At 56.5% G+C, this 139,899-nt stretch overlaps 1 protein-coding gene across 3 annotated transcripts; it reads left to right on the top strand.

The window, feature by feature from the left end:
* The first annotated feature begins 35,860 nt into the window (after positions 1-35,860).
* HSPG2 (heparan sulfate proteoglycan 2) lies at positions 35,861-138,945 on the top strand. Of its 3 annotated transcripts, none has more exons than XM_075551986.1 (98): positions 35,861-36,014; positions 71,740-71,875; positions 72,780-72,824; positions 76,382-76,491; positions 76,595-76,653; positions 76,881-77,041; positions 79,025-79,075; positions 79,426-79,554; positions 79,832-80,077; positions 80,172-80,291; positions 82,444-82,575; positions 82,712-82,856; positions 82,947-83,098; positions 83,185-83,331; positions 85,054-85,217; positions 86,052-86,231; positions 86,331-86,527; positions 86,632-86,779; positions 87,469-87,596; positions 87,894-87,980; positions 88,071-88,129; positions 88,233-88,300; positions 89,274-89,414; positions 89,523-89,699; positions 89,789-89,968; positions 90,204-90,322; positions 90,806-90,917; positions 91,065-91,178; positions 91,262-91,389; positions 91,665-91,751; positions 92,172-92,221; positions 92,526-92,620; positions 92,836-92,976; positions 93,214-93,405; positions 99,294-99,386; positions 99,637-99,717; positions 99,909-100,139; positions 101,220-101,333; positions 101,778-101,905; positions 102,017-102,103; positions 102,535-102,593; positions 102,791-102,958; positions 103,075-103,185; positions 104,566-104,666; positions 104,758-104,938; positions 105,630-105,755; positions 105,859-106,011; positions 106,092-106,234; positions 106,784-106,919; positions 107,000-107,154; positions 107,352-107,502; positions 108,179-108,348; positions 108,432-108,579; positions 108,868-109,019; positions 109,168-109,303; positions 109,398-109,549; positions 110,311-110,446; positions 110,637-110,788; positions 111,218-111,356; positions 111,487-111,638; positions 111,748-111,883; positions 111,961-112,112; positions 112,267-112,405; positions 115,054-115,205; positions 115,364-115,511; positions 116,308-116,462; positions 116,797-116,938; positions 117,161-117,312; positions 117,633-117,774; positions 117,893-118,033; positions 118,382-118,516; positions 118,692-118,873; positions 119,373-119,568; positions 119,769-119,948; positions 120,123-120,383; positions 124,293-124,494; positions 125,970-126,067; positions 126,406-126,672; positions 128,314-128,423; positions 128,609-128,756; positions 128,835-128,951; positions 129,565-129,676; positions 130,193-130,337; positions 130,422-130,521; positions 130,639-130,748; positions 130,884-130,992; positions 131,654-131,752; positions 132,149-132,370; positions 132,621-132,865; positions 133,410-133,581; positions 133,672-133,794; positions 133,900-133,956; positions 136,267-136,342; positions 136,444-136,522; positions 136,712-136,782; positions 137,118-137,201; positions 137,521-137,624; positions 137,757-138,945. In XM_075551986.1, exons 1-98 carry the CDS (start codon positions 35,946-35,948, stop codon positions 137,927-137,929), a joined length of 13,260 nt encoding a protein of 4,419 aa, XP_075408101.1. In that variant the 5' UTR covers positions 35,861-35,945; the 3' UTR covers positions 137,930-138,945. The 3 variants fall into 3 exon arrangements, with proteins under 3 accessions (XP_075408101.1, XP_075408091.1, XP_075408110.1); XM_075551976.1 differs by having other exon boundaries at positions 79,832-80,080; XM_075551995.1 differs by lacking the exon at positions 79,025-79,075 and having other exon boundaries at positions 79,832-80,080.
* Positions 138,946-139,899: the final 954 nt, after the last annotated feature.

Here is a 139,899-nt window from a genome sequence, read left to right as displayed (position 1 = left end):
CCCCTGCCCCCCTGTATTGCTTCCCTCATATTCTGTATGACTCCAAGCAGCATTCTGAAATTTTCTTTCTGTGGTAGGTCAAAGTCTGCTTCTTCTGTGCATGTCCTTAGGTTCATGACTTCTTCCAGCATTGTTTCCTGTCTCTCCTGCTTTTTTGTTGAGGATGTTTGGGCTGGTTGCTGTTTACATGTGGTTTTAGAAGAGTCCGGCACCATCTTCCAGAGTCGAAGAGCACTCTCTTGGGGGACTCATATGACTTCTTCTATGATCTACCTGCAGGTAGCTTCACTAGAGGGTCAGGATATCACTGTATCTTCCTGTGGTTTCACTATTACCCTAGCCAGTATTCCATTATTTGGAATGTGAGTTGGATAGTCTTCTCACAGGACGCTGGTCAGGTGGTAGTGGGCCCATGAGGGTGGTGTTTCACTGGCTGATCTCTCAGTAAGCCGTAGTAGTGTGCCTCACGGTGCTTGGAGTGCCTTGGGTGGTGGTGTATGGTGTTTCCCTCACAACTGGAGTGGCATGGAAGGCATATGGCTGTACCCTCCTTAGTGTAGAGCACTGTAGATGGCAGGCAGAATTTCCCTAGTTGGAGAGATTGCCGTGGAGGTTGGGTGCATGTTTCCGCAGCAGCGTGGAGCACCACAGACGGTGGGCAGGAGTTCCCCCAGTCACTTGTAGAGCCTTGAGGTGGATGCTGGAGTTCTACCAACTGTTTTAAAGGGAGATCCCCAAGTCACTTGGGGTATGGTGGAGGGTCTGGTATGATTAACAAGTAAAGCCAACACGTGAGGGTGGGAGCTCCCTCAACTGAGACGTCAGAGTTGCCCTGGGCAGAGGGAAGTGGTCTGGAGGCCAATAGTAGCTTATGAATGGAAAGAGAGGGAGAAGAGAAGAAAAAGAGAGAAAGCAGAAAACAAAGTCGGGCAAAACTTAAAAAAATAAAACACAGAAAAATGCAAAGACAAAACAAAAGTAAAAACAGTCAAAAATAAAACAACAAAAAAGGAAAACTGAATCTGCTGAGACTGGTGGGAAAGAGAGAAGAGGTAGACTAAGGGGGGAATGAATAAAACGTGAAAGAAGAAGAAAGGAAAAATTAGATAAAGAGATAGCAGAGCCCCATGCCTTGCTGTGTGTAACACTGCCTCATAACGTGTGCAGCACTGTCTGTCACAGGGGGCAGGCTGGAACCCTCCTCACTGGGTGGGCGGAGTTGCCCTAGGCAGAGGATATGGGGCTGGAAACCAGCAGTGACATGTGGAAGGAAAGAGAAGGAGAGGAGAGAAACAGAAAATAAGAAAGGAGAGACAAAAAGAGAGAAGAAAGAAAAAGAAATGAAAGAGAAAGAAGAGGACAAAACACAACTGTGGCACTAAGACAGACTGGGGTGGGAAAGACAGAAGAAGAAAGAAGAGTAAAGAGATAGCTGATCCCTGATTGCCTGAATGTGTAGCTGGAAGGGTTTAAACCCTGCCCCAAGGTGGCAGATTGGTGCGACCTTTTAGTACAGGGTCCCACTAGTGCTGGGCGGAATTGCCCTAGTTAGCAAGATCACCATAAAGGCCAAACTGAGCTTTCCTCAGCAGTGTGGGGTGCTGTAGAGGTCTGTCACAGCTGCTTTATGTGGTGTGAACCGCTCCCACAGAGGGCAGACTGGAGACCCCCTGCTATTTGGGTTGACTTGCCCTAGCAGAGGGTAGTGGCCCGCAAGCCATCAGGATACCACACTTTTTTAATTAATTTGTCTGTCGATGGAAATTTGGGTTGTTTCCATCTCCTTGAAATTGTGAACTGTGCCACAGTGAACATTGGAGCACTGATGTCTGTTTGTTTATTGCCTCTTCTGGTTATATGCCCAGTAGGAGGATTGCTGGGTCATATGGTAACTCAATCTCCATCTGTTTTAGACATCGCCAAATCAATTTCCATAATGGCTGCACATACCTACAGGTCCACCAGCAGTGGACAAGAGTTCCTATCTCACCACAGTCCCTCCAACACTTATTACTTTCTGACTTGTTATTTTTTGAATTGGGTTATCTTTGAGGGTGTTATGTGGTATTTCATAGTTGTTTTAATTTGAACTTCTCTTATGGCTAATGATGGGGAACATATTCTCATATGTTTATTGGCCTTTCAGATTTCTGCTCTTGAGAAACTTCTGTTTAGGTCTTTTGCCCACCTCCTCAGTGGGCAATTAATTTTTTCCTTATTGTCGAGTTTAGTGGTAAAAACCTTTGTCTGATAAGTGTTGTAAGGCCTGTGTCATTGCTAAAGATATTTTCTCAGTCTGTGGGAAGAATTTTTACTATGCAAGCATCCTCCAGGAGTCATGCTCTATTTTCTCATGCCCGGGTTGCTCTGAGGTCTCATTGCTTGGTAAACTCACCGCCATTGAGTCAGTACTGATTCACAGCGACCACACAGCAGTACCCTTCCTCTGAACTAGGACAGCCCAAGTTCAGGGCTAGGGAAGGTGGCCCGGGGCCAGGCAGCTCTTCCCCTAGTCCTTACAATGACACAAAGATGTCACTGAGGGGGGCCTTGCTGGGGCGGTGTGCAGGTGACTCCTGCCCCATGGGAGGTGGGCTGCCCTAGCTGACTGGGGCCGAGGACATTTGAGGCAATGATCCCACAGGGACAGCCTTCTTCCCACAGTATGAACCTTGCCGTCCTGGGACTGAGCAGGGTGTGGGGGGCTCGAAAGCTTAGGCCAGTGGTCCTCAAACTTTTTAAACAGGGGGCCAGTTCACTGTCCCTCAGACCTGTTGGAGGGCTGGACTATAGTTAAAAAAAACAAAACAACTATAAACAAATTCCTATGCACACTGTACATATCTTATTTTGAAGTAAAAAACAAAATGGGGAAAAGACACCTGGTGGGCTGGATAAATGTCTTCAGCGGGCTGCATGTGGCCGGCAGGTCGTAGTTTGAGGATCCCTGGCTAGGCCACCCGTAAGCAGTGGTGATGAGGAGGGGGGTGGGGCATGTTCACATCTAACACATATTATCAAAGGCCCTCCAGGCACCAGAGAGCCCCCTGTAAAGGACATAGTCCTTGTCCTATGGCAAGGGGGGAGGGGGCAGCAGGAATTCTGATTCAGCCTGCAGGGTGTTCTCCACCTAGCCCCTCCATCAGCTCTGTGCCCTTCCTTCAGTCCATGGAAGGCACCCACAGGAGATGGGGACAGGAGGAGCAAGCGGCTGGGGCATTATTCCCGGGCTCCCTCCCCTGAAGGTCTGAGCTCCCATTGGGAGGCCTTCTCCTTCACCCATAGGTGCTGGCCCGGCTCCCCACTGTTGCTCACCCAGGGGTGCATCCCCATCCTCTGTTAGTGTCTCCAACCCCAGCCACGCTTGGTCACTAGCCCTTTATTACTGGAAGCCAGTTGCTGGGAGTCGATTTGGAGTCATGGCGCCACCGTGTGTGTCAGAGCAGAACTGCGCTCCATCGGACTGCTGCTGGCTCATGTTGCAGAAGTGGATCTCCGGCCTTTCTTTCCCAAATGCCTCTGGGTGGACTCAACCCTCCACCTTTCAGTTAGCATTTAGCACATGACCCGTGTGTGGGACTTTCCCGGCTATTCCTCAGTTGCCCCTGAGGTCTGTGATAAGTTGCCTCCAGGAATGAAGCCAAGGAGATCTGATTGTATAATGGTTAGGGCTCCCCCCAATGCTCCACTCACTGAAAGCTTGAAGGTATGAACGCCCTTCCGAAAAAAAAGGCCTAGAGATTTGCTTCTGAAAAGTCAGCTGTTGGAAACCCTGGCTGCATCGATGGGCTCACGCAGCAGAACCATTGCGCAGGACCGGGCGGTGTCTCGTTCGTTGTACCTGGGGCCTGGTGATGACAACCTGGACAACCTATGGGAGCGATGAATTGTTAGGTGACTCAGTCACCCTGAGCAACAAGAGACTGAAGCAGGGACTCTGACACCTGCTCCTGCTCAGGGCGGCAGTGAACACAGGCTTGGTGGAATGTATAGAGAGTGCCACATAACTGCACGCACACGTGCGCACACACGCTCACACTGGACTACTAGACAACATCAGGATAAACAGAGGAGCGGTGGAAGTTGTCAAAGGCTCCAGTTTACCTGGATCCACAATCGGCAATCTGGGAAGCAGCAGTCTAGAAATCACAAGACGACGTTGCCTTGGGTACATCTTCTGCAGCTGGCCTCTCTGAAGTATCAGCGTCACGGTGAGGACCACGGTGCGCCTGACCTGTAGCCACTGTGCTTTCAGTCACCTCAGGTGCACGCCACCGCTGGAGATCATCGTGTAAGGAAGATGGGAGAAGGAAGGTGCGTTGGAAGGCCATGCTGGCAAAGGCTACTGAAAGCACCGTGAACCAAGAGAACCCACAAAGCTGTCTTGGAGGGAGGATAGTGAGACCTTGGACGTGTTATGAGGAGAGAGCAGTCCCGGAGAAGGGACCTCATGCTCAGTGAGGTAGAGGGGCAGTGAGAAAAAGCAGCCAGTCAAGGAGACGGACTGACACCAGGGCTGCATCGATGGGCTCCCCCATCACCTCAGGTGTGAGGAGGGCGCAGGACCGGACAGCGTGGCCTTCTGCTGTACAGAGGGTCCCTGTGAGTTAGAACAGACTCGGTGGCACAGAACACCACCACCACCAACCTGAGAGTAAGAGACGCTGGCGGTTAGACACTGGGCCATTAGCCAAAGGGTTAGTACCGGAACTTCCCAGCCACTGGTGGCAGAAAGCTTGGTGGTCTGCTTCCATGGAGATTCTCGTTGCCTCAAGGGCAATTCTGATCGCTAGGGGCCCTCCAGGACAGAGGAGAACTACCCACATGGGGTTTCCGAGCTCTCCGTCTTGCTGGAAGCAGACTGCCTGCCACAGCTTTCTCCGAGTCTGCTGCTCCTGCCACTGGCCGCTGAACTGCTTAGCACTGGACCCCAGGCCTTCTCCCATGCAGACTGCAGCCTGGGAGGCCTTACAGGGCAGCGCTGCTCTGCCCTCGGGGTCAGTTAGGAGTCAGAACGGACTCTAAGGGACTGGGTTTGGTTTCTTTGTAACTTGAAAGTCTGAGTAGGCCTCACGACTCTGCTGTGAGATGTTATCAGGACCCCAGGGTATCTTGGGGCTGCTCCACTCCTAGAGTGTGCCCTCATCCACCCTTTGGCAGTGCCCCCACCACCACCACACTGGCATTCTGGAGAGGGCAGGGACTCCCCGACCAAAACCCTTTTTTTTTAACTACCCAACCAGGAATTTGCATATGCCTCTTCTGCCACTAGCCAGACTGCAACACCTGTCCTCACCTGGCTGCCACAGAGCCTAGGAAGCAACGTAGAATACTATTGGGGACAGCGACAGGTCTTTTCAGGATCCTTGATGACACAATGGTTAAGCATTCGACTGTTAAGTCAATGGTGAGCAGTCTGAGGCCACCCAGCTGCTTCTGGGGGCAGGCGCTGGTGGTCTGCTTCTGTGGACAGCAGCTGGGTAGACCCTGTGCTGCGGGCAGTGCCACTGTCACAGGGGGTCACTATGAGTCAGGATTGATAGCCCTGACAGCAACAGGTTTTAAACACAAAATGCCCCAGGCATGCCCAGATGCAAGCAACAGGGTCCCCCCAAAGAGCACCATCTCACAGAAATCCACTTCAAACCCAGAGGCTGGAGGAGGCCAAAGGAGGGAGACTTGGACTTCAATTCTCTGTGTTCTCCCTGTCCCCCCACCATCCCATCCTGCCCAACATAAAATAGGGTACCCCACAAAAATGGGAAAAAGCTCTGCTAGGCAGAGCTTTTGCAGTACACCCTTTTCCCACTAGGCAAGCATCCGGCAACTCGCTCTGAGTTAGTGCACCCAGTGGTGTCACCTGGGAAGGTTCTCTCTGGTCACAGTGAATCTTTTTGTAAAAGCAATTTCACTCAAACCTCTTTTTATTTATTTATTTCTGATGGCCTATTTATAAGCCCTCTGTGTGTGTATCTGTATGTCTGTGCTAGCTTTCCATCAGGGAACCATCAGAAGTGATTAGGTTTAGGACCCATCCTACTCTGGTATGGCCTCAGTAAGATAACCAAAGGAAACCCCTATTCCCAAATAGGGTTCCAGGGACAGAGGCCGGGCCTTTAACACATCTTCTGTAGGATACAATTCAATGCATAACACCACACACACACACACACACAGAGACACCCCACCCTCACACATGGTGCACACAGTGCATCCATGCTGTTGTTAGGTTCCGACTGTACAATGGGATGGGGCAAGGCCTGACCCTGTGGCGGCCTCACAGGTGTCTGTCTGAGCCACCGTGTCAATCCCTCTTGTTGCAGGTCTTCCTCTTTTTAGTTTCCTGCTACTTTACCAAGCATGCTATCCTTCTCTGGGGACCGGTCTCTCCTGACAACCCAGCTCCCTGTCCTCGAGCCCATTCTGACACAGAACAACACTATAGAGAGCGCAGCTTGCCCCACAAAAGGACAGCCTCTCTCCTTGCTCCCTCTTTCCCTTCTCTCCTCTCCCCTATTCTCCTTCTTGTGCTCTCTCACCTTCCCTCCCTCCTCCACCCCTTCATCTCCCTCTTCCTCTCTCTAGGTCCCCGCCTCTCCAGTTAGAGTGCCAAAACTCACTGCCATCATGTTTCAACTGGTTCTTAGCGACCCTATAGGACAGGGTAGATCTGCCCCCTGTGGGTTTCTGGGAGTAGAAATCGACATCTTTCTCCCCAGGAGTGGCTGGTGGGTTCAAAGGACTGACCTTGTCCTGAGCAACCCTGTGGTGCTTAGCCCCTGCAGTACCCAACTCCTTAGCAGAGCAGGCGAGAACCTGGGCCAGTGTGGTCTCTCAATCCACCAGCAGGGAGTGCCAGAGAGCCAGAAACGCTCCTACATGTTTTTCCTTTTCTTTCTTGTTGCTTTTCTGATCTGTTGGTGTTTGAGGGAGCCTAGGTCTCAAGGGTTCCTCAGGGAGTAACTTGAGTTAATGCTCTGGTCCAGAGTTGGTGGCCAGTTCACTTCAGATGAGTGGATGTGAGTGGTGCGTGAGCGAGTGAGTGAGAGAGTGAATAAGTACATGAATGAATGACTAAATGAATGAATGCATGGGGAGGGAGTAGAGATGACCAGAGAGAAACAGGCGGAAAGAGGAGACTTGGGAGGAAGTGTGTGGGCCCCTCGCTCGTTGTTACAGCGCTCCGTCTTTCAGGCCCGCTTACACTGCCATGTTGGTTGGAATCACTCTCTCCTTCCTCGGCTCCACCAGCTTTGGGGGTGCTTGTGTGGCCCCTCTACTTTGCTTAAAATGTGGGCTGTGGGCTCAAACAGGCCCAGGTTTGGCTCCCAGCTCTACACTGCTGTCTGATGGGCACCAAGACCCCTGCCCTCTCCGAGAGTGGTGTCTACTACAGACGACAGTCTCTGTGGCTGTCACACCCCCGCCTCCCTTTGGTGGGAGGGTGAGAGGCAAAGCAGTAGGGGGGTGGGGCGGGGGCCCCCGCAGGGAGCATTCAACAGACACTACAGTCTTGCTCTCTGAGTGGAAAACTCTCATTCGGGGTCAGAAAAATGTCACCTCAGTGGGTGGCCAGCACATAGCTGAAGACACCCAGCCTGGCGTCATACATTTCCAACAGGGACAAGGACATTTAGTGAAGCAGACGTTGGGAACGAGATGTGGTTGATAAGACACCGCAGTTACAAAGATGGAACTAGAGCTACGTGTATCTACGCAGACAGACCGCAATTCCCACCCCACCCCCCATGGAGTGAAAAACCAACAGCAAAGTACATCCGGGGCAATACCACACACATATTTCAAGTGTTGAATCTTTGGAAAACATAGGAGGAGCTTCAAAAAGTTCATAGGAAGATGGGATTGAAAGGTAATGGAGTTTTCCCATGAGCTGTCAGATGCCCTCCGGCCCTCTGCACTATGCAGCAATGTGTAGGGATGGGATAGGGGGAGTCCTGCCGGCTCCGTGGGTGAGAGAGAGAGAGTTCCAGTTAGCGGGACGTCACTAAAGTAGTATGACTGTGGCCAACGACAGCCGTTTTGAACCCCTGTGAGAATACTGGTCCATGAGTCCTGAGCGAAAGAACTTCTTTGAAACTCCCACTTGTTGACTTTGGACAGACGACCAGGAGAGTGCATTAAGACGGAGCACCGGCCCGGAAGGCTTCCAGGGCTCCAGGAGCGGTACCCAGTGCAAGGCCTGCGTTAGGCCTCTGTGGGTCCCCCTCCCATGTCTCCCAGGCTGCGGTCCAACATTTCTGGTTCTCCTGAATGCCTTGAGTCTCCCTCAGGGATGTGGCGCTGGGAGGCTCACTTTCCGCAAGGTGTCTCCTTTAGCAAAGGAGTAGGCCTCCCAGGAAGGTGGAGCAGCAGCTGCAGGGCCTGGTGCCAATGAACCAGCTCCTCAACTGGACCCTTTCACTAACACTCTGAAGTAGTAGCCTCTATTCCCCTCAGAGAAGGTAGGGACAAGTTACCCCACACACAAGAGCCTCCCCCTCCTCATCTGTCCCCTGGGCACGCCAGGAAGACCCATCCCCCAAGGTGACAGAGTAACCTGTGTGTGAGGCAGGATTGACTAGAGAAACAAATCGAGTGATCCTTGCTCTCCATGTTCACATAGCACAGTTCACAATGGCAAGAAACTGGAAACAGCCCAAATGTCCAATAGTGGGAGAATGGATAAAGAAACTGTGGTACATATACACAGTGGAATATTATACATCCCTGAAAAATAGCCATGAAAGCATGAAACACCGCATGACAAGGAAGGACCTGGAACCCATTATGCTGAGTGAAGTAAGCCAATCTCAAAATAACAAGTATAGTATGAGTCCACTACTATTAAGAGAAACTCCAATTAGACAATTTTTAGGGACCAATTCCTGAACAAAAGGAGAGAAGGCTACGTACCAGCCGTGAACCAGACACCACCGCCCTTATGCACATTTCACTCGGATCACCTTGAAGGAGGAGACCTCGCATTGGCTGGGCCACTCCGTCAAGGGGCAGGAGATGGGAGGAAACCATCCACTTGAGGTTATACAACATTGAGACAAAGCTGGGTCAAAACAATGGGACACGCACGGACGCACACACGCACACACACACACACACACACACACACAGAAACAGAAGGAGAACCTTGGCAGGAAACCGAGCCAAGACCAGGGGACGAAAGCGTCTACATTTTGGAGGTGCGACTGATCGTTCTGTTGGTGAGTTTGGTGGGTGAATGGGGAGCAGTAGCCACGCATCAAGAAGGGATGCTAAATAAGGATTGTAGGGCACCTAGGGGACAATGGTCCAGATTTTATGTTTCTGGGTAGACACTGTGACAACGGTTCTGCCCAACCCTCGGTGAGACACACCATGAAGTAAACCCCATGGTGACTTTGAAGGAAGCACAGCTTACCCCAGGAGCGACACCATAAGGACTTAACATGGCTTCCCGGCAGATGAACTGAGCCCTGACTCAAAGCTGCCTGCACCCCCTTGCACTGAGGGGACTGGGCACTCCGATGGGAGAGGAAACAGAGTGGCTGCCCTGGACCTGTGGAAATGACAGGCATTGGACTTTGAGGGGAACCCCCAGATTTATGGGTGTCCCATGGAAAGGAACCCAGAACTTGGTGAACACCCTATGTGTGGAAGGCTGTGGAGGACAGTGGGATCCCCAAACCTATCTGCAGAGTATCTCGTCAGATGAAGCCACTGGCAGATCCCCTCCAGCCACAGGCGAAGGTCTGGACCAGCCTGACTATCAAACATAGATCACTGCGATCCTGATTACGCTGCGTCAAACATGATACTTGGCCAGTTGAACTCCCTCTAGACTCAGCCTGACTGTGCTCTAGGTGCAAGGATCTCTGGCTTGTTCTATGCCAAGAACTTCTTCCCTAGCTTTTTAAATATTGATAGTGGTTCTTTTTTCTTACCATTGTTTGTCTTTTTATCTTTATATTACTAGTTTCTTAATGCTTACCACTTTGTTTCACTTTGTGTTCTTTATTGTTTCTGTTGGGTTGACCAGTTTGCAAAGCCCAGGAATGGACGCAGAGAGATACTAACTGATGAAAGGGTTTGTAGGGGATGTAGGGATGGGGGGGGAGGAATGGGGAAAGTGAGAGGATTTGGGAGTAAACAATGAGGGTGGGAGGGGGAGTGAGCACTAGAACTGAAGGTAATTACACAACTCATTTTTGTTTAATTAAAATTTTTTTTTAAATTTTCACAACTCATTTTAAAGGCGATTCAATCATGGTGAGAAAGGAAGAAAATGTTCTGAAATTGACTATGGTGATGATTATACAATTCTTGACCTCAGCCCAGACCACCCTTTGAGTCACTCCGCATGTGGTCACTCCGCGTCAGAAGGGACATGATGGTGTCCAACAGTGGCAGTCCCGAGATAACCGTGCCGAGAGGAGTCACAATGCTCGTGAGGGGTGGGTGGCTTGGGCAGGGCTGCAGGTGGCCATAACCGTCCCTGCAAGTGGAAATGACTTTTCGTTCCTTGAACAGGTTAGAGGAAGGGAAGGGATGGGCTGCCCCTCTGATTTCCCACCACCACCACTCTAAGCAGGAAAGCAGGTGAAGAAATCGAGGTTCCGTGTGGAGGGGAGGTGCCCATGCTAACCCAGCCTCTGAGAAGCAGAGGTGGGAATTGGACCCAGGCCCTCTGACTCCTGCTGCCCTGGCTGCCTAAGCAGACTGCTTGGGTGCATGGAAGGCCTGGGAGGGGAGGGGGTGGTTCGGTTAGGGCAGAGCAGCTGAGGGTGGAGCAGGGAAAGCCAGTGTGGGCCACATTGGCTCAGCTCAGACCAGGCAGGAGCTCAGGCCCAGGCTAAGCCCCAGGGAACCTGCCTGCCTTTGCTGTTCTCTTGGGGCCCAAGAGATCTCTGAGCCTCCAAGCTAGCTCTCCCAACACTGGGCCACCTCCTGCTCTTGAAGCTTCCAGCACCTCAGCCCCCTAACAGGGAGACCCCAGGGGCACGGAGTCCTGAGGAGGTCTAGGGACCTCAACCACAACCTCTGGGCAGGCCTTCCTCGTCCTATTTGCCCTCCTGTGAGGCAGGAAGTCCAGAGCCTGCTGGCAGGGTGGGGGGCACTGAGGAGACAGAATGAGGACAAGAATCTGCTCTTCAAGAGCTCCATGGGGAGAGTTGACTTGTAAACTTGCCTAAGAGACATTCAGAGGAGAAGTTCAAATTGAGGTAAGTGAACCCTGACTAGTCAAACACAGTCTAGTCAAACCCACTACATGACCCAGAGAAGGGTTATGACTTGTCCAAGGTCACAGAGGGCCAGCTGTGGCATAACTGAAACCAGGACTGGGACCCCAGACCCCTTTGTACGGCACCCCATGCCATGTCTCTTCAAAGGTTGTGTTTATAGTGGTGAAAAGAGGCCTGGTGGCATCGTGATTGAAGCAGCCCTGCTGCTAACTGGCTCAACCCCCAGGCGTTCGGCAGGGAAAAAGCTGTGGCCATGCCATCCGCTTCCCTGAGGGCTGCTGGCAATGGGCATGACTGGGAGGCATCTCGGGCAACAACCAGGGCTGGGTCCCCAAGCTTTGTCCCATCTCCCTGGCACTTCCTTAAAAGGAGACACGGTGTCAAGAATAGTGTGTGCTGTTCCCGAGAACTGCCAGCCCAGGGTGGGCTCCTGCCATCTGCCCCTTTTCCAGTTGAGGAAACTGAGGCCCAACTCTCCTGGAGACCACCTTCCCGTTGAACACTGGTACCTGTGGGGACTTGGCCCCGAAAGCCATCCACCCATAGGGAGCGTTGGCCCAAAGGCAGAGTTCCAAAGGCAAGAAGGGGTAGGAAAAATGGGCACCTGGAAATGCAGAGCCCAGGGCAGGGGTGGGAAGAGGGCTTGTACATTGAGGGGCTGAAACTAACGTCACAAAACCAGGAGGGTCCACCCAGTACGATGGGACACAATGAAATGCTCGAACCCCTCCGCGCCCCCCCCCCCAAAAATAACAACAGAGCTGGGCCCGTGGCCCAGGGCCCTCACCTCACCCACGGTGTACTAAGTGCTCTCCATGTGCCCAAAGAGCCCTGGTGGCACAGTGGTCAAGCGCTCCACCGCTAGCTGAAGTTTGGTGGTTCGAAGCCACCCAGTGACCCCTTGGGAGAAAGGCCTGGCGGTCTGCCCCCTGGAAGACTGCAGCCTGGAAACCTGATGGATGGCCCTCTGTCCTGGGACACAGCTGGGAGTGGGAATCCACTTAACAGCACACAGCCAGGACAGCCACCGGGACCAGCTGTGCTGCTTACATAACTTCATGTCATGTAAAGGTGGATAAAAGTGGAGGCGTGGGGTTCCACCTGTCAGGCAGGTCCCAGCCTGATGGGGCCTCTTTGTGGGCATGGCCTTCCCCTAAGGAAGGCCCTGGGCACCACCACCCCTTCTCTCTCTGCAGTCACCTCATGGATCAATGGTCTGATTCACAAAGGATCCTGGGAATATCACAGGTGAGGGCAGCATCTTGTTCCTCTGTGCCTGGGCTCACCGGGAGCTGGGGTGGACTCCAGAGCAGCTTACCACCCCAACATTCCTGTCCATCCCCTGAGGCTGGAATGAGCTGTGATGAGCTAACGCAGGCCTTCCACTGAGTACCGCTCCTGGAGCCCTGGAAGCCTTCCGGGCCGGTGCTCCGTCTTAATGAACTCTCCTGGTGGTCTGTCCAAAGTCAACAAGTGGGAGTCTCAAAGAAGTTCTTTCGCTCAGGACTCATGGGCCAGTATTCTCACGGCTTGCCGCTGAGCAAGAACACAGGGGTTCAAAACGGCTGTCGTTGGCCACAGTCATACTACTTTAGTAACGTCCCGCTAACTGGATCTCTCTCTCTCTCTCTCTCTCTCTCTCTCTCTCTCTCTCACACACACACACACACACACACACACACACACACACACACACACACACACACACACCTTGCTTTGAAGCATTCGCCAAGCACTATGGTATAAATACTTCCAACAGGACTGATTTCAAGCTACCAACAATCTTAGAACCAGTCACTGCCATTGAGTTGATCACAGCTCACCACCACCCTGTAGCACCAGGTGGAACTGCCCTCATAAGGTTTCCAAGGCAGTAAATCTTGGTGGAAGCAGAGTGTCGCATCTTTCTCTTGCGTTCCCAACTAACCAGTCTAAGCTAGCTCCAGAGCATCATTGCCACAGCTGATGGGGACATTGAGCACTGTTCCTGGAACACAGGGGACAGTCCATAAACACGGTAAGACAACCAAGTCACTTGTGCTCACTGGGGACCCTCCTGACTTCATTCTACAGAACAGGAGCTGAAGTTCAAAGAAGTTCAGCTACTTACTCAAGGTCAGCAGTTACTCCCTGTCCTGCCTCCCATGGCCACTCTGCTCCCAGCAGTCTCACCCTATGAAAGACCAGGGGGGCCCCCTCCCACCTTGGAGGGAATTTCCCAGTCCCCATAAAGATAAGAACTCTGTCCCCTGGAGACTGGCTACCCAGTGCCAAAAGTAGACACTAGACTGGCTCAGACAGCTGCCAAGCCACACCCAGCTCAACGGCCCCAGAGCGCAGATCTGCCCTGGCTTGTACCTGCCATATGAGAGCTTAGGGAAGCTCTGTTCCTGGCACATGGTGAACTGAGGCCCCTGAGGCTGGAGGGTGTTGGGGGTGAGGGCGGGTGACTCACAGCACTCTGGTGGGTGGAAGGCTGCAGCTGGGGGAGGACTTGAACCTGGCCCTGCAGAGATTTTCAAGCCTGCAGGCAGGCTGACCCAGATGCAAGTCAGGACTCAAGTGAGTCCCGGCCAGCACCCACCTAGATGGGACACCCCCCCCCTCGTGTTTGTAGCTCTGGAATAACATGGATGTTACACAGGGTGGCTGCTGAGTGCGCTTTGCTACTCACTGGGGCGCTCTGATGGGACGTTCCTCCTGCCATCTGCTGGGTCGCAGGTGAGGGGATAAACATGTAGCATGCGCACTAATGGGGCAGGGTCCTAAGGTCTAGGGAGAAGGGGGCTGCCCTTCAGGGGAATGAGACAGACTCCCTTGACTTCTGCTTGCCTGGGTAATGTCCTCCCCCTAGTCTTGGTGGCTGAGGCCAGGAAGGGGACCACAGCAGGGCCCGAGCTTCCAAAGCAACCATGGCAGAGGCTCAGATGTCCCATGGCACGCCACCCCCCCCGCCCCGTGAACCTTGAGCTGTTTGGTGTGATCACTACAAGGAAGGGTGACCCCAGCAAGGTGGGTCGCTGCGGGGACAACGATCGGACATGGAAAATCCTTGATACAGGGTGTCCGTTCAGTGAGTGCCTCCATTCAGGAAGGTCCTCCGAGGCCATGGCGCCGGGAAGTGAGGTAACCAGGGAGGCAGGATGTGGAAAGGCTATGTAAACCCTTATTTGCAGCTGGTTTGACACGGAATTGAGGACCCAGGTCAGAGGCAGGCCAACTGGCCTGTGGAGGGCAGCCACCCCTGGCACCCAGAACAGTCTGGGACCCTGGAGTCCAGCTCTGTCCTGATACGGGGAGGGCAGCCAGGCTTGGGTGAAGGCACAGTGGGCAAGAGGCCCTCCGATGACCACCAGCCTGTCGTGCCCCTCCGCACCTTGCTCAGCTCACGACGTTCATCATAAGGAACCCTCGCCGAGAGATGAGGTGGCCTGTCCTCATCCTGGCTCAGTGCTGAAGTAGAGGTCCCAGAGCCCAAAGGCGAGGCCCTAACTCTGACTTGTGAATTGAGCTTGAAGGGGCTTTGGAGGCCCCAGGGATCAAGCACTGGGCCTCAAACAGAAAGATCAGTGCCTTGAGCTCACCAGCCTCTCCTTGAGAGAAAGAGGACGTGGTCTGCTTCCATAAAGACTCACAGCCTCAGAAACACTCGGGCGCAGTTTCTACCCTGCTGTGTAGGGTCACGTGAGTCAGGGTTCGGTTTGGTTTGGATTTTAGGTCAGCTAGTCCTTCATGAGCCTCGGTGACCTCATCTAGAAAGCCTGCCTCGCGAAGGTGCTGTGAAGGTGGATGTCAGAGGTCAGCGTCGGCCATGTCAGGGGCGCTGGCCCACAGAAGGGGCTCCCCTAATGTCAGCTTCGTGGGGTGAGCCTGGGCAAGAGGTAGGGTAGACAGCTCCCCCAGACCCGCCCCTCCCCTCCCCATCATGTGTCCTCGGCTTGGAGTCAGCTGGACCACTGCCTGCCTGGCCTGACTCCAGGCTGGGTCTTGAGAGCTCTGAGCTCCGGGAGGTACGTTTTTAGTCTCCTTGACCCCACTGCAGGCCCCGGCCCCTTCTGGCGCCAAAGGTCTACATGGCCCTGGAGGGCCTGGGCTTGGGGAGGCATGAGGGGGACTCTCCTGATTTCCCGGGACGCAGCCCAGCTTTCTGGGAAGATGGAGGAGTGACACATTCATCCTGAAATAATTGTCCTGGAGCTATTTCCAGAGGCTCTTGGTGCCCAGGCCAGACATGGCCAGTGATCTGGATGCCTGGGTACCTTCAGGACAAACAGCAGAGAGGCCTAGCCCTCCAGCTGGCTGCCCGCCTGCCAGGCCCCCTGCCCAGAGCAGAACCAGGCCTTGGCTATGGCCCCACAAGAGAACTGTCAGTGCCGCTTCCTGGTTCATGGAGTCCCCCCATGGTCCCCTTCCTCCTTCTGGGTGTCCCTCTGATCCCTCTCCTCCTCCTCCTAGCTCCCTTTTCAGGGACTGTTGGTACCCTGTGGAGCAGAGGCCTGCCATGCTCAGTGATTATGGATTTGGAGCGTCCACTGGACACGTCGATGTTGAAGTGCTCTGTAAACCTGGATCTGATCTTTTGGGAGCAGCATATAAACCTAACTTAGAGGACGTTCTCCACAACCACTAGCCTGTACTCTCCAGAAAAATCTCCTTTATTGAAAGAGGCTAAAAAGGAGGCCATCTGTAATGCACTTGATCCCACTGTCAACCACAAGGCTGGAGGGTTGAGTCCATCCTGGGGTGCCTCAGAAGAAAGACCTAGAGTCCCCCTCCCCCCCCCCAATCAACCCCTTTAAATTCCATAGAGCACAATTCCATTCCGACACACAGAGTAGCCATGAGTGGGACTCAACTAGGTTGTTGTGGATTGAACCTCAAAACTAGGTTGTTACATACATCAAAAGAGAAAGAGAATCCACAGGCCGGGGGAAATTTTGGCAATGATATAGAAGTCAAAGGACTAATCTCCACAATCTATAGAAAACGGCAGCACCTCATTAAAAAAATAAGTCAATTAAAAAATGAGCAAAGGACATGAATAGACAGTTCATCAAAGAAGACACCCAGGCGGCCAACACACTGTGAAGGAATGCGCGTCATCACTAGGCATTTGAGAGCTGCCAATCAACTCATGCTGAGCTACCACCTCACCCGGCCTTGGCAGCGAAGTTCAAAGACACAGACAACAACAAACGCTTTGGAGAGAGTGGTGAGATTGGAACCCTCATACATTGTGGGTGGAGTTGTAAAACCATACAATCACAGTAAAAAGCGATATGGGATTTCCTCAAACCACTGGGCATAGAAATACCACATGACCAGACACCGCTCTACTCGGCATCTACCTGGAAGACACAGAGAACGCACCACGGGCGACGTGTGTGCACCATGTTCACTGCCGTGCCATCCACAGCAGCAAGGAGCTGGAACAATCCAAAGGTCCACGGGGGAAGAACGGGTGAACAGCTGTGGAACATATACACACGTCGCTAAAGAATCGCCATAAAACTGTGAAACACTTCGTGACATGGACGGATTTGGAGGATTTACTGAACGAAGTTAGTCAAACAGAAAAGGACAAACATTCTATGCGACCTCACACACACAAAAATGAAGTTAAGGTTTCATACGAAAAGGAACAGACTTTGATGGTTACCCGGGGGAGATGAGGGAGTAAGGGGCAGAGGTACAACTGGGTAAAGGGGGAGATACCAGCCATTAAAAAGGAGAGATGGACAAAGGAAGGGAGTTAATGGAGGACTGAGAAGTTGCAGAAATTGTAGGACACAAAAATGATGATCAGATATCCAGTTTATGCCTTTAAAATGTTTTATTGTGAATCAGGTGGGGTTTTACCTAACACACAATACATACATATATATATATATATAATATATATATATAATATATATATATATATATATATATATATATATATATATATATATATATTCACCTCAGTGCTGGTGACCGTAATAGCATTTGGGAATGGGCATCTTTGCCATGTTAATGCGGTGGGCTAGAGTAGGACATATCTTTAGTCAAGATTTGACCCATTAAACACTAGTGACGGAATCCGAGGAGCTGTGGGAGGACGTCAGGAAGGTCATCCTCGAGGACAGCAGAAGGTCATCCTCGAGGACAGCAGAAGGTCATTAAGAAGATGGGAAAGAAAGGAAGGACGGATCAAAGCGGATGTCAGAAGAGACTGGAACTTGCTCTTCCTCACAGAGTAGCTTCTGCGCATGGAAGAAAGGATGAAGTCAAAGACTGAACAGAAAATGTCACAAGGCAATTGGAGAAGTAAGATAATAATGAAAGGTGCGAAGTCCCGGAGTCAGAGAACCACAAAGGAGGAACACGCTCAGCGTCTCTTTTGTTCATTTGTTTCACACTCGGCATGTCTTAAACTGAAAGGACTAAGGGAGACACTCAAACCTCCAGTCGCAGGATTGAAAGATCCTGTGGGCAAAACACCGCATGATGTAACAAACATCAAAAGAGGATAGAAAGAATACACAGGCATTGAGCCAAGAAGACATTCCATCATGTCAGGAGGTAGCGTATGAACAAGAACCAATGGTGCCTAAGGAAGAAGTCCAATCTGCACTTAGCCAAAAATAGGGCTGCAGGAATTGATGGAACACCAATTGAAATGTTTCAACAAGCTGATGAAGCACTCACTCATCTCCACCAGGAAATTTGGAAGACTGACACTTGACCAACTGACTGGAAGAGATCCATTTCTGTGCCCATCCCAAAGAAAGGGAACTCAACAGAACGCCCTCGTTATAGAACAAGATCATTAATATCACATGCAAGTAAAATTTTGCTAAAAATCATCCAACAACAGTTGGAACAATACATTGACAGGGAGCTGCTTGAAGTTCAGGCCAGATTCAGAAGAGGGTGTGGAACAAGGGACATTGTTGCTGATGCCAGGTGGATTTGGGTGAAAGCAGAAACTATCAGAAAGATGTTTCCTTGTGTTTCGTTGACATTCGGCTGTGGGAATCATAATACACCATGGAAAACATTTTGAAGAATGGGAATTACATTGCATTGAGCTATTGAGGAACCTGTACATAACCAGGGGGCCGTCGTCCAAACAGAACAAGGGATGGTTTAAAATCAGGAAAGGCGTGCAGGGCTGTTTCATTTCACTATACTTAATTCAATCTGTGTGCTAAACAAGGACCCAGACGTGGACAACATGAAGAGGAATGAGGTGTCGGGATTCAAGGGAGACTTGACGGCAGCCTGCTAAATGCAGGTGACACAGCCTGGCTTGCTGAAGGTCAAAGGGACTTGAAGGGCTTAACTGTCATCAAAGATGACAACCCCGCGTATGGATCATAGCTCAGTGTAAAGAAAACCCACATCCTTACAATTGGACCGATGGGTAACATCACGATCAATGGAGAAAAGATGGAAACTGGCAAGGATTTCATTTTGCTTGGATCCACAATCAACACTCATGGAAGCTGCGGTCAGTAAACGTTCAGGACTTCAGGCAAATTCCCCTTTGAAGGCCTCACGGTATTCACCAGGAAAAGCCCCTCTTTTATCATTTATGATACGTTCCTCAAATAATAAAAATTCAGCTTTACTTTTAAGTTTGAATTTATTTTATGTTAATTTTTTTATTTGGGTAAAAGTTTACAGAGTATATTGGATTTCTACTCAACAATTCATGCGTATTAGGATTCGTGACATTGACCGAGGTCCCCACAATGTGACGGCCCTTGTCCCACGCCCTCTCTGTGTTTACTGTTTCCATTCATCCTCCGTTCCCACCCCTTCCCACCTTCTGAGCCTTATCCCTGGGCCGGCACTTCTCTGACCTCCTACGGTTGAGTGCTGTAAAGGATGCGCACCTCTCTGGTGTCGTTGTTCAACTTGCAGGCCTGTCTATCTTTGGGCAGAACATAGAGCCAAGGGGTTGAGCTCACATCCAGGCTTGAAGAATGTTTCAGGGCAAATCTGCTGCACAAAACCTCTATAAAATGTAAAAGAGCAATGATGTCACTTTAAGGACTAATGATGTCACTTTAAGGACTAATGATGTCACTTTGTCCCAAACCAGGATATTTCTTTCTTTCTTCTTCTTTTTTTTTTTTTTTGATATTTCTTTTCTTTTTAAATAAATCATTTTATCAGGGGCTCTTACAGCTCTTAGAACAATCCATACATCAATTCTATCAAGCACATTTGTACATATGTTGCCATCATTATTTTCAAAACCTTTTCTTTCTACTTGAGCCCTTGGTATCAGCTCCTCTTTTTCCCCCTCCCTGCCCCATTCTCCCATCCTCGTGAACCCTTGATAAATTGTTATCATTTTCATATCTTACACCAGACACTGTCTCCCTTTACCCACATTTCTGTTGTTTGTTTCCCTGAGGGTGGGGGGATTATATGTCAACCCTTGCGATCGGTTCTTCCTTCCTCCCCCCACTTCCCCCCTACCTTTATGGTATTGCTCCCATTATTGTTCCTGAGGAGTTTATCTGTCCTGGATTCTGTGTGTCAAGACCTCTAGCCAGATTTGTAAGGTAGAACTGGGATCATGATAGTAGGGAGGGAGGAGGCATTAAAGAACTAGAGGAAAGTTGTGTGTTTCATCAGTGCTATACTGCACCCTGACTGGCTAGTCCCTTCCTTGTGACCCTTCTACAGATGTTTCATTCACATCAAAAGAGTTGTTTGTTTCGTGTCTTCTGATGCCTGATACCGGATCCCGTCGACACCTCGTGATCACACAGCAAACCTGGGTATTTTCCATCACTTCCTATACACAGGAAACTGGACGATGAATATGGAAGACCCGAAAAGGACCGATGCATTTGAATTACGGCATTGGTGGTGAATATTGAACGTACCATGGACTACTGGAAGAACAGACGAATCTGTCTTGGCAGAAGAACTGCCAGAATGATCCTTAGAAGGCAGGATGGCAAGACTTGGCCTATGTACCTGGGACATGTTTCAGGAGAGACCAGTTCCTGGAAAAGGACGTTGTGCTTGGAAAAGTAGAGGGCCTGTGAGACAGTAGAAGACAGGACTGGGCAGTGTTCCCTTCTGTGACCTGTAAGGTTGCTGAGTCAGAGCTGAGTCAATAGCATCTGAAAGCAAACTATACATACATGTGGAATAATAGATGTGGAAAAATGCTAAATGAAGGGTTACGGGAGTTCGTGATCTTTAAATTGTCAGTAAATGTTATTTTGGTGAAAAACAGGTGATAAAACATACATCCGGCACACATACAGTTCGGCGACATTGACTTGGTTCTTCAAGCCGTCCACCACTCTTACGGTTCTTCTCCAAATATCTCACTACCACTTACATAAACTCCCAGTGTCCAGTGAATTGGAAAGCTTTTCAAGTTTTGGAACAATTAGTTCAAAGGACGAATGGGCCATGTGAACGCCAGCCAGCCTCTACAGCCTGAGACCAGAAATAGATGGTGCCTGACCCTGCTGCTGACAGCTCTGAAAAAGATCCCCCCAGGCATCCCTTCTCGGATAGACGGAAGAGAGTAGAACAAAATGCAGGCTCCCCAACCAGACTATGCGCTGCTCTGACAGAGCCTGGGGCAGCCCCTGCGACCGAGGCCTGGAATTGAACTCACCCCTGTGGCTCAGCATTCTGCCCAGGGGTAGACAGGCCTGTGGGGTGAACCATGACACGCGATAGGAGGTCGGGCCAGGAGCAAAGGTCCAGGGATAAAGCTCCGAAAGTGGGAAGGGGCAGGAACCTAGGATGATTGGAAACAGCAAACACAGAGAAGGTGTGGGACAAGTGCTTTTACATGTGGGGACTGCGGTCCATGTCAGGAATGCTAAGGTGCATGAACTGCTGAGTGGAAATCCAATCCACTCTGTAGACATTTGACCAAATAAATATGAACTGTAATATCTATATAGTTCTTTTCAAACTTAAAAGTGAAAATACATTGTCAATGTTTGAGGCAAGTGCTCATAGATGATGAAAGGGGGCCTTTCCTGGAGGATATGGACGTCTTCCAGGGGGATTTGGTTGACTCATTCAGCAGAAGAGGACAAGTCCCGCTGGATCAAAGTGGGATGAGCAGGGTGGGCCCTGAAAGAGCGCTAAGCTCTGCTCCCTGAAGACCCCTCGGGCTCTGGCTGCTGGCTGCCAGGACAGTACGTAGCAGGTGCTACGCCCACCAGAGAAAGAGACGGGGCAGGGGGAAAGGAGTTGCTCTTGTGCCCAGGAATGGGTCAGCCGAAGACACAGCACTTGAAGGAGACTCGATACGTACTTGCTGATCCAAAGAGAACAGAGGTGATATTTGACCAGAGAAAAACAAGCAAACAAAGCCCCTGCCCTTGAGTGGATTCCGACTCACAGTGACTCTGCAGGACGGAGAAGTATGGCTCGCTAGGGTTTCCGAGTCTTTACGAGAGCTGGCTGTCTCGTTTTTCTTCCAGGGAGGGGCTAGTGGGCTCAAACAGCTGACCTTAGGTTAGCAATCTAACTGGTGACCCACTACGCCACCAGGGCTCCTTGCAAGAAGGGGTGACGTCAGACCCAGCAAAGGATTCCCGGACTCTCAGTAGAAGCAGGCACTGTGGAAGCGGCGAGGAGCACTGGAAAATGCCCACCCAAGCCTGCTTTTTAAAATAAAGCCCATCTGTCCTGGAGGGATTAAAGTGGCGCTGGCCCTGAGGCAGGGGCATGACCTGGATGGCCCTGGGGGCCCCTCCCGGCCTTCAGGATTCCATGATTCTATGACATGGCTAGCAGTCTGGAGTGGGGCTGAGGGAGTCCCCACTGGAGTCCAAGACGAGGTCTACGTCATCTACCTCCTGAAGAGTGAGCGAGGGAGAGGGCACTCGAGACAGAGAGGCAGGGCAGCGGTCTGGGGGGCTAACCCTCAGTCGCCCCCTGTCTTTCCAGAGGAGGAGACAGGGTGGGTTAGGCCTGGGAGGGAAGAGACTCGGATCTTGACATTCCACCTCAGTCAGACCCAAAGGACAGGGGCAGCTGTGGGGCCGCAGGCTTCCAGAGAGGCGGCCAGCTGTTTTCTGGGTGGGACAGGCTGAAGCACAGCTCTGTTCTCACCAGCAGAGCTGGAAAATCACCATCAACTGGCAGCAGGAGGGGAGGGGGAGAGAGCAGAGCTCTCATTCTGGCCGGGAGGCAGAAAGGGACACTGGAAAAGAGAGGGGCAGAAGGGGTGGGGACCACGCCGCTCTGGACTGGCCCTGGCAGGCCCAGGGATGGGAGTCGAGCACATGGGCCGGGCAAACTGTGGACTGGTAAGGTTCTGTGAAGTGCCCACTTTGGGACCAGGAGAAGTGGGGACATTGATACCACTTCTCTTATGGGGCGGGCAGGGAGGTCTTCCATGGTCAAGGGAAGTCCTGACCAGACATAGTTGCAGGAAGAGCCCCCTGGCTCCCTGCTCCTTCCCCATCAGCATCTCCACCCAGGCAGGCAGGGCAGGGATGGTGAGAATTCAACTTTGGGACACTGTGAGAGACCCCAAAGGCACCCAGTGATGATGTAGCTTTGTGTGTCAGGGGTGAGGAGACCCATCTGAGATGGCACCCAGTCCCATTGCTTAAAAAGCTATGTGGTCTTAGGCAAGTCCAAACCTGTTTTCCCCGCTGCCAGCTGAGAATAAAACAGTGACGACCTTCAACCTATTTTGTTGTGGTTGGGTGCCATCGAGTCAGCTCTGCCCATAGCCACCCTGTGCACACTGCCCAGTCAATCCTAAGCCATCCTCACCATGGTTCCTGTGCCGGAGCCCGTTGATGCAGTGTGTCCCTCCCTCTGGCTGAGGGCCTTCTGACCTGTAGGGGCATTACATGAGATGCCCAGCATCTAATGAGAGTGCAGCAGACTATTTGTACTTGATCCTCATGCATGCTTTGAAATAGGGCTCAGTGGATCGGGTCCTGTGGTTTTCATTGACAGTGGATTTTCTTTGCTGGTCACACATGAGATAGCCAGCTAGTCTGCAATCGACTTTGCCTTAAAGACAAAACAACCCATGGCTGGGGACTCCATTCCGACTCATCACTGCCCCGTTTAGGTTTTCTGAGACCGGAGAGCTTTGCGGGAGTAGACCTTAGCTTGATGGACTGCTGAGCCCGTTAGCTAGCGGATCCGTTCCTTTCAAAATGTCGATGCTACTGCTTGGAATTTTGAAAAGACAGGTGGGGGTTTCAGAAAGTGCCTAGAAAGAAACAATAAAGGAGACGGAGCCACTTTCCAACAGGTCCTCTGGCTTTGGGCGTGCTGAGGTCCTGACTTGCTCTCATGCTCCGCCCTATTCTTGGGGTTTTCTGAAGAGTAGAAGGCAGTCTGAAGGGCCCTGGACCTGGGATGGGGGTGGGGTGGGGTGGGTAGGACGGGTGAGGGGAGAGAAGGGAGGTGGGTGGCATCTGGAAGGAAGGCGTGGTAGGAGGCGGCAGGGAGTTAGTGATGTGAGCTGACTTTGCCCTCTCCTCACCAGACACAGGTAACTGAGCTCCAGGTGTGCGTGCACAATGTCTGGGCGCCCCGTGGGCCGTCCTAACACGTACAGCCGCCTAGGCCATCCCACCAGTGTGTCCTTTCCCAGCCGGACTGCAGGCTGGACCCACTGCCCCAGCCTCCCCGGGGCCAGCAACCTCAAGCGCACCCGCACACCCAGTGGTTCGGAGTTCAGCGCCTGCAGCAGCCTCTCAGAGCAGGGCCCCAGCTCCAGTCCCCGCAAACTTCAACTGGGCCAGATCTGCATGGGACGGCCCTACAACTCCAAGTGCGTGGAGACGAGCCATCTGGTGAACCGGCCCAAGGTGGCCAGAAAACCCGCCAGCCGCAGCAGCCCCCACTGCCTGCTTTACACAGATCAACCCTCCAACTCTTCCAACCCCACCTTCCTGGACCAACTCATCAAAGGCATCAACTATATTGACCGGTCCACCAATTCCTTCTACTCCCTCTGCCCCAAATCTGCGCTGAACCTGCCGAAGCTTGCGGTCAACTACCTCGAGAAAGCCACCCACTCCCTCCAGCTGGACCAACCGGACCAGGCTTTCCAACAGCGGTGCTCCAGTCCCAGCTCCATCCTGACCCCCTCGGAGCACTGCAGCGCCGCCCACAGCACCTCCATGGTGGTGTCCCCCCGGGGGGCTGGCCCTTTGCAGTACATAGATGATGCCACCAACATGAGTAACACTTACCAGCTCAGTCACCGGAACCCCTCTCCAGTGCTCCAGCAGAGGCCGGGGCTGAAGTTGCCAGAGATCCCCTTGTTTGGCAATGGGATCTTGTCCTTGGGCCGCCTGCCCAGGTTCTGGGAAGCAATCCGCTCGGGTTTGAGTGCCCCGGAGCCCATTTCCAAACCCTCTAACTGGTGGTGACAGTGCCATTTGGGAAATGGACAGTGGGTACCAGGTCACAATCGTGGAAAATAAATGGTCTGTGACAAACCTCTGTGGGCCAGACTCCTGGGAAGGACACAGCCATTTTGGTTGGGGTTACAAATGCAAGGGCCGCCAGGGCCAGGCACGGATGCGCTTCATGAGAGCATTGGGCTCCCTGGTGGCAGGGAGTGGTGGGGATCACGCGGCTCACTGGAGGGCCGGTATACCCACCTCTCAAATGGGTTGTTGCCTTTTCAAGAGGATCTAGGGACCCAGGGTGGGGTAGGTTGGCAACTTGAACACGGCCCTGGCACTCTCAGTCTGGAATCTCTGACTTCTGGCTGCAGTGGGCTGCTGGGGTTCCCCGCTTCCCTTAGTGGCTTAGCCTCAGTTACCCCCTGTGAGGAAACAGCGTGGCTGCTCACTCCCTGTCCTTCGCCACATGCCTCCCTATTGCCCTGATTGTGATGCTCTGAGCATCCGGTCCCTCGGAGGCAGAAAGATCAGCAAGCACTCATCGGTATTCACGAGGCAGGTAGTGTTCTGAGTGCTAGACCCAGAGTGAGTCTCTTAAAGATGTGGTCTTAACTACCAGGGTAGCCATGAGGGTCTGGCGCGAGAAGGGAGGAGTCCTGCCAGCCCAGCAGATAAGCACTGGGACAGCTAAGCAAAGGTCAGTATTTGAAAGTACCCCTAACTCCCCGCAGAAAACCAGGAATCTCTGCCTCAGTGAAGGGCACAGCCTGGAACACACACACACACACACACACACACACACACACACACACACACCCCTGGGGCACTTCTACTCGGTCACATGGCTCCATGATGGGCTGGAGATCCTTGACAGCCCCCAACAGCAGCAGTGTGAGGGCCGTTGGAACAAACAACCAGGGACAGGGACAGGTGGGAGGAGGGTCCCTCCCGGGTGATGTCAGAAGAGAGGGGTTCTTCCAGGAACAGGTGTGGGCTGGAAGGGTCCCAGTGAGGTGGCCCCTTTTCTCCATGACTTGATCTTCTTGTTGCGAATGGCTGGGGAAAGGTTCCCTGGGGCACGGAGGATGCCAAGCACTCAGACACCCGCGGATCACCAAGCATTCACCAGCCCACCTCAGTTGAGGAGTCCTGGAGACCCTGCTTCCTGCCCAGCTGTGCCACCACACTGCCCTCAGACATGGGGCACATCAAGTCCGTCTCCAGGCCTCAGTCTCTCCACCTGTCCTATGAACCAGACCCATTGGCATGGAATGGATTTGGGCTCCTGGTGTGGCAGAGTGGCCCTGCGCTCCCTACCCTCCCCTGGCTGTAGACAGACAGCAGAAGCAGGTTGCCAGCCCTTTCTGCTGCAGCACCACGGGGTGGGCTTCAACCGCCAACCTCCTGGTTGGTAGCAGGGTACAAGCTGCTTGCACCACCCCAGGACCTTTAGACTCCAGTATAGCTTAGTCTCTCTTCCTGGTCCCAGGTCAGGCCTGAAGCTTCCTGTAGGGAGAATTGAGAGCGCCCCCACCCGAGAGAACTCGGGCCTGTGTCCTGAGCCACCGTCCCAGGGAGCCCAGGGGCTGTTTCAGGTCAAAGAGCCCACTTATATGACTATGCATGTCACACCCAGTTCCTTCCCGCTGAGCTCTCCTCATCTCCTTGGTGATGGGAGGGTCAAGAGCAGCTCAGAAGAGCCAGTGTGTGGGATGGCACTGACCTTGGAAACATGTCCAATCTGGAGACCTACAAGAATCAGTGGTGCTTGGAGGCAGTGGCCTGCTGTAATCTGACTTTAGAACTAGACAGAGAAGGTGGCGTTCTGAATAGTCTCACTGTGAGATGGCCATGGAGGCCCCAGAACTGAAGTGATGGGAGCACCTTGGGGCCATAGGATTCACCCCCACTGCCATCTCTGGCTACAGAGTTCTGGTCACTCGTTAGGGACAGAATATATCTGCTTGGCCACTCACTACCCACAAATCCTTTCAAGTTCCTCAACCCCAGTCCAGCGAAAACACGCTTGTTGGTCAGAGTAGGCCCACAGCTCCCTGGGCCTTAGGGAGGCCACAGGAAGCCCCACCATCCACAGGTCAAGCTGCGCATCTGCAGGGTCCTGTAAACAGGAAGCAGGGCGCTGGCTGCAGAACAATGCCACGGTCAGCTATGCTGCCCACCTGGTGTACAGAGGAGGCCAAGAGGGCCCCTGAGGCTGGGGGTGGCTCAGCAAATTTCTTCACGCCTGAAGCAGGACGCTGTCGTTCATTGATCATTCATGCTGCATGCCAGGCAGGCTGCCAGGGCTGCAAGCACAGGCTCTCCCTCCTCTTCGCTCCTCGAGACCAGCAGTTACAAGCCCATTTTACAGAGGGGAAACTGAGACTCAGAGAGAGAACGCGACTTGCCCAAGCTCCCACTCCTGGTAAGCAGCAGAGCCAGGATTCAAATCCAGGGTTCTGACCTTTAACTGATCCTCATTGCAGTCAAAGTGCAGTTTCTTAGCAATTTCAGAATGGATTCCAGAGGAAGGACACATTTTTTAAAAAATCTGTTTCATTGGCACTTCATCCACAAACAGTACTCATGCAATTCAAAAGCTCAACCATACGAAGAACAGTTGTACAATCTTTACCACAATCAATTTTAGAACATATTCTCTGCCCCCCACCCCGCACTCATTGTTATTCAAGTACTTTTTTATTCATTGAGTGCAAAAATATACACGACAAAACATTCTCCAATTCAACAACTTCCACATGTATACTTCAGTGCCCTTGATTATACTTTGTGTTGTACAACCATTATTGATATCCCTCTCCAAAATGTTCCACCATTAAAACCAACTCATTTCCCCTAAGAAAAAAACTCTTCCTCCTCCAGAGGGACACAACTTGGCCTCCAAACGGTGCAGTAAATTCGATCAAGCACGCATGGGGCTTCACTTGAGGCTTTGGGCTGCCCCTTCAACAGGTGCTTTGCACAGGGCAGGGGAAACTTGGAATCTGCTCTTTCCAGTAAACAGTAAACAAGAAGGCATTTCTCTCAAACCACCTGTTGTCTGAATTGTCCAGCCCAACACGGCCTGCATTATTTGGTCTCACTGGGTGCAACAACAACAAATCCAAAATAGTTGCTATGGAGTTGACTTAAACTCCGGACGGCCCCATGCTTGTCAGCGTGGGATTGGATTCTGCAGGGCTTTCCAGGCTGTGATCTGTTGGAAGTAGATCACAAGGTCTTTCCTTTGGATTCTGGATGGATTCTAGTCACCCATCTTTATTGCTTAGTACCTGGAGCCCTGGTGGCATGGTGGTTACAAGTTGGGCAGCTAACTGAAAGGTCAGCAGTTCTGAACCACCAGTGGCTTGAGCGGAGAAAGATGAGACGTCCTAGTGCATTAAGAGTTACAGCCTCAGAAACCCACAGGCGGCAGTTCTACCCAGCCCTATGGGGTGGCTCTAAGTCAGAATCTACTCGATGGCAGTGAGGCCCAGGAACTCCATCAGTGGGATCAAAACCAAACCCACTACCATCAAGTCTATTCCAACCGACAGTGACCCTGCATAAGGTTTTCCAGACAGTACCTCTTTATGAAAGAGCCTCATCTTTCTCCTGCAGGTCAGCTGGTGGGTTTGAACCGCTGATCATGAGGTTAGCAGCCTAGCTCCTAACCCACAGCCCCACCAGAGCTCCTTAAATAAATGTGCAATAATGAAGAACTTAAGTGTGTCTTTTACGAAATCTGAAGTGGTCATTTGCTGTCACTATTGTAAGGCCCCAGAAAGCAAACGAAGCTTTTTAAAAAAAAATCATTTTATTGGGGGCTCATACAATTCTTATCACAATCCATCCATCCATCCATTGTTCAAGCACATTTGTACATTTGTTGCCATCATCATTCTCAAAACATTTACTTTCTCCTTGAACCCTTAATATCAGCTCCTCATTTTGCCCCCCAAAAGCAGCGTTTTGCATTAGCAAGGTCCATGCGTGATAGCAGGAACCCTGATGGCATGGGGGCCGGCCATTTAGCTGCCAGCCGAAGACTGGTAGTTCAAGCCCAGCCCTAGCGGCTCCATTTCCAGAAAGATTACAGTCCAGAAAGCCCTCTGGATGGTTCTGTTTGATTTCATGGGTCTGCCACGAGTCTGAATCACCTAGTTAGCACCAAATGATAATAGCAAACGTGTTCAATAGTTATGCTCATCCTGTTCCTGATCTTTCCTCACCTTGGGAACCCAACCCACGGACCCTGCGCCCACCCCACCTCTCACCCCATTCCGAGGTGCCCCTGTATCCCTGCTGCCTCTCCTAGGAGCCTACCCCTGCTCCCGCTCACTTGGGAGAGAAAATGTAAAGCTATGAGTGGGTGGCACGCTGCCCCTGCCACCACCCAATGGCATCTACTCTGCTCTCCTTTCAGTCACCATCCATCTGCAGGAGGGGAAGAGCCTCCCGTGCTGGCTGGGCCCGAGTTGGTACCACCATTTTTGGCAAACTGTTAACTGCCCACTGGGCCCCTCCCAGTGGGGCAGGAATTTCTCGTGAACAATCGAACAAAGCTGGGAACTCAGAGGGAGAAGGCACAGGACATTCCAAAAGGATTTCTCGCAACCTTGGAAAGACAACATGTGGGAAAACTGCAGACGGCTCTTAGGAGAGCAAAGAAAATCACGAAAGGGCCAGACATGGGCCAGGAGGAAGGGCAGTGCAGGAGGAGGAAGGAACAGGGCTGGGGGGTCAAAGGCCTGGGCGGGAGGCTGGTCTCAGCCACTCGTGACCCTATAGAGGCCACCCCCACCTCCCTGGGCTCTGACATGCGCTCCTTAATTACACACTGAGGGAGTCTCAAAGGCAAACACACGTGTCCACATGTAGCCGCCTTGCATAGCGGTGCCAGACTAGGAACAAAGACTGGACACAGGCCCAAATGCCCAATAGTAGCACATGATTAACAAACTGTGGGGTACTGATAAGACTCAATGGTGAATAATTATCACAAAGAGACTGCTTCTCCGTCATTAGCCTAAAGTCAAGTGTAAAGATATGATGTTAGCTGTTGTCTAGTCGGCCTCTGACTCACGGTGATACGCCCCCCTCCCACAGCAGACTGAGACCGCTGGGACCCACAAGGTCTCCCACACACAGCAGACTGAGGCCCCTGGGGCCCACAAGGTCTCCCACACACACAGCAGACTGGGACCCATGGGTCCCACACTGTCTCCCACACACAGCAGACTGGGACCCCTGGGACTCACAAGGTCTCCCACACACAGCAGACTGGGACCCCTGGGTCCCACACGGTCTCCCTGGCTGGTTTCAGAAGGTGGTCCTCAGACTGTTCTTAGTCTGTCTTCAGCTAATCTAGAGTTCCATTGGCACCTGCTCACCGTCAGTCACACACAAGCCTGCATCGACAGTGATGGTGCTTCACTTGAGGTGTCTTTGCTGGGTATCAAAGCTGGGTGTCCATCAGGGAAGGTGAGACTTCTACCACTGACCATGGCTGTCCGCAAACTACCCCATGAAGGCCACTGTTGGTGTGGCCCACGCGTGCTGCTGCACTAAGGATCTGTCACAGGGACCTTTGACAGTGTGAATGCGCCCGCTGCTTCCACGGGAAGCCGGGATTGCGAGAAGAAGACTTGCCAGCCGTACTAAAACCGAACCCTTGGTGACACACTCTGTTTGCCCTCTGGAGCCGGCTCCGTATCTCGTCTCAGGCAAGTAATGCACAATTAGGGGGCTGGCCCGTGCCACAAACCCTATTTTGAGAAGCTCTGGTCTTTCCGTACACACAGGACTGTGTTTTTCTGAGGTGGGGGAGGGGAAAGGAGGAGAGAAAAGGCAGCCGTGAAACCCGACGTACACACTGGCTGCAGAGGGGTGCAATGGACAGGCCTGCAGTCCCATGGGAAGGCACATGACCGAGTCTGGAGCCCCAGCTGTGTGCCCAGTACAGAGGTCTTCCATAGCTGACACAGGGTCATGAGGGCAGGAATGTGGGGGTGGTCTATGGAGGCCATAGGCATTCCAGCTTGGCTGGGGGCAGTGGTGGGGGTGGGGACATGAGCGACCATTTCAAATCATACAGCCCACCTCTGGTCTGAGTCAGAGCCAGGCTCTGTAGCTGTGTGTGCAAAGTGTGAAAGAAGAAACAGCGGTCCTGTGAGATGCTGGAGAGCTTTGGCACAAACATGTCCGTGCTCACATGGGCCGGACATGTCCCGAGTAACCTGCATGGGTCAGTCAGATGACTGCAAGGGGGTCGGCTCAGACACTGTCCCTTGTTGGAGTCCCTTGAGATGGCCAGTGTGGAAATGAGTGCAGGGCTTCCCCAGTGGCTTTGCCTGGGAAACCCCCTGTCCAAGGAGCATCGGGGAAGGCAGGTGGCCTGTGGTGCACAGGGTGGGTACCCGGTACTGGGGCTGACACCCAAGGCCAGACCTTGGCAAGAGAGCAATACCGAAGACTCGGGATGCAAGGCGGATGTCAGGGACAGAAGGAACAAAACCCAAGGCTTTTCAGAGGACTCGCGTGTCTGCCTGGTCCTGGAGGAACTGACAGAGTCGAGAAGAACCCAGGTAAAGGCAGAATGGGGTGTGATTGAGAACGTGGGCTTTTGGGTCAGACAGACAAGAATGTGAACCCGAGCTCGATCACCTTGTGACTGTGTGACCTAGGCAAACCATGTCACCCCCTAGGTCTCAGGTTCCTCATCTGAGAGAAAACACAAGCAATGCCCTTTGCTGTTGAGTCAATTCTGACTTGTGGTAAGCCCACGTGTTCCACAGGACAACTGCTCCATCGACTCTTCTTGACGATAATCCTCATGGAAGACGATCACCAGGTATGACAGGGTGAGTTTGAATCGCCCACCATTTGTGCCCCCCAAGTGGGTCACAAAATATACTTATTTGTCTCCCACCCAAGGCTGTGGTAGTCATCACATGAGACTCAATGTTGATGATCAAACAGTGGGGGTGCTGGGCTTACCTCTGTCCCCCAAACCAAAACAAACTTATCCAGTCGCCGCCGCCTCGTGGTGACCTGAATGACTGGGTTGAATTGCCCCTGTGGGTTTCCAAGAGTGTAACTCTTTACAGGAGTAGAAAGCCCCACCTTTCTTCTACAAATCAGCTGGTAGTTTTGAATTGCTGACCTTGTAGTTAGCTGCCCAACATGTAATCCACTATGCCACCAAATATGGTGAAACCTGCAAAAGCTAGACCATGTCTAAGGCTGGTAGGAAAACTAGCAATTTCCATTAGAATCGGCAAAAGAAAAAAAGTTCTCAAGACTGGATCCTGTCAAAGGTGGACATTTTGCAGGACCCAGAAGAACCAGGTAGTCCTGTGGAGTTCCGGTTCTCCCAGACCTCACTGTCCAAGCCAGAAGAGGGATGCTGTGTTTACGCCTTCGCCATGCTTGCAGCAGCTCAGCCTTTCATTCGGGTGGAAAATCACTGGAGTGACAACTTTGTGCCAGGCATTCTGGGGACATGGTGTTTGGGAGCAAGTTAGAAACAAGGCAGATGGGATCCCGGCCTTCACCACACCTCATAAGATTAATTCATCTTCTGAACAATTCTAGTCATCAAAATGTTCAGAGGAGGGACTGGGGCTTCATGAAGGCGGTGAGGGGGAGGCCCGAGAAGGTTCTCCGGAGGAGGCTGAGTGCTTGAACTGAATCCCGAAGGAGGCGCAGGGTGAAGGTGCGGTGCTGGAGGGAAGAACCACTAAAAAGGACCAGCCTGTGCAAAGGCCATGGGGGGCAGAGCAGGGTGTGGTTGGAGAGAGGAGATGGGCAGGCCTGGGTCTTGCTAAGTCTTGGGCGCCCTTTCCTCCCTCCTCTTCCTCCTCTTCTTGTTTCTTTCCCTCCATCCCAACTCCTTTCCACAGGAACGTCCTCTCCCACATAGGGGCATGGTATCCTTACTCGGCCACCATCTGTTTTCCACAGGCCTTGAAACTCTTGCATGCATGTAGTAGGCATTGACTTTCATTCTGGAATGAATGAAGGCCACGGCTGCCCATATAATGCCTTTTGTGTGTGAGCAAAAGGAACCCCACCACCACCACCCCTGTCCTCTGAGCAGACGTGGCCCCGCAACAGGAAGCGTTGGAGCATCTCGTGTTCACTTCGCTGTGTGTCCTCGTTCAGTACACAACCCGCTCCACCATCCACTGCCACCTTGAATGAATGCACGAACAAAAGGACACAAGTCAGATAAGTGTGCAGAGAAAAGATTCAGAGTGGGAGGGGAAGTCAGGAGAGGTTGAGACCTGTCCGTTTAGGAGAAGCAAACTGATGAGACACATCCATGCTGCTCGTTCCAAAAGTCTCCCAGCCCCTGCTTCTCAGGTGGTTCGGTTATCACCCCTAACCACTCTTGTAGCCTCTCCTTCCTTCAGGAACTGCATGAGAACCTCAGGCTGCGTCTCTCTCTCCTAAACAGGATGAGGGGCACCCTGGGCTGTGAAGCCACACAGTGCAATTACAGCTCCTCCTGAGGCTCAGCACAGCCCACAGCTCTGCCTCTGCGGCTCTTCCAGGCCATATGAGGAGAAAGCAAAGCCAAGGCAGCTTAAGAGCATGACTAAAGATATCGAGGACTGCAAAATAAAACAGGCCCGGCCAAATCGCTTAGGAGGAAGGGAGAGGATGCAGAATAAATAGGTGGATGACCAAGCCTCAGGGGTGCGCTGGGGTGGAGTCACTCTGGAAGTCTTTCTCAAATAGGCAGCTTTTCCTACTTTCTGTGGCAGCCCGTCTCCTTCCAGGCTTCCTTTCCTCCGTCCGTTTAGGAAGCTCAGCTTATAGCTCTGCCTTAGTCTTGCCCAAACATCTACAAAGGATGGCTTGTTCCCCATTTGCTCATGAGCAAATCATCCAAGAAGCCTAAGCTCTGGTACTTAAAGGGCCCAGGTGGGGAACGAACCGAAGGCAGCTCACAAAATGTGATTTGTCATGGACGCTGACCCTCCACCAAGAGCCAAGGCCTTGGAAAAAGCCCGCCACCCGAGCTGGCTCCCTGCCAAGTCTGAAGTCAGCAGCGGCGCTTAGAAGCCTTCCCTGGGAGACAGGGAGTTTCCATGTATAAGTCTACCTCCTCTGACAATCTGAAGACCTTTGGGTACAGAGGCTGCTCCTTGCCTTAGACTGGGAGCTCCCCGAGGGAAGGCAGATTGGAAGCACGTCAGAAATAGTGATTATAGACATGACTACCATCTGTCCAGCGCTTTCTTGGATTTCTCTCTTGTACACATATATCCATCCATCCATTCATATATATAAAGATGTGGATTGCAACCCTCATAAGAACACTATCATCACTATGAAGGAAATTTTAGCTTTTCGATGAGGAAACAGACATGGAGAAGTGGAATGATTTTGCTCAAGACCGAGCAGCTAGTCGTTAGTAAGCTGAGATTCTCTATCCGACTGAGAACTCCACAAAGACAGGGACAATGTCTCCCTTCCCCAAAAGATTGGGGGCTTGCTGAGAGTGGAGAGTGAAGGGCCCTCTCCTGTCCACCTGGCCCCCCGTTTTAAACAGAAATGGACTTTATTCAGTGCTGTGCCTGGGGTCTGGGCTGGTACCAAGGAGTTGACTGGACAGCTTCAGATGCAGTTTCTCCCTCTCAGAGCTGTGAGCCCCAACAAGGTAGCTCACAGGGTGGGCGGAGAAGACCCCCAGTTATTTTGTGTTTTGTTTTTTGAGATGAGACATCTGGCTGGGATGGAAGGTCAGGAGGCAAGCATTTTTCCAACCCTCTAGGTGTCTGGATGAAAGGCCCTCCATGCCCGGAGGCCCACAGGACTGTCTCAGGGAACAGGCCTTTTGTTATGGGGCATTTGCTTCTGCCCACTGCTCACCTCACTCCTGGCTGCAAACCCAGTCTCTGGGACCTAGCAACTCTCAGAAGAAACAATGGAAACTTCAGTTTGTATTCCCCTCCCTCTGTCATTACTCAAAGGTTTTCCTCAAAGCTTCAGGAAATATACCCACACAAACCAGTTATTATTTTTTTCCTTCTCCACTCATCAGCCTGGGGCTGCCCTGGAAATTTTCAGTCAGAAAAGGAGACCTGAAGGTGGGTGTACATGGCGTGGTGCATCCAACGGTTGGACTATGATCTACTGCCCAAGCATCTGCGCTTGATGGGGCTGTGCAGGGGCTGGGGCTAGGGGTGTGAATTGGTGTATCTCTTGTGTCTGGCTCTGAGGCATGAGCTCTGTGAATCACCATGGGTCTGGAAGTGGGCCTTCAGTCACTGCTGAGGGGGTGTGTGTGTGTATGTGTGAGAGAGTGTGTGTGTATGTGTGAGTGTGTGTGCGTGCGTGTGTGTGTGAGAGAGAAATGTCAGAAGTACAGCCTGACATGCCAGTGAGAACAGCTGTGGGCCTGTGTGAACTGTGAGCCCCTATGAGCACCCTGTCTCAGTGGGCTTTACCTGTGTGAGGGTCTGCTTGTGGCTATGGAAGGGACTGAGTGGCTGTACCCATCCCGGTGATATGATGGTGTGAGTCCATGACGGTTGTGAAGAGAGAGTGTGTGGCATTCCAGAAGATAGCAATGAAAGCTGGGTGCAGGAGGGGAGGGTGTGTGTGTGCACTGAGGGCATGCAGTGTCCGTGGGTCTGGTCCAAGGGTAGTGTGTCGGTGCCTGGAAGTCATGGTGCTGGTGTGAGTGCCTGTGAAAATGTTTCAGTATAAAGGCGCTCCACAGGCGTCGTGTGTGCGAGGGTGTGTGAAAGTGGCATGTGTAGGGTGTGCCTCCCAGTACTTCTTGGGGGTCGGGGCCCTGGCCTAGGTGTGGGATCGCGTATGGGGGGGTGGAGGGGAGTGTGTAGGCTGTGGGAGCTGGATTTAGCTGTCTGGAAGTTGGGGGTACATTGTGATCTGCGTGGTGTGCCTAGGGGAGTCGAGTGCGGGTGGAGGGAAGGGTCCCGTGCGCTGGCTTGGGCGCTTCCCCAGCCCCTGGGGGCCCCGTCCTACCCCAAAACTCCAGGCCGGGTTTGGCGGGGAGCCGGACTGGGCCGAGGCCGGGGGTGGGGCGGGAGGGGTGGGGGGAGGGGAGGGGGTTGGGGGCCCAGACAAAAGCCCAGTTGGCTGCGCGGCCCGCTCGGGGCTGGCGAGCCGAGCCTGTGGGCCCGGGGGGCGGTCCGGGGCGGGTCCTGGCGGCCCGGGGGCGGGGCGGGGCGGGCGGCCGCGGGCGGGGCGGGGGCGGCGGGGAGCGGGGAGCGGGCTGCACTGTCCCGCGGACGGACTCAGCAGGCCGGCAGGCGGGCGGCTGCGTGCGCGCGCGGAGCGAGTGAGCGGAGCGGGCCGGGCCATGGGGCGGCGGGCGGCGGGCGAGCTGCTTCTGGCGCTGCTGCTGCTGCTGCACGGGCAGCTGCTCGCGGTGAGTGCCCGGGGCCGAGGGGCGGGCGGCGTCCCCGGGCCCTGCTCGCCGAGCTCGCCGAGTTGGCTGCCCCCACCCCCCCTCCCCAAGGCTGTGTGGTCGGGATTCCAGTTTGGGATGGCGGCGCCCGCCAGGGATCCCGAGCCAGCCAGTTGGCGTCCCCTTGCACTGTGAGACCGCTTTGAGGGGTGCTGGCTGAAACCCCGCGTCAGGCCCAAGGAGGGGCTGGCCGACCAGGGAGTCCGTGGGTCTCCTGGCCACGTTGCCGAGTCTCGCTGTTACGCTGGGCATGGCCCGGCCTGCCATTCCTGGGGACCAGGCGGAGAAACTTCGAACGGGGTGTGAACTTGGCAGGACTAGGGCATATCTTTCTGTGCCAACTTGGCAGAAGGGGCGCTCAGTGGTGATGGGGACCCTATCAAGCTTCAGGCGACCTTTTACCTTACCACCCCTTACGTTGGGGAGCTTGTAACTGGGTAGGGACAATTTGGAATTTTAGGGGACAGATTTTTGGGGACAGAGGTTTGTATGGACCACCCAGGGGCCCTGGAATCCAAACCGCTCAGGAGTTAAATCCCAGCTAGTCACGTAATAGCTGTGTGGCCTGAGGCAAGCCAGTAAACCTCTCTGAGATGGACTGTGAATTGCATGGCCTTAAATTCCAAAGCCACCGGGTGGCCCAGAGGATTGACTGGAGTGGAATGAAAGTGACTGGTGTGGCCACACCGTGTTGGGCCCAGGTTCAAAAACTGCAGCCTCCCCTAGCCCCCAGCCCCGGTCATGCCCAGGCCTCGGATGGGCCCATTCAGAGAAAGAGATTCCTGTGCTCAGGAATCCAGAGGCCTAGAAGGGCTTGGTCAGGAGAGGCCCCAGGAGGACCTGAACAAAAAGGGTGGGGCAGGGTCAGTGGACAGGGAAAGAGTGGCTGACGTGGGTAGAGGCACATCTGGGGAGCTGGGCCTGCCTACTGCAGAGGTGGTCCCAGTGAAGGTAGGTCCCTGCTGCCGCCCTGCTGTTTTCAGAGCCAGCAGAGGGACATGTCTGGCGGGGCCAGTGTTTACTGAGTGACTGAGTTGAAGGCCATCCGGGAGTCCCTGTGCTCGCCTTGCTGGTTCCTTCTCACCTCTGCCCTCCTGATGAGTCACCCCAGGACTGACCCCTTATTCCTCTTGGTTCATCCCTTCCCACCCCACATTTAGACAGCATCCTTGATCTTCTGCCTTAGCATCTCACCACGGGGACACATCCAGCAGGGCCCACCCAGCTGCCCCCACCTGAGCATGCTGCTCCCAATGTGGAATTCTTGTTTCCCCAAAGCCTCCTGATGCCCTCAGTGCCTCTCCCGCCCCTGCTCCCATGGCACGCCCTCAGCAACCCCATGCTCCTCCTGACCTTCCCTCTCCATCCCTGGCCAGGGACTCCTGGAGGCCTGGCACTGACTTTACAGGGGCAGGAATGGGTGGACTGTTTGTTCTGCACATGAGGAATTCCACAAAGGGAATTCCAGTCTCCAGACCAACCCGCCGATGGTCTCATTCACTTGTCCACTCAATGAGCTGCATTCCTTGACGATCAACACAGCAGATCATTCACTCAGTAGCTATTTGCCAAGCACCTACTATGCGCCAGACACTGGGCTGGCTACACTGGTGAGTAAGAACAGGTGGGGTCGGTGTCTGCTTCCTCAGAATGCATTCGCAGGCATGTGGGCCTCAGTGGGAGCACCGACTGCGAGCAGCTCTGAGTCCGCTGGGCATTATAGCCCCTCTTCACACTAGGAGTCCTCCTGGTGGTTTGGGTTACATGCTGGGCTGCCAAGCACAAAACCAGCAGTTCAAACCCACCAGCCGCTCCAAGGGAGAAAGAGGAGGCTTTGTGCTCCTTTAAAGATTTAGGTTTGCACACCCACAGGGGCAGTTCTCTGTTCCTTAGGGTCTTTCTGAGGCGGAATCAACTGGATGGTAGCGGGATGATTTTCTTTTTGGTGAGAGTTTCAGCCACCACACCCAAGTCAGTGTTCTTTTTCCCACTGCACACTGATGGTGGGAGATTGCAAAGAGTTTACAGGCTAATGGCTCTGCGTTTTATCAGCTGTGTGACCTGGGGCGAGTGCCTGTTTCTGAGCCTCAGTGTCCTATCTGTAAAATGGGAGCAAGAAGTTTGTTGCGAGCCCTAAGTGAGATCAGGGGTCTAGTTCCAGGTCCTAGCGAGCCTTGGGCTCATCCTTGCCTGCTGCCCTTTCTCTCTTCTCTTCCCTTCTCCCTGCAGTTCACAGGCACCAGCCAGTGGTGGACTGCGTGCTGGTAGGAATGCATGAGGAAGGTGAGATGGCCCTTCGGACAGGCGACAGAACTGCAGTGGGTGCAATTTTAGTTCAGAGGAGATGGGGGTTGGCTAGGGGGCGACTGGGGGGAGGGGGCCCAGGCTGGGTGACTTAGGGCCTGCCTTGGCCTGCTGCCCCTGATTCTTCCTGCTGGGCCCTTGGCCGTGCTCTGGGGAGGCAAGCTCTGCCAGGAGGGAAGCCCTTTGCAGGGGGCACAGTGATTACAGAATTTTCCAGGGCTGAGGAGGGAAGTCACTGAGATACCTGTTTCCTGCAGAGAATGGCGGAGCCTCCCCTTCCTGGCTGTTCCTCTGTGGGTGGCAGAGTCACCTCAGCCCTCCCCTTCACAGAGCTGTTCCCCAACACTGCCCCCTTTTCCAGTTAAGTGTACCCCAGGGATTCCTTGAGGAGGAAGGCGGAGGCTGAAAGGGCAAAGGTGCGGGTCCCCCATCCTGTGTGGGGAAGTCGTCGCCTGAGCCTGACTTGGCCCCCGCCTGGGTTGGCCTGGGCCTGTTCTTAGGCAGAGCACAGGCAAGTTAGGATCTGTGGGTCTGAGGCCCGGCCCAGGAGAGGGACGGAAGGAGAGTAGCAGTAGGTGTCTGGGTTCAGGGCTTGGAAGCCCTGCTGGCAGAGGGAAGAAGGTGACAGACAGATGGACCATTCCCATTTCTTAGGTGCCCAGTGCTGATGGCTCGCCCAGTCCACACTGTTCCCCTGCTCAGACCCTGCTGCCGCTCCCTGTGTGGCTCAGAGTCAGCACCAAACCCCTGACTTCACATGGCCCCAAGGCCCTGGGAGACTTGGCCTCCCCACTCCCACTCGGGTCTCATTTCCTGCCAGTCTCTCCCCCTCCCTCTGCTCCAGCTGCACCGGTCTCTTTGTTTCTTGAACATGTCAGACACTCCCACCCCAGGGCCTTTGCATGTGCTGGTCCTTCTTGGAACACTTGTCCCGAAATATTGCCTGGCCCACTGCCTCACTTCCTTTGGGTCCCTGACTACTGTCCACCATGTTCTGTTTTCCTTCTGGTCCCATGACACCCCTTTCTTATCTGTGTCTCCCCCTGTCCTCCACCCCCAGTGTAAGCCCCACAAGGGCAGGACTGTCTCTGCTTTTGTTCTGCCGTGTCTACAGTATTCCTAGAACCTGGCAGATAGTAAGTGCTCAGTACGCACATTGGTCACATGTAGAATTAACCCAGGCCCCATTCTGTAAGCTGGGGAAGTTGAGGCACAGTGGGGTCAGTAACTTGCCCAGTTCCCTCACTTTTTTTCCTACTAGCCCACTTGGCAGCCAGTGTCGTTAAGCGCTGTCAGTCGATTGTGCCTCACAGTGACCCCTTGTGGCAGAGCGGAGCTGCCCCAGAGGGTTTCTAGGCAGTCAGCATTGCTCGAGCCGCTCGCCAGGTCTGCCCCATGTGGGTTTCTCCAGCAGCAACCAAAGCTAACCACTGGGCAACCCGGGCTCCTTAGGTAGGCGTTGATAAAAGAATCAGGTCCCAGGAGCGCAGGGGCTCCCTCAGGAGGGCATTGCTGGGACGGAGGCCCTCAGGATGTGTGTCTCCCTTGGTGTCATGGGGTTCCTGGGGAGGCCCGCCCTGGTGGGGCTTAGGATGAAACTGAACAACAGGCAGTCTTGTGGGGTTACCCATTCATTATATCAGCAGTTCTCAACCTGTAGCACCTGATTCATAACAGTAGCAAAATGACAGTGATGAAGTAACAACGAAAATAATTTGATGGTTGGAGGTTACCACTGGTGACATGAACTATATTAAAGGGTCACGGCATGAGGACGGTTAAAACCACTGGTTTATAGATTTGTTAATCCATCGCTTTCCTCATCCAGAATTCCCCGAGGTTGACAGATCTCTGAATTAACCCAAGGACTCTAAGGCCTGAGCGGGCCAGGCTGGGTGCCACCCAGTGGTGGGAGGTAAGGGGACCCTCTGCCCCTGGCAAAAGCCCTCCTGGGTTTCTCTGGCTGTTCCCTGGGGGGCTCGAGGCTTAGGATGACTCTTGGAGGGAGAAAGGCTGAAGGAGGAATTTGACGGGAGGAGTTCCCAGGCTGTGGAAAGATCTGGGCACTGATTCAGAGGCCGTGGGGCGGCCAGACATGTGGGCTCTGGACCCTCAGACCACTTGGGGCGTAAGGAAAGTGCTCCCAGGCCTGCCCTGCTGCCCCTCCCAGTCCAGTCCCAGCCCCCAGCGGTGAGGGCTGGAGGAGATGAGTCTGAGCCTCTGCTGCTCCCCTACCAGAAGCCCCCTCGGCACCCCACCCACCATGCCTGCCCCCCCACCCGCCAACAGGAAAGGAGAGGCTGGGTTGACAAGGCTCTGCTGGAAGGCTGCCGCATCGGACCTTGGCCTCTTTGGCCCTGCTGCCCCCTCCTGCTCTCAGGGCCTGGCTGGAGCCTGCTGACCCCCTCTCCCCCCCACCCCACCCCAGGACCCAGAGCTGGCTGACTGAAACCCAGAAGTATGTGTGGAACTCGCTTCGCGGGGAGCCGCCAGCCAGCCTCATTGCCCAGCTGGGTGGCGTCAGACTGTGTCAATAGCAGCCTTGAGAGGGGAGTGGCCCGTGCTGGCTGCCATGAGGCGGGGGCACCGAAATGCAAACCCTCCCAACAAGGCCGCTCATTGAGACCTGAGAATGTGGGGCTTTCAAGGCTCAGCCACCCCCAGAACCCACCCTGCCCTCCTTTCCCGATGCCCTCTGGGCCAGGGGCCAGGGGCCTCAGCACCTCCCAGGGCATCCATGGCTCCCGGCCACCTGCCAGAGCTCCATGCCTGAGGCCTGGAGAGGGTGCCCATTTCTCTGTTGCTTGGGCTTTACTGGGGAGAGGCTCCCAGTGCACAAAAGTCCCTGGGGGTGTGTGTGTACAAATGGTTTGAGGCTCCATCACACCTAAAAATTGGTGATTCAAACCTACGCAGCAGCACTGTGGAAGAAAGGCTTCTGGAACAAAGACAGGCGAGCAAATCGTGTGGAGCACCAGATAGCTTGCCACGAGTGCGAATTGACTTGATGACGGTGTGTGTGTGTGTGTGTGTGTGTGTGTGTGTGTGTGTGTGTGTGTGTCTTTCTGGCGCACAAAGGCTTGCGGCGTGTGCCGCATGAAGGGATGAACGGTTGATGTCTGTGACTGGTCATTCTGTAAAGTCCCCTAAGGATTAGTTAGGCTCCACATTCATTGAACAACTATTTACTGAGCATCTTCTGAGCATCTGGCCCCATTCTAGGGGCCGAGATCACAGCAGAGAACAGAACCGTCTCCCATCCCCTCTCCCCCGGGGACTTGCATTATATCTAGTGCAGGAGACTGACAGATGAATCTCACGTGTCAGGTGGTGATAAGTTCGGGGAAGAAAACCTGAAGAAGGAAATGGAAAGAAAGCGTGGCGTTGGGGTGGGGTGGCAGGAACAGCCTGCGATAAGATAGCATTGGCTCCGGAGATCTGAAGGAAGCGAGGGTGTGAACCCACAGAGGTCGACAGAAAGGGTGTTCCGGGCGCGGGGATGGCCAGTGTCGAGGAGGTGGGATTCTGGGCGTGCTTGGGCTGGTGTGGCTGGAACAACAGGAAAAGGGGGTTTGTGATCAGGGATGTGTCAGGGACCCCTGGCAAGAGCCAGCAGCAGTGGCTGGCCATGGAAAAGACTTGACGTGCGGTCAAGAGTGAAATGAGAAGTTGCGGAAGGAGCCTGATGGAGGCGGTTACTACTAAGAAGAGGGCAGAAGCCAGGAGGCAGCAGTCTAAGCCACGGACAGTGGGTTTAGACCCGCAACAGAAAGGAGGTGAAGTGGCTGGAGCCTGAATGTGTTTTGAAGGTAGAGGGCCAACAAGACTTGCTGGATTGTTAGAGAAAGCAGAATCAGGGATGCTCCTGGGATCTTTGGCTTAAGCATCCAGAAAGATAGAGATGGGGAAACTCCAGGGAAGCCGGCTTGGATACCCACGGAGAGGCTGGTGGAGTGAGCCTAGTCAGTAGCACCTCAGCAGAAAGGCCTGGCTGTCCGCTTCTGTAAAGATAGTGGCCAAGAAAGTCCTGTGGAGTTCTGTTCTACTCTGGAGACCCCCACCCCCACCCCCTGAGTCAGAATCGGCTCTATGGCAGCAGGTCTGACTCTTCAGGGAGGTATCAGGTACACAGTAGACACTGGCCACGTGAATGAATGAATGGCCTTGTGCAAACCCGTAAGCCCCAGAGGTTGAGAGAGGCTGGCTTGGGCTCCCAGACTCATGGGGCAGCCTCTGCCCTCTGCTGGGACCTGCGGGAAGAGGGTCAAACCAGGAAGCCTGTCCTGCCTTTTGCCATTTGTCTGCATCCTCACCAGACATGGGGCCCCTTCCTCACAGCAGCATAGGCAAAAACGAGTCTTAACTCAGCCTAGGTGGACTGGGGCAAGTTACTTCTTCTCACTTACTTATGGGGTGGGAATCACAATGCCCGATTTCCAGGGGGTTCTGAGATGAACTCTGGTGGCATGGTGGTTAAAGTGCTTAGAGGCAAACTGGAAAGAATCTGAAGTTCAAACCATCCACCTTGCTGAGGAAGAAAGAGGTGGCAGCATGCACCCCTAAAGAGCATTTCCACTGCATTCTGAGGGTCACGTAGATAGAGGGTACACAGCTGTAAGTTCAGTGGGATGACCTGCCGTGCCTGGAAGGTGGTCGCTGCTGGAAAGCTTTGTCATTGTGGTCCCCGCTGATGGTAAGGCCAGTGTGCTGTTTGACTCGGCTCCTGGTGGCCGGCCTGGCCCCCTATGGGTGCTAGGCAGATGCTCGTTGGGGGAATGACCAGCGTTGGGGGAATGATCAGCGCTGGGCTCACCCCACGCCCTCTGCCTCTCTTCTGCCACTTAAGAGCCAGGGATCTAACCGCATCTGGTCTGTCCTGGCCTCCCTCCCCCCACGGAGGCTGCAGCTGCAGGACATAGTCCACCCTTCCACCCTGATCTGCTCCTTCCTGGAGGGGAAAAAGGGGGGCACACCCTAGGGTGTGGCCTGGGAAAGGCTGCGGCCTGTGGAGCCTTGTCCCTTTCCCAGATGTGTGCAATTGGTGGGCTCTGAGCAACGAACGAGTGGTGTGGCTCAGAAGGGGTGTTCATACTCCTTATGGGGAAGGACGGAGGGGGAGGGCCCCAGCCTGTGGGAGAACTGGGACCTCCCCGGAGCAGGGCCTCACTTACCAGGATTGCGGGGAGCTGCGAGGCTCTAAGTGTAGCACCTGTGAGCTCTCAAGAAACAGCTAATTAAGGACCCCCATGCTCCACCTGTCCCTAGGCCCCAGCCTGTTGCAGAAGGTGGGCCCTCTCCTCAGTAGGGGGGGTGGGGGGGACCCACCCCACCCAGGTGTTCCATTTTTGACATTTGACTGCTTTCCCCAGAGATCTCTAACCCCAACCCCCGGATCAGAGGGAGGGGCAGCCTTAAGCTGGGCAGGGACAGGGCTTCCAAGGTGGCCCTAGGTGACCCTGCAGATGCTTGTCCTACGTTGGGAATAGGAAATCCCAGCTGCTTCTGGCCCCCTCCCAGTCCTCCTCAGAGTCCCTGCCCTCTCCTCACCCTTCCCTACCTCCTCATGGCTCTCCCCCAAGGAGCTGACTCTGGCCCCCACCTCCAAGCCCTGGCCTTTCCTCTGCACCCCAGCTGACTCATCCTTCTCCTTGTTTGGCTTTTCCAGTTCTCAAATAGTTAGAGACTGGGATCATACTGCTTCTTAGATCCCTCACTGAGCTCAGTGGCTGAAATCCAGGCCTCAGAAATCCCAGCCCCCCTGGTTGCTAGCATTCTGACAGCTCTGCCCCGGACCGCAGCCTTCCTTGGACCGTCGGGCCAGAGGAGCCGAGACGCAGGGCCTGCCCTGGACCTCTGAGGTCTCCTCCTGCTGCCTCCTGCCCCCCAGGTCATCAGCTCAGACCTTCTGATCAGACACCATCACCATTTATTGAGCCAGTCCCTTCCCTGGCCTCTTCCCCATGTGATCCTCAAAACAGTCTTGTGAGGTGGGGTTATTGTACCCATTCTGCAGGGTGGAACACTGAGGCCCACACCACCCATCTAGTATGCAGCACTGCTGGAGGGGAGTCCAGGTTGTTTGTCTCCAGAGGGTCTGGGCCATTGGCTCTGGAGAGAGGCTGATCTGAGGGCCCTGGAGTACTCAAGGTGGGCAGCCCCGGGAGAAGCAGTCCTGGGCTGGTCTCGGCAAGGACATAACAAGCCATGTAGATCTACCACGTGCATGGGTATATCCAGCTCCTGCTTCTCTGATGTTGGGTGCCTTTTGCCCCTTGACCTCTGTCTCCATGTAGGGATGGAGTGCCCTCAGAGAGATGGACTAAATCCACTGAGAACCTTCTCAGTAGAATCCCAAGCTCCCTGTGGGCTGCAGGTTTTATTCTTGTGACAGGACAGTGAGCTTTTGCCGAGGGGGGCTGTGCTCTGAGTCAATCCTATGCCCACCTCAATCCCCGGGGGGTGACACAGCAAGTGCGGAAGCCTCTGGCCCAGCTGAAATGCAAACTCCACCTACTGACCCCCAACTTTGTCATTTGAACAGCGCTGTGCAGTAAAGGATTCAAGACTGTCTCCAGCCAACCACTTATGCACTCATTTAGTTCACATCGCTTGAGGGCCTACTATGTGCTAGACGTTCCGTTACATCTTCTGAGTTTCATCCACATTCCTATGGGGTTGGGATTAACTCACTGCCATCCACTTGGTCCTGGACTCATGGTGAACCTGGAAGAATGGAACTGCCCAGTGGGCTCCCAAGACTGGACGTCTTTACGGGAGCAGAGAGCCTCATTTATCTCCCATGGAGAAAAATATAGTCGGCTTGGAGCGAACTGCTACCTTTGTGGTTCGCAGCCCCACCTTCAATCCACTGGGTCAGGATTAGACCTCCATTTCCCAGATGAGAGGCAGTGCACTGCTCTTCAGAGGACCTCAAAGCCGCTTGCTTGCCAGGACAGTTTGGTCTGACCTCAGCTCTGCCCATTCTCCTGGAGTTCTCCAGAAGCTCTGGAGTGTGGTGGGGAAGCAGGATGCAAGTAGTCAGCACAACTCTAAATCCAGACAATAGCATCTTGTCAGGGGAGGAGGAGCCGGATGTGGTCTGAGTGATCTGGAAAGGCTCTCTGAGGAAGGCAGTCTTCTTAGAAGCAAAGGGATTAGTGGGGGGGGGGGGCGCTGGGGGAGGCAGAGGTCCAGCCTGCTCCCCTGGATTCTTCCTGCAGTGGCGTGGTGACACTTTCTGCATTGTCCACTGGTATGTGAGCAGGAAGGCTCAAGCTGCTGCTATAGTCATTAGCACTGGGAAAGAATTCCAGCAAGTCCTAGGACAGCCAAGTCCCCTGGACAGCCAGCCAGCCTCAGTGACATCCACCCAAGCATCCCCCACTGAGACGCCACTGACTTGCTAGCCAGGTGCCCTTTCCGCTAGGTCTTACTTTCCCTAGCCAATAAATGGGCTCTTTTCGGAGCACCACCTTGCCAAACCAGAAGAAAGGGACTCTGGAAGAAAAGGGCCCCTTCCCCCCAAGAGCTGAGAGTGGTGGTCCCCTTGATGTGGCCGTGGCATGTCTTCCTCTATTGGTGCCAAGCCCTGAGGTGGGGACGTGGGGGAGGACATGCTCCCTGCTCCCTAGGCCTAAAGCCTGGCCCGCCTTCTGTGTGGTCCTGACTTTGCTCCTTCAGGGGGCTCACCTCTGTGCCCCCGCCCCCAAGGGCCTAGAAGTGAGGGAGCTCTGGGCTGAGCGGCACAAGGTCCGGATACGTCTCCCCAGTCAGAGCCAGGCAAAATGGGTCCGTGCATTCCTGCCGCACTATGGACTGTAGGCCCAGCTCTAAGGCTGCCCCAGGCTGGGCTGTGAACACTAATCCTGGGCCCCAGGGGTGCCTCTTCGGATGGGGACATTCAGGCAGGTATTCAGGGCCACAAGATCCTTGAGGCTTTGTTATTCTGGTTAATGCCCTTCTTCCTTGGCACTAACTTCTCATGGGGCTGGCCAAGGCAGGGGAGAGGATTCACCAGGGTAGGGAGGCAAGCAGCCCGATTTCATTGTGAGTCTCAGATGAGCTCATGAATGTGAAAATAATGAAGACTCTTTAAACTAGCCCTGGTTATTTTAACTCAGGTGCCCCCAAGCTCAGGTGAAGGTGGGGGCAGGGCAGGGGTGGGGGCGTGTCCTGTGGCAATGACTGAGTTAAAGCTGAGTTGGGGTTGAGTTCCTGCTTTTGCCCTTCCTGCCTCCTCTCTTTGCCCTCCCCCTCCTCCTCCCTCTCTTCCCTCTTCGCCTTGTCTGTCTCCCCCTTCGCCTTGTCTGTCTCCCCCTTCCTCTCCTGGGGAAGGACTGTAAGGAGCCCAGCTCAGGTGTAGACTCTGACTCTAGGAAATGGGTGGAAAGGGTTAAGCCAGCCTGGTTCCCGCCCACCGTACTTCCCAGTGAGTCGGTAGGGGAGGGGGAGAGGGGACAGGGACTGGCTGGGGCAGGAATGTGTGATAAGATCAAAGCTTTTTACTGGCCTGGGCCTCACCTCTGTTTCACCTGAGCAATTGAGGGGAATTCTCTTAGCAGCTGGGGGCTGGAGCACCAGGGCTTCTAGGGGAGTGGGAGCTGCCAGTCCACCTTCCTCCCTGCCACAGACCTCGGAACTTTGGGCCCCAGCCTCCTCCCATTTCCAGAAGTCCCCACTCTTGCCCAGACAGGTGCTGGAACGCCCAAGGGCCACCCTCCCTCTCCCCTCCCTCCTCTTTACCCCCAGCTATCCTCTGTGAAATTCCGAGCCCAGGACACTTTGGGTTTTGTCTAGGTAGCCAGAAGACCTTAAAGACAGCCCAGGAATGAATCCAGAGGCTTCTCTAAGTGGAGTGAAAGCCACCCCTCAGTCCCCACTAGTTAATCCAGCAAATTACATTTGGGGCAGTGTCATGGGAGGAGGCAAGCTATGTGTCCTGTTGAAGTTTATCGCTTATTACTCTGTGATGCTGAGCTGGTAGCTTAACTTGTCTGAGCCTTGTCTGTCAGTGGTACTGGTAATACCTACTTTGTAAAGTTTTGTGGAAGATTAGAAGTCATGTGGATTTACTGCCAGGCGTAGGCAGCTGGTACTTGGGCCTGGGTAAAGCTGGGGACCTAGGGTTTGTTCTGTCCCTCACTTTGGGAAGGCCTCAGGCCCCAAGTTCAGCCCCCACCCAGACCTCTTCCCTGATGGGGCAGGAAGGGTTATAAGCCGACCCCGGTGCTTTTGGGTACCAGGGTAGGGAGGCATGCCCTAGTGACACCAGCCTGACTTAGCCCGGCAGTCTGAGCCCACCTCTCCCCTATATTGGAGGCTTCTACCCAGCTTCATGGCTAGGAAGGTGGCCCCAGGATGGTCCAGCCAGGGAGGGCCTGAAACCGATCCTGGGCTTTCAGTCTGTGGGTTAATGATTACTGCAGGCCAGCAGCAGAGCAGGCTCTGGGAGGCCCGCCCTCCAGCTTCTTGGTCACTGGGTGCACCTGAGGTATGTCAGTCACCTGAGAACTCCCTGCATCAGCGGGAAACAGGGGTTAGGAGACACAGATTGACAGGCAACCTGGGGTCCTGTGGCCTGGAGACAGACTTGGTGTGAGTGGGGGTGGGGGTGGGGGTGATGGTGGCTGGGGGATGCTCGGTAAAATGCGCTGCAGTATAATCATAGGTCTTTGTGCTTGGGCACCAGGCCCTTCAGTGGTACTCCAGACAGGCAGGTACCTTCCAGCACCCAGACCCCTGGGCCCTGTCCTGTAGAGGACTCCCAAGCGAGAAGGTGGTGTCCTGCTGAGGGCTTTGGGACCCTGGATGTTGCTTCCTGTCCCAACTCCCTCACTTCCAGGGTGTGTGTCTTTGGGCAAATCACTTCCCTTTCCTCATCTGAAGCATGGGAATGCTGATCCCTACTTCAAGAAAGTCAGAGGGCCGAGGTGTGGGAAGCGTTTAATTCATCGTTAATGCCTGGAGCATGGTACCAATGATGACATTGCTGTAGTCGGTGGTTGTTAGAGAGCAATGCTGACGCCTAGTCCCGGGTCACCAGGGCGACAGTGGCCTGTGGGAATGAGCTGGAAGATTTGGGGGAAGAAAGGACGGCAGGGAGACCCCACAGGAGCAAGTATGGAGAAGGGACATAAAAGGGCAGGAAGGATGGAGGGAGTGGGCATCAGGGGCGGGGGTGTCCCCCCAGCTGCACCCATCCCCAATTCTTCCCTGGGAGGGGTACTGAGAGTGGGGAGGGAGGAGGGCGAACCATTTATTTTGATAACATTCGGGCATTTTCCCCCTCGCTGGCAGCTGCTATTTTGAGAGCCGGAGAGCTGGGACTGGGACCATGGTTAAATTAGGTAACGCTGCAGCAACAGGAATGTGTGAAGCTGTCCGGCTGAGGCTGCAGGGAGAGGACAGGAGGTTCACTTATAAAATTAAACTGCAACTGGGAGATGAGCAAGCGGCTTGGGGCCGCTTTATACGGTGATGGAGGGAGAGGCCGCAGAGCTGCCGCTGTGGGTGTGGAGGATACCAAGGCTGGGCAGGTGTGGGTGGGTACTCCCAGACCTACATGCCCAGCAAGGGGCAGTGATAGACTGAGGGGCAGGCCAGTGTGCCCTTAGCTGCGTACCTCCACACCTGGGTGGCACAGTACATGGGAAGGCTGGATTGACAATCTTGGCCTCCAATCCTGCGTCTGCCTCTTTGCAGCCTCGTGTGCTTAGACAAGTCCTGCACCTCACTGGACCTCAGCGTTATCAGCCCTAGAATTGAATCCCTCTCAGAATAAATCACAGGCTCACTGATGTGCCAAAGCATGGCTCACTGTGATGGACAGAGCCCTGGTGGCACAGTGGTTAAGTGCTTGGCTGTTCGCCGGACAGAACGTGGCATTTGAACCCAACAAGGGCTCCGTGGAAGAAGAGCAAAATAAACCCCGGTAATCTGCTCCTGTACAGAACATAGCGTGAGAACCCCCATGGGATCGTTCCCTCTTAGAGAGGGTCCTTTTGGGTCGTGATCGACGGGAAACAATGAACTGTTATGGAGAGTCTGCTGTGTGCAAACAGGAGCCCTGGTGGTTGAGTTGGGTTGCTAACCCCAAGGTTAGCAGTTCAAAGCCATCAGCTACTCCTTGGTGGAAAGATGAGGCCTTCTACTCCCATAAAGACTTGGGGTCCCAGGACCCACAGGGGTGGGTCTTCCCTGTCCTTTAGGGTCGCCATGAGTCAGCCTGGACTCAGAGGCAGTGAGAGTGGAGAGCTATGCACAAGGCCCCATGCCAGGCTCTGTAGGTGCCCTCATTCTTAGGGTGGGACATTCACCGCAGCTTGAGCAACACCTGGGCGCTCATAAGTCTCAGGCCCTGTCCCAACCTGCCGCTGTTAAGATCCCAGATTTGTATGCATGGTGAATGCCCTGGGATCTACCTTTTATCGTCCTCCCCCGACAGCTGTGACAACTGATGACCACTGTAGAAGCCCCATCATTCCCTTCCTAAATCCTCCCCTTCCACTCTCTTTTAGTCAGGGAGGGAGCTGGGGGGAGAGATGGGGTGTGGGCGCCCCGGAAATGAGTCCAGACCTGTGGCTTTCCCTTTACCATGGTGGTGGTACCGCTAGGCAGAGGGAGGTCAGCTGCGTAATCACTCTGCAGGGTAATCACTCTGCAGGTACGTTCCCACCCTGCCCCTGGAAGAGAATGGCAACAGGAAAGACCTCAGTTGATGGGGTCTGTGGTACCAGCAGGGGCACTGCCCTGAAAAGGGAGGGGCGGGGCGGGGCAGGAGCCCAGCAGGGAGTGGCCATCAGAGCCGGCTGCCCTGTTAGCCTTCTTCAGCCCCTGACCTTATTGAAGGTCAGTCACCCTTCCCATCCCTGGGACATCCAGGACTGAGCTAATCTATTTGCAAACATTCCAAGAACACCAGCCCCATATCCAGCTCTCAGGAAGTATCCTAAAATTCCCCCAGTTCTGTAGGCTTCTCCTGTATGGAAAAAAACACCTGCAATTTACTTATTACACACCACGTGACAGACACTGTGCCCGGCACGTCGCTTTTATTCCTTTTCGCCTATTTAATGCCATGCTTGCTTTTGTCCTCTGAGAAGGGACATGAGAAGGAAGTCATTCCAACTCAGGGTGACCCATGGGCACAGAGTAGAATTGCTCCACGGGGTTTTTGAGGCAGGGGGGCCTTTCCAAAGCAGGTTGCCAGGCCTGTCTTCCGAAGTGCCTTTGAAGCTGCCTTCAAGTTGATTTTAACCCATCGGGACCCGAAAGCACAGGGTAAAACTAAGTGCCCCATGGGCTTCTGAGAGCGGAACTCCTTAGGGGGGTAGAAAGCCCCCTCTTCCTCTCACAAAGAGAGGCTGACCCTGCGGTCAGTAGGCCATCATGTAACTAGGTGAGCTCAAACCACGCCCCTCTTGGCCAATCAGTAGTCCAGCGCTTCTTACTAACTCCTCCGGTTGCCAGGCAGTGAGCATCACATTGTCTGGACCAAATAGGTTGCTGTTGAGCTGACTTCCCGCTGGCGATGCCGCTGTGTGCATCCAAGCAGCACTGTGCGCCCGGGATTTTCAGTGGCTGGTGGTTTTCCAGAGTAGATCTCCAGCCCTTTGTTCCCGGTGGTCTCAAACCTCCAGCTTTGGGGTTAGCAGCCAAAGCCATACACTGTTTGAACCACTCAGGGATGCTGGAACGTGGAAGTGCTTATTAAATATAAGAAACACAGATTTTCTCCCATCACAACAAGTATTATTTTGCAGCTTTAGAAGGGACTCCGCTGCCAGGATCACAGGAGTCTGGGACACAGCCATCAGACCTGGGGTCCCTCAGCTTCTAAGCCACTCCAGTTCAACTCACTATCATTCAACTGATCACCATCCACCAGGCGCTGGACACTGGGGGATCCAAAGGTTAAACTCTGTACGATAAAAAGAATGCAAAAGAAATGAAAACCACTAACCTGATGTCTGTCCCCCGGAGTTCCAGCAGGAGGGTAGTGACATTGACTCAAGAGACTGTAATTAGGATCTGGACTCTAGGGATCTTAGAGGTAGAAATTAAGCTGTCTGGATATGTGGGGAGAATGATGTCTTTCTGGGGAACCCAGGAAGATTCCAGAGTGCAAGTGGTGGGGCGCTGGACCTTGGAGGATGGCAAAACAGTTTCGAGTGGAAGGCATGGGAACAGCATGGTAGAAGGCCTAGAGGCTGGAAGATGGGCCTGCATTCCCCTGGCAGGGTGCTACAGGGACAGCGTGGAGGTCAGGTTTACGGTGGTGGAGAGGGCTGGGCAGGTCCAGCCCTCGTGCCACGAAAGCTTCTCGTGTTCTCATAGATTGGGCTCTAAACCATCTGGGAGTGTTGATCGGATTGTTCCATCATCATTCTGCCCTTTTCTTTTCATGTCAAAATGCCAAAAGATTTTTCAAAACAGCCCATCAGAGCTTCTGGTCAGCGTGTGATAACTGGTTTAGCGGACAGATTTGGGCCCACAGCAAAGAGACTTGATGTCTTGATTAAGTGGGCAGCCTTATCGCCTCCGCATGTGCAATTTCCGTTAGTCTCTTTCAGTGTTGACAATGGCTCTGACTGGGGAACAAAGCAGGGGGACCAAGCCTGGCTTCTGATTATGCCTCCTCTGTGGTTGACCAGCTGGGCGGCCCTGGGCAAGTCTCAGTCTCCTCCTCCAGCCTTGGCTGGAGAACTAGCGATGAGGTCATCTGTTTCATCCAATGTGGCAGCGGCTTGGGTATCGGAAAGCACACATATTAGAACATTTGCTTGATTACAGAAAGTTCTATTGGGCGATACTGGAGTAGATCATAAGGAGCCCTGGTGGCACTGTGGGTTAGACATTGGGCTGCTAACCACAAGGTCGATTGTTCAAACCCACCAGCCACTCTTAGGGAGAAAGAGGAGGCTGGCTGTCTGCTCCCCTGCATGTTGACAGCCTCAGAAACCCTATCTAGCTTTGCTCTGAGTTGGAATTGACTCTGTCAGTAGGATTGGTGCATAGAGGGCTGGGTGTGGTCCTTGACCTAGTTGCTGTCCGCACTAGTCCTTGCTCATTATTCAATGGAGCTGGGAAGGCCCCAGTGACCCCCTGGCTTTGATGGAGGGGGGATGAGGTTGCCCCTCTTGCCATCCTGTTTTCTATGGCAGCTGGGGGGAAGTCGTTTCACTATCCACCTCCCCTAGAAACCAAACCAAACCTGATGCTGTCGAGCTGATTCTGACAGAGGACAACCCTGTGGGTAACGGAGTGGAGCTGCTTTATAGGCTTTCTCGGTTATAATCTTTGTGGAAAGCCTGGCTTTTCTTCCACAGCACTGTTTGCTGAGTGGGTTCAAGTCACCAACTTTCAGGTTAGTCAAGAAAACAACGAAAACCAAACTCACTGCTATTGAGTTGATGCCGACTCATAGCAACCCTGTAGAATGGGGCGGAAGTGCTCCTGTGGGTTTCTGAGACTGTAACTCTGTGAGTAGAAAGCCTCATCTTTCTCTCAAGGAGCAGCTGGTAGATTCGAACTGCTGACCTGGAGGCTAGCTTCTCAGTACATCAACATGACGTCACCAGGGCGCATGTGTACCACCTAGGGACTCCTCCCACCACCACCCCCCGCCCGATGTCACCACTGACTTTGCTTCTTTCAGCCCACCCTCCTCCCTCGTGTTTCCCACCCTTCCTCTCAGCCTATCTCTGTATATCTCACTGTCACGACTGGCATCTGGACTCTCTGTGCCCCAAAGCGTGGTCCTACTGCCCATTCTTGGTGGGGAGACGTGTGGAAGTCCCCAGTACCAAGGTGCCAGCTGCAGGTCCCCTCTCACAGGGTGGAGATGGTTTGTTGTGACGGGGGCAGTGGGCAGGCTGCCCACTCCAACACGCCCATATCGGGGCGCCAAGCATGCTGTTTGCACTTGGCCTGGGCCTTAAGGTCTGGCCCAGTGCCCACAAGGGCTGGCGTGCTCCGGCACCTCTGGAAACAAAGGCAGAACGTGAGCCTCCTCCTAGTCGAGGACACAGGGAGTTGACCTGGCCTGAGCCCTGGGTGTTGGGGGCTCAGCCATGCCTGGAGCTGGAGGGCAGGACAGATTCCCTGGCTGTGTCCAGGCCTTGGGTCTGCGTAGGGATCCGGTTGAGGCAGAAATCTTGCAGGGCAGACAGAGGGTGGTTCAATGTGGTTGAGTCTGCTGCTAGTATTCACTCCCGTCAGGAGGAAGAGCGAAAAGTGGAGGAGCTTGGGGTCTGGGACCTCTGAGGAGCTCCAGGGCATCTCCCAGAATGGCCCTCCTCCCCACCCCCTCTGCCCCATTGACAGCATGTGTATGGAGCCGGCGTCTCCGGTCCATTAGCGGGTGACACAGACTTTTGCAGTGAGGAAGATAACATGTTCGCCACCCACAGCCAGTCTGTCAGGGAATCGGAATTCTGACTCAAATGTCTGCGGCTTTGTCCTTCCCTTCCCTTCTCCACAGAGCTCTGAGGAGTGTCTTTACCAAGGAGGGCTGGGACCCTTGTCATTCCTATGTCCTTGGGCAGCCCCATTCCGTCTCGTTCCTCACCTGGGGTGTGGGGAGAATGATACCCAGCTCTGGCTGCTAACCACAAGGTCAGCAGTTCAAAACCACCAGCTGCTCCTCGGGAGAAAGATGAGGCTTTCTGTTCCCTTACAGAGTTCTAATCTCAGAAACCCACAGGGGTGGGTCTACCCTGTCCTATAGGGTCTCCATGAATCAGAATCGACTCAACAGTAGTGAGTTTGGTTTGGTTTTCTGAGAGACATTGGGAGAGCTAGAATATGCTGCTCGACTGTTTCCAGAATATTCCAAGGACACTGCACCAGGACCTTGACCATTGCAGGCCCTGAGAGGGGAGTGCATGTGGGGAGTCCTTCTCTCAGCACCCAGGCACATCAGAGTAGACCTGTGGGCCAGAGGGGTCCTAGGGACTGGCTTCTCGGGAGTAGAAGGTCTGGTTCTTCCTCTTGAGAGACCCCTACTCGGGCTCGCCTGTCTTCCTGGTAGCTTTTGCTTTGGGGCACTAGCATCATTTGAACTTGATGTGTGCGTCAGTTTAATGGCCCTTTGACCTTCAGCTAAAATGTCACAGTTCCACCGTATGTACTCAAGTTCCTCTTTTTCCAGTTCCTCCCCAAGATTTCCCAGTACAATTGTTGTTGTTTGCTGGTAGGGGCGATTGAGTTAGCTTCAACTCATGTTGACAAACAAGTGAACACAAACCCCTGCCATTCCTGCATCTACCTCACAGTCGTTACGCTTGAGCCCATTGCTGCAGCCACCGTGTCCATCCGGCTCTTCCAGAATCTTCCTTTTTCACGCCGACTCGCTCGTTTACCAAGCATGGTGTCCTTCGGCAGGGCCTGGTCTCTCCTGGTAATGTGTCTGGCATGAGTGAGATGAAGTCTCACCATCTTCCCTTCTAGGGAGCGTGCTGGTTTGCACATCCCGGCTTGTTTGATTTCGATTTCTTTAAGTTGAGGTGTGATCCATGCTGACGGCTGCAGCCTTTGTTCCTCGCCGGTAGTTCTCTTGCCTTTCGGCAAGCAAGATCGCGCCATCTGCACATCACAGGCCTTCCTCCGATCCTGATGCTGAGTTCTTCCTGCAGTCCAGTTTCTTGGGTGATTTGCTCAGCATACAAATCGAATAAGTAAGGTGGAAGGCTAACACCTGGACACACACCTTTCCTGATTTTTAAACCATGCGAGATGTCTTTGCTCCGTTCAAAGGGCTGTGGACAGGCTCTGCAGGAGCCCGCTGAAGGGTTCTGGGATTCCCATAGCCACTAGGCAGGGGGCCCTTCCAGCGTGCCACGCCCTGTGCTGACTGACTCATGGTGCAGCTCCATGGATCTCATAGGGGTCCCGTGATGGGGGCTTGTGGTCACTCAGCCCCAGGGCAGAGATGGGAGGAGTATGGGAGACGCTGCCCTGATTTGCCCAAGGCCACCTGACCAGCTAGTGGCAGAGCTGAGCTCCCCATCATGGCCAATCCCACCCCAGCACTCATGTTCAAGTGCTACGGCATCAGAGCCTTCCCCCAGACTGCGGCTCAGGATTCCCCTTGACTGGATCGACAAGGTCAGATTTAAGAGTGGCTCCCAGTCTGTTCAGGAGCCCCCTTTCCAGGCCTCTCCTTGTACCAGTGGTCAGTTACCGCATGCCTACTGCCCTGGATAACAGTCATCCTCTAGAGAGACTCAGAGGCCAGCTGCCCCTGGGCTGTCTGGGGCAGGTGGACAGGATGTTTCCTCAGGCAGCAGACATTCCTGCTCAGAGGTGACAAGCAGCGGGAGATCTACCATTTCCGGAAATCGGAGCCCCTGGGAGGCTGCCTTCTGCTGGCAAAGGTCACTTACCTCTCCCTCGCCACCTTCCTGCCATTTCCTTGTCTGATCCTGTCTGGGCCTTGAGCACTTGTCTGGGGCAGGAGGGACTAATTCTCAGCCCCAGAGACCAAAACTGGCAAAGGCCAGCCCCGTGTCACCTCCCCAGAGTCCTCATGCGTGACCACTTGTCCTGGCCTTGGGGAGTCCCTGAACCCAAAGATGGGAAGGAGGAGACATTGTAGAAGAGAAAGAACCCTGTGCCAGGACCCAAGAGAACTGGGCTCTGAGCTTGCACCCACCACCTGCTTAGAGCAGTTAACTGCATGCCTGGCCTTGGTCAACGCCCTCTGCATGCATCCTCCCATTCTCCTCCAACAACTGCGCCTGGGGCTCTAGTAGTAACCCTGTTTGGGGCCCTGAAGGAATTAAGGCTCCATGAGATAAAGTCACCAGCAGTCAGTAAGTGTTGGAAGTGGGATTTGAACCTAGGTCCTCCATCACTGGTGGGACCCATTGGTGTCCTGACTCCCCTACTCTGGGCCTCAGCCGCTGGTAGGTGAGGGCATTGGCTGAATTGTTGAGCCTAGGATCTGAGAAGCTGCTGATGCTTTTTGCATGCTGGTCTCTCTGAAGCTTTTCCTAGTCTTAAAGTTAGGACCCCTGGTGACGGGGTAGGTTGCTGACCTTGAGGTGAGCCCTTCGAAAGCACCAGTAACTCCATGGGAGAAAGATGAGGCTTTCGACTCCTAAAGAGTTTGTCTTAGCAAGCCACAGGGACACTGCTACCTGTCCCCTAGGCTCACCATCTGTGGGGATCAGCTTGACGGCAGTGAGTTTGCGTTTCGGTCTCAAAGTGGTGGAGCAGAAATTATTCGTGGGGCTGAGTGGGTGGTTCTGGAGCGATCCCTCTGTTGCTGAGTGAAGGGATAGGTGTGGAGGGAGGGTGGGTGTGAAGAAGTGACGCTCTCACTAAGTACCTGACTCTGGGCCTAGTTCCTAGACGGTCCTGTTGCTCCTACTCAGGTGCCTTGTGAGGTAGGTCCCTGATGCGGGAACAGAGACCCCCAAAGATATCAAGGGACTTGCCGAAGGTCACACATCTAGAAAGTTGCAGGGTAGGGCTCACACCTTGGTCCGACTGGCCTCAAAGCCATGTCCAGCTGCCACCTGCACCGAAAATGGATTGACCCCCTAGTGCTCAGTCGACTCCCAGTGGCCAACCCCCATTTCCTAGGATGGCCGTGATTTTTTAATAAAAAGTCTGTCTTCCCACCCAACTCCTGCCATGCCCCAGGCATGTGAATATCTGCAGCCAAACTACATACCCCAGGCTGCCCCTCACACCTGGAAGTGGCCCACGCATTCCTTGTTGGTCTGTTTCCTGATTTTTGCCTTGGAAACTATGGTGAGTGGTAATTATGGGTGTCGGCAGTTCAGAGGAGAGTGAACAGCTCTTGTGGCTGGAGCAGGCTTCAAAGGCTCTGAGGGAACTAGAGGGGTTTGGGATGGGCTGGATGGGGCTGAGTTATCAGAGTTCTAGGTAGGGCCAGTTCATGGAGCCATTCCCAGGAAAGCCACAGGCCTACCACCTCCCTCTTCAGGGGTGGGGGCGGGGTGTGGGTGCTGTCTTTGGGGCAGCTCAGGTTCTAGGCTCCAGACAAGGCCTGGTCAACTTACTCTTTCTGCCCACAGACCTTTCCTCCACTCTGTGGTCCCTTCGCCTGCCTTCCCCACCCGTAGCCCAGACCTCCTCGGGACTGGGTAAAGGGCTGTGGGGTGGGGCTGCCAGGCCATTGGGCACTGCAGAACATTGACCCTCGAGGAGTTGGCAGCTTGAGGTCTGAGATGACCCCAAACAGCCTGCCCCTTTCCCCCACCCTGCCTGCTGTGGCATGGGGCCCTGTGGCCCTGGCAGCTGTCAGCAGGGAAAGGCGAGAGATGAGGGCCAGAGGTGACTTTCCCAACCCACCCCTCGTCCCCCTCCTTGGGCCCAGCCCAGGACTCTCACCCGCATTCCCTTGTCAGCATCTGCTGAGCACCATTCCTGAATAAAAGCTGGGCCACCCTCCTCCCCAGCACCTCTTCCCATCATCCTTCACAGCCTCTACCCTGGTCCCATCTTGTAGTTCCTTTCATCCTACTAACAACCCTGAGAAGTGCGGAAGAGAAAAACAGACTCAGAGAGGCTATGTGATCTGCTCAGAGTCACACAGCCTGTTAGGCCTGAATGCAGGCTTCTGGCTCCCACCCAGCTCAGTGCTCATTCCACTACTTTTATTCCAGGTGTGTCTCTGCAGGATTCTAGCAATGTTCGGAAACCCATGGTATCGTGTTTAGGTGTTGGGCAGCAGTTCAAAACCCCCAGCCATTCTTGGGGAGAAAGAAGAGGCCTTCTACTCCTGTAAAGAGTTAAGAGTCTCGGACGCCCACAGGGACGGTTCTGCCCTGACCCATAGGGTCCCTTGGAGTCAGTACTGACAGGACATCAGTGAGATAGCAATGATGGGCTTCTTGGTGGGTTCCAGCTGGGTCATTTACAAGTTTTCGGGCCCCAGGCAAGTTGGAACTCCCTTAACCACTTGGAACTCCCTTCTCTCTTGTAAATAGAATAATTACAACCTTCCTCCTGGGGCTGTTGGAATGAATTAAATGAGATGATCAGTGTAAATCTGAAAAATTACACCTACTGCCACTGAGTGGATGCAGACTCGGGCTAACCCTACTGAGGGCTTTCTGAGACTGCAAGTCTTTACAGAAGCAGGCAGCACTCCATCTTTCTCTTGTGGAGCGGCTGGTGGGTTTAAACCAAGTTTTTGGTGTTTTGCGTCTACGGGAGCATTCCTCAGGCAGCCCATTAAGGAAAGCAGCCTCACTGTCACCAAGTCAATGCCAACTCATAGCCACCCTGAAGGACAGGGCAGAACTTCCTCTGCGAGTCTCTGAAATCGTAACTCTTCACAGGAGTAGAAAGCCTCATCTTTCTCCTGCGGAGCTGCTGGTGGTTTCAAACAGTTGACCTTGTGGTTAGAAACCCAACAAGTAACCACTATGCCACCAGAGCTCCTACCCTGGAGGACCACCCCTTAAAAAAAAAAGAACCCGCTGCTGTCAAGTGGACAGCAACTCTGTAGAACTGGCCCATAGGGTTTATAAGTTGTAATCTTTATAGAATGCATCTGCCAAGTCTTTCTGTCACCAAGTGTCTGATGGGCTTTAGTTGCCGACTGACCTTCTGACTCACAGCTGGGTGCATAACCCCTCCTGGAGGAGGGGACCTGTGTGGAGTCCCCAGGACCTCAGGGATTCACAGGAGAGGGTGGGAACAATAGGGGCTACAGCCGCTGACAGTCTGGGCAGCAACAATTTCAGGAAGGTCTTGCCAAGGCCAAGGCCTCTTGTTCCCCAGGGATGAGGCCAGTCAGAGCTTTAAATACCCCCACGCAGCCCAGAATAGCCCCCATTGTCTTTGCCAGCAGCCCAGGGACCCGCAGGGAGTTAGAGGGGAGTGGAGGAGGCTGCGGCAGGAGAGGTGGGACCCAGGGAGGAGGTTGGGCCACTCCCCTACTTGGTGTGCTCCCAGTGCTGCCAGGAAGAGGACTCCTTTGGGCTTTTGCAGGAAGAGCCGCCTGTGGGCGGGGCGGAGCAGCAGCCTGGGTCCTACGTGAGCTGTGTGCACCGGAACCCGGAGGGGGGCAGAGAGGACTCAGGGAGGGCCATGTGCCCTGTGAAGGTGCCTCTTTGTGCATTGGCCCACCCAGCCCTCCACTGCAGCAGGCCTCTCCAGGGCTCCCACCCCTTTTGAGGCCTCCTGGCACCTTCTCCCTTCTCTGGCTATTTTTGGGCACTGGCTGTGTTCAGACATGGAGAGGGCTGGGCAATCCTGCCCATCCCGGGGATGCTGTCGTGAAGGTGGTGAGGGTGTTCTCTGGGCCCGCCATTCTAGCCAGCTCTAATTGCTTTAGCCTCTGTGCACTTCCAGTGGACTCCTCACTAACGAGGCCACAGGGGACTCCGGGCAGAGTGGGATTCCCAGCATGCCCTCTGCTCTCAGCATCAGGAATAGTTGTCCTTCTTGTAAGCAGCAGGTTGGTTTTGACCTCCTGGGACACAGAGCCTACGGACTGGTGAAGTTTCCTCCTTCCCATTGGCCACTGGAAGCTGAGCACCCAAAGAGTGGCCATTCCCGGGCCTACAGGCTGTGGCGAGTGCTTTCCGCACACACCTTACTCCAGGTTCCGCCTGCCTGCCTGCCCTGCGCCGGGTTTTCGTGTGCACACAGAGCCTGATTTTTCTCCCTGTGTTGTGTACTTCTCCTAAGCCGCTGGAATCTTTTGGGAGTGGGGTGGGAGGGGCAGGTAAAAATAAGTAAATGATGGTGGTGATAATAATAACCCTTTGCTGGGCCAATCCTCACAGCTGGGCTCCTAGGGCTTGACTCTGACCCACAATTCCCTCCTCTGGCCCCCACTGCCACCCCACCTTTCAAGCGGGACACACAGCTTAGAGGTTTAGAATCCTAACATTTCAGGGGGGGTTAATTTCCACGCTGCCAACGCCAGAACCTTTAGAATCATCTAAATGGGTAGCTTTTAAACTTATGATTAAGCAGAAGCAACTCTTATTTCAATCCAAAGCACAGTCATGATCCAGCAGTCCAAGACCACCCGCCTCAGACTCGGGGATGGTTGTCACGGCTTACGTGTTCCTCTAAGTCAGAGAAGGGCGTACGGTGACTGAATCACTGTGCCTTGTCATCATGAGACTCAGGCTGTGTGTGTGCCCATGACCTCACAGCTAGTAAGTAGCGGAACCAGACAGGTTGTGGATAAAGATACATTTGTCTGGGCTGATGCTAAACCAGCATTTGGAGGAGGAGCCCGAATGCTCCCTGTTCCTCCGAACTCTCCTCCTCTGCTTGACTCAGTCTCCAAAGTGACCCCTGCGATGGCTGAGGACAGAATGGAAACCCCTGGTGCAGGCCGACCCGCAGCGAGCGGGCCCTGAGGCTCAGAGGCGAGGCAGGACTTGCCCAAGCAAGTGGGGCCAGGCTGGGAGTTCATGGCCCACACCACTATCTGGACCAGCCCAGCCCTGTGCGCTCCCTTCCCCGCATGAAGTCCATTCCCCACCCCAATTCTCTGCACTCAGCAGGTGAGCTCTCAGCGTGCTCAGATTGCTCATCTGAGGCAGGAGTTCCCAGGGACCGGTGTGACCAGGGACTGCCCACCTGAGGGGGATAGCCTGGCAGCCTTTTTTGGGGGTTTTTTCCGGATGACAGGGTGCCCGAGCACAGGAGACGGCAGGTCCCGATCACTAACTAGCCTGATCGTCCCTGTCAGGCCTGGCTCGGCTGTCTTCAGGAGCACAGCTTCAGGCCGCGGCCGCCGCAGGCAGGAGGCCACTGCTTACATCTCAAGCCAATTCTAGGTGAACTAGTTGGCAGCCCAGGTGCCCTGGTGGCACGGCAGTTACATGCTGGGCTCTGCAGGAGAGACAGCTGGCCCTCTGCTCCCCTGGCACTGACAGCCTAGACGGCATCGGCCGGCGTAGCCACACAACCCCCGCAGCAGCAGCTGGCAGCTAGTGGACGGAAAGGCAGTATCTTTGGGGTGAGCGTGGCCGACATCATCTCCCGAACCCTAGTCCTACGAGCCCTGCACGATGAAAGAGTTCCAAGTGAAGCATGATTGGGAAACGCTAAATCATCGGGCTCCACTCCCCCACCCCGATCGTGATGCTCGGGTCATTTAGGACTTAGAAAACCGCCTCGCTGTGGTTAACCGGCCTTTTCCAGATGGGATTGTAGGCAGGACCCTCCCTTATAGCTAGTCCCGCCCCTCAGATCCGAGTCCAGAATGAACTTTGGCCACAAAGAAAGAGAACGGGAGACTACTAGAAAGGAAGGAGGGGGGAAAAAAGAGGAAGGGAGGAAGGAGGCCTTCCTCGCATTTCCAGCTCTGTGGCCCACAGGCCTGCCTCCTACCATGGGCTTGGCCTGGCCACTCTGTCCCCCTCCTCCCCCTCCCATCCCCACGGCCGGAAGTAGATGAGGAAAACCTTGGGGGTGGGGGGGCGAGGGGGAAGGGAGCTGGCTGCCTTGGACACAGCTGTTGGGCTGCCGACACAGCCTGTTTTTTCCTGTTGCCGAGGCCCATGGGAGCCCGTGCTGCATGGATGGCCGAGGCCTGGCTTCCTTACGCAAGGCCCTAAAAACGGACCTCTGGCCATTGCTTGTCGCTGGGTCCCTGCCCACCCTCAGGGATGCCAGCTCTGGGCAGCAGGACAGATCTCTCCTCAATAACCCCGGCAACTTCTTGCCCCCCCCCTCCAGAAACAGACCTTCCAGCAGGAAAGGCCCAGAAGTCGAGTCAAAGAGACCACAGGGGAGACCTCAGGAGAACAGAGGTCTGTTTTGGAACCAGGGAGTCCTGAGTTCCAGCCCTGTCTCTGCCAACTCTACAGCTGTGGGCGAGTTGCCTCGCAGAGTGTCAGTGGAGCAGACAGGCTAGAGTCTTCTAGAAGCTAGGTGCACGAGCACCGTGGCGCCCACGTGGAGAGTTCCTTCTAATTAGCGGAGGAGAGAGATGATGGACAGACAGTCATTAGGTGCTGTTGCGTCTATTCAGACCCACGGTGCCCGTGTGACACAGTAGAACCGCTCCATCGGGTTTTCTGGACTAATCTGTAGACAGACAGACAACTAGCACTTTTTCCTGTGGTGCTGCTGGGTGGGTTCAGGTGACAAACCATTGCTTCGTAGTTGAGTACTTAATTCTGTGTGCCACCCAGCACAGTTTACTCACTGCCATCAAGTTGATTCTGATTCATAGTGACCCTGTAGCACTGCCACTGTGAGTTTCCAAGGCTATAACTCTTTTTTTCCTTAAATGTTTGTTTATTTTATAGCAATTGTCATGATTAGAAAAGTAAATGCTGTAACTCTTGAGGGGAGTAGAAAGACTCATCTTTTGCCCACAGAGCGGCTGATGGTTTCGAACCGCTGACCTTGCGGTTTTGCAAGCAGCCCAACGCAGAACCACTATGCCTGTAAATAGACAACATGTCAAATGGTGAGGTGCAGTGAGTCCCGATGAACTGGTAAGGGATAGGGGATGATGGAGAGCTATAATAGATTCTGGACAAGCCAGGATGGGGCTCTGCATAGGTGACAGTTGAGCAAAACCCAGCAGAAGCGAAGCAGTGAGCCATCGAGTATCTGGGACCATTGTCCCAAGCAGGGAGGCAGCAAGTGCCAAGGTTTTGAGGTGGGAAGAGATTGGGAGGATTAGCAAGGAGGGGGAAGTGGGCAGAGCATGGTGGGAATGGGCGCTGGAGAGTTGGGGGATCAGATCGAGGGGTCATGTAATAAGCCGTGGGTGAGTGGAGAACAGGGGCAAGGCCTCCCTTAGCAGCGTTAGCAAGTAGTCATTGTGAGTGGGGTCCCATTTCACAGACACGGGTGGGACATTCTCTGTGTGCCCCCATGGGCTTGACACTGTGCTAAAGGCCTCATTCATGAAATTGGGAGGGGAGGTGACGTGCTACAGACCCATCCAGGATGGCTGCTTCAAGCTCGGTGGTCCTGAAGCCAGACAGCCAGCAGCACTGCACAGCAGCAGGGACTCCCCAAGAGCCAGAGAACCTGAGAACCAAGCCTGGCTGCAGGCAGGAGATGACATGTGAACGCTGTAGGCACTGTTGGCACCGATGGGGCTTGGCAGATAGAGTTCAACCCCTGGGGACCTTCTTGCTAGGCGGCCCAGCCCAGAAGCTTCTCCTGCTTGGGCCACCCCCACCACCTTGGCCACACCTGGCACTCTGGGTGGAGGCATTTCCCAGAGACTTCCTGCTTCCTCCCTGTAAGCTGGCAGGCAGCCTGTTGGCTGCCAGGGGAGGCCCATTCACGAGTAAGTGTCAGGACAGGAGGGAGTGCGGCAAGCACCACCCACGTCAGCAGCACCGCCCAGGGCCCAGCACTTCATGTTGAAAAGCCCACTCTTGTTCCCCCTTGGTCCTCCGCCACCTCGAACACCCTGTCCCACTGCATCCAACTCCAGCCACTTCCGTGAACAGGCAGGTCCGTCCCCACCTTTCGTTTCTGTGTGTGGCCTTCCCACTTCTCCTTCCTCGGGGACTTTATTGTTCAGACCCAGCTTAATTGTCACTTCCTCTGGGAAGCCTTCCTCAAGAGCCCTTCGGCCCCCACTAAGTGCGAGGACCTCACCTTCCCTCGGCAGAGCTCTCACATCATCTTCCTCTCTAAGTCTGCCTCCCCCAGGTGTGTCTACCCCATCCTCGAGTCTTTGGGGCCCAGCACATAACATAGTTCCAAAGCCAAACCAGTTGTGGCGAGTTGATTTTCCCATGGGGGCAGAGAAGGGCTTCAAGGCTCTGGCCTTTCAGGTCACCAGGCCTTTCTTGCAAGGTGCCTCTGACTGGGCTCAGACTACCAGCCTTTAGGTTAGTGGAGGAACACTTATCCATCGTGCCCCCAGGGGCTCCGAAACACGAGGGAGGACCTCAGGGGGCTGCTCTGATTGACGATGCCCTTTCCTTTGTTGTGATCTGTCCCTGGCTTTAGTACCATCTGCTTCTCCCATGGTAAGAGCAACCCAAAATAAGGCCCTCCAAAAAGCAAAGACAAACTCACTGCCACTCAGTCAGATTCCGACCCATCTTGACCCTAGAGGACAGAGGGTACCTGCTCTGTCGGCTCCCCGAAACTGTACCTCTTCACGGGAACTGAAAGCCTCATCTTTTTCCCTTGGAGCGGCTGGTCGGTTTGAACCCCCCGTCTTGTTGTTAGCGCTGTGCTCATCCCACACTCTAAGTTGCCTGAACTGGGTTGTTTCCTAGCTAGAAAGTGGCAAAGGGAGTGTGAGCACAGAGTCTGGTCCTGTCCATCTCTGTAGCCGCGTCTCGCTGAGACCCCGCAGGAAAGTGCCCTGGCTCCTGCCGTCCCAGCTAGTTGCTCGGGGCCTCAGCAGCTCGGGTCATGTCAGGCTCACCATGGAAAGGACAGATTCACGTTTGGCACAGGGTTCGCTCACAAGCTTCACCGCCATGCTCCCCAAAGCAGCTCACCGCCGCCCTCCCCACCCCCTGTTCCACCGGCTCTCCCCTACAGCCCAGGAAGAAGGCAAAACAGGACCAATGCAGAGCTTTCTGCTCCCCGAGGGAGAAAGTGATGAACAGTGGATCACGTCTTTTAGCCCCCACCTGCCTTCTTACAGCAGCAAACTGCCAGGTTACCAGTTTGAACCCACCACTGGCTCTGAGAAAGATGAGTCTGTCTGCTCTTATAAAGATATAAAAGTCTCTAAATCCATGGCGCAGTCTGCTCTCTGTTCTGTAGGCTTGCTCTGAGTTGGAATTGACTGATGGACGTGAGTTTTGTTTGTTTATTTGTTTTCGATTCCCATACTCTGCTAACTGCAGGGTCAGTAGTTTGATCCCAGCAGCCCACGGTAGGAAAAAAGATCAGTCTGACTGCTCCCATACAGATGAGAACCTGTCCTGTGGGGTCACTGTGAGTCAGAATGGAACAGTGGCAGTGGTTTGGGTTTTCGTCTCCCTTGGGAGGAGACGTCATTGCCTCTGTTTTATGGAGGGGAAGGACTTGAGGCCCAGAGATCAATCACTTTGTCATTTTCTAGCTCTGCGACTTTGAGCAAATCCTTATTTACTCTGTCTGAATCTTGTGTTCTTTTTCAGTGGCAGAGGCTAATTCCTACCTCAGGGTTGTTGGGAAAGTTTGTCCATTCACCTCTCCTGTGAGCCAACAGATATGTGCTGTGCACCTACTATGTGCGGGGCACGCTTCGCCATTCCAGAGACTCCACCGAGAACAAAACACAAACTCACAGCACGCATAGCCCTGGCCTTCGTATCCGCTGTGCTGGTCTGTGGGGGACCCTGGCACATAGTAGGGATATAGTAACATTTGCTAAAAGGAAAGGGAGTCTGGGATTTAGCCCAGTCCACCTGGTGAGTTAGGTCTGATCTGGGACTAGAAAACTCGGGGCCCAGTGCCCTGCTCCCTCGCTTTCAGCAGAAGGCCTTGCTTGACACACACACCCCACACCCCCAGTACTCCCCCGGGCCTTGGCTGGACCCATAGCCCTTCCAGATCTCAGTCTTTTGTGCACTAATAGAGGATGGGTCAGAAGCAGGGGCCTTGGTCCTGAGCTTGCTGAGTAGGGAAGTGAGCTAGCAGAGGGGCCTTGGTTTCAAACCCAGCCCATGACCTTTGCTGTGTGACCCTGGACAAATGACTTTCCCTTTCTGAGCCCAGTTTTCTTATCTGCACGTGGCTAGCCCAGCAGTGATTGTGCATTGGATGGAGATGATGCTTGCGGAGGCTGAGCTTAGCACCTGGCGTGTTGTGAGCCCTCGGTCGGTGAGCGTCAGCCTGCTCCTTTTATTCAGGATCCTAATTCTTTCTGGCTGACTGGCTGGCGAAGGTCCTGCCACCTCGAGGGCCCAAGTGTGGGAAGCTGGCAGGTCTCCCAAGTGGCACGGGCACCCAGGCATGCCAGAGGAGACTGCAGCCACCTCTTTTCCGGCCGGCGCCCCTCTCAAACCTCCAGGGGATTAAAGGCCTTTTGGCCTTTGTGTGGGGCTCACCCACCCTGGCGGTTTCCACAACAAAGTGCTGCCCCAACAGATTCCTTTGCCTTTGCCGCCTGTTGCCCGAGGATGGGGCACTGGGCCGCCTGGGGGTGGGGCAGGGGCACCTGGACTCTAGCGGCTTGGGTAGTAGCTGAGTTGGGGCTTGCTTGGGTTTGGTCTGGAAGCCGTAGCATGGCCATGTGGGAGGGACAATTTGTCTGGGGACTTAGAGGCCATGAGCCACGTATATGCTGGTGTCTGGGCCGAGGGCTGTGGAGACCGAGGCAGGCTTCTGGCTGAGCAGCAGGGAAGAGGCAGGTGGGCAGACAGGGGCTCATGTGTCCACCCCCGCACTGTCTCTGGATTTTGCTGGGTGAGCTCACTCCAGCCCAGATGCCTGGAGCCTTGCCCTGGGCAGCTGCAGCCACCCCAGGGACTGTCGGGGCTCAGACCATCCTTCCCAGCTGTGGGGGCGGCTGGGGGCTCAGGCCCTGGCCAGACTAGGGGGAGGAGGAGTGGGCCCGCTGCCCCAGGCACGTGAAGAATGTCTGCCTGCCTGAGTGGGAAGCCATAGCCCTGGAATCAACCTCAGAGCCCAGCCCTGATCCCCACCCCCAGCCAACACCCACCCCAGCAGAGCCAGGCCCTTTCCCCACCTCAGACCTCTAGGCTGACCTCATCCATACCCATCCTCCCTTCCACCCTGCATAGAAAGAATTACAGGCCCGATCCTATTTGCACACTGACCCTCCCTGAGCCTCAGTTTACTGATCTGCAAAACGGGTATTGTTACCATGCACAGCCGCAATCCATGCCCTCAAACCTTGGTGGCTCAGATGTGTTTTGGAATTCAGAAGGGTTCAAATGTCAGCAAAGTGACACAGGGCATTGACTACTAGCTGTGATATGACACCCGCAGGGGACCCTGAGGTGACGCCCCACAATCAAACACCTTACTGCTTCGGTGACTTCACTCTAAGTGCAATGAATAAGATATTAATAGCTCCATATCAGTTCAGGTCAGGACTTGGCGCCAAATGGACTTGCTGCAAAAATATTTTTAAAAAACACTTTCAGTTTTCAGAACGCTCTGTTTCTTGTTTCTGCAGATAAAGGGTCAGGGCCCTGTCATGCCAGCCCGTGGGGGTGGGGTGGGGGGCTGGGAAGGTTCAGTGAGGTGCCCCAGGCCGGTGTGTAGGGCGGGGTACAGGGGTTGGGGGGTGTTCTCAAGCTGTCTCATCGCCAGAAACTCTCATCTACACTTCTAGCCTTCACTAGTCCTACGGCTCCCACGCAGAAAACAAAACAGGGCCAAAACCACCTTCACCATGCCAGTGCGATCCCACTTGGGTGTAATGTCCGAAACAGGCAAGTGGATAGGGACCCAGGTGTCTTACTGGTTAGTAGGACTTGGGGCAGGGGTGGGGGTGGGCGGGGAGGAAGACACTGTGCTTAGAGGTCATGGAGCTTCTGTGGCGGGTGATGGGGGATTCTGGAACTTTCTTAGGTGATGGTTGAGCACAATGTTCTCAAACTTTACATGTGACAACCGTAAATGGTACATATTTGGTTACCGATATATTACAACTAACCAACCCTAAAACTGTAGATACTGTACCCTGCATCTCTATCTGGGCACACCTCCCCCAGGGGTCAGACCTGCACCCCTCTTGGAGCCGTGGTGGTGCATGGGTTAAGCACTGGGCTGCTAACCTCGAGGTGAGCAGTTCAAATCCATCAGCGGCACCACAGGAGGGATGTGAGGCTGGCTGCTCCCGCACAGTGACAGTCTCGGAAACTGGAGGGAGCAGCTGTGAGTCGGAATGGACTTGATGGCAGTGGGTTCCGTTCATTTTTGTTACCCTTCTACAGCTTGACCTTTCACCTTCACTCCAGTTCCTTCCCAGCTGTCCTTGGACCCCTCTGTACCCCCACCCACGTCAGGAGATGAGATCCAGCCTCTGTCCCAGTTCCTTGTCCCTAGGGCTTTTCCAAGACTTGGAACCCATCATTCTATATGCTCCCAAAGGTCCTTGCCTGTCCACTGTCCCCACCATCTGTACCCCCTCCCCCCACCCTGCCTGTTCTCAGGGAAAGCCTGCCCAGTGGGGCCACTGACCCCACTCCCACCCTAAGCAGTGGTTCCAAGCCTTGGCCTAGATGAGTCACCACCCCCTTCCTCTACCAGGGACCTTCAGAGTCTGGAAAATCCCCCTCTCAGCTTGGCTCCTCCCACTCTGGCCCAGGCCAGCCCTTGGACCGACCCTTCCTCTGCAGCCACTCCATCTGGCTCCAAGGCCTTCCTCTGGGAGGAAGCTGGGCTCCCGCTCAGCCCGAGACAGGCTGGGAGGCAGGAAGCCTGGGTTCTATTTCTGCCTCTGACCTTGAAACTGCTGACAGCCTTTCTAGAGCCCTCCGACACACCCTGCACGAGTCCAGGCCTCTACTAAGCCTCCCTCAGGGCCCTCTGTGAGCTGGTCAGGGTGGGGAAAGGGACCAAGGAGCCCTGGGCTGGTGGCCGGTGTGCTCTGTGTGGAGCCAGGGGACTTTCATCAGTCTTAGTCCTGCCAGCTGCTCGCCTGTGAGTTGGGGCATGTTACTTCTCCCAGGGCCTTGGACCCCTCTGTGTGAAAGGACACACTTCACTCTTGCCCAACTACTGTGGGGGCTCAGCTCCCGCCGAGGGTCAGCGACTGCAGAGGGTCAGTGTCAGGGTCAAGTGACAGCGAGGCTGAGGAAATGGTTTGTAAACTGTGAAGCACCATGTACCCGAGAGGAGTGTGGAAATGGCTGTCAGTGACCGCCATCCTGGCTCACGCCACCGCCTGTTCACAGAGGCTGTACGGCACCGCCGGCCCACTTAGCTCAGACTGGAGCCAGCCCAGCCGATATCTTCAAGCGGGCTACTCACCTCTCTCTGCTACACCCCTGCGGGTCCCCCCACCCCCCATCTTACCATCCGACTGCCCACAGGGCACCCAGGTCAGCACATGGGAAAGTGCTTAGAGCAAAGCCTGTGCAGAATAAGTGCTCAGTAAACACTAGTTCTTATTCCCCAAGTAGGTCCTGGACTTTCCAGGTCCTGGTCCAAGTCCTCTGTGCTGAGTCCAAGTCTCAGGCTCCTTGCAACTCTTTCCGGAAGCCTCTTTCCCATCTGGCTCCATCTTCTCTCCCAGATCTGAAATGAAGCTGCCAGATCTTTTGATCTTCGGGTCTTTACAAATGAGCATCTGCTCTTGTCGACTTGCTACAGGCCCTGACTTGACCCTGGCTCTTACTTAGACTCTGAGGAGTGGGCTGCCAGCAAGGACAGGCTGGCGTATGGAGGGGTCCCATTCCTGAGCATCCCGGGTGATGGGGGCAGGGGACTCTGGCTGGGTCCTGACATGAATAGATTCTCACTCCCCTCTCACTGCAGACGTGTGCTCTTGACTTTTTGTTCAAATGGAGTCTCCCTTAGCTGCTACCTGCCTGGTTCCAAGCCCCTCGACCCCCTCCCTGTTCCAGTTCTCTGGCAGAGCGCCAGTGTCCTGAACCAGTGACCATCAGCATCACTGCCATTGAGTCGATTCCGACTCCTCACGACCCTACAGAGTAGAGCTGCTCTTGTGGGCTTCTGAGATTGCAATCCATTATGGGAATGGAGAGCCTCATCTTCCTCTCTAGGAGCAGCTGTTGGTTTTGAACTGCTGACCTTGGGGTGAGCGGCCCAATGTGTGATCCACTAAGCCCCCAGGGCTCCTTCTAATGTGTACAATTGTGACCTTCCTGCCAGGGGTGGAGGGAGCCCAGCAATCTGTGTTTCTCACCACTTTCTACAAGTTCAAAAGCACATGCCCTGGCACCCGGGGAGGAGGAGTAGAACTATGGCTGTGCCCGTGGCTTGCGGGGCCAGGGGTGTTGGAGCATGGCAGAGGCTTCCAACTAGGGTTGGCAGCACTGCAAATGCAAAGATGGGGGCCGGACCCCAGGCCTGAGGCAAAGTGTCCTTCCTTAGGAGCGGCCAGAGTGAATGAGCAGCAGCATCTTGGGCCGTGCCTTCAAGTAGTTACTTATTGAGCTTCAGCTGCTAAGAGGGTGGAAGTGGATTCTTCTCAGGCCCGGCCACCAAGGGGTGGATCCAATCCTAGGGGGGTCCAGACAGTCACAAAGGGGACCCAGCCTGGGGGCTGGGAGGTGAGGTGTAAATTGCACATAGTAAACCGCACCCAGTTTTAGTGTAGACTTAATTGATGTGCTATATAAACCCAGGGGTTCCCCCTCAGTCACGATGCAGAGCATTTTAACCTGCCCAAAATGTTCCCATGTGGCCTCAGGCCACCACCCCTCAGGGTCACTCTAGGCACCTCCCCAGGAGAGCTTCAGTGAATGGCGCCACATGCGCCTGGCTTCTCCACTCCTGTCCTCACTGTGCTTGGCCAGGTGTGTGCCTTCACCCAGGAGTTAGGGGAGGTGCTGGAGGAGGGAACAGCCAATAGGAGGCGGGACATCTCTGCATGCGGAAAAGCCCACCCATGCCAGGGACAAGGGCTGGCAGGAGCTGGCCCTGGCTGACTCCGGTTTCTTTCTCTCCTTTGAGACCCCCCCAACCCTGCCCCCCTGCCCTGCCCAGTAGGGAGGTCTCAGACTCATTGGGTGAGGGACCACGATGATTCCACTTCTGGGGTTCCCTTAGGCTCTGCTGGGTTTGTTTTCCTCTAAGTTACCTGCTCCAGCTCCCTTGGAAACATCCAGGATTGTCTGAGGGAGAGGATGCTCTGCCCATTCCCACCCTGGGAGAGTCCAGTGTGGTGGCAACTGGAGCCTTGTCCTCTGGCCTATAGGGGCAGGGCACGGACCATGAGGTGACACACCTGTGCTGACCCTACTCAGCCCAACTGTGTGGTTCCACCCGCTGCTGGGGAGGAGTTTGCTGGGGTGACCACAAGTGCCTGGCTGGAAAGGTGTCCCCTCTGAGCCCTCCGGAGGTCTGATGGCCCAAGTAGCCAGCGGGGAGCTGCTAGAAGTGACTGCTTTCACCCCCTCGCTCTCAGCTCTGCCAGGGTCATATTCACGCTGACCCTGGGCACCTTCCACTTACCATGTCCCCTGACTTTGCTGGCCCAGGTTAACCCTTTATCTCCTGTCCACTGCTCATGTCCCAGACACCCGGTCTCCCCTGGAGGAAGAGGAGCCCTCACTTCTGAGAGTGATTCCCTTGACTGTGTGCTCTTTGAGGGCTCTCAGGCCTCCAGGGGCTAATGGAATTTAGGGAAACTGAGTCGGGGATGACACAACAGTTCGGTCCTGGCCTGGCCCTCTTGGCCAGTCAACCTTTGGCTCTGGTGTGACTCTGCATTGCCCTTAAAGAGAGAGGGGTCTGAGGGCTTGGAGGGAGCTGGCGGGTGGGACTCAGCCTGCTGCCTGGTCTCCCACAGGTGACCTACGCACTGAGGGCCTACGATGGCTTGTCTGTGCCCGAGGACGCTGAGACTGTCACGGCCGGCCGGGTTGGCTGGAGCTACTCGGACCTTTCTGACGACGAGGACTTGCTGGCTGACGATGCCTCTGGAGGTGAGGTTTCCAGGGACGGGGGTGCAGACTGGAGCTGGAGGGGACACTGAAGCTTGCTCAGGTGGCCCCTTGGGATGGGCTGCGGACTGTGCATGTCCTGAGCCCGCATCCCATCTCCCTTTACAACCTGTGCAACCCTGGGCCGGTCACTGCCCCTCTCTCCTTGGTGGCCTCCTTCTCTGGAATGTGGGATGCCCCGCACCAGCCTGGGAAGGTGGCTGGCAGTGGACACATCCACTTGACAGAGTGAGGGCCACATCCCTCCCCTTGGCCTGAACAGAGGACCCTGTGTGGTTTGCACAGGATAACCAGTCCGAAACTCTACCCAGTGGAGGTGAGGAAGAAAGACTTGATTGCCTACTTCTTCCAAGACAATAACCAGGAAAATCCTTTGGAGAGACTCTGCACAGGAACGCCTTGGGCCAGCATGAGTTAGAATGCACTGGACAGCACGGGGTCTTTGTGTGTGTTCCTACTCTGCCTCTGTAAGAGCCCTGGCAGCTCAGCGGCCAACTGAGAGACCCACCCACTGCTCTGTGGGGAAAGAGCAGGCTTTGGAAACCCCACGGAGCCGTTCGCCTCTGTCCTGTAGGGCCGCTGTGAGTCAGCAGCGATGTCGCCGCAGCAGGCTTAGTTTGGGCTTACTCTGCCGCCTCCTCGTCCTCATTTGCTGTGTGATTGAGGACCCACGGCAGCTGTCCATGGGATCATTGAGCCCCTGAAGTTTGGGGCCTTGATCCACTCCCCCACCCTCTTTGCTGGAGGCCCCCTGGTCCTGGGAAAGGAGATACAGTCCTGTGTTCACTGCCAGTCCCCACTCTGACTGATGCTGAAAATTGCCTCGCACCCTGTGGGTGCTCCACAGACAGCATTGATGACTGTGTCCCCTCTCTCTTGCTTGCAGATGACATGGGCAGTGGGGGCATGGGCAGTGGGAACTTCCAGATGGGTAAGTTGCTGAGGGTACCCCACAGTACCCCCCCACACCCACTCCAGAAGGTCTTCCCAGCCCAGAGAGAAGCCCCTAGCCTGGTCTGAGCGCCTCCACGGGGTGGGCTGCATGCCATATTCTCAGGCTTGCTGAGTGACAGCTGTGTGGACCTGCTGGCAGGTCCCTGTGATGTTAGCATGGCCTGGCTTTGACGCTAAGACTCAGGGCAGGGGCCAGGAACTGCCCGCTTCTGATGTTGACTGGAAGCCAGCTGGCCAGCATTCAAAGCCAGACCCCTCACCCCTTGGGATGCTCAGCTCTGAAGTCCTAGCCTGGGGCCCTCCTTGGGGTGGGAAGAAAGGAGGGGCTTTGTGCAAGAAGAGGGTCAGGCAAGTCGACAGAGCCCTACCAGACCTGGAGGGGCGCCTGCCTGTCAGGCCATCTGTGCAGAGGCCCAGGGCTCCTGGGTTGAAGGACAGGGGCTGGGCTTTGTGATGGGAAAGGAGTCCACTCACCCCCTGGGCCAGTACCTGAGCTGGGAAGGAACCTGAGTTCTGGCTTCTTTCCATCCTGGGACCTAGTATATGGTCCCTGCTGCTCTCTGGAGGAGCCGGAGTCCAGGGCACTGTCGGTCAGAGTCCAGGATGGAGTGAGGGCTGGGCTCCGGCTGACCGGGAGGGGCTGCTCTGACCATAGGCCTTGGACGAGCCTGGCCTGGGCTTCTCCAGCAGTGAAACTCACCCCATTCAGCTGCCACTCCAGCGCCTCCAAATGCTGGGCCAGTGCAGACAGGATGGTGAGCCCCGGGTGGCTGGGTCCTGACTGAGCCCCTGGCACCTGGAACTGGGACTCTGCCTGCAGCCCCCCCATGCTCAGGGCTCCCCCATGCTGCAGGGTTTCAGCAAGCCTGAGAGCTGGGAGTAAGCTCACCCCCTGTCCCCACAGCCCCCCAATGGCTCTGCCAATGCCCCCAGCAGCTGCTTCTTGCTGGCAGTGCCTGCCTGCTGAGACCACAGCCCACTCCAGCCCACCCACTGGGCAGTGGGGGCTTCCACTCAAGCGAGGCCTGCACCTTCTCTGCTTCGATGCTCCAGGGCAGGGCCTTCACCCCACTCACTGTCCTGGGAGTGGGTCCAGGGAGCTGGGGTGACCTATCTCCTGGAATCCCAGGCACAGTGCCCTTTAAGCAAGGCTGCCCTGCCTGTGACGGTGCCATGCCTGGCTGTGCCTCTCACCTGAGACCCCAGAGCCTGGCCTCTGAGGTGGCTCTTTTTCTGTCCCCCTTCCCTGCTGCCTGAGCTCTGCCACAGCTCCAATCCTGTCCCTGGACCCAGCTCTGTGCCAGCAGCCTCCCTGACAGCTCTAGTCTACCTACCCACCCCCCTGCCCCTTGTGGGACCCCTTCACTCCTCTTTTCACTCACTTTCCCACCTCTAACCTGTCTCTCTCTCCCACTTTGTCCTGCTTCACACCTGTCTCCACCCTCCCCGCACCTCGCTGTCACTCTCTCTCCTTGTGTCTGTCTTTCTGTCTCCCTCTCTTGCTCTCCCTATGTCTCCCCCTCTCTCCCTCTGTCTCTATTTGTCTCTGTCTCTTTCTCTCCCCATGTCTCTGTGCCTTTTCATGTCTCTTTCTCACTCCTTATGGCTCTATCTCTCTCCTTCTCTATGTCTCTATCTTTCCATCTCTCTGCTTCTCTATGTCTCCTTCTCTGGGTCTCTGTCTCTGTCTCTCTCTGTGTCCCTGTGTCCCTCGCCATCTCTGTCTGGCTCTCTGTCTCCCTTGCCCTCCTGCCTCCCTCTCTGCTCCCCACTCTGCAGGCTCTGGGCTGCCCCTGAGCCGCCCTCCAGTGGCTGGCATGATGGTCTCAGAGCCTGGTGAGGAGTCCCCTCTCAGTAAGTGACCAGACCCACCCAGGCCAAAGGTGGCCTTTGCCTCCCTCCAGGTCCCTCTGTGTTCCTCCTCCTCCTCTGTCTTTCCTCCCTGTTCTCTTCTCCTGCAACCTGCAGAGCCCAGCTGGTCTCCCAACCCCCTACCCCTATCTGGACTCAGGGACATGGGACCCTAAGCTCCCCCCAAGGAGTGTCAGCTGGACAGAAATGGGGGTAGTGGTCCCCAGTGATCAAGACTCTGAAGTCTGTAGCCACCCTATCCCCACCTCAGGACAGGCTCTGGACCTGCTCAAGGGACCTGGGGGAACCTAGGGTCAGAGTTCAGGGGCCTGAGTATGGGGAACCCTTTTGAGTGGGGTTGGAGCAGCCTGCCTGTATGCTAGGGAAAGTCAGTTCTGCACACCACTGCCGCCCTGGGTGCTCTGGACCCCTCCACCCCCACCCTCAGCCTCCAATGGAGCTCTCTGCATGGGGTCAGCATGAGGGCTTCGTGAGAGGGTGAGGGCAGGTACCCAGAGAGTACCCTCCCCGCCCCAGCCAGCCTCATTCCTTTCAGCCTCTCTGCCCTGGGCACTGGTTCCCAAAGTTGGTTTCTGGAGTGGCCACCAGCTCGCCTTCTGCCTCGACCCTCGGCAGCGAGCAGGAGTCAACGCAGGGTGGAGGCGGGAGGGTACTTGCCCTGACCTGCTCCTGGGCTTGGAGAAGGAACTGGGTGGGGTCCTGCTCGAGGGTCCAAGCCCTTCCCAGGCCCCAGTAGAAAGGGGCTTTGTAGAGTGGGCGCATTCCTGGGCAGAGGCCTGGCCTCTTTGCCCGTGCTGGGCCACGGGGCGGAGGCCAGGGGCCAGGGTGGGGGGAGTCTCAATGGGTCTCTGTGCCTGCTCACAAGGAACTTCTGTGGCCCAGCTCACAGCCCCCACACGTTCGCCCGCCAGGCACCAGGAGCCCAGGCCGCCTGGCCCTCCTCAGCACCTCTGCTGTCTCTTAGGAGAGAAGGGGTCCACTCCTGCTTTCTGATCCCCCAGGGCTGCTGTGGTGGAATCACACAGGGAAGGCCCTGATGGGGTGGGGGTGGGGAGGATAGGGCGGGAGCTGGGCCCAGGCCCATGAGCCTGATGGACAGACAGTGCCATGACCAGAAGACAGGCCTGCGGTCAGGCAGGCACACTGGTGCCTCTCCCTGCTCCGCTCACCTGTCACTTTTTGCCCTCTTTGAGGCTACTTCCGCTTCAGGGACACCGCTCCTGTGTCATTGGCAGGAGGTGTGCTAAGTGCTGTGGGCGCCCACAGCAGGGCTGGGCTGAACTGGAGGAGGAAGGCAATCTGGCCGACTTTCCGGAGGAGGAGGCAGAGCTGGCCGGGAACTGGTGGGAAGCATGTCCCTGGCACATGAGAGCAGCCCCTGTGCCAGGGTAACACCCTACCTGCCCAACCGCTCTCTCAGCCAATGGGTCTCTTCTGCACCATCACCTGGTTTCTGGATCTGGGCATTTCCCATGTCAGTGGAAGCCCCATGCTTACGGGCAGGGCCTTGCCATTGACCCTGGGCAGACCTTCCAGGACCACAGCACCAAGTGCTCCGTGTGGACTGTTTGGTCCAGCTGTGGTCGCCAAGGTGTCAGCCTATGTGGAGACCTCCAGAGACCGTCCCCCATCCCCACCCACTGGTGTACCTCCTTTCTGCAGTTTATTTCCGGGCCCTGGTCAATTTCACCCACTCCATCGACTACAGCCCCCGGCTGGAGGATGCAGGCTCTGAGGAGTTCCGAGAAGTGTCCGAGGCTGTGGTTGACACGGTGAGGTGCAGGGGTCTGTGGAGAACCCCAGATGTGTTGGGGCCAGGCTGGGGCTGGGCTAATGGGGCCAGACTGCAGGCTGATGGTGCTTGTCCCTCCGTAGCTGGAGTCAGAGTACTTGAAGATCCCCGGAGACCAGGTTGTCAGTGTGGTCTTCATCAAGTGAGAAGGGTCCCCCTGGGGACTGGGGGGGGGGCGCAGCCTGCAGGGCAACTGGGGTCACAGGAGGAGGCCAGGGTCTCTGGGTGGCAGTTCTGGTATCTATGGGGGTCATTGGGACTTGCCTTGCCTTGCTTTGGCTCAGGGCTGAGCATGGCGCCGGGGGCTCCTGCAGATGCTGCGACCCCTGACATCTTTCTCACATGCTCCCCGCCCCACCCTACTCGTAGGGAGCTGGACGGCTGGGTCTTTGTGGAGCTGGATGTGGGCTCGGAGGGAAATGCAGATGGGGCCCAGATCCAGGACGTGCTACACGCGGTCCTCTCCAGCGGCTCCATCGCCTCCTACAGCACATCTGCCCAGGGCTTCCAGTTCCGACGCCTGGGCACAGGTGAGCCCAGTCTGGCGTCACTCCTCCAGTTCCCGGTTCACTTGGGCACCCTCTAAGTGTGCCCACCATGAACTAATTTAGGCTGGTACACCACCGAGACAGGGAGCTCACACCTCCAGAGTCTGCCCCATCAGTCTTTCTGTAACCTTGGCTTAGGGAGACCAGTCTGATAGTACCCATGAATGCCCATTTCTGTGCACTCTATATACGTAGCCCTCTAGAGGGAGCCCTGGGGGCATCATGGTTACATGCTAATCTCAAGGTCAGCAGTTCGAAACCACCAGCTAGCTCCTCGGGAAAAACAACAGGGCTTCCAACTGCCCTAAGAGTTACAGTCTCAGAAACTCACAGGGATAGTTCTGCCCTGTCCCATGGGGTCACTAGGAGTCAGGCTTGACTCGAAGACAGTGAGTTTTGAGTTTTTATATAGGGCCCTCTTACACCGTGCCAGCCAATACACCGCTCTCTCTTCACATAGCACTTTTGGGCCCCAAACGCGTTCACATACATGTACTAGCAGCCAGCCATTATTTATAGGCCACTGACTATACGCTAGCTAGGGAGCCCAGTTCAAAACCACCAGGTGCTCATGGGCATAAGATGAAGGCTTTCTACTTCTGTAAAGAGTTGCAGTCTACAAGACTCCCGGGGCTGTTCTGTCCTGTCCTGTAGGGTTGCTGAGTGGGCATCAACTCGAGGGCAGTGTCTATGCCAGCTGCCGTGTTAAAGCTCTTATGCCAACATCCCATTCAGTCTTCCCCGTCATCCTGGTGAAGGAGATGTTCTTGTTACATGTGTTGAGTTGAGTTCTGACTCACACTGACCCGTGTGAAAGCAGCCCTGATGGTGTGGTGGGTTACCACCGAGCTGCTACCACAAGGTTGGCAGTTCAAACCCACCAGCCCCTCTGAGAGACAGAGATGAGGCTGTCTGTTCCCATAAAGATTTCAAGCCTCGGAAACCCAAAGGGGCAGTTTTACTCTGCCCTGTAGGGTTGTTACGAATCAGAATGGCCTCGATGGACATGAGTTGCATTGGGTTGATTTTGTGTGATGGAGTGGAACTGCCCAGAGAGCTTTCCAGATGGTCAGCTTCTTGGGGCAGATGGCCAGGCCTCTCTCCTGGGGGCCACTGGGAAGCTTTGGACTACCAACCTGTTAGTGAGCAGCCAGGCACTTCACCTACGGGTTACCAGGACTCCCTGATGGCCACGGGAGTGGGCTTTCCCCAAGTTTCAAGGGAAAATTCCATTCTCTTTTCATTTCGTTTTCCCACAGATTTGTTGAAGCCCCCCCGTGCCCCCCCCCCGTAGTATTCCTCCCATTTTACAGATGAGGGAACAGAGGCTTAGAAAGGAAAGGTAGTCGTCCCCAATTCACGAACGCAGACACTGAAAACATTGCAATATAAACCGAGCCCGAGGTCTATGCCAGTCTTACCAGACCTGTGAGGAAAGCAGGGCTGACACAGATGGATAACTGAGGCTCAGAGAGGACAAGAAACAGGTCCAGGCTCTTACAACAACTGGACTTTATACTCTCGGCAGGCCCACTACAACTTCTGCTTCCTAAGCCCCCACCCCCCAGTCTTCTCTGGTCCTAACAGTCAGTGCCTGTGCCCATCCCAGGCCATTCTGTGTGGGCAGACTCCCTGCAGCATGTCACTGTCGGTGACCCAGTGCAATCCTGGCCCTAACAAAGTATCCTCTCCTGCTGTAGCTCCATCAGGAGAGAAGAGTGAAACTGTCACCTCCCTTGTCCCACACACTGGACCTCGGTTAATACAACCAAAAATCAAACCTGCTCCTTCGTCAGCCCCAGGCCCAGGCCTAAAGGCTGTTGGGGGTCCAGCCTCCTTCTCCCCACTTTCTAACAAGTTCTCAAGCAAGAGAGCTCTCCCCAGCAGGGTGGGTCTGGCTCAGACCTGCAGCCCACACCTCCTATATCCCAGGTGGGCAGCCGGTGACCACACCTTCCTTTTCAGCACAGACACCCCCGCCCCCCCAGGCCGCTGTGGCGGCTACGGTGACAGCAGGTGAGAGTGTTAACCTGGCCCAGGCCCAGAGGAGTTAGTGGCTGGAAGGCGAGGAAGGGTGAGGGGAGACTGCTGGCCACTCCCGCAGGCCAGCCCCTCTCCCCTGGGCCAGGCTGTGTTCTGCATGGGTGTGGCATGTCACTGGGTGTGAAGTCTCCATGTATGGGAGGGGGGGTGAGGCCGTGTTCCACGTGTGCCGGGCATGTGAGTCTCCCACGTGCTCTGTGCTGCCGCTCTGGCCTGGGGGCACCGGCCCACCCCTGCTCCAGCCTTGCAGTGCCCGTGCCCTCCCTCAGCCCTTCCCCAAGCTCCCACCTGCTGCTGCTGACTCCCTGCTCCCACCCTGACAGTGCCCCAGGTCACCAGGGCCTGCACTGCGGCCGAGTTTGCCTGCCACAGCTACAACGAGTGTGTAGCCCTGGAGTATCGCTGCGACCGGCGGCCCGACTGCAGGGACATGTCTGATGAGCTCAACTGTGGTGAGGGGCTGTCTGGGGATACAAGTGGCCTATGGGCTCCAGGGAAGAGGCAGGGGTCTGCTTGGGGCGGCAAGGATTTGGTACAGCCAAGAGAGGGGCTTGTTGGAGGTGGGGAAATTGGTGGAGGGTCATAGGACAGGTAAAAATAAGATCAGGGCTGGGATACCGGAGGAGGTGAGGAGCGGTCTCTGGGGAGTAAGGCGGGCCTGGGGAGTGTGGAGGACCAGAGGCCAGGAGCCTGCCCCTTGGGCCACCTCAGAGCAGCCTCTCTCCACAGAGGAGCCGGTCCTGAGCTCTGTGCTCCCCCCTCCGGTGGAGACACCACCTCCAACACCCCAGCCGGAGGCAGCCACCATGAGGCAGCCACCAGATACCCCTGCTGCCTTGCCTCTGTTCCCCAGCCAAAGCAGACCCGGGCCCTGCGGCCCCCACGAGGCCACGTGCCACAGTGGGCACTGCATCCCCATAGACTACCTGTGTGACGGGCAAGAGGACTGCAGGGACGGCAGCGACGAGCTGGACTGTGGTGAAGACTGGGCGATGGGGTGGGGGGCCGGGGGTGGAGGGAGCCAGCCGGGGTGAGCGGGCTCTGGCTGACTCCTGCCTGGTCCACCCAGGCCCCACGCCGCCCTGCGAGCCCAACGAGTTCCCCTGTGGGAACGGGCACTGTGCCTTCAAGCTGTGGCGCTGTGATGGTGACTTCGACTGTGAGGACCGTACCGATGAAGCCAACTGCCGTGAGTACGCGCCCAGGGGCCTGCCCCGCCGAGCTGCCCTACCCTGCCCCTGCTTGGGCAGGTTCCTTTGCTCTTCCTGGATGTGTGCCGAAGGCGCTGGGGACAGATGTGACCACGCTTCTCTCTGACCTGTACAGCGAGGACTCTGGTCCTGAGCTGGCACTTGGAGCCAGCAGTGTGGCTGGACTGTCGGGAGCTCAGGCCTCTTGGTCTTTATTTTCAACACCATTACTTTTCGTCTTGGTCTTGACACTTGTGTCAGTGGATGGCCGAGCCAGCTTGACCTTCTAGGACCCTTGGTGACTGGGTCCTTGAGACGGGTGCCATCCAAAGCTTCACCCTTTGGGGTCTAGAGAATTTTCATCCAGAGTTGCTGTACAGTTATTTGTTCATCGTGCACCTAGGTCTGCATCCTTCACCGCTCATTCATATACCCGACGTCAGGGGTCCTCAAACTTTTAAACAGGGAGCCAGTTCACTGTCCCTCAGACCTGTTGGAGGGCCGGACTGTAGTTTTTAAAAACACTATAAACGAATTCCTATGCACACTACACATATCTTATTTTGAAGTTAAAAAACAAAACAAAAACATCTGGCGGGCCAGATAAACGTCCTGGGCGGGCCGCATGTGGCCCTCAGGCCATAATTTGAGGACGCCTGCCCAATATCCTTCCTCACAGTCAACCATCTCGGTATCCAATCCATCCTCCGTCTGTCTACATCTGTCCAACAGTCTGCCTGCTTCCACATCTCTGTTCATTCAGGCCCTTGCCCTGTCATCTGTTTCATCTGTTCTGTGTCCATTAACCAACTGTTCATCCATTCTTGTAACCTGCCCCCCCATCCTCCCATGTGCCCACCCATCCCAGTGCCCAGTCATTCATGGTCTTATCTGCCCAGCTCTTTATCCACCTATCCATCTGTTTGTCTCCAACATCCTTTCTCCTTCTCATTCATCTATCCATCTGTCCGTACTTCCGTTGCCTTCCATCTGTCGCTCAATGTATGGCTGACAGGTGAACTAGGTAAAGGGGTCTGAGGCTGAAGAGTCAGTCTGTATTGGGGCATTCTGTGTCTGTGTCTCCCGGACCAAGGCTAGTCTCCCTGCTGTTTCTCCACGGTCCTGCGTCAAGGCTCTTGAGTCCATGCAGACAGGCTCCTGCCAGCAGACCCAGCCTCTCCTCACTGCCTCCCTCACCCTCCTCACTCCCGCAGTGAACACATGAGAGGCAGCATCATGCCCCGAACTGGTCGTTTCAGAATGCCCACCCTGCTCTAAGCTCTAAGCTTGCTGATGCCCTGGCAACAGTGCCTGCCTTGGGCAGGGAAAGTACTGGGGGCATTCGAGTCGAAGCCTGTCTCAGAGCTCTCTGGGGGGAAATGTAAGAGGAAGGCCGAGTCCCGGCTGACAAGGTATGGAGCAGAGAAAAGGTAACTTCTACGTGACTGGGGGCCTCTTCAGGGCCCAGGAACGGCAGACCCTGGGTGGTACCGGCCCGTGGTCCTGGCCTTAGCTCCTCCCTGGTGGGCCTGCGGCTTCCACTCCTGCCGCTTTCTCTCAGCCCCCATCGGTGTGTCCTCAACTCAGTCTCCCTGATGAACAACACTGGCTGCCACCTGAGAGGTGCCCTGTTGGCACCTCTTTTGGCCCCTAATGTCCAACAGGTGGCTACTCTTAGGTCACGTGCATCCTTGGATTGGTCAGGGTGGCCTGCGTGGCAGCATCCTGCGGTCAGAGCCTTGAACCCCTTACAAGGCCTTTCCAGCAGAGAGAACCACATTGTCTATGGTCCAGAGGGCCTGGCCACTATGGCTGTGGCAGGGTGGCCCTTCTGTGGCTCAGAGGCTGGGGACACTGTGGCTGTGACATGAGGTGACAGATTCTGTTGTGTGGGATACAGGCAAGGTGACTGGCAGGGCAGGGTATCATGATGTACTGTTTGCTAGCACACTAGTGATGGTATCGTGCTGGGTGTGATGTGTGGGCAAGGCGTGGTATCCAGGGAGGGGTTGGGGTGGGGAGCTGTGCACCACATGAGCCCTGGGGACTCCTGAGGAGGGTAGACAAGGGGTCGGTTGGCGGCAGGTTGGAAATGGAGTGGGCCTCCCTGGGGATGATGCCTGGTACCCACACCCCGGCTCTGCCCCTCAGCTGCCAAGCACCCTGAGGACGTGTGCGGGCCCACACAGTTCCGCTGTGTCTCCACGAATACGTGCATCCCAGCCAGCTTCCACTGTGATGAAGAGAGCGACTGTCCCGACCGCAGTGACGAGTTTGGCTGCAGTGAGCAGGGCAGAGGGGGCGCGGGGGACCCTCTGGGCACTGCTCCTGGGCTGGCTTCCCTCCACAGCCTCAAGCACTACTCTTCCAGCCCAACTCCTCCTCGTTGGACCCCTCACACCTGCTCTGGTCTCCCCAGTGCCCCCCCAGGTGGTGACCCCTCCGCAGGAGTCTATCCGGGCTTTCCGGGGCCAGACTGTGATCTTCAACTGCGTGGCTACCGGTGTGCCCACCCCCATCATCAACTGGAGGCTCAACTGGGGCCACATCCCCTCACACCCCAGGTACAGCTCTGGGCCTGGGCAGGAGTGAGAGGGGTATGCACCAGTGGCCCAGGCCTGACCCTCTCCCCTATCTCGGTGCCCCCCACCCAGGGTAACAATGACCAGCGAGGGGGGCCGTGGCACGCTGATCATCCGTGATGTGAAGGAGGCAGACCAGGGTGCCTATACCTGTGAGGCCCTTAATTCCCGCGGCATGGTGCTGGGCATTCCCGACGGGGTCCTGGAGCTCATCCCACAGCAAGGTGCATGGCTGGGCAGGGGGTGTTGACATGGGGCTGTGCTTGACTGCCTGCTGGCTAGACACTTCCCTACCCATGCCTCCCACTAGGTCCCTGCCCAGATGGGCACTTCTACCTGGAGGACAGTGCTTCCTGCCTGCCCTGCTTCTGCTTCGGCATCACCAACGTATGCCAGAGCAGCCGCCGCTTCCGGGACCAGATCCAACTGCGCTTTGACCAGCCCGGTGACTTTAAGGGTACGGTACAGGGGCGGGGACAGGCTGGGGGCCTGAGCGCACAAGGGAAGAGGGAGGCAGGCAGGCCCTGGGAGGTGAAGCCTGGACTTGGGCCTGGACACGTCCCCATGTCTGCAGTGGTTAAGCTCAGAAACAAGCGAGAAGGAACTGACGGGTAGGTGTGGACAGGTGTGTAAGGAAGAGCTTGCTCAGCGTCAGAGCTGCATTCGAAGGGAATGGACTCCCCGTCTGTCCCGTGGGGCTGCACTGCCCAGTGCAGTGGCTCCTGGGCACATGTGACAATGTAATGTCATTTGCTCCCTCCCTCCGCTTAACTGAGCACAGTGTGAGTGCACAGGAATACGTGGCTCATGGCTGCTCTTTCAAACACGATATCTTGAGGCCATTTCCAGCACTGCAGATAGTTCTCTTAGCTTCTGCTTTTGAGGAGATCGCAGCAGAGAGGGGGAGAGAGAGGGGCTAACAACAGCAACAATCATAGCGAGACATGTCTGAGTGCTTCCTTTGCATTGATGGAGCCCTGGTGGAACAGTCGCTTGTGTGTTGGACTACTAACTGCAAGGTCAGCAGTTCAAAACTACCAGCCACTCCATGGGATAAACATGAGGCTTTCTGCTCCTGTGAAGAGTGATAGTCTCAGAAACCCAAGGGGCAGTTCTACGCTGTCCTGAGTCAACATTGACTCGATGGCAGTGAATTAGGAGCTCTTTGCGTGAAGTACTGTTTTAAGCACTTACTGATAATTCGCCCGTTCGACATTCATGATAATCCCAAGAGGCAGCCCACCATGACCTCTACTTTACAGACTAATAAACCCAGACCTCTACCCTTCTCACAGCTGGGGAGCGGCAGAGCCAGGACCTAGGCCCGGCACTGCAGTTCCAGCCCCCGCTCTTCGGCCCCAGGTAGCTCTCTTCTGCCCTCAGAGGGCTGTGCCAACCCTAACACCCCCTGGGCCTATTTGCAAACAAACAAAAATCAACACACCAAACTCACTGCCGTCGTGGACCCTGTGGGACAGGGTAGAACTGCCCCCTGTGAGTTTCTGAGTCTGACCATTGACTAGAGTAGAAAGCCACGTCTTTGTCCCGGGGAGCTACTGGTGGTATCGAACTGCAGACCTTGTGGTTAGCAGCCCAACGCAGAACCACTCCGCCACCAGGACTCCTCCATTTGCAAAGAAAGACTCTGCAAAGTTCTGCGGCCCAGAATCCTGAGGGCCTTTCCTGGGCCTTGTACGTCTCAAACGAGTCCTAGGGTCTGCCCCTCAGCATAGGCTTTCCCCAGAGCTTGCTGGGGAAACAGCTTAAAAACTTCCGAAAGAAAAAAACGCCACCTTTTTCTTGACTTTGACACAGAGACATCCTCACCTCCCCCCACCAAAAAAAATTTTTTTTAAACCTCCTTGCCATCGAGTCAGTTCTAACTTAGAGAGACTCTACAGGACAGCGTAGAACTAGCTGCCCCTGTGGGTTTCCAGTGCTGGAGCTGTATGGGCGCAGAAGGTCTCAACTCTGGTAGTTTCGAACAGCTCACCTTGAGGTTAGCAGCCTGTGCTTAACCACTGTGCTATCAGGGCTGACTGAGAGAGACTCAAAGTTCCCGTTAAATGGAATTTCTCCCAGAACGTTTCCGCCTTTCTCGGGGTGGATGCCTCAGGCAGGTGGAGGCTTGGGTCCCTGGCAGCGCCAGGGAGGGTCCTGACGCCAGTGCTGCCTGCAGGTGTGAACGTGACCATGCCCGCGCAGCCCGGAGTGCCGCCCCTGTCCTCCACGCAGCTGCAGATCGACGTGGCGCTGCAGGAATTCCAGCTGGTCGACCTGTCCCGCCGCTTCCTCGTCCACGACTCCTTCTGGGCACTGCCTGAGCAATTCCTGGGCAACAAGGTGAAGGTCCGGGTTGGACCCTCCATTACATGCCTGACTCTGCTGCCACTGAAGCTGATGGCAGCAGGGCAGACCCAGCGCTAGGGCTGGCTGTGACCGTGCCCTGCACAGCCCTCTGTGGCAGCAGCACGTCCTCTCGGGGCAGGGTCTCTGCCAGCCACTCTTGGGAGGAAGGATGGCTCTATCTTCAGAATGCTCTCAGCATCACCTCCTCTTGGAAGCCCTCCCTGGCTGGGTCTGGAACCCCTCCTCTCCTGTGGTCCTCTCCTGCCACATACTTTTATACATTATTATACTCCCCTTATTTTAGTGTTCTCTGGAGAAACAGAACAAGTGATACACCTATATGACTAAATATATATATATATATATATATGCACCTATATGACTAAATATATATATATAGATGCATACTCACACACAGATTTACTTTAAAGGCTTGGCTCACGCGTGTAGGGGGAGGGGGCGGAATCCGAGTCCCGAATCTGTAGATCAGGTAAGAGGAAGCGTGCAGATTTAAGAGCAAGAAGGAGTGAGTTCTGGGAGCAGAGCCCCCTGAGGAATTCCTCTTCCAACTGATAGGCCATGTGGAGTTAACTCCTTTCAGGAACAGCAATTAGTCCAGTGTTTGACAAGACCCCTGATGACCATAGCCATAGCCAGGCTGATCCAGCCCACTGCTCACTGGCCTGAGCTTCTCCCCCCTTCCCACCCCCGCACCCCTGTGCCAGGCACATGGGGAGCACCGGCAGGTAGGCATTGAGCAAGCACTCACCATGGCTTCCAGCCTCACAGTGTCAGCAGCGCCCTTCCCTGACCCACCTTGTCTCACAGGTGGATTCCTACGGTGGCTCCCTGCACTACAAGGTGCGCTATGAGCTGGCCCGGGGCCCACTGGAGCCGGTGCAGCGGCCAGACGTGGTCCTCGTGGGTGCGGGATATCGCCTCCTCTCCCGGGGCCACACACCCACCCAGCCTGGGGCCCTGAACCAGCGCCAGGTCAAGTTCTCTGAGGTAGGTGGTGCCTGATCCTGCCAGCTGAGGGGGGTCAGGGAGGCCGCCGGCAAGGTGGACGCTGCTGTGTGACACCCTGCCCCATTGGACCACATGCAGGAGCACTGGGTCCACGAGTCTGAGCGGCCGGTGCAGCGGGCGGAGCTGCTGCAGGTGCTGCAGAACCTGGAGGCCGTGCTCATCCAGACGGTGTACAACACCAAGATGGCCAGCGTGGGACTGAGTGACGTCACCATGGACACCACGGTCACCCACTCCACCAGCCATGGCCGGGTCCACAGTGTGGAGGAATGCAGGTGCCTGGTCCGGCAGCGCTGGGGAGCAGAGACCCTGGCCAGGGTCGGGGGCAAACAGCAGGGCCCCAGTTCCTGCACTCATGCACCGTGTCCCACTCCCACAGGTGCCCCATTGGCTACTCTGGCTTGTCCTGTGAAAGTTGTGATGCCCACTTCACCCGGGTGCCTGGTGGGCCCTACCTGGGCACCTGCTCTGGCTGCAACTGCAACGGCCATGCCAGCTCCTGTGACCCTGTGTACGGTCACTGCCTGGTGAGTAGCACCCAAGGCACTGGGCCCTGGATAGTGACAGGAAGGGGACTCTAAGCTTCTCTTGTACCCACACACTGTGCACAAAGCCCCAGAGGGACTGTGATGGCTGCCAGACAAGCTTGTGAGAGCACTGGATGTATTCATAGAGGTATAGTGTCTAGAACATGGGAGGTGAAGGTCCCACTCCTTTCTACTTGGGTCAGAGCAGTCACGATAGATACCATCTGAAGTGTTGGGCTCTATGGGCCAACCTTGAGAAGAAGAGGCCTAGAAGTCACACCTTACTTCTTAGCAATGATGGAGGGAGCCAGAAGTGTAGAGCCAACAGAAGAAAAAGCTCAGCCAGGGCCAAAGAAGTCACTCCAGATCCTGGTGTGTCAGGTACAGGAAAAACAGGTGCCAGAGGACAGAACCGGCACGGGTGCCAATTGGAAGAGGGATGCAGGTTTGGATTAGTGGCAAGTAACATGTAGGACATCGGTGGGCTGGGCCGCCCACAGATGAAGTGTTGGGGCTCCCTATCATCCCTAAGGACCAGTCTGCTGGAGAAGCTGTGGAGTGAGTTTGGAATGATGGCAGAGACCCGAGCCAGATGGCCTGTGAGACACACTCCAGAGCTTGTCATCTGGTCCCATGTGTCCTCAGGGAGGGACAGGCCACTCTGAGCCGCTCCTTCCTCCTCTCCCCAGAACTGCCAGCACAACACCGAGGGCCCACAATGCAACAAGTGCAAGGCTGGCTTCTTCGGAGACGCCACAAAGGCCACAGCCACAGCCTGCCGACCCTGCCCCTGCCCCTACATCGACGCCTCTCGCAGGTCAGGCTGGCCCCAGGATGGGGCAGATAAGGCAGGAGGTGTAGGCCGAGCAAGTCAGGGGTCATACGCTCAGTTGGGATATGGGAGACAGACCTGGGTTGAAATCCCAGGTCACGCTGTTGTTCTGGGCCCGTGAGCCTCACTTCCCTCCTCTGGATATGGGGTGCATGAGTCTTCCTCTGGAGATCAAGAACAGGTGGGGAGGGAGGCACTGTGTCCCTACCGTGTCCACATAGGCAGCACTCACTTCACAGGGTGGGAGAGGGGGAGTAAGGCCTGGGTACCTCACACCCACAGGTTCTCAGACACCTGCTTCCTGGACACTGACGGCCAAGCCACATGTGACGCATGTGCCCCCGGCTACACAGGCCGCCGCTGCGAGAGGTGAGTGAGAGCCGGCCGGACCAGAGGACACCATCTACCCTGGGTGGGCATGGGAATGATGATCCCTGATGATCCCCTGTCTCCCCCCAGCTGTGCCCCTGGATATGAGGGCAACCCCATCCAGCCAGGCGGGAAGTGCAGACCCACCAGTGAGTATGACAGCCTCTCACATCCTCCAGCTGACCGCCAGACCCTCCTGCCCTCTGTGACGGCCCAGTTCCCGCCTGCTCACACCCACTTTGTGTCCCTCAGACCAGGAGATTGTGCGCTGTGACGAACGAGGCAGCAGGGGGACCTCAGAAAATGCCTGCCACTGTAAGGTAGGCAGGCAGTCTCCACCCCACCCCAGAGGCTTTGGAACACAGGGAGGGAGCACATGCAGGGAGGAGGCTCCGATCTCTCGACTTCCCAAGCCTCCCGACACCTACACACCTCCCAACCCTCCCGACACCTACACACCTCCCAACCCCACACCTCCTTCTGTGCTACCCGGAGCCCCAGGAGAGGGTGAAGGCAGCCCGGCTCCTTTGCCAGCTGCTCTTGGTGGGATTGCTGGGTCTGCTCTGTACATTTGCTTTTACTTCAGGAGCCCTGGTCACGTCGTGCTTTCACCTTTGGGCTGCTAACCACAAGGTTAGCAGTTCAAAACACACCAGCTGCTCCACGGGAGAAAGATGAGGCTGTCTACTCCTGTAAACAGTTATAGTCTCAGAAACCCACCAGGGCGGTTCTCCCCCGTCCTGTAGGGTCGCTGCGAGTGGGAATGGACTAGAGGGCAGTGAGATGGGTCTTCTTCCCTAGTTGTCAGCCTCATATGGACGCATCCGCACTTGGCAGGTGAAGGAAGGAATGGAGGCTGAGTGAAGGGAGTGTCCGAGAAAGAACCAGCTGTCAGTGGAAGAAAGACCTGCCTAGACTCCTAGAGGCAGGCAGCCCTGATTTTAATTTCAGTGGATTAGGGCTTGACTGACTTTGCATAGGTCATTTCATGTCCCCGAGCCTCAGTTCCCTCATCGGACGTAGGGAGATCACACGTTCCTGACCAAAGTACCTAGGAACACAAGACAAGCCACCAGCGCAGTGCTTGAAACGTCCCTTAAGTAAAAGCCCTCAGAATTTCCTACCAAGTTGCTTTCTTGGTCCATCTAAATTTATTTGTGAGCACCCTGGCAGCCAAAGAGAAAAGGGAAAGACAGCTGGGCACATAAGCTTCCATTAATTGGGGGTGGTAGTAAGTATGCATATGGCTGCTCTTTCCATGGCCCCCCTGGGCTTTGGGTCCTGTGCCTACAGAACCATGTGGTGGGGCGTCTGTGTAACGAGTGTGCTGATGGCTCCTTCAACCTGGATGCCCACAACCCCGACGGCTGCCTCAAGTGCTTCTGCATGGGCGTCAGCCACCAGTGCGCCAGCTCCACCTGGAGCCGAGCCCAGGTATCTGGGACAGGTGGGTGGGCCAGCCGGTGAGACCACCAAGCATTAGGGTTGGAGATGCTGAGCACTAAGGCCAGGCCCCAGACCCATCCTAGCTTCTTCTTCCAGGTGCATGGGGCCTCTGAGGAGCCCACCCAGTTCAGCCTGGCCAACGCCACTGGCACCAACATCACCAGTGAGGGCATCTGGTCACCCACACCTGGGGAGCTGGTCTTCTCCTCCTTCCATAGACTTCTCTCTGGACCCTACTTCTGGAACCTCCCCTCACGCTTCCGGGGAGACAAGGTGGGTCTGTGCTCTATGAAGGAGAGGCTGGGTGGGACAAGCCCGACCCCAGGTGTCCCGCTGAGTGCCCGGCCCACTCTGTGTCGCAGGTGACCTCCTATGGGGGAGAGCTTCGCTTCACAGTCACACAGAGGCCCCAGCCTGGCTCGGTGCCGCTGCCTGGGCAGCCCCTGGTGGTGCTGCGGGGCAACGACATCGTCTTGGAGCATCACGCACCCCGGGAGCCGAGTCCTGGCCAGCCCACCTCCTTCACCGTGCCCTTCCGGGAGGTGAACATCCTTGCCCAGAAACCCTGTGGGTGGGAGGCCCATGCTCCACTCTACCAGGGTCAATCTCCCAGGGTGTCTGAGCTCCCCCAGGCTCTGCTCCCTTGGGTGTTGCTACCCCAGGGGGTCAGGGCTGCCCCAGGCTTTGCTCCCCAGCTATCCTTACCCCAGGCTCTGCTCCCTCGGGGTGGCGATACCCCAGGGGGTCAAGTTGCAGCGCACTGTCTTTCCCTGGCAGCAAGCATGGCAGCGGTCTGACGGGCAGCCGGCCACTAGGGAACACTTACTGATGGCTCTGGCGGGCATCAACACCCTCCTGATCCAGGCGTCCTTCACCCATCAGCCAGCTGAGAGCAGGTGCTGGGGCCGGGGCCAGGCCAGGTGGGAGGCCTGGGGCTAGAAGCCAGTGGTAGCTCTGTCACTTAAAGGCTTTTTGGCCGGTGTGTGGCCTCAATGTCCTCCATAGTCAGAGGGAGACAGCGATCTGGTTGCCCTGCGGGGCTTGTCCTGGGTCGGACTTGAGTACACAGCCTGTGAAGTGGGTGGGGGGCGGGGGGGATGCAAGCAAGCAGCAGTGAGAAACAGCCAGACAGTGGCTGCAAAGAAAGTTCCGTGTGGCCTTGTCCCTCATCCTTCCGACAGCTCTCAAGTGGCAATCCCCCTGCAGAGTCTGTCATTGGTCCCCGAGGGGAGTGGTCGAGGAAGGTTGAGTCTCTGGAGAAAATCACAGATGTGCACTGCTGGTCCTGCCACTCACAGCCTCTCCACTGGAGCTGTGGGGGGATGAAGAGGTGCCTGACACAGGGACAGCACTCATCCGTGTGACTCTTGTCCCACTAGGGTCTCTGGAATCAGCATGGACGTAGCTGTGCCTGAGAACACCGGCCAGGACCCTGCACTGGAAGTGGAACAGTGTACCTGCCCACCTGGGTACCGTGGCCCCTCCTGCCAGGTGAGCCCTCCCCTTCTTTTCCGGCCAGCCCCTCCTTCTTCAGCCTGCCCACCTCCCCGGACCTCCCTCCAGCCTGCCACTCTGGGTTCCCTGACCAGAACTGGCTTGCTGGGGCAGCTCCTGTCACTGCCACCTTCCTGCCCATAGGACTGTGATACAGGCTACACACGCACACCCAGCGGGCTCTACCTGGGCACCTGTGAACGCTGCAGCTGCCATGGCCACACGGAGAGCTGCGAACCCGAGACAGGAGCATGCCAGGTGTGCCCTGCCTTCCTCCCTCTCCTGCCTGCAGCTCCGTGACCTCCAGGGGCCCAGCTTCAACCCCCACTCTGCTCCTCCAGGGCTGCCAGCACCACACGGAAGGCCCTCGGTGCGAGCTGTGCCAGCCGGGATACTATGGGGATGCGCAGCGGGGGACGCCACAGGACTGCCAGCCATGCTCATGCCTCGGGGCACCTGCTGCCAGCCAGTGCGTCCTCCTGAAATGCCCCCTGCTCCTCCTGGCCCCAAGCATGTGTCTCTCCAGGCCCCTACTCCCTGATCTGTGAAATGGGGGAATTAAGGGATTTGAATGAGGCGGACGTGGGTGGGCCTCGCAGCAGAGTGCTAGCCGACACCCGGCAGCCAGACCCATCACCCCTCCACTCGTTCACAGCGCGCCTCTGCCTCCACTGCTGCCCAGGAAATGCAGGGGACAGGCAGCAGCCTCCTGACTGGGAATTCATGTCTCCCTACCCCTGCCAGGGCTACACACACTTGTTTCCTGGACACAGACGGGCACCCCACCTGTGACTCCTGCTCCCTGGGCCACAGCGGACGCCACTGTGAGAGGTGAGGCAGTGGCAGTGGGGGGCTTCAGGAAGGCTTACTCCCAGGCCCTGACCTGACACAGGCCCCAGACGATACTCAGCTTCCTTCTCCAAGAGCCTAGCCCTAGCTCGGCATTTCAGGCCCTCAGAGTTGCTGGTCTGATCCTCACCCGCAGCCCCCTGCGTCCAGTGCTCCAGTCAGGCCAGGAGCCTCCTGCCAATCCTCACCCTTTCCCAGGCTCCTAGGTTTGCTGCTGGGCGTGCCAGCTCACTGGCTGCGGGGCTTGGGACACAGTTCCAGTTGTCTCTCATTTGTTTTCCCATCTGTAAAATGGGATTGGTTTCTTCCGACTCTGTGAGGCCACTGAGTCCTGGGCTCCCAGCAGGCTCTGCAGGAGGCTGTGGTTCTGCCCTCCTCTCAACAAATGCTCTCTATCCCCAGGTGTGCCCCCGGTTACTATGGCAACCCCAGCCAGGGCCAGCCCTGCCGAAGTGAGTCGGGTTGGGGTAGCCCTTGGGGTTCTGGTACCCATCCCTCCTCCTACCCGCTCCCCTCCAGAGGAGCTAGGATGGAACCTTTGCTCTCCTTTGACTGAAGCAAGTGACCTTACCTTTCTGAGTCTGTTTCTTCATCTATAAAACTGCGATAGTGGCGGGACCCCGTGGGAGGGCAGTTGGGATAGGTGCTTAGAATACACACCCCTTCTATGAGTGGTGAGCAGAGGGTCAGAGGGTGTGGGGAATAAGGCGCTTGGTGCCAGGATTGGGCCTCAGCTGTGGCTTTCCTCCCACTCAGGAGATGGCCAGATGCCTGAGCCGATTGGCTGTGGCTGTGACCCCCAGGGCAGTGTCAGCAGCCAGTGTGATGCTGCTGGCCAATGCCAATGCAAGGTCAGTGTTGCCCTACCCTCTGGGAGGCCCCAGCCCATGGCTGCCAGGCCTCTCGCTGCCCTCTCTCAACCTCAGCTCCAACCTGGACCCAGGTGGGAGTCAGGTCCTGGGTGGGTATACACTCCCCAGAACACCTGAAGTGGCTGGGAGGGCTGGCCTTCAAGCTGTTGGGGTGCCTTCACCCTCCATGTGGGTCTCCCCGCCCCACTGCCCAGGCCCAGGTGGAAGGCCTCACCTGCAGCCAGTGCCGGCCCCACCACTTCCACCTGAGCGCCAGCAACCCCGATGGCTGCCTCTCCTGCTTCTGCATGGGCATCACCCAGCAGTGTGCCAGCTCCTCCTATACCCGCCACCTGGTAAGAGCCTGTCCCCATGTCCCTGTCCTGATCCCACGGAATCCACCGTAACCCCTCCCCAAGACCCCATCATTGCGCATCAGCCCTTAGTCCCCAGCCAGCCCTACTCTCCTTCCTCAGTACATCCACCTTAACCCTGGTCTCAGCGGTGCCTAGTACCCACCCTGATGCCTTTTCTGACCGCCCACTATGGCACCTGCCCAGTGCCCAGACTGACACCTGCCCTGTTTACTCCAGATCACCACCCGCTTCGCCCCTGGGGACTTCCAAGGATTCATCCTGGTGAACCCGCAGCGGAACAGCCGTCTGACCAGCGGCTTCACCGTGGAGCCCATGCCCGATGGGGCCCAGCTCTCTTTTGGCAACTTCGCCCAGCTCGGCCACGAGTCCTTCTACTGGCAGCTGCCAGAGACATTCCAGGGAGACAAGGTGTGACACACCAAGCTAAGCACAGCTCCATGCCTAGCCCCCACCGGGCACTGGGGTCAGTGCTGGCCCGGACCCCAGTTCACATTAGGGCTCAGCTGTGGTTAAGGCTGTGGCCTCCGGATGTCAGACAGACCTCGGTCTAAATCCCAGCTCCACCACTCACAGCCTGCTGGAAAGCCTCCGTGTGGCTGGCTGGGCAGACTAGCAAGCAGGCCTGGCCCACAGTAAGTGCTCAGCTGTCGGGGTGATGTGCCTGTGTGTGGCTGGGCAACACACCAGGTACCTGCTGTAGCAGTGAGTACAGGCTTGGCTGCTAACCACAAGACGGCATTTGGGTCAGCCCAGCAGCCCCACAGGGGAAAGGCCTGGCATTCTGCTTCAGTCAAGACTCCAAAACGGTCCAAGCTCACTGCCATCGAGTCGATGGCGACTCATAGTGACTCTGTAGGACACCCAGTAGAGCTGCCCCTGTGGGTTTCTGAGACTGTAACTCTTTACAGGAATAGAAAGTCTCATCTTTCTCCTGCAGAATGACTGATGGTTTTGATCTGCCGACCTTGCAGTTAGCGGTCCAACAAGCAACCACTACTCCACCAGGAGTCCAGTAAAGGCTACAGCCTAGAAAACCCATGGGGCAGTTCTGTGACATGCGGTGACCTCAAGTACACTCTGATGGCTTAGGGCTTGGTGGTGGGTGGTTTTTATTGAGAGCACTGCTTGTTGTGGACTCCGGCTGTGATGTGGTACCCAGCCCTGGTCACATCAGTGTGCTCAAGTCCACCGTTGGGGATCATGGTGGTCTTGTGTGCCTTTCAGCCTCAGGACCCACCTGCTAGTGCAGTGTTGATGATACTCTGTTGAGCTCCATCAAGTTTTCCTTGGCTGTTTCCCAGAAGGAGACCACCAGGCCCTTCCTAGTGTTCATTTCTCTTAGTCTGGAAGTTCTGCAGGGTGAGCCTGCAGGTCTTTGAAATACCAGTGGCACAGCTTCCGACAGCATGGCCACGTGCAAGCCATCCCAGTATGCTTACTTGACACACTACAGGGAGCCTTTTGACAAGTGAGGAAGCTGTGACGGGGAGAAGGAGCCCTTGGGGGCACACTGGGTGACATGTTCAAACACACCAGCGTCCCCTCGGGAGAAAGGTGCGGCTGCCATGACTTCCCGTCTTAGAAACCCTTAGGAGCAGTTACGCTGTTCTACAGGCTGGCTGTGAGGCGGAATCAACTCAGGGAGGATGGGGTGAGAGAGCAGAGAGAGGTTGGGTAATGGGCCTGAAGTCACACAGCTGACAGATAGTAATATTTTAATCAAGTTAAAGACTTGTTAATATGCGACCCTAGTCAGAGAGGAGCTTGACTCTGCTAGCCCAGCCTAAGAGCTAGTGGAGGCTGGTGATGATAGTGGCGTTACCAAGAGAGGGTCCTGGGGTAGCCTGCCGAAATATGTTCCCCCAATGAGCTAGACTACCTGGTGGTGCCCAGGCAAAGTAGGTTTGGTCTGGAAGTCCCCTGCTGGTTGAAGCCAGTGCCTGGCAGATGAGTCCCCAGAGCTAGGGCCCTGGGGCAGTCAGAGATGCTTACAAGGGGGAGCTCTGGGGCACCTGAGACACACCCTTCCCAGACTAGTGCCTCTCGGTCCCTTCTTGTTTCTTGGATTCCTGCTCTCCTGTCTGCTGTCTGCCTCTTCACTGCCTTCCTGCTGCCCTGAACCCTTTCTCTCTGACTCCCTCTCCTGGCGTCCCCCTGCACCCACAGAGGGAGGCGTATTTTGCGCGGATGCGCCGGGCTCACCAGGTAGGGAGGGCTGTGTGACCCACCTTGCGAGGATGGCGTGATGTGGGCATGGCATGTTGGGGTGCCCCAGTCATGTGTGGGGAGGTAATACCCAGTACCCTGGTGATCTTGCATCTGCATGAGCCCAGACTGTGCCCGATGGCCCAGGGCAGGAGCTGTTGTGCCCAGCCCTGTAATGGCAAGAGTGTGAGCCAGGCCGGCTGTGTGGTGTGGTGGCCAGAGTGGTGATGTGGTGGCAGGGAAATGAGCTCAGTGCTGGCCTGTGCCCACCGGGTCACCCTAGTACTGCTCCTGAGCAGTGCCATTAACCCTGTGTGTGACGTGCCCCTGCTGTGGTCTGAAACTAACCACTGTGTATCAGCCCAGGAAGGGGAGCATGCATCTGTCCCCAGTCAGTCTGGGCCTTTCTAGCCACCATGCCCAAGGGTGGAGAATACTGCCCATGGCTCCAGCCTGTGGCCTCCATCCTCCAGAACCGTACATCCTTCTCAGAGGAGCAGTTGCGGGCAGCTGTGGCAACTGGCAGGATCCTGGGGCCCCCAGAGGACAGGGACCCAACCCAGCGGGCATCCCAGGTAACTCAGGGCCCTGCGTGGGCAGGCTGTGTCCAAGGCCCCAGGAAGAGACCTGAAAGCTTAGTCAAAGCAGGTAGCTTGGCCAGGCCACCAGCCTCCCTGGACCACTATCCCCGTACTCTCCAGGCACAACCTGATGACCCAGTCCACTCCCTGCTGCCCTTCTCGTGGCATTCTGGAGAGTCATTCCCGAGGGACCTCCACCCCCATCCCCTGCTCCCAGGGCATCCCCACTAGGCTCAGGAGGAGCCCAGGATAGTGGGCATAGGGCTGAGCCCAGGAATGCTCGGGAACAGGGCACTGACGAAGGCCCAGGTACAGCCTAGGGAGAAGCAAGGCCTCACCTGGTCCTCGCTGTCTCCTCCCTACACTCTGCTCTGCCTGTCCTTCCTCTCTGGTCCCCCAGACGGATGAGGCCCAGAGGCGGATGGACGCTGAGATCTGGCAGCTCCTTTCCAGCTTTGCTGCACCGCCTGTCCCACGTGCCCAACCTGCAGCCGCACTGCGAGCAGCTCCATCTTTCTCCTCCTCCTCTTCCTCTCTCTCCTCCTCTTCTTCCTCCTCCTCATCTTCTCTGCCTTTCCCAACAGACTCTCAGGTATGTTCCCAAGCCACCAAGGCACCCCCTCACCTCCCTGCACGACATATTTTTCCGATTTCAGTCATTTCTGAACCTGCCTCGCAGTTCCTGCACAAGACTTGGGCTGGTTGCCCTGTGACTCACCCAGTACCCAATTCCCTCATGCCAGCTAGATGGTTGAACAGACGCTGAAAGTGCCACAGCATCTGAAACCGTGATGAGCTGTGGAAGTCATCCTGGCATCACAGAAACCTGAGGGCTTGAGGGGACCAGCCTTTGATGTGGCCAGACCCAGAGAGGGGAAGCCAGGAGCTGAGCAATGGGGTGGGGAGCTAACTATCCCTCTGAATGGCTTCTGGGAGTCCCCCCATCGGCCTCCAGGGTCATCTTTGCCCTCTCCCTTGGCTCTCACCGCCTATCCTTCTGTCCTAGCTCGCTTTCTCCTACGAAGGCTTCTCTCTGCTTCCAGAAAGCCTCTATTATTGGCAGCTGCCCCGGGTCTTCCTGGGGAACAAGGTAACATGGTGGGGTGGGGGGGTGTTGATGGGGACTCTGGAGTCTTAGCGTCTTAAACTATCAGCAGTTTCTTCAACAGACCCCTTTATGATGGAGATGGGTAGATGAGAGAGAGAGACTTGCCTTGGAGTCCTATGTTCAGGGAAAAGTCAAACTGAGATTGACCCCAGCTCTGTGCTTGCCCTTCAGCCAGCCCCTGATCTCTGACCCCTGACCGAGCTATTATCTCTCCTGGGGGTGGAGGTATCTCCCCAGCACCTCTCCCTGGACCTCTCTTCACTTGGAAGCTAGAGCAGAGTACTGCGTTCATTTATTCGGTCTCTCACCCAGCGCTTACTGTGTGCCGTAGGACGTATCTGTAGAAGAGACCCCTGGTCTCCCCAAGAGCTCACACTTAGGGTCTGACTCTCAAGCCTCTCCTCTCAGGCGTTCATTCTTCTAGGAGCACAGACACTGGCTTTAGTGTTAATCATATTGTGATTGAGATCACCTCCGAAAATCATTTCACGTGCCACTTAAAGACACGTGCACATAATATGCGAGCAAATACCATTCTGAGAAGGTCAGACAGTCGGGGCAAAGGTTAAAGGTTGGATCACACAGGCCAACGGTGGGGATGGTGCAGGACCGGGCAGTGTTCCCTTCTGTTGTGCCCAGGGTTGCTATGGGGCAGAACAGACTCAAGGGCACCCAACGACAAGGGAAAATGATAAATGGCCTCCCCTGGAAGCTCCGCCCATGGCAGGACAGAAAGTATCCTGTCTTTATTTTCTCCCACATCCACATGAGGAAAGTGGTGCTCAGAGAGCTTGCCTAAGGCTGCCCAGTCAGTAGAGCCAGAACTTGGACCAGGTTCTGCCTGATGACGGAAGCAACTTCCCCAGCCACGGTGCACAATGCACACCTGCAGCTTGCGAACAAGTTGGCTCAGACGTGGCTGTGAGCCTCCTGGCCTCCAAAGCAAACAGGAAGCCAATTTCATGGCTATGTGGCTGTGGTCCACGAATTCCTCGTCACATCCTGAACTTGAAGAGGGTATTCCTGGGGCTCCTGCAGCGCGCGCGTCTAGACTGTCAGTGTGTGATGAACGCTCCCCAGCTGAATGAACGATCAGGGGTTGGGGCACGGACTGGAGCAGTGAGGCACTGATCCGAGCCCTGCCCGGGTGGAGAGGAACGAGTGGAAAGGGTTGTGGGGCCGAGCTGAGGCCTGGCCCACGTGACAGCCCTTTCTGGCAAGCCTGGGTCCTGTGAGCTTCAGGCATTAGGCCTGGCTGGAGCCTGGGGCTCATAGGACTTTATCGCACTTGGCACTCTCTGCCACTCCATGCTATGTGTAGGGCTGGGAACGGCGGCACTTCTCTGACTTGGCAGAAAGAGCAGAAGTGCCAGGATTGGGTCCTTCTGAAGAGCCTCCCCTCACGTCCCTGATGGGGCCAGAGCAGGGTGTGACACGCAGAAGGGGCAAAAGTCCCTCCAGCTCCTTGGCCTGCGTTTGGGGAAAGGTGTTTCTTGAGAAAACCAGGGTGTTGTTGGGAGCCCGGGGACCATGCTCACCGCCACTGAGTCAATTCCCGCGAGCCTGGGGCGACGGCGTGGAATCGCTCCGTGGGGTTTCCAGGGCCGTAGATCGGTGCAGGAGCAGATGCCCTTCACTTTCCGCACCGTGACTCGTGGGCTCAAACCAGCGACTGTTCAGCTTAGCCCACTGCGCTACCAGGAGTCTCTCTCAGGGCCAGCAAACCACAAAGCTAAGTTCTCTGCCATCGAGTTGACGCTGACTCACAGTGACCCTGTAGGACAGTTTCTCTGCCTGTGAGTTTCCGAGACTGGAGCTCCTTATGGGGGTAGAACACCCCTTCTTTCTCCCCCGGAGCGACTGGGGTCTCTAACCCCCGACTTTGCACGGTTAGCAGTTTAGCTTGTAGCCACTCCACCACAAGGGTTTCTTAGAACCCCAAAAGATCAGAAGTTCTTTGTCAAAGCACTTGATGACCCAGGTGGGTAATTAGAGGCCTGGAGAACCCGGGGCGGGGTGTGAACTGTGGGCAGAGTTCACCCACCCGGGAGGGCCAGGCCTCTGAGGGTCATCACCAGCCCCTTGACGGAGAACTTCAGGAGCTCCCCCCACGTCCCAGGATGGCCACCACGTCATCCCTGTCTGACCAGGCCAACTCCTTCAGACAACAAGGCACTTGTGCTGGATGACCAGGCAAGAGGGTCCCCAAAGCAGAAAAGAGGCTGCTCAGGGGCTGTGAGCTGAGGGAGAGAGGGCCAGTGTCCTAGATAGCCATGAGGCTCTGCCCAGCTGCCGCTTCAGGGTACAGAAGGGCCTGGAACGGCCCTGTGCCCCTGCTGGCAGGGCGACCTCCCCAGCGGTGTGGGGGCAGGGCTGTGACAGCCAATGTTGCCTCCTTGCAGGTGGGGGCCTATGGCGGGAAGCTTCGCTACACCCTGTCCTATACAGCGGGGGCTCAGGGCAGCCCACTCTCCGACCCTGACATCCAGATCACGGTGAGCAGAGACAGAGGGGACCACCGCAGTCCCTCTGGGCCTCTTGGGGTGCCTGCTTATTTCAGTCCAACACTTGGGGATAAGCCCATGCCCCACCCCATTGCCTGACTGGACGCTTCCTATATGGGCCTGGCAGCTGACCAGCAGGGCCAGCGAGCCTGGTTCTGGCTCCTTGGGGCACTGGGACCTGGGAGGCTGGGGCTGGAAGGGGTGATGGCATCCCCTCCAAGCTCCGCTGGCGTTCCCCCAGGGCAACAACATCATGCTGGTGGCCTCCCAGCCAGCCCTGCAGGGTCCCGGGAAGAAAAACTACGAGATCGTGTTCCGAGAGGTGAGGGCCCCACTCCTACCCTGGTTCGGAATGTAGTTAGAGCCTTGCCATATCTCTCGCTGTCCTGCTCTCATCCCCCGCCCACCCACCCCCACCCCCCGCCCCGGGTCAATGCCTCAGAGGGAGGAATGAGGGGAGGGGTGCAGGAGCCACTCAAAACTGACACGCCCGTGTTTGCATCCCCCACCCAGGAATTCTGGCACAGGCCTGATGGGCAACCGGCCACCCGTGAGCACCTTCTAATGGTGCTGGCTGACCTGGACGAACTGTTGGTCCGGGCCACGTTCTCCTCCATGCCGCTGACCGCCAGCATCGGTGCCGTCAGCCTGGAGGTTGCCCAGCCTGGACCCTCAAGTGGCCTCCAGGCCCTAGAGGTAGAGGATTGCCGCTGCCCGCCAGGCTACATCGGCTCCTCCTGCCAGGTGAGTGTGTAGTCAGTGCTCAGCCACCAGGCCACCTGTGCCCAAGGGGAAATGACCTGCTGAGTTTGCCTGATCTCTGACGACCCCAGAGCCGGTGAAGGCCTTAACCACGGCGGCGTCCTGCTTCACGTGCCAGGCTGCATTCTGCAGAAGAGGAGTCACTGCTCCAGCCCCTGGTGCCCACTAGAATGTGGGCAGCAGCTGAAAGCCTTGGGGGGAGGTAGGGACTAGGCAGGAGGACAGAGGAAGCAACAGCTCACACTTGGACGCCAGGGGACCGGCTTTGTGAGCCTCCAGTGTGACTTCAGCCGGCAGCAGAAGGAATAGAAGCCGCTGCGGAAGAGGCCAAGCTGAGTCCCAGGAAACGTTGCCTGACACCAGTGGTGAATTTCACGGAGAGGGAGAGGTTTCGAAGAAGGGGTGCTGGGGGGATTGTTTTCAGGGGCCGTTGTTACACCTTTCAGATGTGCAAACGTGTCCCAGGCTTGTCTGCGCTGCCTCTGTCACTTAATTGCAGGCATCTCCAAAGACTCCTACCACATCTGGATCTCCTGATCCCTCAATTCCCATTTAAATACCCAAACCCACCGCTAGGGCCTTGAATTGGACTCCAGGAGAGCCTCTGGGGGGTTTCTAAGACTGTATAAACCTCTCCAGAAGCTGACCACCTCACCTTTGACCCACAGAGCGGCTGGTGGGTTTGAATTGCCGACTGGGTAGTTAGCAGCTCAGTGCCCAACCCACAGCCCCACCAGGGCTCCTGTTTAAATGGAAGGTGCTGTGCCATGGACACCCTTATTGCCAGAAGGACTTTGTTTTTGTTTTTTAAGAACAAAAGCCATTTAGGATGGCATATTATTTCCTCTAATTTAGAGTGGCTGGAGAAGGCAGACACTGCCAGCTCTGGGGGACACAGAGAGGGCAGAGGGAATGGGTGGGCACATGGGGAGCTGGGCTGGGCCTAGGATTCTCTTTCAGGAGCTACTGGGATTGGCTTGAAATGCCCAGTGTGTGCTCACGCTTGGTTGTGATCAGGGACATGGGTCTGAATGGACACTAACCCTCCTCGTTGCCTCCTAGGACTGTGCCCCTGGCTATACCCGCACAGGGAGTGGCCTCTACCTTGGCCACTGTGAACCGTGTGAATGTAACGGCCACTCAGACCTGTGCCACCCAGAGAGCGGGGCCTGCTCGGTGAGCTGTGCGCAGGGGCAGGGTGGGGGGGCCCAGCCTTGTGGAGAGAAAGGCTCTGGGTCAGCAGACCTGGTCACCGCGAAGCTCAGGTGGTCACGGATGTAAGCCTGGGTCTCTCTCTTCTCTGAGTCTGAGCATCGTTGCACAGTGCCTTTCCTAGCCATCAGCCGTCATAGCCAGGCACCATCTAGTTCTTATCTCGGGGTCAAGTCACCCCATCCTTTCTGACAGCTGAGTGGGTGGGTATGCTTCTTACTTCATCCACTCTCCAGCATTTCCACGGAGAGGAACAGCGGGAAGTGCACTCCCTGTGCCTCTGCACGGTGATCTCCTTCACAGCAGTTCACCAAAAAGGAGTTTCTAGACCAAGGGATACCATGACGGGGATGGGGGAGGGATGGGCGAGTGTTGCCAGTGCGGGTGCTGACCCCTCCCGTCCTGCAGCATTGCCAGCACAATGCCGCTGGGGAGTTCTGCGAGCAGTGTGCTCCTGGCTACTATGGGGACGCCACCGCTGGGACACCCGAGGACTGCCAGCCCTGCGCCTGCCCACTGGCAAACCCGGAAAACATGTGGGTACCCAAGGGGGCGCTCTGCTAGGCCGCACACGGCCGAAGTGGGAAGGGTAGTATTGGAGGCGCATCCTGCCGCCCAACCTTCCACCTTTGCCCCTCCCTCCCCAGGTTCTCCCGCACCTGTGAGAGCCTGGAGGCTGGTGGGTACCGCTGCACGGCCTGCGAACCCGGCTACACTGGCCAGTACTGTGAGCGGTAGGTGGATGATGGAGGGGGCTACAGAGCGATCCTCAGGGCTGGTTTGTGGCCCCTCTGTGCCCTCACCCCACCTCACCCCCCAGCCCCTCGCCCTCCTCTAACACGGCGGGTCCCTGGGTTGGTCTTCCACAAGCAGGGCATCGCTGAGCTTCCCCAGCACTGAGCATAGGACCCGGCACTCCGTAGTTGCTTAGTAAGCATTTGTTGGGTGAGTTTGCCTGTGTAGAAGAAGGGCCCTCCACCCCAGTGCCCCACGCTGCTGTCGTGCTCACTCCTCTCCCTCCGCTTTCCACGGCCCTGGGCTGGGGTCCTTCCAGAATTCTGAGCCTGCAGGAGTAGCTTCTGCCCTTCCCCTCCCCCCCACAGTCACCATGAGGCACGCGAGCCCCTCGGGTCCTCACAGCATGGTTTCTTGTTCCATTTTACAGGTGTGCCCCTGGGTATGTGGGAAACCCCAATGTTCAGGGCGGCCGGTGCTTGCCACAGAGTAAGTGGGACCTGGGCCTGGGATGAGGGGTTGGGCGACAAGGCAGGGCGCCTGGGAAGTCTGAGGATGGGGCTACCAGGTCTGGGGATGGAGGAGGGGTGGATCATTCCAGGAACACCTTTGGGAGAGCAGAAGTAAGAAGGTAAGTCCTTAAGCCAAGGGGCTCCTGCCTGAATGACCTCCTCTGTCCCTAACAGCAGACCAAGCCCCACTGGTGGTCCAGGTCCATCCTCCCCGGAGTATAGTGCCTCAGGGTGGCCCCCATTCCCTGCGCTGCCAGGTCAGTGGGAACCCACCCCACTACTTCTACTGGTCTCGGGAGGATGGGCGAGCTGTGCCCAGCAGCACCCAGCAGCGACATCAAGGTACCTGTGGGTCCAGACCCCGGGATGGCTGGGGCCTGTCTTTGATGACTAGCAGGCGGCATGGGGGAGGGGAGATGGAGGTCTGTTCTGACAGGCCTTCGCCCCCACACTACCAGGCTCCGAGCTCCACTTCCCCAGCGTCCAGCCCTCCGATGCCGGGGTGTACCTCTGCACCTGCAGGAACCTGCACCATACCAACACCAGCCGGGCAGAGCTGCTGGTAACAGGTGAGCCCTCACCTCTCAGTCCCTGGACAAGAGCATCTGCCCTGGGCTGCTGCCCAGGAAGCAGCGGGAACCCGGGCGTCGTGGGGCTTGTCAACATCCGAGGTGCAGGGAGATCTGAGTGGGTGCATGTGGCCACAAGTATGGAACTCAGAAAAGAGACCCCGTGGCGCAGGGCGAGGTCCCCCAGGTTGGGTTGAGTGTGGCTGGAGGACAGAGCTCCCAGGACCCCTGCTTGGTCAAAATGAAGATTGAGAGGGAAAGACAGCCAGGGGGTGTGGTTTCAGAACAGCCAAGATTCGGCAGTGCAGCCAGGAAGGCTCAGCCCAGTCATGTGCTGCTGAGAAGCCGGCTAAACCAGCCAATTACCGCTGAGTGCTGTCTCCTGTGTGTCAGAGAAGAGCTGGACTCCACGGGGATTGCCAAGGCTGATTTTCCACAGACCTTTTTTCTGAGATGCCCATGGGTGGACTCCAGCCTCTAGCCCTCTGGCTAGCAGCTGAGTGGGCAACGGAGACGAACCAAACCAAACCAAACTCACCGCCTTCGAGTCAATGCCAACGCGTAGCGACCCTATAGGACGCAGTAGAACTGCCCCTGTGGCTTTCTGAGACTGTCACTCTCTACGGGGCTAAAACCCCATCTTTCTCCCAAGGAGCAGCAAGTGGTTTCAAACTGCTGACCTTGCAGATCGCAGTCCACTGTGTAACCACTATGCCAACTGAGCTCCTACAGAAAGATAGGAGCGGAGAACTAACCCCTGGAGGGCATGCTTTGAAAAGACAGGTTTCCAGGGGGGAGAGGGGTGGGAACCAGTGGTGGGAGGGACAAGAAGTACAGGTGCAAGCAGAGACAACTCTTAGAAGACCTTGGCCCTGAAAGGGGCCAAGAAACAGGGCAGTTTAGTGGGGCATCCAGGAGGAGTCTCTCAGAGCCAGAAACTCCTAGAGCATCTTTGTCATGGAGTGCCAGGAGCCCCCGAAGATGGATCGGAGAGGAGACTGTAGCAAGGGTGGGCACAGCGAGGGAGAGTCCTTGGAAGGAGTTGGGCCAGGGGTGGGAGAAGGGTCCCATGTTTGGGGGCTAGGAGGATGGAGACCCGGGAGGAAGGAGCAATTCTTCCTTTGGGAAGTGGAGGCTCAGCACAGGGAGTGGAGGGAAGCAGGGAGAGCCCCCGGGGGCCTGTGGCCGTGCACTGGTGTCAAGAGGACTCCCAGTGTGGGCTCTGCGGCCTCCTCCACTAACTGCTTCCGTGCAGAATGAGTGGTTAGGTGCTGCAGAGGGTCCAGGCGTGGAGGGAAGGCAGGTCTATTGAGAGGACTGAAGTGGGAGGGGCGAGGGTGGCTTGGACAGCACCCAGCTCATGGGGCCCCACCTCTACAGAGGCACCTAGTAAGCCCATCACAGTAACCGTGGAGGAGCAGCGGAGCCAGAGTGTGAGCTCCGGAGCCGACGTCACCTTCATCTGCACTGCCAAGAGCAAGGTGGGCAGGGCAGAGCAGGGACCAGGGAGGCTGGCTTCTGGGCTCTTGGAGTCCATCCCTAAACCCGCCTGGTCCGCCCCTTTCCCCACAGTCTCCAGCCTACACACTGGTGTGGACCCGCCTGCACAATGGAAAGCTGCCATCCCGCGCCATGGACTTCAATGGCATCCTGACCATCCGCAACGTGCAGCCGAGTGACGCAGGCACCTACACGTGCACCGGCTCCAACATGTTTGCCATGGACCAGGGCACAGCCACGCTGCACGTGCAAGGTGCATCCCCACCCAGCCCCATTCTGGGCCACCCAGTCCCATTCTGGGTCCATCCACTCACGCCCTGGCAGTGGCTGAGTTTGCCAGTGGGCCAGGCCCCGTCAAGGCGCTAGAGAAATGGGCAGGAACAATAGACAGGCTCTGGAACCATCTAGCTGGGGAGACGAGACCTATGGGAAGTGACACATAGCAATACATGCTAGAGTGGACATAGCGGTATTAAAAGAGAAGTCGGGTGTGAGAAGTCTGGGCTACTCTAGATGGTGTGGCCAGGGAGAACCTCTCTGAGGAGGTGACTGCTGAGCTGAGACCTGAGGGAAATTAAGGGACCCAGCCGTGAAAGGACAGGCAGATGGAACAGCACATGCAAAGGCCCTGAGGCAGGAGCAGGTTGGAGTGTTTGAAGAACATCAAGGGCAGGGGGGCTAGAGCTGAGCAAGGGAGGGTCGTGAGGGACCTGGAGCTGTGGGCAGAGGCCAGCGCGTGCAGGATTTGGTGGGCTGCAGTGAAAGTTGGGGTTTTATTCTGAAGGCAGGTCTTCGGAAAAGGAGTGACAGGATCCCCGTCCTGTTTGAAAAGCTCCTCCCCCAGCTGCTGAGTGGGCAGACAGCTGAGGGAGCAGTGGGTCGGTCAGTGCCGTGCGTCAGACAGCACCCCACCCTAACCGCGGGACTCTCCCCTCTCCTGCCAGCCTCAGGTGCTCCGTCTGCCCCGGTGGTCTCCATCCACCCGCCCCAGCTCACCGTGCAGCCTGGGCAGCTGGCTGAGTTCCGCTGCAGTGCCACGGGCAACCCCACCCCCACCCTGGAGTGGACAGGTGAGGCCTTGGTGGGAATGCATTTTTCAACCCTAGCTCGGCTGGACGGGGGAGAGCGGTGACATCTGCCACCCCTGGGGCTGACCCCACTCCTCCACCTCAGGGGGCCCTGGCGGCCAGCTCCCTCAGAAGGCACAGGTTCACAAGGGCATCCTGAGCCTCCCAGCTGTGGACCCCTCGGATCAGGCCCAGTACCTGTGCCGCGCCCACAGCAGCGCCGGGCACCACACAGCCAGGGCCATACTACATGTGCACGGTGAGGGCTCTGCCAGGGGCAGGGGCCACTGGGAACCAGTAAGTGACCCAGAGGTGGTTCTCACGGGGCTGTGTCTGTAGGGGGCAGCGGACCCAGGGTCCAGGTGAGCCCAGAGAGGACCCAGGTGCACGAAGGCCGCACCGTCAGGCTGTACTGCAGGGCTGCAGGGGTGCCCAGTGCCACCATCACCTGGAGGAAGGAAGGGGGCAACCTCCCCCCACAGGTGAGGGCATCTGCCCGCCAGCGTCCTGACACCATCTCCCCTCGCACCTCCACTTCCTACCCCACCTCCTCTGCAGGGGGCAGCCGACTCAGACAGGTCTTTGTTTTGCTGCCTGCCCAGTCCTCCCCGCTGCTCTGTGGGGGGAGGGGGGAGCTCGCTGCTGTTGGGCATGCTCCAGTTCACGCTGACCTCCAGACAAGGTCAAGTGGTTGGCTGCCTCTGTACCGTCTTCAGGGTCATGGCTCTGCAGCCCCCCATCCCAGTAGACGATGTTCTTGTGCAGTCCTTAGCAGGGCTTCCCCTGGCTTGTTTTCAGAAGTAGATCTCCAGGCTTTTCCTAGTCTGTCTCAGTCTGGAAGTCACCGAAACGTGTTGCTCACGAGGGTACCCCTGCTGGTATTGGAAATACTGAAAGCCTAGCTCCCAGCAGCATGATGACGCCGTGGCCCACGTCCTGTCCTTAGCCCTAGACCTGCCACTGCCCTCCCGAGTCAGCCGCACTCACCAGGCGGCTCCGGCCCCATGGTGGCTGACTGCTTCCATCGGCAGGCCCGTTCGGAGCGCACAGACATTGCCACGCTGCTCATCCCGGCCATCACAGCGGCCGATGCCGGCTTCTACCTCTGCGTGGCCACCAGCCCCGCAGGCAGTGCTCAGGCCCGCATCCAGGTGGTCGTCCTTCCAGGTGAAGGGCTGCCAAGGTTGGGGAGCGGGGCAAGCTAGCCGGGCTCCCCTCAGATCCACTAACCTGGACCCCGCCCCCAGCCTCAGGTGCTAGCCCACCGCCAGTCAAGATTGAGTCCTCGTCCCCGTCTGTGACTGAAGGGCAGGTGCTCGACCTCAACTGCGTGGTGGCCGGGCAGACCCACGCCCAGGTCACGTGGTACAGGCGAGGGGGCAGCCTCCCTCCACACGCCCAGGTATGAGAGTCCTTGAGTAGGTGGGGGCTATGGGGCATGGTGCTTGGTGGCACACAGGTGAGCTTCACCCTACCTGGGGGCGGGGAGCGCTCTCGCTGACTTCTGGCCCCATGAGTATGTAATGAAGGAGGCTCAGAAAGAGTGGTGCCTGCAGCCCCTTCCTGTCCTCACTCCTCCTCGTCCCCCACCTGGACCAGGTCCGTGGCTCCCGGCTGCGGCTCCCCCAGGTCTCCCCAGCCGACTCAGGAGAGTATGTCTGCCGAGTGGAGGATGACTCCAGTCCCAAGGAGGCCTCCATCACCATATCTGTCCTTCACAGTGCCCAGCTGGGCCCCAGGCACACCCCAGGTGAGGAGCCGGGCCGGGACAGGAGAACCTCCCCACTGTTCCCGTGATGAAGTCATGAGCACAGGATGCCTGGCAGGCTCTGGGCCGCCACTCCCTGCTGAGAGCAGGGGAAGGAAGGACTGGGCATGTGGATCAGGGCCTGCTGACTTGGGGCCCTGAGATACGGGAGCTGCCTTCAAAATGTGTCTGGAAGCAGCAGGGTAGGCTTGAACACCGAGTCGGGAGCCAGGCTCCCCTGGTTCAACTTCTGGCCCTGCCCCTTACCAGCCTTGAACAAGTTAGCCCGCCTTCCAGGGCCCCAGTTCCCTCATCAGAAATGGGAATGACACTGCGCCCCTGCTAGGAGATGGTGCAGTTAGATGAGACGGTGCCAATGTCAGGGCCTACAGATCACAAGTAAGATATATCGTTGTCATCTGCAGCCTTGGGCCCTGCCTGGGCACTAAACACCTCTGGTTCCCTGCTGGCCAGCCCAAACCAAGAACACTGTCCAGGAAGGGCTGTGTGGCTCAGGAGCTTTAAGTGGCAGCCCGTACTGAGGCCAGAGATCCCGGCCCCTGCCTCCACTGAGCTCAGAGCTGCCTCCCATGTTGGGGCCACATGCCAGGGTCTCACCCGGGACTACAGGGATGGAGTTTAGAAGCCCAGGCCTCTGAGCCTGCCCCTCTGTGTCCAGCTCCCGGCGGAGACCCAGCTCCCAGCCGGACCCAGTCCATCCGCATTGAGTCTTCTTCTTCACACGTGGCTGAAGGGCAGACACTGGATTTGAACTGTGTGGTTCCTGGGCAGGCCCACGCCCAGGTCACATGGCATAAGCGAGGGGGCAGCCTCCCTGCCCGGCACCAGGTACAGCAACCCCCGGGTCAGCATGCTGGAGGGGTTGGATTGGGCCCGTCTGTCCACATTCGAACCCACCTCCCTGCACACAGGCACATGGCTCGCTGCTGCGGCTGCACCACGTGTCCCCTGCTGACTCGGGCGAGTACGTGTGCCGTGTGATCCTTGGCTCTGGGCCCCTGGAGACCTCCGTCCTGGTCACCATCGAGGCTGTCGGCCCCAGCTCTGGCTCCATCCCTGGTAAGGGACTGGCAGGGGCTGGAGAGAGAGCCTTCCAGGGTGGTGGGGCCAAGTGACTCCTGAGGGCAGGAGGCCAGAGCCCAACACTGAGCAGGGCTGATCTGGGTTCAAATCCTGGCTCTCGCTGCCTCTTAGTAGCTTTGAGCAGCTTACTTGGCCTTCCTGGGCCTCAGTTCCCACCTCCATCTGTCCACTGGTTTTTACCGCTCCCTCTCTCAACTCTCGCTTCCTTACTCCACCCCTCCCCTTGGAGTCAAGCATCTACCACTTTCCCCCCTCTGCCTGCAGCCCCAGGACCTGTCCCACCTGTCAGAGTCGAGTCCTCATCCCCCACGGTGGCCGAGGGGCAGACCCTGGATCTGAGCTGCGTGGTCACCGGGCAGGCCCACGCCCCGGTCATGTGGTTCAAGCGTGGGGGAAGCCTCCCTGCCCGACACCAGGTACAGGGCACCAGGAAGGTGGGCAGGCACCAGTCAGGGGTCGGGGATGGGAGTCATGGGTTGTGGGCTCCCCGTGGCCCTGGAGTTGAGGTGGAGCCTCTGCTGAGCTCTGGTAGCCCCTCTCAGAATCCTGCCCACCACTCCCCAGGTCCGCGGCTCCCGCCTGTACATATTCCAGGCCTCCGTAGCGGACTCGGGAGAGTATGTTTGCCGAGCCAGCAATGGAGAGGAGGCTTCCATCACGGTGACCGTAACGGGCAACCAGGGTGCCAACTTTGCCTACCGTGAGTGGGGACCCGGGGTGAGCCTGAAGGGAAAACGGGTGCAGGGGAGCAGCTTTGAAGAACTGGGGTGACCATGACTGTCTCAATCCCCCAGCCACTGGGGACTCCCAGCCCATCCGCATCGAGTCCTCCTCGTCACACGTGGCTGAGGGCCAGATCCTGGAGCTGAACTGTGTGGTGCCCCGACAGCCCCACGTCCAGGTCACGTGGCACAAGCGTGGGGGTAGCCTGCCCATCCGGCACCAGGTATGGGGCTGGAGAAGGAGGTCCCTGGTGTTGGAGGTCTGTGGTGAGGGGGCTGGAGGCTCCTCTGTGCCCCAGGGCAGAGGCTCATGGGCAGTTTTTAGAGGATCTGATGGGCTTGGTAGGAACTCTGGAGCCATCCTGGGCAGTTGCATGGCATGGAGCAAGCGCCCTAACCCATCAGTCCAGTGGAATAATGCCATCCACCTCAGAGAGTTGTCCTCCAGATTATGTAAATTAACACAAAGTGTATGTGCAATGATGATCCCTGTTAAAAATTCTCACTCTCAAACTCTCTCCGCCATGGAACCAAGGCTGACCCATTGCGACCCTATAGGACAGGGTAGAACTGCCTCTGTGTTTTTCCTGAGACTGTACATGTTTATAGGAGTAGAAAGCCTCAGCGTTCTCTCACAGAGCGCCTGGTGGTTTCGAACTGCTAACCACCAGGATTCCTATTATCGCCACAGTGCATAGAACATAGGACCACCTGGATGCAATGTGCACCATCTTTCTGTGCATCTCGTAAGAAAACAAACACCGGCATTTATCACTGTAAGAGGGTTAATTACTAGATGCAGCTCGGCTTCGGTGTGTCTTGGAATTGATGAGTGTCGGTCTGTTGGCCCAGTTCCCTGTTGTGCCTCCCGCCCTCAACCCAAGTCAGGCAGGGGAATGGATCTGGAGCTGATGGCCAGGCCTGGGGTCCAGATGACAGTACAAGGGTCCTATGTGGGCTTTCTCTGACCTTGTCCCCCATCCAGACACACGGCTCACGGCTGAGGCTGTACCAGGTGTCCCCTGCCGACTCGGGCGAGTACACGTGCCGCGTGGTGGGTGGCTCCGGGCCCCTGGAAGCCTCTATCCTGGTCACCATAGAGTCTGCGGGCGGTATGCCTGGTGAGTAGCACGGTGGCAGGAAGGGAGGGTTAGGATGCAACCCAGGATCCCCAATTCAGCCTTCGCAAGATCCAGAGGGCAAACCCCAAAGCTACCCCCAACAAGACCAGGAGCCCTGACCCCACTCCCACCCATCTCTTACCCACCACCCCCTCCATCTGGGGACTGACCCTCTGTCCTTTGTCCCCAGCACTCAGTGTCACCCCCCCAGTCCGGATTGAGTCACCTTCATCCCATGTGGCTGAGGGACAGACGCTGGACCTGAACTGCCTCGTTGCTGGACAGGCCCACGCCCAGGTCACGTGGCACAAGCGTGGGAGCAGCCTCCCTGCGCGGCACCAGGTAGGAGGCGGGGGGCCAGGGAGGAGCCTGAAGGACCCTAGTAGCTGCAGAGCAGAGGGCACAGGCATGTTCGATGGTAGTGCTGCACTGCCACTTATCTGCTGCGTGCCCTCGGGCCAGTCACCTGACTTCCCCGATCCTCAGTGGCCTCCTCTGTCCCATGAGCCCACACTGCCTAACATCCATGTCCCCATAGCCTGCCAGCAAATGCTGGGCTCCAACTTACTTTTCTTGGTGCTAAATCACAGTGGTCCCTGGCATGGCTACAGGAGGCAGGCTAGACACAGTTCTCAGGTCCCACTACCCACCTGATAGTGGGACGGAAGGACAGAAGTGTTTCTTCTCCCTGGAAAATGCTTCCAGTAGTTTCCAGCTGGCTGGGAAGGGCCTTGGCCCCATGTCTGAGTCTAACCCCCTCCTGCCTGGTAGGTCCTTGGCTCAAGGCTGCGGCTGCCCCAGGTGACCCCGGCTGACTCTGGGGAGTATGTGTGCCGTGTGGCTGGCAGCTCAGGCACCCAGGAGGCTTCTGTGCTTGTCAACATCCAGCAGCGCCTCAGCCCCTCCCACTGTGAGTGTCCTAGGGTCAAAGCAAATGCCGGGGAGGAGGGGGAGAAGGGAGGAAAATGGGGGGTGGTAAGGGGTGCAGTTCCGATGCAGCAGCTCCCAAACTCTGCGTCCACCCCATCTCACCCTCCCAGCCCAGGGTGTGGTATACCCCGTCCGAATTGAGTCCTCCTCAGCCTCCCTGGCCAATGGACACACCCTAGATCTCAACTGCCTGGTGGCCAGCCAGGCCCCCCACACCATCACCTGGTACAAGCGTGGAGGTAGCCTGCCCAGCCGGCACCAGGTAGGGTGCCAGCACCCGGACTCTCCCTCCACCATTCAGCAAGCACTGCGGAGCCTGGCTGGTGGGCACTGGGCTTTGGCCCCATCTACTCACCCCTGCTCTCCCCCAGATTGTGGGCTCCCGGCTCCGGATTCCCCAGGTGACGCCAGCGGACTCGGGTGAGTATGTGTGCCACGTGAGTAACAGTGCCGGCTCCCAGGAGACCTCACTCATCGTCACCATCCAGGGCAGTGGCTCCTCCCATGGTGAGCATGAAGGGCAGGGAGAGGCTGGGGCATCCTGGTGCCCTGCCAGTTGCCTGACCTGTTCGCTCGGTCCCCAGTGCCCAGTGTGTCCTCACCGATCAGGATTGAGTCCTCGTCCCCCATGGTGGTGGAAGGGCAGACCTTGGATCTGAACTGTGTGGTCGCTGGGCAGCCCCAAGCCACCATCACGTGGTACAAGCGTGGGGGCAGCCTTCCCGCCCGACATCAGGTAAAGATGGGAGCTGAGCAACGGGGAACCCCATGGACTGAGAGGCTGGGGCATTAGCTGGAAGCCCTGGGACCACCCTTCTGCCCGGGTCCGACAAGGGCACCTGGGAGGTAATCCTGCAGCCCCCATCACCACCCTCTCCACTTCCTACCAGGCCCACGGCTCCCGCCTGCGGCTGCACCACATCTCTGTGGCCGACTCGGGCGAGTATGTGTGCCGAGCCAACAACAACATCGATGCCCAGGAGGCCTCCTTCACGGTCCTGGTCTCCCCCAGCACCGGCATGCCCGCCAGTGAGTATGACAAGGGTCCCTGAACAAACCATGGGGGCAGGGGGAGGCTGTGATCAGAATCCTCAGACCCAGTGTGGTCCAGGCAGGGACTCTACAGAAAGATGCAGAACCAAGTCCCGGTAGGGACCAAGAATTCCGGCCACACACAGCTTCACTATCCAGTACTGTGGCCACGAGGCAACTTGCATCCAAATGATGTTAAACAGGACAGTGAGCTCCTCCCACTTCAGGCATGCAAGCCCCACGTGGCTCGATGCCACTGCAGGGCATTTCCGTGAAGGCAGACAGAGGCAGCGGGGGTTCCCTGAAGGTCCGGATGAGTTCATAGGGAGCCCTGTTGACACAACAGTGAAGTCCCCAGTTAGCTTGGCTGTAAACCAAGAGGTTAGTGGTTCAAACCCGCTAAATTCCTCAAAGGAAAGACCGAGTGATTGGCTGCCCTAAAGATGAGTCTGCAAAACCTCTGGGGGCAGTTCTGCTCTGTCGTGTGCAGTTACTGTGAATTGGCATTAACATCACTACCAAGTGAGTTATCACATATGAAGTAGCTCAGACAGTGCCTGGCACCCTGTAAGTATAAGTGCGTAATCAGCTGAGTGCCGTTCAGGGAAAGATGCCCTGGTAGCATAGTGGCTAAGATTTGGGCTGGTAGTCACAAGGTGAGCAGTTCAAAAACACCAACCTCTCTGCAGAAGAAAGGCTTTTCTACTCCCGTGAAGAGCTTCCGCCTCAGAAAGCCATGGGGGCAGTTCTACCCTGGCTTCTTAGGCTGCTCTGAGTCTGAATTGACTCGATAGCAGTGAGTTTGGATTTTGAGCTTTTATTCTGGGAAAGGAGCGCTGGTGGCACTGCCAGAAAAGCATGGGACTGCCAGTAGCAAATTCAAACCCACCAGCCACTCTGCAGGGGAAAGCTGAGGCTGTCCGTTGCCATCAAGCTTTATGGCCTTGGAAACCAAAGGGGTGCTTGCACTTTGTTCTATGAGGTTGTTATAAGTCAGGATCAACTTGACAGCAATTGGTTGGGTTTGGATTGTTACTGTTGGAATGCAAATAGTTAACATACTTGGCTGCTAACCAAAAGGATGGAGGTTTGAGTCTTCCCAGAGGCACCTTGGAAAAAGGGTGGACTAGAGAAACAAATTCATGAACACTCATGTGAATAAGAAAGAGCTTGATATACAAGAGCAATTGAATACTGAGAAGGCATCCCAGCCCAGTCCAGATCAAGTCCATAAGTCCAATAGTAGCCCATATGCCTGATACCAATCTATAAATTCCTCTTCAGACTCACAAAACATGTGCAGTGACACCGAATGTGGGAAGATCATAGGCCAGTGGGTGAAAAATCTTGTGGATCCAGTGGCAGTGGAAGCATCTCAGCTCTAGCAGGGGTCTCCATGTGGTCCTCCAGCTCCCAGGGTTCTAGCGTAGCTCCATGTGTCTCATCAGAAGGAATGTCTCGTAGGGAGTGAGTCTGTGTCCTACCTCCAGTGAGCTGTTTATCTCCTTAGCACTTCTGAATGGGGTCATGAAGCTGTGACCTGATTGACAGACTAGACTCATCCCTCCACTCTTAAGTCTCAAATTGACAACAGATTATGTAACTACTACAGGCCTGGCCACTGACTTCCGAAACACCCCGCCTTTGAAAAGTCTCAGAACTCATGGAGTCAATGCATTCTCAGAGCAATCCCCTGTGGGTTTCCAAGACTGTAACTGTTTATGGGAGTAGAAAGCCCAGTCTTTCTCCCAAGGAGCTGCTGGTGGGGTTTTGAACTGCCGACCATGCTGATCACAGCCTACTGAGTAACCACTACACTACCAGGGCTCCTCTATGTCAAGTCTCATGGAATCCAGACTTTCTGGAGTTATGGAGGCTAAATGTTGCCCTGAGATCATCTCTAAGCCTGAAATCACAAATGGCTCTGGGGTCTCCTTCTAATCAACCAACCATGTAGCTTCCTCAGTGAAGGAGGTCGGCCTTGAGCACTGTGCTCTTTGAAGATCCCCATGGGGAGGGGGGGGGGCGGGGTTCAGAGCAGCCCTGATGGTGTCGTAGGCACTCGTTGGGCTGCTAAGCACAAGGTCAGCAGGGCAAAACCACCAGCCACTCCTCCGGAGAGAGAGGAGACTTTCTACTCTCACAAAGAGTTACAGTCCCGCAGACCCACAGGGGCAGTTCCATCCTGTCCTATAGCAGCGCTGTGAGTCGGAATCGACTCAAAGGCAGTGAGTTTGACTTTGGGGTTTGGTAGATCAGACTGACAGCAGTAATTGAAGACGTTAGAAAGGAAACAGGAGGAGTGAGTTGACACCCAGGAGAAAGGAACATTCCAGGAAAAGGGGCGAGGAAGGTTGCAGAGCTGGGAGAATGTAAGGAGCGTCACTCAGGTGTACCAGTATTGGGTGGGCATTGTCACGTGTCTTTTCAACCACAGCAACAATCAAAGATGTGAATAAGAAAACCCCAGTCCTGAATAAGAGACACACCCTTCTATTCGGACACGTAGGGGGTTGCCATGAATTAGAATCGATTGGACTGCCCCGGGCTTGGGGCCCAGGGACTAGGGACCTCTAAGGCCAGGAACCCAGCTGCCCCTGTTGTCCCCTCTCCAAAGCCCTAAGCTGCTCCTTCTGTGCCCGCAGGCCCTGGTGGTGCTCAGCCCATCAGAATTGAGTCATCGTCTTCACAAGTAGCTGAGGGACAGACGCTGGATCTCAACTGTGTGGTCCCTGGACAGGCCCACGCCCAGGTCACGTGGCACAAGCGTGGAGGTAGCCTGCCTGATAAGCATCAGGTGTGTGGGGCAGGGAAGAGTGGGAGACCTGCTGGATGTGGGGACTCTGGCTTCGGGTCCATGAAGCAGGCCAGGCAGCTCCTTGGGGCTCCAGCCCTCGAGAATTCCAGATGGGATTTTTACTCCAAAGCCCTGACCTCCATCCTGTCCTTGCTCAGATCCACGGCTCATGGCTGAGACTGTACCAGGTGACACCGGCTGACTCCGGCGAGTACACGTGCCGTGTGGTGGGCAGCTCCGGACCACTGGAGGCCTCGGTCCTGGTCACGATAGAAGCTACCAGCTCTAGTGCTGTCCACATTCCTGGTGAGGGTCCCTGGAGTGGGGCCGGTGACTGTGAAGCTGGCAGGAGGGAGGCCAGAGGCAGACAGGAGGGGAATGCAGTGCATTGGCACCTGGTGGCACCTGCATCTCTGCCTCCCGCCCACCCCCACGGTCAACTGGTCAACCTGGTCAGCTCAGCTGGGGAGAGCCAGGAGCAAGCTGTCTGGCTGGGTGGCGATGTGGGTTATATGTTGGTGTGCTAATTTCAAAGTCAGTAGTTCAAACCCACCAGCTACTCCAAGGCATAAAAATGAGACTTTTGACTCCTGTAAAGAGTTAGTTACCCACAGGGGCAGTTCTCCCCTGCCCTACAGGGTCGCCGCGGACCGGAATCCACTTGGTGGCAGTGGGTTTGGTTTGGAAGTACTTGCTAGGTGCTGGACACTGGCATTTGCACACATGAGGGGACTTTGAAAAGTTCTATGTTTTATGGTTTGAAAAAATGAGACCTGCAAAAACACAAAAAAATAAAAATAAATAAATAAAAAATGAGACCTGGAGAGGTGAACTGACTTTCCAAAAATCACACAGCTCATGAATGGCAGAGCTGACTGTGAGCCAACGCGGTCTGGTCCCCGGTGTCAAGCGTGGGAAATATCAGCAGGCATATGGAGCTGTCTGGCTTGGTGACCAGCGTGTTGGAAGATGAGGCGATGATGGGGTCACCGCCCCCATTCCCCAGGCTAGCCCAGTGGCTTCAGGCCTCGGTGGAGATGGGAAGAGAAAGTGGAGAAGCGGGGCCGTCCTGCCAGCTCCCTGACTTCTCCCTGTGCCGTAGCCCCAGACACAGCTCCCGGACCCATCCGCATCGAGACCTCCTCCTCCCGAGTGGCCGAGGGGCAGACGCTGGATCTGAACTGCGTGGTACCCGGGCAGCCCCATGCCCAAGTCACGTGGCACAAGCGTGGTGGAAGCCTGCCCCCCCGGCACCAGGTACAGAGTAGAAGGTGGCAGGGCTTGGGCAGCATTGGGACAGGAGTCAGGAGATCTCAAGTGGGGTGGGTACCTCACAGGACTTCTGCTGGGCCCACAGCACCATGGTGCAGACCAGCCAAGGCCACATTCCTATCCTGACATCCAACTTCCTCCTGTAGAAAACACCTGCATGGCTTACATTCTCTGCTGCCCGTGGGGTCCCAGGGGGTGGCTTGGGAGGATGGAGCCTGCCTGACTCTGACAGTCCTAGGCCATGGCACAGAGAGCATGGCATCCGAAGGCCTTGCCCAGCTTCCCGCCTCACCCCTCTCCCTGTCACCCATCTCATCAGGTCCACGGCCCTCTGCTGAGACTGAACCAGGTGTCCCCGGTGGATTCTGGCGAGTACTTATGCCAAGTGACCAGCAGCTCCGGCACCCTGGAGGCCTCTGTCCGGGTCACCATTGAGCCCTCTGGGCCAGGCCCCATTCCCGGTGAGTGACAAGAGCAGTGGGCCATGCTGGGCCAGGCTTGGGGTTTCTTCTGGCCCTGCAGCCCACCCCCTCCCAGAATGGTGCCTTAGCCTCAGGGCTGGGGATCCGCTGTAGGCCAGGGGAGCACAGCCAGGGCCACCACTCTCAAGGCACCGCATCTCCAGGGGCCCTGCTGACGCCCACCTGGGAGCCTTGTATCCCTCACCCACCCTGTGTCCACAGCTCCAGGACTGGCCAAGGCCATGTACATTGAGTCCTCCTCCTCACACGTGGCTGAGGGCCAGACACTGGAGCTGAGCTGCGTGGTACCCGGGCAGCCCCATGCCCAGGTCACATGGCACAAGCGCAGAGGCAGCCTGCCCACCCAGCATGAGGTAAGGGGACAGGATGGGGTGGGTTTTGGGGCACACAGGGTTTACCTGCAGCTGTGTCCCACAGCCCAGCCCTCGTGCAGCCCCTCAGTTTGGGGACCACGATGCTTTGGGGAGGCGAGTTCCTGGTCCTCTGCTTCCTCTTCTGTAAAGTGGGTGGGTTGGATTTCCAGGGGGTCTGTGAATGGCACTTCTTCTGACCTCATCAGTCAGAGTGTGAGCTCCTGAGCCTGTGGCAGGACTTGGGGGACAGGCACAGCCAAGCTGGGGACTTGCCCTGTCCCAGGACTGGACATGATGGCTGCCACTTGCCCCTCCAACAGATCCATGGCTCCCGGCTGCGGATCCACCACGTCTCCCCCGCTGACTCCGGCGAGTATGTGTGCCGCCTGGACAGCGGCTCAAGCTCTGAGCAGGAGGCCGCCTTCACCATCACCGTCACTCCCAGCGCAGGGTCCTCCTACCGTGAGTGTGGTGGCAGCATGTTGGGCAGGCGGAGAGGACTCTGGGGTTCAGACAGGGCCTCCATGGAGCAAGGCCACCCTGCCCTTGCTGAGCCCTGTCCTCGGCCCCTCATCCCCAGGCCTCCGGAGTCCTGTCATCTCCATCGACCCACCCAGCAACACTGTGCAGCAGGGCCAGGATGCCAGCTTCAAGTGCCTCGTCCACGACGGGGCAGCCCCCATCACCCTGGAGTGGAAAACCCGGAACCAGGAGCTGGAGGGTGCGTTGGGCTGGGGAGGGGCTGGAGGCAGGGGTGAGGGGATAGTGTGGGCAGGGGCTAGAGGCTGAGCTGGCACCAGTCTCATTGGGAGACCCGAGGTGAGGCCTTCCACTCTCGGGGTGCCAGGGCTCCCTACTCTGTAGTGAAGGGCTGGCCCCAGGAGTCACCAGGGACTCTTATCTGCAGCCATCTGTAACTCTACTGGTCACAACTAGGCCACAGGGGTCATGGGTGTGGGCAAGAGGCATCCCACCTGGCAGTGCCCAGGCATTAGAAGGGGGGAGAAGCAACAGCTAAGGGCAGGTCCACCCTCAATCTCCATGCCCCTTCCCTCTGCCGACCCCACAGACAACGTCCACGTCAGCCCCAACGGCTCCATCATCACCATCAGGGGGACCCGGCCCAGCAACCAGGGGCCCTACCGCTGCGTGGCCTCCAATGTCTACGGTGTGGCACAGAGTGTTGTCAACCTCAGCGTGCACGGTGAGGGGCGTGCCCCTCTCCCCGGGGATCCCAGCCCTCCAGGTTTCAATCCTCCCCTCTCACCCCATCCCGGACCCCCAGCTTCACTTCGGGGCAGTGGTTGACTGGTACCCAACCAGTGGCCGGTCACAGGGATGGGCCTGTGACTGTGTGTGTGCCTTGTGTCTCTGGGCAGGAGCCCCATCCGTGTCCGTGCTCCCCGAGGGGCCCGTGCGGGTGAAAGCTGGGAGGTCTGTCACACTGGAGTGCGTCAGTGCTGGGGAACCGCGCTCCTCGGCCCGCTGGGCCCGCCTCGATAGCCCCCATAAGCTGGAGCAGAGGATCTATGGGATGGTGGACGGCCACACGGTGCTGCAGGTGGGGCCTGGCTCCCCCTGACCAGGAGCGGGGCACTTCCCCCTGGGTCTGAGGACAGGGAGGTGACGAGTGAGGGGAGGGGAAAGGAAGAGATGTGTCTGTGGTGGGGTGGGGGGACGTGGCCCGGAGGGCGGAGATCAAAAGGAAGGGAAATAGAAAAAGGAGATTGGTGGAAGCTTAGGTGGGTGAGCACATGGGTGAGTGGGTGGGTGACTAGCTAGTTGTAGTTGTGTCTTTGGGGGAGTATGTGGACAAGTGAGCAAGTAGATAGATGGGTACGTGGGTGGGTGGGTGAATGGATGAGTGGGTAGTTGGGTAGACAAGGAGCTGATGGATGGCTTTGATGGATGTCATGAGCAAGCAGGACAAACAGCTGGTCAACTCAGAGGACTAAGGCCCCAGGGCAAGGTCAAAGGAAGAGATAAAATGGCCAGGCTGATGCCCAGATCTGCCCCCGACCCCCACCCCGCACTCACCTAGCCCACCTCTGGCTCCCCAGATTTCTTCAGCCAAACCAGCTGATGCGGGCATCTACGTGTGCATAGCTCAGAATGCACTGGGCACAGCCCAGAAGCAGGTGGAGGTGATCGTGGACATGGGCTCCACAGCCCCAGGGGCCCCCCAGGTCCAAGTGGAAGAAGTCGAGCTGACTGTGGAGGCAGGACACACGGCCACCCTGCGCTGCTCCGCCACAGGTGTGGCTGGGGACTGACGCGGGGCTGGGGCGGGCAGAGCCGTGTTGCTGGGGGGGTGGGGGGGAGTCACTGCAAGCACCTCCCTGTGGTGGTAGGAGGAGTTTATGTCACCCGCCTAGAGGAACGGCATCCTCTCCTACACCACCCCCTCCACGGTCTCTGGGGCAGCGCAGCGACCTCTGTCATCTTCCACCACACAGGCAGCCCTCCCCCCACCATCCACTGGTCCAAGCTGCGGGCCCCACTGCCCTGGCAACACCGGCTGGAAGGTGACACCCTGATCATCCCCCGGGTGGCCCAGCAGGACTCAGGCCAGTACATCTGCAATGCCACCAGCCCAGCCGGGCACTCGGAGGCCACCATCGCACTGCACGTGGACAGTAAGGCATTTTCCCACTCCTCAGGTTGAGGCCTGAATATATATGTGTGTGTGTCTATATGTATGTATGTATATATGTGTGTGTGTGTGTGTGTGTGTGTGTGTATTCCTTCATCAACTCCTTGTCCTTCATCAGTCTCCTGCACCTGCCTTACCCTGACCGCTTTGCCCGCAGGCCCGCCGTATGCAACCACAGTTCCTGAGCAAGCTTTGGCGCGGGCAGGAGAAATCGTAGAACTGCGCTGCCTGGCCCACGGGACTCCCCCGCTCACCTTCCAGTGGAGCCGCGTGGGCAGCAGCCTCCCCAGGAGGGCTACCACCAGGAACGAGCTGCTGCGCTTTGAGCCCGTGGGCCCTGAAGACTCAGGCCGCTACCTCTGCCAGGTCACCAACAGGGTGGGCTCCGCAGAGGCTGTTGCCCAGCTAACTGTCCAAGGTGAGTGCCCCAGCCCCAGGCTGCTGAAAGGAATCGGGCTCTCTGCACACCCTTACTGAGCCCGCATGCATTCGATCAACCACAGGCACAGGCTGGAAGGCCTCTCTGTGTGTTATCGCTGTTCAGGCCATCCGATCGGTTCCACCTCCCAGCGACCCATGGACAACAGGATGAAACACTGCCCTGTCCTGCACCACGCTCACCATCATCGCTGTGTTTGCATCTGTTGTCACGGTCACGGTGTGACTCCACCTCTTGGAGGGGCTGCTTCTTTTTCACTGACCCTCGACATTTCTTTCCCTTTTCTTAATCATTTTATGGGGGAGCTCTCACAAATTTTATGACAGTCCATCATTCAGTTGTATTAAGCACACTTGTACATATGTTGCCATCAATATTTCCAAAACATTTTCTTTCTACTTGACCCCTGGGATCAGCTCCTCTGTTTTCCCCGCCCTCCCCCACCCTTCCACGCTCATGAATCTTTGATGGATTATTTATGATTGCTGTTATTTCATGTCTCACACTCTGTTGTCTCCCTTCACCCACATTTCTGCTATTCGTGTCCCTGGGGGTGGGCTATATATCCAACCTGTGATGGGTGCCCTCGTTCTCCCCTCCTCCCACCATCCCCTGACCCTCCTGACATCGATACTCCCACTGCTGTTCCTGAGGCTTTTATCTGTCCTGAATAACATGTGTCCAGAGGTCTATCTGTACCAATGTGTATACTCCAGTCTAGCTGGCTTTTTAAGGTGGAACTGTGACCCTCTAGAGTTCTAAGCCTACTCCAGGGAATGGTCCCTCACATCCGTGTCCAAAACACGTGGAACAAGTCTCACCATGCCCACTTCTGAGAAGCATCCTGGCCATAATTCTTGCAAGAGAAATGTGTTCCGTATTCCTGGTCAGCGCCATGGGTCAAAGGCATCCGTTCTTGGGTCTTCCTTCAACGTCCCACTTTCACGAGGACCGGCGCACCCTAGTTCTCGAAGGGGCGTCTGCACGCTCGAATACGTTAAGTAAGTCTTTTGCAGCAGATTTGCCCAGTGCGTACATCAGTTGACGTCTTAACTGCTGCTTCCATGGCCACCGTATGGGTCCCAGTAAAATGCTATCGGTACATGACAGCTTCCGTCTCTTCTCTGTTTATGGACTCGTTGCTCAGGGGTCCAGGTTGAAGATTCGTGTTCTCTTTATGTTGAGGTATACTTCCTGGTGGTCTTGGTCAGTAAGTGCTTCCAATCTACTTGGCTTCAGCAAGCAAGGGTGGATCGTCTGCCTTGCGAAGGCTGTTAATGAGTGTTTCTCCATCCCGATGCTGGGTTCGCACGGCGTCCTGCTCAGATTGTTTGCGGTGAGAGGATGCAGCCCTGATGCCCACCTGACTTTAAGCCATGCGGTCTCCCCATGATCTGTTCAAACGCGTGCCTCTTGGCCTTTGTACAGATTCTGCAATTTCGTGCCCTGGAATTCTCATTCTTCACAATATCCTCCAAAGTGTGCTAGGTTCCGCATGGTCAAATGCCTTTGTGTAGTCAGCAGAACTCAGCCAGTAGCCATCTGACGTCGGCAACGATACCCGTGTTCCACGTGTTTTTCTGAATCTGATTTTGGTTTCTGGAAAGTTCCGTGTTTGTGTGCTGCTGTAACCGTTTTAAAATTATATTCAGAAAAATTCTACTTGTGTGTGATTTTAATGCAATTTGTCCAATAATGTCAACATTCTGTGGGATCCTCGTTCTTTGGAATGGGTACAAATACGGATCTCTTCCAGTCGATTGGCCAGGTAGCTGTCTTCCACGTTTCTTTACATAGGGGAGTGAGCCTTTTTAGTGTTGAATCCACTTGTTGAGGCAGCTCAGCTGGTATCTCATTAGTGCCTGCAGCCTCATTTTCCGCCCGGGCTTTCAGTGCTGCTTTGCCGTAGTTCTTCAACATCATCAGTTCTTGATCATCTGCTGCTGCCTACAATAAATACCTGTCTACCAATTCTTTGTGGTAGAGTGGCTTTCTATATAGTCCACCTTCTGTGGATGCTCAATAGTTTGTCCACAAAATCCCTCAATAGTGCAGCTCGAGGCTTGGATTTTTTTTTCTCCAAATCTTTTCACTTGAGCATGTTCTTGTCTCTTGGTTCTTTACTCCAGACCTTTGGAGTCATTTCATTACCACACTTTACCTTGGAATCTTCCGTTCAGCCCTTCTGTGTCTTCATTTCTTCCTTCCACTTCAGCTACTCTATGTTCAAGAGCCAGTCTTCCGTGTAGACATGTAGATAGCATCCTGTCACTGACAGCCCTGTATGCCAGGGCACGTTCTTTTTGATGGCTCATGGAAAGCAGTGTCCCTTTCATTTGGCATTCCTGTCATTATAGACCGGGTGGTGGTCTGATGCAGACTAGCTGCTAAGCAGGCTGTTTCAGCTCGCCGATGTCAGGATATCTATCTTTCGGCATTCTGCTTCATTTTTGAAGAATTCCAATTCCCTTAGACTTACACTTTGTACATTGAACGTTCCAATGATCAAGAGGGGTTTGCAACTGTTTCTTCTCATTTTGAGTCCTACGACATGAGCACACGGAGATGCTGGAAGCTTTCCTTCCATCCACATCACCGAGGTCAACTCTCCTCTGGGGAGCAGCTCGTCCCAGGTAGTTCTTGGAGTGCTCCGAGCCCGAGGGGCCCCCCTCCCAGCGCTCTCCCTGACAGCAGTGCTCCACCGCTGTTCTCAGACTCTCCTCATCTGGAAACTCCATGGGAACCTGTCCACCTGGGGTCACCCACTTGGTATATAAAACATCGCTTCTGACATTACGGCCACACACATGCCATTACCGTATGACAGTGACGTGAGACAAGCGTTACCCACCTGGAAGGTGGCATTGAGTCCCACTGTGTTGTGCCCAATGTGCCTTTCCCTTGTTCTACCTCCTCCTCCAGGAAGACCCCAAATACTGCTCTCAGCCCCTCCAGCTCGCTCTGCGGTAGCCCTGCCTCCAGCACTGCCAGACACTGCTGAATTTCCAGATAGGATGCTCGGGAGGGAGGGCCTGGACCAGTCATCTCAGCGGCTTGGGCTCGTTCACCACAGGGCCCAGGACAGGCTGGGTTGGTGCTTGATGGTGACAACGATGGAAGTGCCAGGGCAGTGCCCACCCTGACATGCCCAAGACTTCAGTGGCTCACCAAAGGACTTAGCATTTCTGTGGCATCCCATGTCAGTGCCACAAAGCCAAACAAGGGCAGTCAGGCCCAAGGTTTTAAGCAACAGAAATTCATAGAGCCCAGTGGTGAAGAGCCTGGGCCCTGGAGGCCAACAGACCCAGGTTCAAAGCACAGCTTGATCACTGTGTGCCTTGGCCAAATCATTGAACCTCTTTGTGCCTCAGTTTCTTCATCTATAAAGTAGCGAGAACAGTACGTGCCACGTGGGCCAAGTTAAGCCGAAGTCTGTCGGTCCCATGGCACATTGTAGGCACTTAGGTACCGATGACCGTGTAGGTTTGCGCCCACCCTCCTGTGTCATCTGTTGCACCTTTGGGACCACACCACTGGAGCTGGTGGAGTCTTTGCTGTCCTTCCTGAAAGTGACTGATGCTTTCCAAGACTTCCCACCCCCACCCCACTCTACCTTGGGCTGCTCACCTGTCCCAAAGACTAGGGGCTTGTGGAAGCCCAGGGCCCAGCCCCCACCCCCCACCCAGGCTCTAAGACATGCTTATTGAATGAATAACCAATCAAGGGGGCAAAGGAGTGACTCAGCAAATGAAAGGCCATGCCTTCCAGTCAGAGAAACCACTAGGAGAACATCCGCTGAATGTTGGGACTGGAGGTTTTCCTGAGCATCCAGGTGCACCAGGGACCAGATATGCACACACATACAGCACCTTGTCTCTGTCCCTGCAGGGTCTGCACCTGGCAGCGTTCACCCCGACACCCCCAGGTCCTCGCCCACTGTGCAGGTGACGCCTCAGCAGGAGACCAAGAGCATTGGAGCCAGCGTGGAGTTTCACTGTGCCGTGCCCAGCGACCGGGGCACCCAGCTCCGCTGGTTCAAGGAAGGGGGTCAGCTGCCACCTGGCCACACCGTGCAGGATGGGGTGCTACGGTGAGCACCCTAACCCGGGGTACACACCAGGCTGAGTTACTCTACCTGACTCACGGGGCTTGGCCCGAAATGCCTTGGGCAAGTCACTCTACTGCTCCAACTGCCGTGATCTCCGCTGGACAGGGGGTCCTATGAGACGGAGAGGAAATGAGTACAGTAGACAGGGGCCCATGTTCACGTTCTCACTACAGGAAAAAGCAAACTCCGGGCCCCTAGATGAGGGTCCATCGGAAGCATCGCTGCAAGGGCTCCAGTCACGCATGCACGGCTTCATTCCAAATGAGACCATGTAAACATGACTGCCATCACGGCTGCCACAGACTAGATCTCTCCGAAATACACTCGTCTTAGTCCTCCGGCTCACTGACCCACTGTCTCCAGGTCAATGTGGACTCCCGGGGGCCCTCCAGAGCAGGAAGGAACCGCCCTGGGAGTTCCCGAGACTAACTTTACGGGAGAAGAAAGCCTCATCTTTCTCCCAAGGAGCAGCACATAACCAGGGCTCCTCATTGGTCTTGTTAGGGTGCCTTCCAAAAGGAGGGTCCCTCAAACTAGTGGCTTCCGAGGGCACCTGCTGGGCCAGGTGAGTTCAAGGCAGAGGGGCCGGCTCAGATGGTAGGGAGACTTCTTGAGATTCCCAAGGGGTCATCTTGAGAGATTTTCTCAATCGAGCATCATAGGGACTTATCAGGAAGACGTTTTAAGAAAACAGAAGGTGAGAAAAAAAGGCCAGGAAATTGACACCAAGGAATTGCCTTCCACCGCGGCCATGCACCTGCTCGCTTGAGAAGGGCAGTGAGTGCTGTTCTGGGGGGATTTTGTTGGGAAGCCTTGCTCCACCCCACAGCCCTGATCTTGCCCCTCCAGGCTTCTTTTATCCCCCACATTCCGAGAGCTTTGGCAAGCACGCGATTCAAGCAAGGGCCTCAGGGAGCCCCTGAGGCCCAGCTGACACGTGACCCGAAGTGCGCATAATCCTAGGCGAAGGGCAGAGAGGGGCACGCTACCGTCACCAGGGTACAGGCTGCCCTGGAGGCGATGTCGAGAAGGAATAGCTTTGCATTGGGGTATTTTTATTTAATAATGGTTTCTGTGGTTTGGTAGCAAGACCTTTGGGCATACCCTCCTATCTCAGATGACCACAGGTGCCAGCCCCTCCACTGGAAACAGCTCTTGGGCAGGGCACCCACGAGAGCAGGGACTTGTGTGCTGTGGGAAGCGGGCAGAGCAGGAAAACCCAGATACTTGATTCAAACAAGATACACACAAGCGGGTAGGGCGCAGCCTGTCAGAGGCAGAGCAAGCACGAGATGCGGAGGAGAAACATAGCGGGCACGTGGAAAGGCTGCTCGCACATGCGGCCAGAAGGTGCATGACGTGTCAGTTGGTGGCAGCCTCGAGCTCCCTGGGGATTAAAAAGCTGTCTTACCCATGGATGTGACCCTCTGATCCCCTGATGATGTTTCTCTTTACAGAATCCAGAACTTGGACCAGAGCTGCCAAGGGACATATGTGTGCCAGGCCCATGGACCATGGGGACAGGCCCAAGCCAGAGCCCGACTGGTTGTCCAAGGTGGGAGGATGGCGTGGAGCCTTTGCTGAGGGTGGGGGAGACAGAGGGTGGGAGGGGCCGGGCACAGTGTGTCCCCGGAAGCCTAAGAATGAAGAGAATGAGCTGAGTGGGTCTGCCTGGTGTCCAGTGTGGAGCAAGGGGACGTGAGGCACTTATTGCGAGAGGATGAAGGATGGAGTGGGGTCAGACGAGGGATGTCTGAGAAGGGGACCCACCCACGAGCGAACGAGTGCATGTGCCCAGGAGTGAGGGTGAAGAAGGCAGGCAGGCAGGGAGGGGGCCACCTGGTCCAGGCAGTCTGTAGCCTCACCTCTCACCCGGCCTCCCTCCTCCCCTAGCCCTGCCCTCGGTGCTGATCAACATCCGGACCTCCGTGCAGACTGTGGTGGTCGGCCACACTGTGGAATTCGAGTGCCTGGCGCTGGGGGACCCCAAGCCCCAGGTGACCTGGAGCAAAGTGGGAGGGCGCCTGCGACCTGGCGTCGTACAAAGTGGGGGTGTCGTCAGGATCGCCCACGTGGAGCTGGCCGACGCAGGACAGTACCGCTGCACCGCCACCAATGCCGCCGGCACCACCCAGTCGCACGTGCTGCTGCTCGTGCAAGGTGAGTTCCCCTTCCCAGCCAGAGAGGGCCTCCGAGGGGCAGGGCAGGGCCTTCTCTGCCAGCTTCTGGAGAGGTGCTCCGCTGGTGTGTTAGGCTGGGTTGACTAGAGAAACAAATTCAGGGACGATCATATATGTGGAAGAGAAAGCTTTCTATCAAGAAGGAATTCTATATCAAGCAAACATCCCAGCCCAGTCCAGGTCAGGTCCATACATCTGATACTACTCTATAAGCCCTCTTCAGACTCACGTAGCCACGCGCAGTGATGGAGAATGCAGGGAGATCACAGGCCAGTGGGTACAAGGTTGTGTGGCTACAATGGCCGTGGAAGCACAGGGCTCTGGCAGGTCTCAGCGTGGCTCCTCAGCAGGAAGGGAAAGCAGAGGGCAGGGGGTAGGTTCCCCAGGCCCTCCTGCTGAGAAGGCCATGCCCACAGGGAGGCATCATCAGGCTGCGACCTGAGAGGTTGAACTCCACCCCTACATGATTATGTATCTTCAAGTTGACATGAAGGTATGTAACTGCCACGGCTGTGAATGGAAGGAGCCGATTCCATGGGACATCTCGTCAGCAGGGGCAGAAAGGGAGCTCAGCGAGAAAGAGCTAGGTCTTGACCAGAACTGGGCTGGGGCATCTAGAGAGAAGAGGGTATCTCATCCTCCCCTGGAGTCTGTGTGGCACAAGCCGTTTGTGATTGTCTGGTCGCCTTGGTGGAAGAAAGGCCTGTTCATCTGAGAACATTCTAGAAAACCCCGTGGAGCAGTTCTACTCTATAGCACAAGGGGACCACCTTGGTTCGTAACCAGCTCAACAGCAGCAGGTGTTTGGGGTCTTCAGATACAGGGAGTGCCTGCCCTGATGGGCGAGGCCCATGTGCAGCCCAGTCTGAGGGCAGAGACGTAGTGTAAACGTGAACAGATGTCAAGTGACGTCTGAAACAAGCACAAGGGATGCCGGGCCAACCAAGAGGGGGCTATGTTGTCCCTAACACTATTCCTTTTTGCCTCCAGTCCTATAATTGACCAGCTACTCACCCATACTGCTCCTTGGTCCCCAAAAGGCCAAATAATGGTGCCCAGACATGGGGCCCTCCTGACCCCAAAACCAAGTGGAGGCATTGAGGCAGTCCTGGCAGGGCTCTGGAATTGCACGGACCGGTCTCTAAACTCTGGCTCTGCCTGCTCCTATCTGTACAACCCTACGAGCTGCACTGTTCTCATCTGTACAATGGGCTGTGGCACCTCCTCTAGGAGATGAACAAGTTCAGACACACACGTGGTGGCTGCTGTCACACTGACACACACATGGACACTGTCACCCTGACATGCACGACACCATCATGCTGACACGCACATGAACACTGTCACGCTGACACACATGGCATAATCACGCTGACACACACATGGACACTGTCACACTGACACACATGACAGCATCACACTGACACACGTGGACACCATCATGTTGACACATACGTGGCTATCATGCTGAAACATGGTGGCCATCACAATGTCATATACATGGTAGCCACTCTGACGCTGACACACACGTGGCTGCTGTCACACTGACACACACATGACCATCATCATGCTCACCCATGTTGGCCATTGTCACACTAACTCAGGTGTCTCCTTTCCCCAGCGTTACCTCAGATCTCAACACCCCCAGAGGTCCGGGTGCCCGCTGGCTCTGCAGCTGTCTTCCCCTGCATGGCCTCTGGGTACCCCACTCCTGACATCACCTGGTCCAAGGTAAGTGCTGGGCAGGAGGCCAGAAATACATGTGAGGGACAGGGCACTGTCCTGAACCACCTCAGTGCCCCCCAAAACTTGGCCTACACTGAAGGGAGCCCACAAGGTGGCCCATAGGCAGAGGGAGAGACTGACCACGAGGAGCCAAGTGCTGTGGGCCAAGGCCAAGTGCTATGTGTTTGCAGCTGGATGGGAACCTGCCGCCTGACAGCCGGCTGGAGAACAACATGCTGATGCTGCCCTCGGTCCGTCCCCAGGATGCAGGCACCTATGTCTGCACGGCCACCAACCGCCAGGGCAAGGTCAAAGCCTTTGCCCATCTGCAGGTGCCAGGTAAGACCCACCCCTGGGGCTGGGCTGCACCTTCTCTTCCAGATGGGCATCCCCTCTAACGCCACTCTCTGCCAACAGAGCGGGTGGTACCCTACTTCACGCAGACCCCCCACTCCTTCCTGCCACTGCCCACCATCAAGGATGCCTATAAGAAGTTTGAGATCAAGATCACCTTCCGGCCTGACTCAGCCGATGGTAAGAGGCAAAGAAGCTGATCTGGGGTTCCGGGCTCAGGGAGAGTCTCTTGGGGGAGCCTGCCAATGCAGTCCAAGCCCTGGCAGCCTCAAGTCCTGCCCAGGAGCCCCAGGTCTGCCTCCCAGTCAAGACCCTCTGTGCCTGCACCCTCTTTCCACCCTGCACCCCCATGGTGTCTTGTGGACCTCCGTGGTCTCCTCTCCCTTTACCGTCGGGACAGCTGTGCCCAGCCTCATGTCCACTCTGCCGCTGCCGCCTGCTCCTCCCCAGGGTGGCTCCCTCTCTCACCCTCTCCTCTCTCTCTCTGTCTCCTCTCATCTCTCGGGCTCTTCCTTTCACTGTCCAGGCCTCCTTCTCTACTCAGGTGAGTCGGCCTCCCTCCCCAGCTCCAGGTAGCCCTGGCTGTGTGAATGAAACCAGCCCATTGCTTTCTGGGGGCTCCCAGCAAGGCTTCCCTATTTAGATCACCACCCAGAGGCTTTGAGATGGCCCTGGCTGTGTGAGGTGTGCCCAGAGTGCTGGCAGGTGGTTAGCGTGAGAGGCTCAGGGAGGAGCAGGGGTCATTTCTGGGGCCGGGGTATATGGGAGTCCTGACCCCACTGTGCCCACCCAGGGATGCTGTTGTACAATGGGCAGAAGCAGGCCCCGGGGAGTCCCACCAACCTGGCCCACAGGCACCCCGACTTCATCTCCTTTGGCCTCGTGGGCGGAAGGCCTGAGTTCCGGTGAGACCCTCATCCTCCTGTTCACAGGGACAGACAGAGGGGCTGGGGGATGGGCAATGAGGGAGATGGGGCTGGGGGACAGGAGAGTGGGGAGACAGGTCAGCTGGCCTGGCGTCAGGCTCCGAGTGCATGCTATTTGCTGACCACTACTGTGTGGCAGACACATAGAACAAGTCCATGCAGCTGCTGGTCCTTGTAGGCGTACTTATACTCAAAGCATGTGGCCAAGCGGCTCCTGGAGAGGAGTGCTTGAGGAGCAAGAGGCCAGGCGGTGGTTGGGGTCCCCAGAGTCTGTGGAGGAGGGGAGCCGGGTGGCGGGGCATGGGCTGTTCTGGAAGAGCACTTCGGGAAAGGAAGTGGGGAGAGATGAGCTGGGGAGTCAGGGGTGGGAGAACAAGGAGGGACAGAGACGGGAAATGGTGGCATCCCTCCCTGGTGCCCTTTCCTGGTGCCCCTCTGCCCAGACTGGCCACCCCCAGCCTTTCTTACTAACTCCCTCTCCAACCTGTGGGGCAGGTTTGATGCAGGCTCTGGCATGGCCACCATCCGTCATCCAACGCCCCTGGCCCTGGGCCAGTTCCACACTGTGACCCTGCTGCGTAGCCTCACCCAGGGGTCCCTGGTGGTGGGCAACCTGGCGCCAGTGAACGGGACCTCCCAGGTGAGACCTACTTCCGGCCTCCTGTGCCCAGTCCCACCCTGCCCAGCCTCTGCCTGCCCTTCTAAACTACCCCCTCCCCCCCAGGGCAAGTTCCAGGGACTGGACCTGAACGAAGAGCTCTACCTGGGTGGCTACCCGGACTACGGTGCCATCCCCAAGGTGGGGCTGAGCAGCGGATTCATAGGTGAGCCCTCTCCTACTCCTGGCCGGGGCCGAACACACCTGGCTGACTGAGCCCTCAGTCACCAGGGGGCACCACAGGGTTCTCCCTAGAACCACCTGCCCACCTGCCTGTCCACAGGCTGCGTCCGGGAGCTGCGCATCCAGGGCGAGGAGCTCGTCTTCCATGACCTCAACCTCACGGCCCACGGCATCGCCCACTGCCCCACCTGCCGGGACCGGCCCTGCCAGGTTACCCTGCCCACCCACACCATCCAGTCCCCCAAACCCCCCAGACCCCCGCCATCAACTGTGGCTAGCCCCTGGGTGGGGTGTGGATGGGGAGGTTGGGGTGTTCTTGGTCTGATTCCGGGGACCGCTTTGCAGAATGGGGCCCGGTGCCAGGACTCGGCCAGCAGCAGCTATGTTTGCCTGTGCGCTCCTGGCTTCACCGGGAGTCGCTGTGAGCACTCGCAGGCCCTGCACTGCCACCCGGGTAGGTCCACCCCACCCCCTGGAACCCACCGCGGCCGCCCAGCAACGTGGCCGTGGGGCACCCCTCTGACCACGTGTTACAGCCCTGAGACTGTCCCCTCCACCACGGTTACTGGAGTGCGTCCTCGCCCCCTCTGCTTGCTGTCACTCGGGCACTCCCTATGCTCCTAGTCACTGCTCCGGGGCGCCTCCGCTCCCGTCTCCTTCCTTCCCAGCTGCCCCCTTCCTGCTACTTAGATCCCTGACCCAGCCCCCCAACCGGCTGTTAGCCCTGCCCGGCCTCCTCTCACCCACCCTTGCCCTCCGAACCCCTGGGGGTGCAAACAGGTATCCGCCTGACCACTGGCTAAAAGAAAGGCAGTTGGAACCCACCCAGAGACACCTTGGAGAACAGGCCTGGGGTCTTCTCCCCAAGGGTCCCAGCCTGGACAGTCCTGTGGAGCCCCTCTGCTCTGCACACAGGGTCTCCATGAATGGAGCTGACAGCAATTGCCTTCCCCTGTCCCATCCCCCATAGACCCCCTCCTGCACCCTCCTGGGCGGGCCTAGCTCTAACGAAGCACAGGCCCCCGGGAGGGGGTGGGAGGCAGGTAGGGCACCAAGGAGAGCCCCACCCTCTCTAGAGTCACCTCAGTGTCCTCATTGGCCCTGATTCCCCACAGAGGCCTGTGGGCCTGATGCCACCTGTGTGAACCGGCCCGACGGCAGAGGCTACACCTGCCGCTGTCACCTGGGCCGCTCAGGGTTGAAGTGTGAGGAAGGTAAGTGGAGCAGGCACCCCAATATGATGGGGACACTGGGCAGGGCCTCTGAGGGCATGGGGCGGGGTGTTGTTGTGAGTTCTCGAGTTCATCCCGACTCCAAGCAACCCCGTGGGGCAGGGTGGCACTGCAGAGGGGCTGTGGGTTGCATGACTGGCTTTTCCGGTAGCAGCAGCCAGGAGACCCTAAAGTCACTGGCCGAGTGTCTGCCCAGACCTGCTCGTCACCTCAAGGCCCCCAGAGGAGACTCTCATCCTGTAGGAGATCTTCCCAGGCTGCCCTGCAAGACCAGGGCAGGGGGCTGGTGCTGCACCCCAGGGACTGGAAAGGGGCAGGCAGGGGTCCAGGAGGGGCCTGGGCATCCCTGTTGCCCCAGCTGAGCTGTGGCTACTGCAGGTGTGACAGTGACCACCCCGTCCATGTCGGGCACCGGCTCCTACCTGGCACTGCCCGCCCTCACCAACACTCACCACGAGCTCCGTCTGGACGTCGAGTTCAAGCCGCTGTTGCCCGACGGCCTCCTGCTCTTCAGCGGGGGCAAGCATGGGCCTGTGGAGGACTTTGTGTCACTGGCCATGGCCGGCGGGCACCTAGAGTTCCGCTATGAACTGGGCTCAGGTAAGCCCCCACAGCCAATAGCGACGAGTCTATGGATGCCAAGCTCCCTGTCCCCCAGGTACCCCGTGGCCCAGGGTGGGGACCCACACACCATTCCACCCCATTTCTCCTCTGGGTCTGTGACTTCAGGCAAGTCCTCTCTGTGCCTGTCTCCTTACTTGAAGACCAGCCCTCCCCACTCTACAAGTGCCCCTACCTGGGGTGGGGTGTGTCTACCTGAGTGCCCAGCTCTGCCTGGTGTCCTCCCCAGGGCTGGCTGTCCTCCGGAGCGTGGAGCCACTGGCCCTGGGCCGCTGGCACCACGTGTCTGCCGAGCGCCTTAACAAGGACGGCAGCCTGCGGGTGAATGGAGGCCGGCCCGTGCTGCGCTCTTCGCCCGGCAAGAGCCAGGGCCTCAACCTGCACACCCTCCTCTACCTCGGCGGTGTGGAGCCTTCTGTGCAGCTGCCCCGAGACACCAACGTCAGCACCCCCTTCCGCGGCTGCGTGGGTGAGGTGAGAACACCTGGAGGAGGGTGGTGATGCCAGGCAGCGGCCCTCTCCCCTGGCTGACGCAAGATCCTGGGGCCAGGCCTTCCACCTCTCGGAGCCTCTGTGTTCTTGTCTGTCAAATGGGCACCATAGCACGTAGTTTGCACTGCGGCTTGTCTGCAGTGTGCACACTCCTGGTACAAAGTAGGCACCCAACTCCCTAAGGAGGCCTGCTGGCACATGGTTTACATGTTGGCGGCTAACCACAGAGGTCAGCAGTTCAAACCCACCACCAGCTCCTCGGGTGAAAGATGAGGCTCTCTGCTCCTGGGAAGAATGACAGCCTCGGAAACTCCCAGGGACAGTTCTGCTCCGCCCTGTGAGGTCGCTCTGAGTGGGAACCGACTCGATGGCAGAGAAGTCTTGGACCCAGCCCAGGAGAATGCCATGCTGCCACCGCGGCTCCAACTTGGGCCTCCAGCTACCTTGTGCTCCACCCTCTCCGGGCAGAGCCCGTGCCTCTCTGTCCCCTGCCCCTATAAGTTGCTCAGTGTACCTGTGCCCGCAGGTGTCAGTGAATGGAAAGCGTCTGGACCTCACCTACAGCTTCCTGGGCAGCCAGGGCATCGGGCAGTGCTACGACAGCTCCCCGTGTGAGCGCCAACCATGCCGGAATGGTGCTACCTGCATGCCCGCCGGCGAGTATGAATTCCAATGCCTGTGTCGAGACGGCTTCAAAGGTGGGTGAGCCTGGGTCCAGTGGGCACAGAGGCAGGGTTGGCCTGTAGGAACCCTGGCCCAGGCTCACACTCCTCTGCCCCCTCCCCTAGGAGACCTCTGTGAACACGAGGAGAACCCCTGTCAGCTCAATGAACCCTGTCTGCACGGGGGCACCTGCCAGGGCACCCGCTGCCTCTGTGCCCCTGGCTATTCTGGGCCGCGCTGCCAACACGGTAAAGCAGTTGTCACTCCTGTCCACCTCCCTGCTGGTCCCTGGGGCTGGACACAGCACCCTTGCGTGTCTGCATCTCCCAGCTAGACTTTGCTCTTCCCCACAGGCGCCGACTTTGGCAGAGCGGAATCCAGCTGGCACATTGAAGGCAGTGGAGGCAATGGTACGTCCTCACTGTGGGCAGCCAGGGATGCTAAGCGGGCTTGTGTCCTCCTCTGCCCATACCCACATGTCCGCCCCAAACAAGGAAGGCTCCTGGGAGGCTCACAGGCACACATGGGCAGGATCCAGAAGGACACAGCCATGCAGAGCTGAGTCCTGCCCAGAATTACTGGTTAAGTCAATTTGGACAGTCCTTGAGCCACTCTGACCTCAGTTCCATGCATCCAGTCAACAAACACCTGTTGTGGGCCTAGCCTTGCCTTGGGACCAGGGAGTTCAAGATGAGTAAGGCAGTCTCTTTGCTCTTAAAGAGAAACCCTGGTGACACACTGAGTTAAGTGTTGAGCTGCTAATTGCAAGGTTGGTGCTTTGAACCCTCCAGCTGCTCAGTAAAAGAAAGATGAGGCTTATCCGCTCTCATCAAAATTACCCAAATTCAAACAAACAAACAATAACACCTTGGGAGCAATTCTGTCCTGTCCAGTAAAGTTGCTAAGATGCCATGAGTCGGAATCCACTCAACAGCGTGAGTTTTGTTTTGTGGAGAGATTCCACAATCTGCTTTAAAGTGAAGGTAACAGTAAGGCTTGAATGTTTGTGGAAGAGTTATAAGTCCCAGGCACTGCGCAAACTTGTTGCAGGCACGTGGCCTATTTATTGCTCATGGAGTAGGACAATCATGGGATGCTGGCTACACACCCGGGCGGTGGAACCAGCCCGCCTGGCCAAATCCTCACCGTGCCACGTTACCTGCCGTGTGACTTTGGGCAAGCTGTGTAACGTCTCTGTCCCAGAGTTCCCCCGTGTACAATGTAGAGACCGTCACAGCCTTCATGAGGCTTGAGGACGTAGGTTCCTAAACTTATTTGTTCGATGGCCCCTTTAAGATTCCTCAGCATCCCCTAGCAACGACAGACTTTTGTGCTAGGGCCCATAATCCAAGATGGAGCGTAGGGGTCTGCTTTGCGTGCGCACATGCACACACACACACAGCCCCAATTGCTCCCTGCAGCAGCCCCCCGAGGGGGCGGGAGAGGATCACCCACTTTGAGAAATATCTCACTGAAGGACCTTTTGTGCAAGAGTCAAACTTGTCCGGTGTTTACCACGGTGGGAGCAGTGTCTGGGATGGAGTGGGTACCGGACACCTGCCTGTCTAATTCGTGAGCTGAGAGCTCAGCGAAAGGCCTGCTGTTTGAAACCACATGACAGTCTCCCGGCATAGTGTCAGCCACATCCTGGGTACCTGATTGTGTAAGCAGTTCTCATCTCAGGGTGGAAGGGGGCCTAGTGCCCCTGCCTATGCAGCTGCCAGACCCACATTGACCTGGAGGATGGGCAGTGAACTCACAGGACCAGAGAGGTGGCTTCAACACTTGGCCTGGACATCAGCGCTAAAGGCACATGTGCTGCCCCGGGGCCCCCCGAGCCTACCTTCTCAGCCATCAGAGGGGGTGCACACAAGGACCCTAACCAATTAGGGGGTGCCACACACCCAGATGACCCCGGTTGGCCCAGGACTAGGGAGGGTCTGAGACTGTGGGGCTCTCTGTGGCAATCCCAAGTTAGAACCAGACAATCGGCCACCCTCCACGCACCTCATGACTATACAGAATAGGGCACACGGTTTTCAAGGGCAACAAGTCTCGCAGTCTACTTAGAATTGGGTCGACCTGGTTTATAACACGAGCGCTTCTTGATGGACACACGAAACAACAAGATCCAGCACTGGTCCTTAGGGCGACCGCAGTTTGGAAACCGTGATGAGCACAGGCAGAAACTGGAAAGATCTGCAACGCACTCGTGTGTGAGTGGCAGAGCCTCGGGTCCTGCGGCTGCGACTGTGGCGTGGTGCCTACGTCCCTAATGGAAGGGACTGCTAACTCTCCAGAGGAGTGACTGCAAAGTCGGGAGGCCTGTTTCTCCATCCAAGTCCACAGACCACAGAAACCAAACCTGAGGTGGTGGCGGCGCCAGCAGTTCTGACAGAGGAGCACCGTCCTGAAGGGTCTTCCTTAGCAAAGCAGACTGCACATCTTTCTCCTAGAGTGGCTCATGGGCTCGAACCACCAGTCTTGTGGTTAGCAGCCAAGTGCTTATCCACTGCACTACCAGAGCCCCTACTTCCAAGGTCACAAACCGGCCCCCACCCTGGCTTCTGTCCATAGGCCCCCTGGGTCTCTGGGGCTGCAGATTCAGGGCCCCAGCTGGTAAGGGCTCATGTTGGCTTGGAGGGGGTATCCTGTAAGCCAAGGCTGGGTAGGAGTTCCCGCAGTGAGCCTGCGTCTCACCAGCCCCACTTCCTCCACAGACGCCCCTGGGCAGTACGGAGCCTATTTCCACGATGACGGCTACCTGGCCCTCCCCGGCCGCATCTTCTCCAGGGGGTGAGCTCAGTGGTGGGACAACCAGTGGGCCCAGTGGGGAGGACAAGTCCTCCCCAAGTTGTGGGCCCCTCTGAGTGCTCCCCTCTCCCTGCTCCCTGCAGCCTGCCTGAGGCGCCTGAGACCATAGAGCTGGAGGTACGGACCAGCACAGCCAATGGCCTCCTGCTTTGGCAGGGCATGGTGAGTGGCTGTCAGGCCTGCAGTCTCGGGACACAAGGGATGCACGGCCAGCTTCTTGGTGCCCAGGGCAGTGGGGAAGGAAGAAGGTGGAGCTCCAGCCCAGGGGGCAGGGGATGGGGTAGATGGGAGGGGGCAGATGCAGGGCAGCTTTGCAGACTGGGCCCCCAGAGTTGCTGTGCCTCCCTGCAGGTGGTGGGAGAGGGCAACTCTGGCAAGGACTTCATCAGCCTCGGCCTTCAGGATGGGCAGCTGGTCTTCAGGTGAGTGGTCCTGACACCCTAGCCCAGTGGTTCTCAACCTTCTTAATGTTGTGACCCTTTAATATAGTTCCTCAGGGTGTGGTGACCCCCAACCATAAAGTTATTTTTGTTGCTACTTCATCACTGTAATTTTGCTACTGTTATGAATCGGGCGACCCCTGTGAAAGGGTCATTGGACCCAAAGGGGTCGCGACCCACAGGTTGAGAACTGCTACCCTAGCCCATCTTCTGCCCTGCCCCCAACCCCCCAGCTTCCCCTTTAGCCAGCCCATGGCTCCCAGCTTCCCAGCCACACACACCTGAGTCATACCACCTTGTAATCATGTGACCTGCAGCTACCAGCTGGGCAGCGGGGAGGCCCGCCTCATCTCTGAGGACCCCATCAATGACGGCGAGTGGCACCGGGTGACAGCACTGCGGTAAGGTCACCCAGTCGGGCACTAGGGAAAGGAACCAGCATCCCAGCGTGGCAGGGGATGCCCTCATTATAAGCACCGAGCCCTGTGTGGGCAGAACCAGAAGCTGGGGCAGAGGGAGAAGACACCAGGCAGGCGCAGGCTTTGTGGGTGGGACAGGCCTGGTAAGGGACCAGAGAGCGGCAACGGGCACAGGGCCCACTGAAAGCACTGGGTGGCCAGGGCGGGTGTCTTAGCCTGCGGTCCCTGGCAAAGGGCGGGCTTCCATGCGGGGAACTCAGGTGGGGGGTATGCATAGAAGCCTGACCCACCCCCTCTGCAGAGAGGGCCGGAGAGGCTCCATCCAGGTGGATGGCGAGGAGCTGGTCAGCGGCCAGTCCCCAGGCACGAATGTGGCCGTCAACACCAAGAGCAACATCTACATCGGTACGTCCTGGGCTTGGGCCAATGGGTCCCCGGAGGGGCTGGGCCTCCTCTGCCAGTCATGGAGCAGATGTGGCCTCCCTCTCCCACTAACCCCAGACCAGCAGTGAACAGACCCCCGTTCTCTTCCCACAGGCGGGGCCCCTGACGTGGCCACACTGACCGGGGGCAGGTTCTCTACAGGCATCACGGGCTGCATCAAGAACCTGGTGCTACACTCAGCCTGGCCCGGCGCCCCGCCCCCGCAGCCCCTGGACCTGCAGCACCGCGCCCAGACCGGGGCCAACACACGTCCCTGCCCCTCGTAGGCGCCAGCCGGTCCCACAGACGCCCAGGCAGCGCCCCGCCTGCGCGGTCAGGATGTTATTCTCTTATGATGATGACTTTTTGTAAGAAGCTGAGGCCACATCATGCTTTGCTGCTACTGCCCTGGGCTGGACTGGAGGGTGGCCCTGCCGTACCCTCCCCCCCCCCAAACACACACGCACACACGCATGCACACGCCCAGGCAAAGCCACAGGCTGGTAAGCAGCACAGGTTGGTTGGATGTGACTGAGTCTCAGGAGGCCTCCCGGAATGGGGGCCAGGGACAATGATGGGGTGGATCCAGACCGCCCCTGCTGCCCCAGGTGGAACCCACCCTCCAAGGCCGAGCTGAACCCCCATCTAGGTAAAGCTTGGTCAGCCTCCATTCCTATGAAAGCCTTCAGACACTCTCGCCTCGGCCCCAGCCTGGTGCTCAGTCGCCTGCAGGGAAGGCGCCAGCAATAGTCTATGCCCCCCTCCCCTGGGCTGTGAAAGCCTCTGAGTGCCAGCCAAGGAACCAAAGGGGGATGGCTTCGGACAGCAGCTCTTTACCCGCCTCAGCCACGCCCCAGCCCCTCTACCTCCTCCCAGCCAGCCCCCTCCTGGCCCCCCAACATGCAGCCCAGGGACCGTCCCTCAGACCTCAAGGGAAAGCCCACCCCACTCCTACCAGGAGCTGTTCCCAGCCCAGCACTGAGGGGGGTCTCCCCACTCACACCAGTCCATGTCCCACCACCCATCTGGAAGTGAAGGCCCAGGGGACCGTGGGAGAGGGTGTTGGTGGTCAGGAGGTGTTTGGGCCTTGGGTGGGGGAAGCCAGAGCCCATGACTGGGAGGCTGATGGGGGGATGACAGCCAGGTCCCATCTGTGGGAGCCTGAGGGCCCAGCTAGGGGCAAGCACCCTCCCACCAGCAGCTCCAGCCCATGGGTCAGGGCACCCGCCCCCCATGTCCTAGACAGGACCCTTCTGTGGTCTTTGTCTTGGTTTTTCTTAAATAAACGGTGCTATCCCCGCCATAGTGGCCCCTGTGTCCCTGACAAGAGCTTGTGGACACTGAGGGGGGTGAGACGGGGTGGCGTGGGGCCCAGTAGGGCAGGGAAGTTCTGGGAGGGAAGCTGGGCACCACCAGGCCCATCAGGCCCCCATGCCCTACTCTGTCCATAGGCGCCTGCCCTTCTCTGCCAGCTGCCATCCAAGCGGCAGGCCTGCTTACAATCTGCCAAGTGCCTCCACCCACCTCAACCCACTTTCCCCAAGAGCAACACAAGGCTCAGAGGAGTCAGGGACTCACCCAAGGGGGCTTTCAATCCCAGATCCAGGCCACACATAACAGATAGCACAGGCTGCACTGCAACAGGGCCGGGGCCAGGGCAGCAGCACCAGAGGAGGCCTGTGTCACCCTCCACAGTTGGGGGCCTGCTTAGGGAGGGAAGGCGGGGTTCACTTGGGCCCCATGACCAGAAAACGATACATGATCCTGAGGGGTTGTGGGGAGGGGGATGCAGGGGGAAGCCTCCATGGGATGGATTGACACAAGAGTTTGTGACTGGACACAGACAGACCTGATGGTCGTGGAGGTGGTGCAGGACTGGGTGTTCTCTTGTACATACGGGCATCGTGAGTCTGAGCTGATTACCTCCACGTCAGAGGGAAGAGAGGTGCTATGGAGATCGGTGGAACCTGGAAGGAGCCAGAGAGGGCCTGTCAGGCAGGGTTGCTGTCTATAAAGGGGTCAGGAAAGAACTCATGGAGAAGGGCATGGCTATGCAAGAGGCAAAAGAAGGGGCACACGGCTCTCAGGACAAGCCCCTGTGGCCAGGAGGCAAGACCTTGGCTGGAGGAACTGGGAAGGGGTCTTTGGAATGGAGACAGCAGGCAAGAAGGCCAGTGGGAGGAGACGGGGCTGGACAGTGACAGAGATGATGGCTTGGATGTGTGGGGCGCCCTGCGACTGTGTTTGCTGAGTGAGG

Source organism: Tenrec ecaudatus, chromosome 1 (assembly GCF_050624435.1).
Source record: "Tenrec ecaudatus isolate mTenEca1 chromosome 1, mTenEca1.hap1, whole genome shotgun sequence".
In the NCBI taxonomy this organism is placed as follows: domain Eukaryota; kingdom Metazoa; phylum Chordata; class Mammalia; order Afrosoricida; family Tenrecidae; genus Tenrec; species Tenrec ecaudatus.
The sequence above is the reverse complement of the archived record's forward strand: the minus strand, read 5'-3'. Positions and strand labels throughout refer to the sequence as shown.

Bases quoted from the DNA above. Each gene is read 5' to 3' on its own strand.
- HSPG2 (XM_075551976.1), top strand. From the start codon at position 35,946: ATGGGGCGGCGGGCGGCGGGCGAGCTGCTTCTGGCGCTGCTGCTGCTG. The intron at 82,576-82,711 runs GTGAGCAGGGCA...TGGTCTCCCCAG, and splicing joins CAGTGACGAGTTTGGCTGCA to TGCCCCCCCAGGTGGTGACC. The intron at 132,371-132,620 runs GTAAGCCCCCAC...TGTCCTCCCCAG, and splicing joins CCGCTATGAACTGGGCTCAG to GGCTGGCTGTCCTCCGGAGC.